The sequence below is a fragment of the Miniopterus natalensis genome, chromosome 14 (genome assembly GCF_054644295.1).
Source record: "Miniopterus natalensis isolate mMinNat1 chromosome 14, mMinNat1.hap1, whole genome shotgun sequence".
Lineage (NCBI taxonomy): Eukaryota > Metazoa > Chordata > Mammalia > Chiroptera > Miniopteridae > Miniopterus > Miniopterus natalensis.
Window position 1 is genome coordinate 45,136,099 of NC_142094.1, and position 134,377 is coordinate 45,270,475.

Genomic DNA, 134,377 nt, shown 5'->3' on the forward strand with positions numbered 1-134,377 from the left:
GGCCATGTACAGAAATATGACCAAAGCTGGCCCAGTCTCTGAGAATTTGGAGTTGTGCTCAGGAAAAGAAAGCTCATCTCTTTTTGTGGCTGAAGCTATTGTATGTAAACTTAGAAGCAGAAAAACTGGTGTACTTCCAGTCCTTCCTGAGGGCTTTCTGGATATCTGCTTTTGGGTCCTTTTAAGGGCAAAAACAGCTTTACTTAGTCTAAAAAAAACCCACAAAAACTTTTAAAAAGTACTTCCCTACTCGAAGGCCCCCTCTCCTCCAACTGCACACCATTTTCAGCCCAGTCCCTCCCCGTATTATTTGGCATAATAGGGGAGATTCAGGACTCTGCTCTTACATTTATTCTAATTGTTAGTGCCCATGACAGTAAACTCTGCCACCTCCCTCTTACCTATCTGCCTCCCCACCCCCAAATGCCTACCTTTTGGAAATTACCATTGTCATTGGCTTCTGTGAACCCAAGAGGACTGGCCCAGGCCTCACATGGGCCTCCCCTGGCCCTGGGATTCCTAGACAGGCAGCCCTGGGGAGCTGTGCTATTTTATGCCTACCAGCCTCCAACTACTGCTCAGAGGGCTTACATGTGGCAGGGGAAGCAGTTTAGCTGCTGATGGTGCTGGCATTTGGCTGTAGCTGTACTGCTGACTTAGCATATCCCTTGGAGTCCCCTTACATGTTCACTTGGAACTACAGCATCAGTGAACATGTAAGGGTCTGGTTCTTGGAGAGTGGGGTAGAGCAAATGGGGGTACAGTATTGGGCATTTCCAAAGCATTGGCTGGGTCCTGGGGGCTCCAACAGCATAGTGGGTACTCTAGCAACAGGAGTTAAATCATGGGATCAGGCTTATGGGAGAGTTTGGGACATAGGGATGCCCATAAGGTGGTCCCTTTGTAAAAAATAATTTCTGTTGAATTTCACCTCCATTGAATGGGATACCTCAGGTATCACAAATGGTATCCAGACCACCACAGTAAAGCAAGTCACATGAATTTTTTGGTTTCCCAGTGCAGCTTGGCTAAGTTTGGTGCAAGAGGCCTAGTTTTTGGCTTATCTCAGCTTTCGACATGTCTTTCTTACTACACTTAATCATTTCTAGTTTTATTAGGGTTGTTAGTTGGCCTAATTTAAATATCACTGGTCTCAGGTGAATAGGGAGGCCCAAGGAAGGAGCAGTTAGAACACACATTTATCCATTAGTTCACTGTCATATGGGCATGGTTTGTGGCACCCCAAAATAATTACAATATAACATCAAAGATCACAGATCATAAATATATAATAATGAAAAAGTCTGAAATGTTAGAAGTACCGAAATGTGACACAGAGACATGAAGTGAGCATATACTGTTGGAAACATGGCACCAATAGACTTGGTCGAAGCAGTGTTGCCACAAACCTTCAATTTGTAAATAACAGTATCTGAAGCACAATAGAATGAAGTGCAATAAAACAAGGTAAAGGAGTTTATCACCACCAAACCAGTATCACATGAAATCTTAAAGGGTCTTTTTTAAGAAGAAAAACAAAAGATAAAAACTATGAACAATAAAATGGCAATAAATACATACTTATCAACAACTGAACCTAAAAGTGAAAATAAATGAACAAGCAGAACAGAAACAAACTCATAGACAGAGAACATTTTGACAGTTCCCAGATGGGAAGGGGTTTGGGGGTGGGTGGGTAAAAAGGGTGAAGGTATTTAGAAGTACAAATTAGTATAGTCATGGGGGTGTAAAGTACAGCATAAGGAATATAGTCCATAATATTCTAATAACTATGCATAGTGTCAGATGGGCATGAGATTTTGGGGGATGATCGCTTAGTAAGTTATATAATGTCTAGTCACTGGGGTGTACACCTGAAACTAACAATATTGTATGTCAGCTATAATTGAAAAATATAAAATGATTTTAAAAAATCACTGAATAACATTTATTCAGAAAAAGAAAAGCTACCACTTAGCACTTGCTTTGTGTAAGTTTCAAAAGTATGTTAACTCATTTTAGTATTACATTGATCAACATCCCAATTTTCAAGATGAGGAAATTTAAGATCAAGTAGTTACTTAAAACTGAAGTGGTAGAGCCAGGATTTGAAACCAGGCAACAAGCATCAGAGCCCTACTCTTAAGTCCTATGCTTAAAGCCATATTATGTTTGACCCAGTTAATTATATTATTTTTAAATACTATAGGTAATATTTTAAAGGGCTATAAAATATGAATATAATTGCTGTTACTTCAGCAGACGCTGAGGAGAATCAGTACCGTGGACAGTATCAAAAATAGATTGGGGTGCATGACCCATGTGCCCATCCACAGCCAACTCCCCAAACTAGAGGATACCTCCTTTGAAAAGTGCTGCTATTAGAATATAGTCTGGGGGCAAGAGATTCCTGCTAACCTCCACTCTATACATGCCTCAAAGCTGTTTATGTAGAAGAATATATGTCATAATTGACAAATGATTTAGGGCCTGGTAAAAGTAAACAGTTCACCATGTTCTCATTGCTAGAACAAGAAATCAACTTTTTTTTTTTTAATCCTCACCAGAGGATATTTTTCCATTGACTTTTAGAGGGTGGAAGAGAGGGAGGAGGGGGGAGAGAGAGAGAAACATCGACGTGAGACACACACATTGATTGGGTTGCCTCCCGAACATGTCCCACAGGGCCAGGGATCAAGCCTGCAACCGAGGTACATACATGCCCTTGACCGGGAATCAAACCCAAGACCCTTGGCTCCATAGGCTGACGCTCTAACCACTGAGACAAATCAGCTAGGGTGGAATAAGGAATAATCTTAAATGTTCTGGCAATTTTTTTTCTGATTATAGAAGAAATACTTACTGAAGAAAACTTAGGAAATATGGAAAAGAATAAAAATAATCCATAGTCTCATAACTTCAGGTAAATTGTTTATTTTTTAAATTCTAGTTTGTTTTTTTTTTAAATATGTTTTTATTGATTTCAGAGAGAGGAAGGGAGAGGGAGAGAGAGATAGAAACATCAATGATGAGAGTCACTGATCAGCTGCCTCCTGCATGCCCCCAGCTGGGGATCAATCGCGAAACCTAGGCATGTGCCCAGGTCAGGAATCGAACTATGACCTCCTGGTTCGTGGACCAACACTCAACTACTGAGCCATGCCAGCTGGGTAACTTCAGGTAATTTATAAAATTAGAGATGTCACTTGTGGCCAAGAATAATTTCTTTTTGTCTTTAAGACTTTTGTATTATAACTGTGAAAATAATTTTTTATCAAATTAAGACTAAATAAAATAGATCTTGAATACTGAGTTAAAATCTTGTTCATTTTTGAAAACAACAACTCATGGTATTTTATACATTTATTTATGCAGGATAAACATTTTTATAATTATTAAGGCTAAAATTAAATAATTTTCTATTAAAAATATGCAACTGAGACGAGACTCTACTTAAATTTCCAGGTATAAAAGAACAAAAAATCATTTTAATCAAATTATTTTTTAAATGATTGATTTGGCCTTGTGCTTTCCACCAGTGTTTTCACATTGGAACAAGGGCAGGAAATGTTTTCATCCTTAATCTTTGAACTTCAGCTTGCAGTACTGAAATCTGTTCGGCTTGTTGTTTGGAAATGTTTGTTAACTTTTGTTGTTCCATCATGTTTTCATATCGTTCTTTGGCAATTTTTTCACAAGTCAATATAGACCCTACCCCAAAAAGTGAAGAAGAAAAGAATCAGTTGAATTATTTTCTATACTTTCAAATATAAAAATAGTATCCAGAATCAATTAACATGTAGAAGGAATGCTGGTAGCTTTATAAGAACTGTACAGATTTCAGTTATACTGATTACTTTTAAAGAAAAGGGTTGGGGGTGGTGGTGGAGGGATTGAACAAAAAAGAGAGGGAGAACTCATAGACATGGACTGCAGGGGTTTAGGTGGGTGGATGGAGGGGATAAAAGGTGATGAAAAACAAATAAAAAAGAATCCTACAGTTGAGTAAAGAAAAAAAAAAAACTTACCCATGGCATTACAGATGTCTTTTCTCTCTGAGACAGCCACCAATTCTTCTCGTAAATTGCAGCTTAGAGTATAATTTGCTACATCTTTTTGATTGCTGTACTTTCCCAGTTTTTTTAGTAGTTTCTTACAGTTTTCCACATTCTTTTTGTGGGTCTGAAATTTTTGTTCCCATGACACCCCACAAAAATAATTTTGAAAAATATATTTTATAAAAACATTATTATTAAAATTTAAGTTTATTATCATCATTGAGCTATCATCACCATATCTCTAGTGCCTAGCATAATGCCTGCACATAGTAGGTACCTAAATTATTTGTTGAAATATGGAATGGTATAATACATTTTAGATAAAATCTTGTATATTTTTTAAAAACTAGAGTTTAAAACACATAGACTTGAGATTACTTTGTTTTCATTTTCTATATGCATTTTCAGTTTTTATAATCAAAACTAAGCATTTGTTGAACGGTTATGAAAAAACAAAACCCTTACAATGCCAAAGAAAGACTATCAACATTTCTATTACACAAATCATAACTTAATGTGAAATAGGAAATTCATTATACACTCAGGTATCTCCCAGGGGGTTAATTCTAATATTAAAAGAAGTGCTTAAGTCTACCAGACTTGTTATGGTTGCAAAGATACTATTCATGGACCTATGATTACATCCTGAATATCAGTAAAGGACTTCAGTTTTGTTGGGTTCTGTTTGAGTTCGTGATTTGGAACACTATTACTTTGTTCAAATGATCGCGACTATTGGCATTATAATGATCAATATCTCTGAGACCTACCTTATCTAAAACAGCAATGGTTTGCTCCATTATTCCAATCTGAATGGCAACCAGACTCTCATAGTTTGGTTCATTTAGGAACTTTGAGAAAAGAAAAAAAACACACCTCATGATATATGTAAAAACATTTTTTTCTATTTCTTTCAATAGATAACTTTATGAAGATTATCTTAGTTTTGTGTTTTTTTTAAAGATTTAAAAATTTATTTTTAGAGAGAGAGAAAGGGAGAGAGAGAGAAACATCGATGTGAGAGTGATACATCCATTGGCTGCCTCCTGCACGCCTCCTACTGGGGATCAAGTTGCAACCCCAGCATGTGACCTGACTGTGAATGATACCAGCCATCTTTTGGTGCACGGGACAATGCCCAACCAACTGAGCCACACCGGCCAGGGCGAAGATTATCTTAGTTTTGAAAGTTATTATTTTCATAAAAACTATACATCTAAGTTAAGATTCACTTTTGTGCTACAATATTTACTTGTATTTAGCCACTGAAATGCTCACTTATATGCTAATAATTACAAATGCCTAGAGTTGATTTTCTCATTCATTTATTTAAGACATTAAATATTTATTGTCTCATTTGAGTCCCACATTAACAGTGTTCCAGTTAAAACACTGAGGGAAATACAAAGATAAATAACATGACCTACCATCAAGAAAAAGAGAACATGTAGAATTAATCAGTTGCCAGAAAATATGTACAGTGGCTGCAAATTCAAAAGTTGAGTTGGGGTGTGGTTTCTCTGGACTTGGGGAAATCAAAAGGCTTTATGAAAGAGGTGGCATTTAAGCTAGACCTTGCAAAATAGATTTGGGATGTGAAAAAAAAAAATGAGGAAAGATATTTTAGGGAGAAGAACTGGTAATGAACAAAGGCACCCAGAATCCTAGATAACTGTAGTCAGCTTGGTTTGACAATACTGATGTATGAGAGGAGCTGGGAATGCATTTGAAAAATTAGGTTGAATGACACTGAACACCCAACCTAAGGATTTCATAATTCATTCGCCAGGTAAGAAGTGGCAGTTTAAAATGTCTGAGCAGAGTAGTAATGCTATTAAAGCTGAATATGAATATTAATCTGACAGCAGTGTATAGATTAGAAAAGAGAAAGAGCCAAGGTCAAAAGGCCAGTTAGGAGATTATTATAAAACAGTCTATATCATTGAAAAGGAAGTTCTGAGCTAGGGTGAAGGCAGTGGGAATAGAGAATGAGGGAATACATAGATAAACCAGGTAAGACATGGAAGGCAAGGCAAAGAGAGAAATCAAGGATGACGACAACTTTAAGCCTGAGTGGTGGAAAAGAACAGAAGCAAATTAAGAGGAGTTGCTATTGGGAGGTGTGACATACAGAAATAGAGCGTGAGGGAGGCCAGTGCCAGAGAGCTTGGATTGGAATTGGAATCCAGAGAACTTGGATTAGTCTTTTAAAAGTAATCATTGACGTTAAATAAATAGAGAACATCAAAGGAGAGGGCATGGAAAGAAACAAGCAGAGCTAAGGGCAGAGTCTTAAAAAATAGGTATATTGATCAATGACTCTTTTATCATTGATGTTTCTCTCTCTTCCCCTCTCTTCCTCTCTCTGAAATCAATAAAGATATATTTTTTAAAAAGTATATTTAAGAGTTAGAAGCAAAAGAGAAATCAGTAAAAGAGGCAGAGTGGTTTGGCATGTTGGGAGCAAAAAAGGAGAAAACGGGTGGTAAACGCTAAAGGAATGAACCATCAAAATGGTCAGATGCTATAGGGAGTTGAAGGGTGGCGATGACTGGGAAAGTGACCACTGGATTTGACAATGATAGAACTGTACAACTGAATGGATCACAAAGAACCCAAGGCAGCAAATATGAGTTACTGGAAGAAAAAGACAGAGTTTATAAGCACACTATGAAATACTCCTGGCTTAGAATATGCTTGATATCACAAAGGCTTCTTATTAAATACTGGTTGAATGAATAAATGCATTAATGAATGAAATTAAAATTATATAGTGGGACAGGGAGAACCTACCTTCTGACGTTCCCTTGAAAAAAAAAGCATCTGAATATCCCAAGCCTTCTGATTTAGATCTTCCATTTCCATCTCCATTTTCTTATGCTCCCACTCAATGTGAAATATTCCTTTGTGGATATCTTTGCTTTCCATCATGCTAGCAACTTTCTTTTGTCCTTGAGTCTTAAAAAGAAAGGTACATTCTGATATTCATATAATATGATTCTGCACAAAGAATAGAGAGTATTTGAAGCTGAATTCTATGATTAGAAAACACTTGGACCACAGAGATAATTTTATCTGCTTAAAAATATAGCATATATGAAAAAATCACTTCTTGGGCAAAATCTGATCACTATAAAGCATGATAGTTACTAAACAGAAGGAATTATAAGATAAATTTAAATGGCATAGCCAATTTATATGCCAATGATTAGGGAGACCAATCACCAATCTTCCAATCTTCATATATTTGCAGCCGGGCTCTCTGCCCTGCTTCCTGATGCTATAGATAAACTGTTGAAAACAAGATAGACAGTCTCAAAGGCAGAACATTACATGACGGGAAACAAAGATTTTTAAACAATGGAGTAGGCGTCATGTCAGAAACCCTGTAAGCCAGAAGAAAATGAACATATTTGTCATGAAAATGGGAGAATAAAAAAAATGTTTGATACAGCAGGTAATATGGTTTTTTCTCTTTAAAAATGATAATTACCCGAATCACAGCATTCAGGTCTTCAATTATGCTCTTGTTGATGAGAATTGCATCAGAATACTCCAGCAATAACTGGAAATTCTCTAGTTCTACTTGTCCTTGTTTAAGGAGAATTTGGATTGTCAAATTCAACTGGAATTTTGCTTTCTCTTCCTGTAATCTAAAGTGAAAAAGACTTCAAAGGAGGTAGTTGTACTATACTTATACTTCAGATTTCACCTATTACCTGAGAATATCCAAACTTAAATTTCCTTCAGCTGAAGGAAAACATGCTGGAAATTAATGTGGAAAATATTTTCCTAATGATGAGTTTTCTTAGAGGTCTCCATGATACCTCTTCTAACGGATATGGAATCACACTTGGGCTGCTCAAAGAATGGTAGGGACAGAAATACATTCATAAAGTTTCACTTTATGATTATAAAAGATTAATATAACTGTGATCATAAGTGAAAGAAAATAGAGATGCTGCCAAATAACAAATCTATTGAAGTTCTGACGATATATTGACTTCTGATATTATATTAACAATGTTTAATCTATATGCTACTTATCAAATCTATTTCTAGGTAATTCTTGTTTCTCCTTACAACCTACATCTATAAATGATGTATAATGTTAAATTTGGGGACATCAGGGAAGTATTTATCAGTATGGCTGTAAATATAGCCAAAAGTAAAGCAGGAACAAAACAGTATCCCCATCACTCAGCAAAATACAGCAAGCTCCCCTAAAGAAAAAGATATTCGCTGGTTAGGTGTGTAAATGGAAAATTCATGAATATCTGCTCAATTTTACACACAGTTGTTTGTGTGGCTTGAGCCCAAAATTACTCATTAGCAGAAACAAATTATTTGTATTTTTATGTGGAAGGAGCAGATGAAAAAATACTAAGATTTTTACAAAAGCTACTTATTTGTTATAATAGAAATGGAACATGTAGGCAAGTTCTATTCTGAAATAAGGTGCTTTGTAACAAAATGCACTTTTTCACAAAGAAATCCTAAAGCCCAAGGAGACAGATAAGTCTCTACCAGCCGTAAGACAGAGGTAGGCATTCTTGCCCCAGGATAACACAAACTAACTTAGCCCTAGCTTAGACTTTAACTAAATGAACATGAAGAGAAGGTTCAGTTTACAGAATGAGTTCATGGGACACTTTTTCAATTTCCTGCTGCATCTTCTCGTCTTCATCAACTCTCCTCCGGAGGAAAGCCATCATCTCCACTAAGCCGGCTGCTTTCTGCTTCACCTGACGGAACCAAGCCACAAACATCTCAGAACACATGGAGCTTTATAATGAAAGCAAACACACCTTAAAGAACTTCAGGAAACATACATCTCTTAACTTTGTTACAAAACCTTAACAACCCCATCTTTCTAAGAGACTAATAAAAATTTAAATCCCTGCCATTATGTAATAATACAAGATTTCTAAAACTTACATGGTACATCCCATGAATAATTAGAAAAGTCTCAAATATGCTTCTTGCTGAAAATCAAATATGCAAGCAACTAGAATTCTCTTATGTCTTATTTTAAAATTTGTTCTCATCACCTTAGATAAAATTATAAAATCATAGATACTTTATAAAAACTATGCCAACCTGATGTCTGTGGCACTGAATTTAGGGAATTTGGGGGAGGGAAGGTAGGAGGTGGTCAAGAAGCAACAAGAGGAAGGATTCTCTTTCCAATTAAAACACACTCTCAACTTGTTACCCGTTGCTATATTTAAAAAAATATTCTACCTAAACTATAAAGTTATTTCTGGTGAAATATAATTCTAATCTATTATATTAGAGGTATATAAATATATATATCTATATTTATATATAAATATAAATATCTCTGCAAAAAGAGAACGGAATACTCAAGATCAAGGCAGAGAGAAGAGAAGCTATGTCCATGGCAGTGGTATCTGAAATATAATATGAGCCATAAATGCATGCCACATATGTAATTTTAAATTCTGTAGTAGCCACATTATAAAAAATGCAATTAAACAGGTAAAATTAATTTTACTAATATATTTTATTAAACACAATATATCCAAAACATTATCATTTCAACCTGTAATAAATGTAAAAATATTGAGACATTTTCTGTTATTTTTAAAATTATTTTAAGTCTTCTAAATCTGTGTGTATTTTCCGCCTACAGCATGTCTCAATTAGGACTAGCCATATTTATTCCAAGTAAACAACAGCCACATGTAGGAGTGACCGCCATTTTGGACAGTGGGGGTCTACACAGGTACAGACCTACACTGAGCCCTCAGAAACACTAAGGTTAATGTTTTACTTCATCATTATCCTTATTAATATTATTAACTACTACCCTAGCAGGAAAACCTAAATAATTGGGTTTTCTGGAAGTACCGACCACCATAAACTATGTATTTTACATTAGTACACTAAACAAAATGAAATGAAATAAAATATTGTTATATACTTTTTGCTCGTTTTCCACTTTCATTCGTCTGGTCATACAGAAATGACTCCAGACCAAGGGATCTAGGCCTTCTGGAATGTTATTAATACCGTCCAAGTCATCCATGGCTTTCATTAACTGGGCAAAGGCATCTTTATTTAACTTCCCAGATCCTGGTCGCTCTCCAAAAGGCACAAGACTGGTCGCATCTGACTGTATTTTTGGTTTGTGAGTCCTGGTGTAATCAACAAAAGCCCATCAACCTTTCACATTCTCACACATACAACAACAACAAAATCAATGTTAAATAATATGACCACTAGCACTGGTATGACATTGCATGACACTTTCCTTTGGCACTTGAAGGTGGGTGAGTGGATTATTCCAAAGAGAAAAGCGCTCACTTTAACCTGTTTCCATATTCTCTGGATCCCCAGGCATGACCTTGGCTAAACTATAAGTGCTCCCTAACTGTTGTCAGCACTGGCAAATTTACCTGGATTAGAAAATGTCTCCCTTCTTGAAGGAGAGAGAACAAGTTTCCTGGACAAGCCAAATCCACAGGAGTTCATTACCATTAAAGCAACTTTAAAGGATCTTCTTTAAGCAGTAAAGAAAAGGCCATCACCAGAAATAAGGAAATATGAGAATTGAAAAAACACACTATTCTGTGTCTTGTAAACTGGCAGGTAAATGCCAAGAGAGGAGTGGATGTTCCCTTGTTCTGTCCCATATCCTCTGCGGGTATCCTTTTTCAGATTCATACACGATTTGAGAAGTGCTTCTTTTTACCTACATGAATAGATTGGTTTGTTTCCCTGGGCTGTGGCTGGGAAGGGAATTCCCTATCAAATGCTTTCCAATACACCATGACGTTACTATTGTTACTCTCATTCTCTAGATAAGGAAGGTGAGGCTCTGAGAGAAGTTACTGGTCCAAGGTAACAGTCTGATGGTGAAGTTAGGATTTAAGGCTAATTCTGTTTAGCAATAAAACTTATGTTGCCCGGCCGGGCGTGGGCTCAGCGGGTAGGCATGGACCTATGACGCAGGAGACTGCGGTTTGATTCCCGGTCAGGGCACATGCCCCAGTTGAGGGCTCGGCCCCCAGTAGGGGGCATGCAGGAGGCAGCCGATTAAGGACTCTCTCATCATTGATGTTTCTCTCTCTCTTTCTTCCTCTCTCTGAAATCAATAAAGATATAAAAAACAAAAACAAAAAACTTATGCTTTTCCCACTGCTGCCTCCCAATATATGAGAGGTGTCTCTACTTTCTTTCTTTATTACAACTCATTACTTTAAAAATAGGGAAATCAAGATATGAGGCATGTGCTAAGCTGAGTTCTTTAGGTTGCATGTAACCTGTCAAAGATGAGAGAATGAGTTTGTATCTCAGACATGAATGAGCCTATATCTTTGTGACAAACTCCTGATTTCTAGATTACATTAGAAAATTATGGAAATATGAATTTATAAAAATTTGGAAATATTCAGGAATGCTATTCTAATGCTATTCTCAGTATAAAAATAAAATATTTTAGAACTCTTTTGATAATGGTTATTTTCAAGCACTTGTACTGGCATTTTTTGAACTTTGTGTTGAACACAATCACATGAGATGGTCTGAAAAGAAAGAAATTTGTGGTCAAATAAGTTTGGAAAACACCTCTTACTCTACTTCTTGTACTTAGACATCCAAAAGCCAAAAATAGGTTCTGAGAAGTTCTTGTAAAGAAAATTGTTTAACTTTTATTTTTTAACCCAGTGTTTCCCCGAATTTATTTTGTCCTGGAAGCCTTATGTACTTCCAATTCATACCACAAGAGACTCATATTTGCTGGAACACATCTTAGGAAAAAGTGTTTATAAATCTGTATATTGTCTATGACTTAAGAGGAACTACTTTCTTGTATAAAATAGAACCTGTAATTTCACTATGCTTACCTACTTAACTATTTTTAAATAATGAAAAGAAATTCTTCTTCATTGCCTACCTTAAGATATAAGAATTATCTAAAAAACCCTGAGTTATGATCAAGACACTTGAACATTTTCATGTAAAAGATGTTAGACTGAATATTTCCATCTAATTGGGAGAAAAAGTTGAAATCTAATAACATTCCTATTTATTTACAGACTTTTCCTCAGACATTATAGCAAAGGAGAACAAACCTTGGTCGGCGTTTAAAAAGTTTGTAGAGTATATCCACCTGATGACTGGGAATTTCAGAAAATTCCTTTTTAAAGCTGCGATCCAGAACCTAAGCACAAACAGATCATTGCCAGGATTGCAATTGTTTCAGAAACATTTTATTTGTTGACAATATCCTTTAAAATATAGGGCTGTATCACTTTGATTTTAAAAATCTATGAAAATTTGGTTTATAAAGTAAACTTGTTAGGGAGTGACCACTCACTGTGCAAGGATTTCACAAAGATTTATTTTGAGTAGAAAGCACATCAGTGAATTAAAAATACTATTTCATATAAGAGGGCTTAGAAATCATTCAGAACTGAAGTTTTATAAAATAATATTTATCTGTAAAACACGCCAGGTACTCTAATCTATTCTTATTCTGTTCGATTCTGTTCTGTTCCATTCCATCTTTCTTTATGTACTTTTCTATTCTACTAATTTCCATTATAAAACTGCTGATCATGGTCTACCAAATTGATATCATAACCAACTCATGGGGCCTGCAGCCTGAAGTTTGAAAAGCCCTAAAGTCTAGATGATCTCTCTCATTTTTGTGCAAGAGAAAACTTAAACCAGAGAAGTTTACAAAAATTTACTTTACACAGTGACTTTCAGAAATACATAATGGCATAGAATGAAGTTAACTCATAAGTGAGAACTATAGTAGGAGAAAAATTTACGAGGAAATCAAATAATATTCCTTTTAATCTTCCCTCAAATCCAGGCAGCAGCAACTCTACTGCATTGGTGAGTGGGTAAGACCATGGCCCTCACCTTGTCTTCTGCCAGTAAGTTGTCATAGTTTTCCTTGTATACATCAAGGTCTTCTTTAGATTTCTGGATGGCCTCTGAAGTCTGGCTCTACAAAAACATTAGGAATAGCCAGCTGTAAACGAATATTTTTCAGAATAAACAAAAATATTGGAGGTACTAAAAAGAACAAAGAATTTCCTAGTACAAGATAAATGCGTCAGTAGAGTAACCACTGCAGGTAATATTTCTGGAAGAAAGTAAACCAATGGGAGACTCTGAAAGAACAAACATGCACCTGTTTCTGAGTATAGCTAGCTCTGTATGTGAGTGTGGCAGTGACTACAGAGCAGGATACATTCTTGGCTGGGCAGTACAGATGACGAAATCTCACAGGCTTGTGAGTTGCCTGGACCTGGGTTCTGAGAGGCTGAATATATAAAAGGACAATGGCCGGACCACATGTGAAAGTAAAACTCTGACCCACAACCTCTGCAGCAATTGGCCCCACACTATCAAGACTTGGAAAATAACTTTCAGCTTTTTAAATTTTTGCCACCATTTCCAACTGAGGACCAACCAGGGAAAGCCAATATACTCCCCCAACCAATCACATAGGTTGCCGAACTTCTAATTAATTTGCCCCCAGCTTTCTCATGCCAACAACTTCAGATCAGAGGGCACCTCACCTGAAGCCCTCTCTTGTTTTTCATTATAAAGCTTTCCCATCCCCCTGCCTGCCTTTGAGTGTCTGCTGAACACAAATGATGGTTGCTGATTCCCTTACTATACGAAGCTCTGAACAAAGAGTCTGCTTATTCTCATGTGGACAGTCTTTGTTAATTTTCACAGTTACAGTTCCTGCTATATTACATACTAGTGGGTGACTTAGGCATGTTACCAGTCTCTCTGAGATGGTCTCCACATCTGTGAGGAACGCCAATACCCTGCAGGGTTATGAGTAGGGTTGTATTTAGAAGGTACTTGGCATATGCTGCTTAACAAACTCTTAGCAAAAAGTAAGTACATATGTCATATATGATACTTTAAATCATTCATTCATAACTGCCTTTTATTAATATTACCAATAAAAGCTGATGCATTATGAAAATTATGTGATAAGCATTTTTCTTCCATTGTCTCTTTAATCAAACATATCTATTCATGCTCCTACTTATTAGAGTTTTTCAGAAAAAGACAGCTTTTTATTCTATAAGCTAACCCACTGCTTATGTGATTAGTAAAACTTAGGGTGTCAAATGGTCTAGAGAGAACAATATTCCCTTGCAAATAGCTTAAAAGGCTATATGTCTTGCCCAAGTCCCACTGTCAGGCATTGGTTAAAAGCAGGTCTTTTCAACCATGAAGCTATATGGCCTCATTTTATAAACCATATGTCATATGAAAGGCGTATGTTTCTTTTGACTAAATGATTACAAGTGTAGAATCACATAACTTTACTAACAAATTGGAGTGGGTGCTTTCACCTCAACCGGGAGCAAAGTCCCAGACAGGGAGCCATGGAATGCACACAGCTGAGTAGGAATATGGGAGGGAGGAAGGGCCTAGGCATGTGTGCTCTTGTTAACAAGGAGCACATCTATCAAAAAGTGCTGTACTCAGGTATCAGATACTATACTTACTTTCTCCTCCTGCTTCCTTGTAAGATAGTTGTTTAGGAATGTTTCTCTACAGCTTATTTCTTCATCCAACAGCAAAGAAAAAACAAGGTTATTTATTTTCAATTCCTCCTGTAGAAATATTTAAAAGGGGGTGGGGGAAATGATCAATACTCCTACCCAAGAAAGAATTTTTCTATTGAGGGCCAGAGACTTGGCACTCATCAAGCAAATTTATGACATACAAGTAAGAGAAATCCTCTTTATAACAAAATGGGAATATAAACTGTTACAGTAACTACTCAGTTGTTTTACGCTTTTCATCGTAAGATAAAACATGTATATAGAAAAAAAGTAAAACAAATGTGGAGTTTAATGAAGTATAATAAAGGCAAACACCCTTGTAGTCACCATCTAGTTCAAGAAACAGAACTGTGCCACTGCCCAAAGCCCCTTCCATGTGTCCCCATCATAATCTCAACCCCAATAGTAACCACTGTCCTGACTTACAGTAATCAGTTTCTTGAGTTTCCTTACAGTTTTATTACCAAAGTATGTATCTCTAAGCACTATAATATAACTTGTCCATTAAAAATTTGTGACATTTTAACCCCTATGCTCATAGCAGCGCAATTTACAATAGCTAAGATCTGGAAACAGCCCAAGTGCCCATCAGTAGATGAGTGGATAAAAAAGCTGTGGGACACTTAGGCCATGGAATATTATGTAGCTGTAAAGAAGAAGGATCTCATACCCTTTGGGACAGTATGGATGGACCTGGAGGCAACCACTAATTAACTTTCTGTCTCTATGGATTTGCCTATTTCAGACATTTCATATAAGTGGAATTATTCAATATGTGGCCTTGGGTGTCTGGCTTCTTTCACTTAGCACGTTTTTAAGGTTCATCCATGTTGTAGTATGTATTACTTTTTATTGCTGAATAATATTCTACTATATGGATAAACCATATTTTATTTACCCATTTATAATTGTTGAACATTTGGATTATTTTTACTTTTTGGCCATTATGACTGCTACTCTTATGACTAATGCTGGGATATTCATTTCCAATCTTCCCCCCACCTAACTATCATATACATACACTCCCTTCCGGCCAGGCCAGTCATTATGTTTTATCTATGGTCATGTGTGCTGAGGAGTGACCCATCTCCCATGGCTACAGGTCTTGCTGGGTCCTGGTAACAACTCCCTCCCCTTGCCTCTTTAGCTCTAGAGAGGATATTGGTTTCCCATTGTTTCTAGTCTCCGTGTGTTTCACCATTCCGTGCTGTTTCCCTTAACCCTGCCTATACCTTAGTAAAGAGTCCCTGCATTAAACTCTCTTAAATGAAACCCTTTCAGTATACCATTCCTGTAGGGATGCTGAGGATACAGACATCCTCCTGAAGGTTCCTTTAACTACCCTCATCTTTTTTGATTGGTCCCCTTACTTTGGTGAGGCACATCTTCCAACAGCTCCCTGAGAATTAGCTCTCAGGACTTAATATAGATTAAGGCCATTAGTGTGTGTAAATTTTTAAGACCTTGCATTTCTCAAAATATTCTTCTCTTACTCAGTTGATAGTTTGGCAAGGTATAAAATCCAATGTTAGGAATAATTTTCCCTCAGAATTTAAAGGCTTCACTCCTTGGTCTTCTTGTTTCTAGTCATTGCACATTTCATTTATATTCTTACTGCTGAATCAAATTAAGCCAGATTTTCCATATGATCTTTTGGGCATGTGGATCATTCATTCATTTAACATACAGGTGAGCCCAGCCCTTTGCTAGTTGCTGGAGGTACAGGGATGAACAAGACAGACTCTACCCTCATGGAGCTTAAAGTCTTGGCAGCATCAAAAAGTAACCTCACATAAATTAAAATTCAATTGTAGTAAGTGATAGGAAGCAAAAGAACAAAGTATAAAGTACGAAGATCTAACCTAGTTTGAGGAACTGGCTTTTAAGCTGAGACCCGAAAGATAAACAGATACAGGCCAGGATGCAAAGAAGTTGGCAGAGAATATTACTAGCAGAGTTAGGAGGAAGAACAAACTAGTGTGTTCAAGGCACCAGAGGCGGGTGTGTGGCAAGTGATGGGGAGTCAGGGCCAGAGCTCACAGGATCTTGGTGCCAGAAAGGGTGCTGGTCAGTATCCCAAGAACACTGAGAGGACCTGGAAACTTCTTTTTTTATATATATATATATCTTTTATTGATTTCAGAGAGAGGAAAGGAGAGGGAGAAAGAGAGAGAGAAACATCAATGATGAGAGAGTCATTGATTGAGCCCAAAACCGGGCATGTGCCCTGACGGGGAATCGAACCCAGATTGCCTGGATCCTAGGTCGACGCTCAACCACTGAGTCAGGCCCGGCCAGGCCAGGACCTGGAAACTTCTTAAAACAGAAAGTTATATAGGTAAACTTTTATTTACCTGGCTGACAACCATTTCTGCCTTCACTCTTCTTTCAAAGAGTCTTTTCAAATATTCATCAAAATTCTGTGTGCTTTCTTGAATTGAATTTTGAATTTTCTTCAGTTCTGCTTCTAAGGACTGAAAAGAAGTCAACAGCAAAGTTAAGGTTTAGGAACATCAAATGTGCCTAGGCAGCAGTCACATTTTGCCATAAGGCAGGGGCAGGTGGTGGGGAAGTCTTGTGAGGTGTTCTGGGCCCTCTGACCCTCTTCAATCAGAGATGTTGCACCTGCATTTTTAAAAATATATCATGAGTCTGAGAGTTTTGCTTTAAAAAGATTACACTGAAAAAAAAGTTAAAAATTCATCGCTCATTACTAATGACGTAATTGGTAGTAGGCCTAGTAAAACAAATCGCAGTACGTCTTTCCAGAAAATTCTGACTCTATATATAGGACAGAAATTTCCAGGCTCACAATTGGGAAATGTAGTAGCATTGTTAAGAGGCTCTCAAAGACCTAATAAAGATTAAGGCCATTAGAGTGAAACCAGTATTTTTTTCTTTACCCACTGCAGGTACAGGTGCAGGTGCAGAGGTGGCCAAGTACTGGGCTTAATCAAGGCTGGGTTTTACCAGGTGGAGTAAGATCAGGGAGCAGGGAGGTCAGGATGTGGGCAGTGCACTATCTTACAGTGCAAGACCACGGAGTAAATGCCACCCCTTATTTATATTCCCTAACTCCTTGAAATCTTTACTGCATTCAAAACTGCTCATTTTGGCTTTCAGGTGAATACTATCTTAGGATAAAATGCAAGGGCACTGTTAGAGGACTACAGTGAATAAAAACAGGAAAACAGGACAGGTTAACAACAGGTTCAAGGGAATTGTTCATGAGACCCAGCCACTATAAAGCTGGCAAACTGTCCTGCCTCAAATGATGTTATGATTTTACTTTCTCCAAATAAATATTATTTATTTGGTTGTATACCATCAGCTTTTTAAAAAAATCTTTATTGTTGGAAGTATTACAGATATCTCCTTTTTCCCCCATTGATCCCCTCCACCCCACATCTGAACCTCTCCCCCCCCCCCCCAGGCCTTCACCACACTACTGTCTGTGTCCATGGGTTATGGATATATGCATATAAGTTCTTTTATTAATCTCTCCCCACCTACTCCCCCACCCTTGCCTTCCCACTGAGATTCATCAGTCTGTTTCATGCTTCTATGTCTCTGGATCTGTTTTGTTCCTCAGTCTATTTTGTTTATTAGATTCCACATATGAGTGAGTTCATGTAAAACTTAATCAGAGAGAATCAGAAAACCTGAATAGGCTAATAACAACTGATGAAATTGAAGTAGTAAAAAGAAAACTCCCAGCAAACAAAAGCCCTGGTCTGGATGGCTTCACAGGGGAGCTTTCTAATTCATTAAGTTGTAGGGTTAGATAGTTTACTAAAAATTTTTCTTGCTTTTTGAGGTAGGCCTGTAGTGCTATGAACTTCCCTCTTAGGACTGCTTTTGAAGTGTCCCATATATTTTGGGTTGTTGTGTGTTCATTTTCATTTGTTTCCAGGAAGTTTTTTATTTCTTTCTTGGTTGTATTGGTAACCCATTCATTGTTTAATAACATGCTATTTAGCCTCCATGTGTTTGAACGTTTTTGAGTGCTTTTACTGTAGTTGATTTCTAATTTCATGCCATTGTGATCTGAGATGCTTGTATATGATTTCAATCTTCTTGAATTTGTAGAGACTTGTTTTGTGTCCTAACATGTGTCTATCTTTGAGCATGACCCATGTGCACTTGAGAGGAATGTATATTCTGCAGCTTTGGGGTGCAATGTTTTGTAAATATCAATTAAATCCATCTGATCTAGTGTGCCATTTAGAGTCACTGTTTCTGTGTTGACTTCTTGTCTGGAAGATCTGTCCAGTGACGTCAGTGGGTGTTAAAGTCCACAACTATGACTGTATTGCTGTTGATCTCTCCCTTAAAGTCCTTAAGGTTATTATTGATAGATCCTTATTTATTGCTATTTAAATTCTTTATGCCTATGTTTCTCTATTTTTCTTATTACAGCAGTCCCTTTAATACTTCTTGCAATGCTTCTATTTCTACTTCTAATTACATCAGTCCCTTTAATACTTCCTCCAGTGCTGATTTGGTGCTGATAAACTCCTTTAGCCATTTTTGTCTGGGAAGCTCTTTATTTCACCATCTATTTTTGAATGATAGCCTTGCTGCATAGAGTAGTTTTGGTTTCAGATCCTTCTTTTGCATTACCTTGAATACTTCATGCCATTCCCTTCTGGCCTGTAGAGTTTCTGATGAGAAGTTAGCTGACAACCTTATGGGAGCTCCTTTGTAGGTAACAGATTGCTTTTAACTTGCTGCCTTTAATATTCTTTGTCTTGAATTTTTGGCATTTTAATTATGATGTGTCTGGGTGTGGGGCTCTTTGGGTTCTTCTTGCTTGGGACTCTCTGTGCCTCCTGAACTTGTGTGACTTTTTCCTTCACCAGGTTAGGGAAGTTTTCTGCTATTATTTCTTCAAATAGGTTCTCTAACCCTGGCTTACTTTTGACCTCTTCCGGCACTCTCATGATATGAATATTGTTACATTTTATGTTGTCCCACAGCTCCCTTAAACTGTCCTGTTTTTTTGTTTTTTTTTTCTTTTTGGAGCTCTGATTGAGTAATTTTTTCTACCCTGTCTTCTAATTTGCTGACCTGATCCTCAGCTTCCTCTAATCTGCTGTTTATTCCTGCCAATGTGTTCTTTATTTCTGCTATGTCATTCTTCATTTCTGACTGGTCATTTTTCATAGTTTCCATATCTTTTTTCATGCTGTTGAACATCCTTACAATCAGTATTCTAAACTCTATATCTGATTGCAAATCTCCATTTCATTTAGCTCTTTTTCTGGAAACTTCTCTTGTTCTTTCATTTGGGGCTTTTTTGTCTCCCCATTTTGGCTGTCTATTAGGGTTTGTTTCTATGTATTAGGTAGGCCTGCTAGTACCTTTAGTCTTTTTGGATGCTCTCTGGTGCAGGCCAACGTCAGATGCTGTTTGTGACTGGCCTTGAGTAACCTCTTTGGAGCTATCAACAACCCACTGCTTGAGGCCCTGTCTGTTTGGGCTGGTTGTGTTTGGACAGGACCAAGATGCACACTACAGTCTGCTTTCCCAAGGCCCAGGTCCAGAAGCAGATCAGGCAAAGACTCAAAATACTCTGAGGTCTGCCTCTACCTGCAGGCTGATTAATCTGATTCTCTTAATGAGCCTCAGGCTAGAGAAACTCCACAGGGTAGGGTGAGAGGTTTTCTAGCAGGGTGGGGCAACTGCTTCCCCCTCAGGCAAAAGCTTCTTGGAAGGTAAATGTCTGCCTGAGAAAGATGTCCTCTGCAGTATGGGAGAATGACTTGGCACAGGAATCCAGAGGGGTGCCCTCTGAGCTCTATCTCCAGAGCCCACAACCCTAGACTCTTCTCACACAGTTCCAGTCCACTCTGCCTTCCCTCTGCTGGAGCCTAAAGTGAGTGGCTGCACACGAAGCTTTGTGCATTGGATCTTTAAGAGAGTGCCTGCATTTCCAGCCATCTCTCCTTGGCAGACAGAATCCCGGCTGCTTTTCACAGCCAGATGTTATGTGGGCACCTTTCTCAGTTCTGGTGCTCTTGGCTGGGAAGCCCAGCCTGGGGTTTAGGCCCCAGAATCCTCAGTGGGAACCCCCCACAGCTGAGATATCCCTCCTGACCTTCAGATGCTGCCTGTGAGAACCCAGCCAGCCCTCTCACGCCTCTGCACTTCCTACCAGTCTCTATATGGTCTCCACTTTTACTCCTTGGTTATGAGGGTGCTCTCCAGCTCTTCTTTACTTGCAATTGATTATTCAGGATGGTTTTTCTGTATTTTAGTTGTAATTCCAGTTTGGTCTTGGGAAAGGGTCAGTGTAGCTTCCACTCAGTCCACTGCCATCTTCAGTCTCCTCATTTGTTGACTCTTATATGTGCTCTGATGGGGTATCAAACTCACAACCTTGGCCTACCGGGATGACAGTCTAACCAACTGTCCTCACCGTCAGCTTTTATATCTCCATTATTATTGTAAGCAATTTTAACATGGGAATGTTTCTTTGTGATGGAAAGAGATAAAAGTAGAACTGCATTGCAAAAATCTGAAACTGATTGTGTCATTCTTCCCTTAAGTCCTTTCCTTGAGATTAAGAACAAATCCAGCAAGAGTATTACAGAACTCCAACAGATGTACATGACATAGGGCAGTGCCTTGAACGTACTATCATAGGTGTTCATTATAAGAATGAACATTTGAAGAATGAATGGAGAACCAAATTAATTGTAATGATGTGGGAAATGTTGAAATCAATAAGAACTTAAAAAAAAAATCTCACTGAAATGCATTCTTTTTGTTTTTAATTGTTCTAACTCTTTAACTTTATTTCCACCTACTTTCCCAAATTCTCTTGAAAATATCAGTTGAAACACTATCCTTAAACTACTAAAGACACTTAATGAGAAAATCAAGAGCACTTAATTTGAAAATATATTGAAACGAAACCCTGGATATGGTGGGGTATATTAATTCTTTGCACTTCTGACCTTTCTATACTTATCTTTTTCTTCATTTAACTCCTTGACTTTTTTCTCATAGTCTTTGAATTGTTTTCTTTCCTCTTCAGTCCATACAGCATCAGGTTTTGCCATGAAAGCAGGCTGAGGGATCACCTAAAGATATAAAAGAAAGAATATACTGTAGCTCAAACCTACATGCAGCAGTACAATAAAAGTTCAGGGTTATCATTACAATTAAAAATGAGAGCCCTTTAACATGGTATGGTTCTTTACATTGGCTAGACAAAGACCTTGACACTTTGACCAAAATATAAGAAAAAAATGTTACAACTGTTTTTTCTGTAACTTAAGTGAGGTTGGGCAGTTTGGGATGTACCCAGACTCTTAGGTGACAGGTTTGGAGGTGTGTGTTGATATCTTCATAGCTAGAACTACACCTGAGCACCAGGGACATCTACGTCAGGTATTAAGGGGAATGTTTCTCGGGAGAGTAACAGGTGCAGCGTTATCTCTGTTTTTGGTGGACACCAAAACCACTATGGTTGCTTGTCTTTGTTTGCTTTTTGTCAGATGGAAAGGCAAGTCTGAGGTTTTCAATTTCTTATTTGCCTGATGTGGTATGTTTAAAAGGTGCTGGATGTTGTATATTTGTTGCTGTAGAATTTAAAAACTCAGATTCATATAGATAAAAATGTTCAAATTTAAGCAGCTCTCTTCACCCCATTCCACCTTTCATAAAGATGTCTGGGAAGCTCACCATTCTCAAAATGTCTTCCTTCCTGACTTCCAGGACTCCCCCCATCATGTCCATCAGGGCTCGGTTTCTGGTGTTCATAGCCTGGGAAAGAGTCAGGGTTAGCAAGGGTAGCTGACCCAGAGATTGGACACTCTGATGGCACCATGGGCAGGCCCCCCCCTCTATTTTAGGATGACTGGGTTTAGGATGGGGAGGGTGAGCAGTGGCATGGATGGGAGATGAGAAGGAGGCCACTGAGATTCCAGTGACCTCTGACCATACAAATGCACTGATGTGAACTCTATAGAGTTCAAGTACAAGACTATTAAATCAAATTAGGGACAGGTATCCCTAAAGGAAAGAGGATCTTATGTGCTGAGCAAAACTGCATACCTGTGCCTGAAGCCATTGCTCCATTTTTGGGGCTGCAATCAATTCTGTTTTGGCTTTTTTCCATGGAGGGACATGTATTGGAGCTGTAATCTGAAAGGAAAAAATACAGTTTCCTGCTGTTATTCTTACAAAATTCAACCAAGCTTTTCTTCCACACACTGAGAGGAAGTTAGAAACTATCAAGGGGATAAAGGGCATATCCAGATTTTACAACCAATTTCCTATATTTGGAATGAAGATAAGGTCTAAAATGAGAAGGTTGAAAAAGTAGTTATTTCTCTATTAGCTCTCTAAATCCCTCTCTGTCACTAAAGAAATTATAACAGAGGGCCAGATTTAGATGGGAAGAGAAGGGGTCCAAAGAAATGTCATCTAAGCCAAATCCTACAGGATGGAGGTCAAAGCTTGGGACATTCAAGGAACTGTGAGAATGCATGCATGACCAGAACAGAGCAAGGCAGTGGGAGCAGCTGGAGTGAAGGGGGGCCCAGGGGGCCAGTCAGAAAGGGGCTTGTGGGTGTTATCCAGAGTGAAATGACAGCCACAGCAGGGGTTGAGCAGGTGAGGGACAATATGTTTGGTTTATATGGTCGCTTTCCTAAATGTAGAAGGATTGGCATCTGAGAGAAATCAAGTGGATGGGGTTAGTTATGCAGAGACAAAGTGACTGCCCAGAGCAGGACCTTGGTGAGAACAGCAGAGTGGGGTCCTTGCGTCTTAGGTCACATGGCAAGAGTCTGGTTCTGGAAGAACTGACTTCCTTTAAACAAGTAAAATATAGTGTAGAGGTTCAGAGAAAGTACTCTGAAGTACGATGATTGTATTCAAACCCCAACTCTGTTACTTACTACCTTCGTAACTGTGGTCAAGCTACTTAACCTCTGTGCCTCAGTCTCCTCTTCTGTAAAACGGAGGTAATATTAGTTAGTACCTATTTTATAAAGTCTTGTGATGATAAGTTAGTCTCAATCTATCTAGGGCACTTAGAACAGTGCCTAGCTTTTAACCAGGGCTGTATAAGTGTTTGCTGTTACTTTTAAGCAACACTGTTACCTTTTGCCCCAAAGTAATGTAGCTGGTTTCATGTGAGCAAGGGGTTTTCTTTGAGTATTCTCTAGCAATTTTTACTTTTTTAGAAATGAAATATGGTTATATTTTAATTATTTTCTTTAAGCATTTACTTGTTAACCGCCTCTGTGTCAAACACCTTTTAAGAAGGCTGTCCAGCAAGACCCCTTTTTCTGAGACCCACGCTACCCTAATGACCTACCTAACTACTGGAGCTCTGTCAGCCTCCCTCCCACGATGTGACCTAACCTCCCTGTGTTCAGGCACTGGATCCAAACTGCGCCAAGGAGTCCCTTCCCAGGTAAATCTGGAATTAGGACTAAGAAATTCTGGTTCAGACCAGCTGTTCTCTTGAATGTAGGAGATATAAAATAGAAACTGCTAGAGGAAACTGAAATGCAGAGAGAAGTGAGCTAAGAGATGAAGACTTCCAGACTCCCCACAAGACTCCAGTCTGAGGTTCCTGCTTCATGCTAGACTTGGTGTCCAAATCTTCCCTGAACTCCTTGGGACTCATAAAAGAAACCCTCATTATTGCTGAGACTATGTCAACTTTTTTTGTTACTTGTAACTGAGAATGCTACCTAATACAGTTGCTTCCAGTAGTGTAAATAAGATGAATAAATAAGAGCTTGGGAAAATGTCATGAGAAACAAGGGAAGGGATAATGCAGCTTGCCCGTACCTCACCATGTTCCACAACAAGGGTTCTCTCTGGTTTCTCACTGTCATCAAATTCTGGCAGCCAGACTGATTCTTCCAATTCTAGATCTAAAATAATTTCTTGAATTCTTACATTTCTTTCCTTCACACGTGCAATTTCAAACTCTTTTTGTTTATATGCGGCATCAAACTCATTATTGAAAACAGTTTTCACCTTGTAAATGATATCCTGAAATATAGATATGTTACTGAAAACACATCACATTGTATCTTTACTGGTAACATAATCCCACAGTTTTACTTTCCCCACAAAATCATTTTATAAGTTTCAGTAAATTAACCTTTCTAAAAATACTGTTTATATGAAGTCATTTCTTGGTTCAGTAACCTACAGTGGCATCCCACCATACATAGGATTAAGGCAACAACTGTTATACTGCCACCTACCTCCCAAAATGTAAGTTATAACTCAATATGCAGGTATGTTGATAAATGCTGAAGTGGGTGATAAACAGTTGGGAGCTCTTTGTGTACATTCTAAAAAATTATCATAAAATAATTAAAAAGCAATTTGTCATGCTTAGATCAGGAAATGTCTTTTCTTTGGAACTGTGTTTGGGGGAGATGTGGTGAGGAAGAGATGGCCTATAGAGGTTGTTTGGAGAACCTACCAGACAAGCACCACCACACACGATACTGTGCCTATACACAGTCAGGTTATTCCCAGGTAAGATGGGGATGCAAGCCGGAGAGCCGGATCAGCCAGTTACATCGGCGGCAGGTGGGTCCAAATGGATTGGCCCCATCTCTGCTGGGGAGAATGGGTCAGTTCAAAGTAGCCTTTATTTTACCATCACAGCTTAGTCTACATATCTTTCCTACTGAAGATGAAACCATTAAAGCAGGCTGCAAATATGATCTTAGGGCTGGCACCAGAATTTATCTTGGGCCAAAAGGACCTTTTTTGTAGGAAAATGGCTTAATAAAGCAGCAGAAAAGTGAGTCCTTGATGGCTTAGGTCAGCAGAAGCTGAGCACCAAGAGATAAACAGTTCTTAGTATAAAAAAACAGGAATTTCAGGGGTTGAAGGAGAAGAGAAATAGAGAGAGCAGAGTAACATGGCAGGACGCTCAAACTCAAATTGCAGACATGGCTAAAGGACTTCCAGGGTCAGGAATGGCCAACATTAAATTTCAGACCATTTGCATTGGTGTAACCTCAGTCACTGAAGTCTCAACACCTCCAGCAGGCAAACAGATGTGTTCTGAGACTGACTTTTGTTTGGTGGAAAGTAAGAAGTGGGAGCTTAGAGCCTGAGGGATGCTGCACCTCATCCCTGAGCCCCAGAAGTTACGCAAATCTTAGAGAGGAAACTGTATTTCCCCAGGTTAGGGGCATAGACAAGCAATCATGTCTCAATCATACAAGAAGGTCCTAACTGACATCTGGGTTTCCTAGAAGATGGCATTCAAGGATTTAAAAAAATCTTTGAGCTTACTGGAGATCTAAGAGGAAGACCGGTCGTCTGTGGTGTCAGCCAGTGCAGGGTGTTTTTAGAAAACTGTTCTCACAGAACTCACTCCAGATGGATGAAAGCCACTCCTGGTCACAGCTTTGCTTAAAGAACATGGGCATCTAAAGGCCATCTGGAGGTTTCTCTGTGTGCTATAAAGACGCCACTTGGTTGGCATGCGATTTCAATTTGAGACTTTCTAAGACACCTTATGGGGATTCTGAGAGATTTTTAGGAATAAAGAAAAAAAGCCACCCACTTTTAGTAATACAATTTGGTTGATTTTCTCCTCTCTGGAATGAAGTTCCAACTGGCTTGACAACAAGGAGGCGTGCACCCCAAAGTCGGTGCAGAGGCTGCCCAGCAGGTAGTTGGGCAGGCTGGCGTCGCGTGGGGCCGCCGCCTCCTCCTCTTCCTCCTCTTCCTCCTCCTCACGGTGCGCCTTCGCCATCGTCACCGTCGACTGCGCCTCGATAATCTCCTTCCGTAGCTAAATGCAGAAGACGACGCGGAGTCAGGCAAGAAGAAGAATCCACTAAAAGGCAATTCTGTGACAACCTCATTATTTCAACAGTCACTTTAAGATGTTCAATTGTCAACAACTGAATTCCAAGGGACGGGTAGATCTTAAAACTGCTGCGGAAGAGACGAAAGCTTCGGAAACTGATAAACTGTGGGTGAACCAAAAGCGTAAAAATTGTCCTTGCTAGTGTATAATACTCATATTTTGCTGTCAGGATGACAGCCGTTTATAAAAATTTTGAGTCTTTGTTGGAACTTAAGCATTAGAAAAATACACCTCTTCATGTTTTACAAAGGAACTTGTTCACATAGGACTGGTGGGTGCAGCTTAAGAAGAATTAAATATACCTTTGTTTTATTTTTCTGAAAAAGAACGGATGCAAGGTCCTGGCCAAAACAAAAGCATACCAATGGGGTAGTGTTTTTTCAGTGGTTTGATAGAGACTGCTGCTTTTCAAAAAGCTGGAATTTCTTTAGGAAAAAGCATAAGTCCATCAAAACAAGCACTACTTCATCTTTGGTCAATTATATTAAAACACAATCCCTAGAGATATGAGAAGATAAAACGAGCATGGGTGGAGTAGGACAAGAACAAAACCCTGTCTCATTTTCAAAAGTACATCCTCACGTTGAAAGGCTAGCCAGTGTTGTATAGGACATAGGTTTCTTCATTCTCTGGATTTGGTTCCTATGTTCACTAGGAAATATATTAACAAGGAATGAAAATATAAACACAAACAGTATCTAACCTCATCCTAAATTCATCCCAACTCAAATCTGTATAAAGGAGACCTTGAAATAAAACACATCACTTATATAAACACACATATATTTAAAATTGTACTTTAAGACACTCTGTTTCAATCTTCTTCTGCTGCAAAACTCTATTCACTTCTTTCAGCTCTTCTTCCGTGCGTTCTTTCATTGGGAAGTTCTCAACGACATAGGGGATGTGAAAGCACTTGTTGGAAAAAACACAAAATAAATTCATTTTTAGTATAAGTGTGTGTATCTGGAATGGAGTGGGGGATGTTTTCCTTGATGAAAATTAATTCATAGGTTATCATGCATGAGTGGAATTGAAAATGAAAACTTTCTTTAAAATAAAACAATGTATTCCATTAGTATTGGCATAAACTTTGTATAAAACTACTGTGTTTTTGTGAAGGATTTACTTCTAGAGCAGTGGTTCTAATCTAGGAGTGATTTTGCTAGCCCCCCCCCCCCCCCAGGCCCTTAGGGACATTTGGCAAGGTCTGGAGACATTTTTTACTTTTACTAATGGGGTATTGGATGATACTGAGTTTTATTAGATAGAGGCAGGGATGTTGCAAAACATCCTACAATCCATAGGACAGCCTCCACAACAAAGAATTATCCAGCCCAAAACATGCCACTCTTGAAAAACTCTGTTTTTGAGCAATATACAATCACATAAATGTAGTCTGACCATATACCTTATTAACCAAATGGGGTAGGGGGCATATTTAAAAGTGAAGAGGGTGCTGTGAGTAGTTACTCTATGAGCACAGATATAAACTGGGACTTTGGGTCACCCTAGACAAAAAGGGAAATAGTGTTGGGAGGAATCTCAATGATAAACAGCCCTTTAGAAAATGTGAAGGCAGGCACAGGTAGAAACGTGAAGAATATTATGTTTAGTTTTGAAGCTGTGTGGATGGTGAGCGGCATTTTGAAACAGACAGATATTAAGACCTGGATGCAGGTAGTGTCACAGAGGAAAGAGGTGCTAAGACTAATCTTAAGAGATGCGAGCTTGGAAGTACAAGGGAAGAGGGAAGGATGAGAAGACAAAGCGACCCATCCGGGGAGAACTCCGCACAAGAAGGGGCGAGGTGTGCTTGAATGCCTTTTTATGTACAGATTTTCTTAAAATTATTTTTAAAGAATTTCTGCTATGAGACTTCCAATGAAAATTCTCACTGGCTAAGCTAAGGCATGGTACCTTACATGTGGAGTTACATCTGTTACCTTAAGAGCACGACCTTTCACAGCCATTGAATTCCAGCATTCCTCTTTAATAAGTTCAGCCAAATACTTCTTGGCTAGGTTACGCATCTCCACATCTTTTCTTATCTTGAAGAATATGGGTGAAGGGAAAAATAAAAATGAAAATGTGGCCTCTTTAAAAAAAAATCTCATTTGTAAATTCACTAACCAGTCATGGCTACACATTTAGTGGTCGAGTTAGATCTGTTTTCACCAACACAGTGCTGCTCTAAACCAAGATGTACTGGGTAGTTAGGCATCAGTTTGGAGACAGAACGATGCTAGAGTGAGGGTGGGAACAGGCACCTAACCCGGACTCATTGCAGAGTGGTCCAGCTGAATGCACGGGAAGAACCTGTGTCAGATTAAGGAGGGCATTCCAGGCCTGAGTGAAGCCAGGGCCAAGGAGGGAGAGTCCGAAGCCTGGTGGGCAGACTGGCACTTCCTGACTCAAATCCGAGTTGTGGGATCTTAGCCAAGTGACTCTAACTCTGAAGCCTCAGTTTCTGCAAGTGGGAAAAACAAAAACCTACCTTTGGGGATTGTTGCAACAACCAAATAACATTCAAAAAGCCCCCAAATTGGTGATTTGTTATAATAAAACTGAGATCATTTCTAATAGCATCCTATTGCACTTTTAATTTAAAAAGACAACTTCTTTACCATGAAATACAAGGACTTGAGAGCTGGCCTCTGCCTACCTCTCCTACATCATTCATTGAGGCTCTCTCCTGTCTACTGTACTATGGTCTTTCTCTCCCTGTAATACTTTAAAGCCACTTCTGCCTCAGGAGGACCTTTGCTCTTGCTGTTCCCATTGCACGACATTCTCTCTCTCAGTACTTTGCATAGCCAGCTGCCTTTCTTCTTTTAGTTCCCAACTGAAATGCTACTCCTTTAAAGTGATCTTTGATTACAGAAGTAGATCTCCCACATCTATCACAGTATCCAGTTTGTTTTCATCATACAATACAGAGAGACTTGTTTATTTATGGTCTATCTTCTCCACTAGGTTAGCCCTATAGAGGCGGGACCTATCTGTTTTATTTTCTATATTCCCAGCACCTACAATAGTGCCTGGCAGGTAACACATATTCAATAAATGTTGTGGAATGTATTGATAGAGAGATGAATGATTATTTAGGTAAAACTTTTTTTTTTTTTTTAACCCTTACCCGAGGATATTTTTTCCACTGCCTTTCAGACACGTCAATTGGTCACCTCCCACAGGAGCCCGGACTATGGCCGGGGATCGAGCCTGCACCTGAGGTACATGCCCTTGGCCAGAATTGCACCCAGGGTCTTTCAGTCCGTGGGCCAAACCAGCCAGGGCCATTCGGGTAAATGTTATCTCCTAGAGCCAGTCTGTTGAGGTCCTTTTGATCCTGGTTCTGTTATCCAATATATTTTCTCTTATTCTCAGCATCATATCCCCCAACTTGACAATTCTGCCTCATTTCTGCATATTCACCCCAGTCATTAATAAACACATTCAACAGGACAGTCCTGACGCATATGATGGGAAATCTCTCTCCTAAACACACCCGCCAAATAGTCTCTTTTTGTGTAGTTGTTTAACCAACTATATAATTCACTTAAATGTTTGCGAATCCAGGTATATTTCATTCTCTTGTTACACATGCACAATCGAAAAGTCAAATGTGCTGTGTGTGTTGAAAAAGAGGTAGCTTAAGAACATCCTGTATAAAACACAATTAGGGCCTTTACCTAAAATAAAATCAATATGAGTAAACAATGTGATGTGACTAGCACAAAAAGTGCAAAGGCTGAATTAACAGAAGTATAGTATCTTGTAATAGAGAGGTTTCAGTTTATGCTTTTCTCTAAACTGTACAGATAATAATTGGAATTTTTTTGCTGGTGTCAGACTTAAATATAACACAATCAGAGAAAAACTGTGTGATGATGATGAAACTATCCAAACTACATTATTTGATGGTCACAGGAGCTGGGATAGTTAGCTGAGGCAACAGAAGACACATGGTAACTGCTAATCTTCTCTACCATTTTCAGAGTGGCCATAGATTAGATGGTGCTCAAAGAACAGAAGAATCAGTGAGTATAGGGAGAAAGATTTCAACTCTAATTAAGGGGTTATTCCAGAGAGTCTAAAGTTGACATGAGGTGGCTGAGGGGATTTCTAAAAACGTTCAAATGCATGGTGGAAGATGAATGTCAGGGAGGAAAGTCAGACATCAGATGTCTGGCTGGTTGGGATGCTCTTCCTTCCCCTAACAAATTCAATAATTTTCTGACTCATTCCCCTAGTACACACTATGTTCACTTTATTCACATTGTGCTGGAAAAATTTTTGTTGTATTTTCATAATTCTAGAAAAGTTTTCCTTCCCATTTTCTCTCTACTTCCTTCACAATAGTGCTTAAGTCAGACTTTTCCATACCTTTGCCACCTCTTCCTCACTTTCCCTCTGAAGCCATTCCAGTTCCTCCAGATCCAGGCCAAATTCCTTCTGCTCTAATTGTGCAATATTATCTACTGCTTCATTTTCTTCCATCATATTCAGAACCTGAATTTTAAAATAGGAAAGGGTGGTCCGGTGGGATGGCACACGCCTGGGTTGCAGGCTAGGTCCCCAGCAGGGGGCGTGCAGGAGGCAGCTGATCAATGACTCTCATTGACGTTTCTCTCTCTCTCTTCCTCTCCCTTCCTCTCTCTGAAATCAATAAAAATATATTTTAAAAGATAAAATAGGAAAGGATGGTGACAAGTGAATTAAATTTTAAAGACTCAGTTTTCCAATTCTTAGATAGCAATAAATAAATAGATGTTTTGTTTATTTAAATGTAACTATTGAGTAAAGAATTAGGTTATGTGCTTATTGTGATTATTTAAGTTTTAAAGTTTAATCCTTAAAAGCTCATTCATCTATTAACAACAACAACAAAATGTGCAAATTCATAACTTCATTGAATTATATTAAGAGATTGTTGATATTTAGGTGTGCTAATGGTATTGTGGCTATGTGTTTTAAGAGTTTTTATCTTTTGGAGGTTTATATTTAAATAATTAAAGATGAAATGATATAGCTGGGAATTAATCAGGGAAGGGGATGATAGGTAGAGGTACATATGAAATAATATTGGCAATGGGATTTATTATATTATTATTGTCTTGACTTTAAAAAAAAATATGTTTTGATTGATTTTAAAGAGAGAGGGAGGGAGAAGGAGAAAGAGAGAAACATTGGTGAGAGACAAAGGAACTATAAGAAAATTAGATCAATATTACTTATGAATAGAAATTAAAAAATCCTAAATAAAACATTAGCAAATGACCAATGTCTATCGAGAAATACAAGGCATTTGATCAATTTCACAATAAAATTCACCATAAAAACTCTTAGGTAACAAGGGAAGAAGCTACAGCAAGCATCACACTTAAAAGTCAGTAGCATTCCTGTTAAGGTTAGGAAGAAGACAAGCATGTTTACTGTCATGACCACTATTATATTAGAAGCCTTTGCCATATGACAAGAAAAAGAAATGAAGTATAAAGATTGATAAGGAAGAGAAATTTGATTTTCAGAAGATATGATAGTGTACCTAGAGGATCCAAGAAAATCAACTGATAAAATAGCAGAACTAAAAAGAGAATTCAGCAAGGTGATCAGATATAAAATCAGTAACATTCATATATAGCAGTAGTAGCCAACTAGAGAATGTAATAGAAAACTATTCCGTTCACAAAAGCAAAACAAACCACAGGATACCTAAAATAACCTTAATAAGAAAATTATAGTCACCTTTAGACTATAAAACTTTACTAAAGAATATTTTTAAAAAATTGAATAGATATATGCTCATGTACATTTATATAATGAATATTGTATATAATATTTATATTATAAATGTATATATTATATATATATAATTTCAGGTAACAAATTCCTCCACAAATCACAGTATAAATAATATATTCTCAATCAAAAATCAAATCAGAGTTTTTCATGGAACTTGGCACGCTGACTTTAAAATTCAAATGAAAAAGTTTGCATAGGAGGGAACTCCAAGGACATGTCTCTCTACATAAAGAGCAAGTAAGTTGCAAAAAGAAAAAAAAGTATATATAAATAAGCCAACTTTTTTTTTTTTTTTTTTTTTTTTTTTTTTTTGTAAAAGAAGAGCAGAGGAAGAATTACTTTCAAGATATAAAAATATTTTATAAAGTTATAACAATCAGAATAGTTTGGAATTAGCTCAGGAAAAGATCAATACTCAATTTCAGAATGGAGAGTCCAGAAACAATCTCATATACATGGGACTACAGGGATTAATAGAGGAGGAGTTGCAAATCAGTGGAGAAAGGATGGCATATTCAATAAAAAGCACTGACAAAATGTGCTATTTGAAAAAATAAAGTTAGATCCACACCTCATACTATTCATGAAAATAAATTACAGGTGAAATAAAGGGTATCAGAAGAAACTATATGAGACTTTGGAAGCCCTTTTAAAATCAGACACAAAAACAAAAGCTATAAATAAAATGATCAATACGCTTGGGTCATCATTTTTAAATTCTGCATTTAAAAAGGCACATTATAAAAGTTGAGAGAATACAAAATATTTGTAGTATATTAGGCTGAACCATATAAAATTTCATGTGGTTCAATAAAATAACAAGTGCCACCTCTAGTTTTGCCCCATGGTCTTTTCCTCTTTCAGTTGCCTGGGATGAGATCAAGCAAGACATCCTTAGAAGCCTTGTGGGGAAGCTAGCAGTCTCCACCAGCCTAGGTCTCCGAATGCCTGCATGGAACTGAGCATCTGCTGACTTGAATATCTACCCAGGACTGTTTTTTCAGAAAGAAAGAAACTTCTCATCTCTATGCCATTACGTTTTTTGGAGTTTAGTTACTATCTCAGCTTAGCTAACCCTAACTATCATAAATAAATATGTTAATAATAAAAATAAAGAACACTTACAATCAAAAAGAAAAAGACCAACAATCCAATGGAAAAAATAGGCAAAGGACATGAACAGGGAATTCACAGAAGAGGAAATACATATCATTTTTAGAGTTAAAACAAAGATGTGCAACCTTATCAATAATCAGGAAAATGAAACAAAGGGGAAGAAATTACCAAAGAAAAATTTCAGAACACCCAGACCTGAAAGGCAAAGGTATCTTATTGAAAATGCTCACCAATGCCCAGCATATGAAAGAGAAAACACACACACACAACTCCAAACACACAAACTAGGGTCCTGGTATGAAACACATGGTACACTCAAGTGGGGTAATTGGGAAGAGAGACTTTAAAAAAAAAAAAAAAAAAGATTTGTCAGGGAAATCAGCAAGGCATGATAAAGCATCTCAGGCTAGCCTCCTCAGGAAGCTGACACCACTTCCAGGTCTGAAGGGCAAGGGTGGAGAGTAGTTACTGAGACATGAAGAGATTGGTAGCTATCAGAGATGGCTAGCAGTCACTGCCAACTCGTAACACCACAGAAAGCACCCTAGAGGAATAAAAACCCTGACCCTAGCCATCTCCTGTCCTCTGGCCTCCTGTTGTTGTTTTTTTAAAATAGATCTTTATTGGTTTCAGAGAAAGGAAAGGGAGAGAGAGAGATAGAAGCATCAATGATGAGAGAGTCATTGATAGAGCCCACAACCTGGGCATGTGCCCTGCCCGGGAATCAAACCCCGATCGCTTCGATCCCAGGTTGAAGCTCAACCGCTGAGCCACGCCCGGCCGGGCTGGCCTCCTGTTGATACCACTCAGTGGCTAAACCCAAACAGAAGCCAGAGGCAAGAGAACCTATTGATGCCACCACAAAGGCAGCCTCCTGGGACTCAGAACAGGGTGGGAAAGGGTGGAGAGCACATCTGTACCAGCAAGCCAAGAATATCCATCAATTTCAAGGTGCGTAATTGTGAGCAGGGATAAAGAAAGGATCCTCTAAGTTTGCAGAGAGGAAAATCTGGTTACCTATAAAGAACTGGGAATCAGAAAGGTATTGGATTCTCTAAAGCAAACACTGAAAGCTAGAAAGCAATTCGGCAAGCCTTCAAAATTCTGAGGGGAAATCACTGTACACTTAGGCAAACTATCAAATGAGCTTGAGAGTGGAATAAAGACATTTTAAGAAAAAACAAGACTCAAAAAAATGTAGCTCCTGTGTACCCTTTCTCAAGAGCCAAAGTATTATACAACTCTAGGGGGTGGGTGCCATTTACATTGTATTACATTTGAACAGTATGCCAGGAGAATAGTCACATGATAAACGATATTCCCAAGCATGGGACAATGTAGCAGTTCTGCAGTTAGCTACTGGAAGGTGCACACCAAGAAAACAAAGAAAAATGCATGGGACCCCGAAAACTGGGGCTCCAAATCAGGAGGCAGGTGAGAGGGCTTTCCAGGAGGATGCACAAGAGAAGTCCCTAGGACAGCAACTGTTTGCCTGGTAGAGAGAGCAAGGTGCTTAGACTGCAGCGGAAAGATGGAAAGCTTTAGAAGGGAGGCCACACACACACAGCTCTGACAGCTTGATTTCCTCAGGCATTTGGGTTGAGAAGAGGCCCATTTTAATTTAATTTAATTTAATTTAATTTAATTTTATTATTATTATTATTATTTTTTATTAGCATTTCCAGAGAGTTTGAATAGGCAATCCAAAACAAAGGCAATTATTAATTCCAGGAAAAATAAAGTTGCAAAAAGGGAAATGTAATTATAATATACTACATGACTCAGCTTTGGAGAACATTTACATAACTATAATAGTTTGCATACTAAGTATGGATTTATATATATGCTGTAGTGGTGGGGGTGGAAGGTATAAAAGAACCTAAATACTCATCTTCCATACCAGTAAGCCCATAATGAGTGTCAGAATAGAAATATTAAGAGATAGCAGCATCAAGAAAACAAGAAAGCTCAAGATAAATAGCCAAAAAGAAAAGCTGAAAGAATTAAAAACAGTTACCTCCAGAGTACAGGAATCATAGTGAAAAAAAGTAGGACAGGTGGTGCTTTAAAACATTATTTTTAATTATGTAACTCATTAGTTAATTTATAAACTTGTAAACACTTAACTTTGATTAAAATAATTACTAAAAAATAAGATACCATATTTGGAGAAGACAGAGAGAAGAAAACCACTGTTTATACATAGTGTGGTAAGGTAAAATTTCTACCCAGTGGAAGTACCCCAGAAAAATGAGCTTACATATAGGTAGAGAGGAAAATGGGTGTAGCTTCTCATGCTGTGCTGAACAAAATAAAATTCAAACAGTGATTGTGGACTGAGGGCCAAGTGTATTGCTATATGAAATCACAGCACTTACCGTCTTAGCAAGCTCTTTGATTCCTCTTTTTATCTCTCTCCTTTTGTTGGAATACTGTTTAACCTCCTTTTTGATGGCCTGAAATGGGACAAGTGTATCACTGGGACAGGCAAGAGAGATGATAGAGGGGTGTAGGATAGATATAGACATGACTGTATCCATATGCACAGATATGGACATAGGTACATAGACAGATGCACAAAAGATAGCACTTCTCTGGAAACAAAATTATTTCAAAGACCAATAACATAAAGTGTACATGAAATAACACTTCTGCAATACCTTGCTTAAGCCAACTGCTATTATGTTGACTGAAGCAACATAGTAGTTTCAGTCAATTATAAGGCCAATGGAAAGAAAATAATAAAGTAGTAAATTAAAGGATAGTTAACAAAGGAAAATCAGTCTGCTGTTTTATTTGGAACTTGAGTGAGACTTGACAAGCAGGCTAAATCCAGACACGAGCTATAACTACCTTTGTCACCTTCCTGCACATCTGAAGCCAGGATGTCCCTTTTCCTGTTTCTGGCCCACCCCTTTCTTACATCAACTGTGCAGCTCCGCTAAAACTCCCTCCAACATGAGGTATCACTTCATTCTTTGCTTTGGCTTACCTGGGCAGCTTTGTTGTGCTCATATTAGCTTAAGTACGGTTCTTAAAGCTCATATATAATCTAAACAATTGGGCTGTATGTAGGCTGTCTGCTTTCAGGAAAGTTACACTTGTACAATGGAATGCTCTGCCAAGCAGTATCTTGTTCTACTTTCTAACTTTCCAGCAGATTTTCATAGGAAGCTAGGCTGTTTGGCACAGCTACAAAGCATTATTTCAAACCTCTCCCATGTTTTATAAATACCTCTTGGTTTTTTTTTTGTATCCAGGGAATTTCCTTCGTATTATCAACTAGGACTAATTCCTCTTGTGATGATTCAATGTGTAAATTCACATCCTCGTTTACCTTAGAAAAAGACAGACATTTCTTAAATTTAAAATTCATCAAGTTCTCCTCACACTCTACTTCATATAATTGTTTAGAATCCCTCTGCACTTGTTGCATTTTGAAAAAATAATACCAAACATTTTCCCTGCCCAAGATGCAATGTTTTATTAACTGAATTCCTACCAGTCTGTCCTCACATCAGCTGCACTTTTCACTGAGAAAGCAAAAAGGTCCAGATAGGTCACATGTTCACCAAAACACTCCCTGCCTTTTTCCTGTTACTGCAGACCAAATGTTCCTGCCTATCAATGCCTGCCCCACCATTTGTATGTAGGATCTTAATTGTTTCCTCCTTCTCGAGGCCTTTACACTTTAAAAAAAATCCCATTGCCCTTCTGCATCATCCATTTCCCTCTTCTACTGAATCTTTCCCATATGTGCACTGGTACCTCCTGTCCTAGGAAAGCCTCTCTCCATTGACCACCACATCCCCCCTTCAGCCACCACCTCCTTCTAGTCTCTCTTTGCAGTAAAATGTCCTGAGAGAGTCTGGGATGTCACACTCCCCTGACCCTCCTGTAACCTCACAGGCTGCCCCCTCTCAGTATCTTTTGCCTCCCTAAATCCTTCTCCTGGATATCTAGAAGACACTCTGTCCTGGTCCCATTTCTTACCATTCACTCTTCCATGATGACTTCTCCTGGTTTTATGGCTTTAAATTCCATCCACATGCCCCTGACTCTCAAATTAACTCTCCAGTCCTGGCCTATTCCCAGAACTCAAGGGAAACCTATCTGGAATCTACCACTTCTCTCCACAACACTCCTCTGTGTCCATCCTTGTTACCTGGATCTCAGGCATAGCCTCCTAACTAATCTCCCTGCTTCCACTCTTGTTCCCTACAGGAAACATTCTCCACACAGTGGGAATTATTTCAAAAATGTAAATAAGATCTTGTAAATCCTCTCCTCAGAACACTTTAATAGGTTCTTATTAAATGTAAAATTAAATCTAAACTCTACCTGGTTTACAAAGCCCTTTGTTACCTGGCTTTTCTCCACCTTCGGGACCTCATCTCTCTCTCTTGTTCCCTTTAACTGCACCGGCCTTCTTTAGGTCCTCAGACGTGTCAAACTCTCCATTCCCTCTGCCCTGAGTACTTCTGCCCCATCCATGTTGCATGTTGGCACCTCTTTTTAATTCAGGTCTCAGTTTAAATGTCTTCTTCTTGGAGAGGCTATTCTAGCCAAACACTATCACACCAGGCCATTTTTATTCACTAAGTAGATCTTGTTACTATCTACTTTTCTTATTTGCTTATTTAGCTCTTTCTCAGAGCACTCCCAACTCTCAATTAGAATGTAAGCTTCATGAAAGCAGAAGTTTTTCCTATCTTGTTCATGCTTATACTCCCCACAGCCTAGCATTCTGTAGGTGCTCAATAAATATTTGTTAAATGATTGAATGAATGAATGCTGTTCTCTGGCCAGATACTTCCTAAATAATCTATGTGACATAAAAGTATAGAAGTGAGACCACTTTGACTAAGCACCAGGATTGGTAGTAAGGTTTTTTTCCCCAGGCAAGCCTGATCTTATACTATGGTTTAAATAATATCTGAGGTATAATATTTGCCATTACTTTGAGAAATGCTGAATATTTTCTCTTAGACATAGCTCACACGCTCTTTGAGAGTCATGGTATACCTGGATAAAAAGGAAAATTACAAAATATCTGATTGAAGAAAACTGTAACTGCAAACTGATAGCTGATTTAAAAAGAAAGGAGGGAAGTGTGGAAGAAAAAGGGATTCTATGGAAAGCAACCTCACAAAGTGATCTGATCCTAAATTCTTAAATAGGCAGGTCATGGTGGGTAGTTACCACACCCCAGGCATATCACTTTTTTAGTAAAAGGTTTATCTTTGCCTTAAGCAAGCCCTGTCCATTATTTTTGTGCATCTAGGTTAACATACCTTTGAAATACACGTAACCATCCTCAACAGAGGACAGAGTCTTGTTTAACTACCCTGTAATCCAACCCTCACCTTGCCTTTTCTTGCTTTCATGTAATCTTCCTTAGTTCCCTCCCTAATACCTGATGCATAAAAGAAACTGTGCGACTGTCAATATGTGGAGCATTTGTAATCTGGCTTCCTGGCAATTGTCAATTTGGCTCAAATAAACTCTTAAAAAAATCTTATAGGTTTGGACATTTCTTATGTTGACAGAAGGAGAGAAAAACTATATTGGAACTCAACTGTGTATTCAGGCTCCGATCCCAAATCCAAGGAATATCTTTGTCTTAGATTTAAATAACTATTCTCCTCCTGTATGGTGATGCTCAGAGAAGTTAAAAGCTGCTGCCAATATTCCAGAATTTCATTGGCTACATTTCCTCCAAACTGCCTATATTAATAAAAAACACACACACAAAGGCTATAGAATCACAATTTTAAAAAGTCACATTTAGAAGTATTATTTCCAGATACATAACCATTTCCACTCAAAGAAATATGTGGACAATTCTCTTAAGTGCGTTCTAGATATTAGGACCCTATTTCTTAGAGGAGAGCACATTCTTGGGCTCTAGGACACGACAAGCCCCTTGACTTATTTGGGTGACCCCTTCTCATGCCGTCCCTACTTGTCCTCTGTACCTGCCCTGGTCACAGCACAGAAGAGCCACTACTCTTCATAGTCTCCATTTCCACTGAGGGAAATATGACTTCCACTCAATACACCAGAGCATCTCAAAACTTTGGAAACATCAGTATCACCTGAAGTGTTTATTAAAACAAATTCCTGAACCTCACCCACAGAGATTCTAATTCAGAAAGTCTGGGTGGAGCCCAAGAATATGCATTTCTAACAAGCTCACAGGTGCTGCAGACCCTGCCTTGAATAACATCGCTACAGATGATGTGGAAGGGTTGTCATGCATTTGAGGTCACAAGCTAGTAAGTCCTGGACTAGGGTTTCAAACTCAACTTTGAGTCAAAAGTTCACATGATTAACTATGGTGGAAATGTCTTTAATTCTGTAAACAGGGCTCTAGCACTCGTTTGCTGTTACCTGAGATGCTATTTGCTCACTGACTATGAAGACATGTTAGGACTTATATATGAAATACAAGTTAATTAAGAGTCCATGTATAAAATGGGCATGAGGGTGCAGTCTTCAAAGGAGTCTTTCAACTAAGTGGCTACCAAAATTGTTGTGATATAAAATCTCCACAATATTTAACTTAATTTTTCAAATGTCACTGAGAAAGGCCAAGTTTTATTAGTTTTGATCACATGAGGCACTGCGAGATATTATTTATGTGGAAATGAACTGTGCATTGACTAGTGATGTCCACTGGCAGATCAAACAAGGTAACATTTAAAATCCAGGCTGTCACCTTCATGCTCTCAGCCCCCTGGTCATCATCTGTATGCTTCAGTAGTATTTGTTTATTTAGAATTCTAATTTTTGTCTAATCAAAGTCTAAATAAATTAATATTGTCTAAGCAAAGTCTAATTAGGAAAGTCAGTGTCTCTGTGTGTACACATACATACATACCCATGTAAGGACTTTCAGGGATCAACAGGAGTTTTTAAAGCTATCTACTCTTCAGGATTGTCCTTATTTCTTGCACTCTCCCAACAGGTGTTATGAAAGAGAGGACTGATCATCTCATACATATTAACCATGTCTTTTCTTGTATTTTGATGCTTTGACACCTGGGGCCATGCTAACCCTGGAGGGACTAACCTCCCAGGGCTAGCCAATTCCTGGAGATAGTAAACAACTCACGCAGGAGCCCACCTTTCAAATCCAACCAACTAATCTGGAACCCACACTCCAACCGTCTCCTCCACTGGGCTTCTATACACAGGGCCACTGTTTCCCGGCCCTAATCATCTCAGGGCCAAGTAGCAGACAACTTAGGGCAGCCCTTATGCCCCAGAGCCCACTGAAATTATCCAAACTAGTCAATCCTAAATCTGTCTGCTTCTCCCCATGGAAACCATAATAAAGGCTGCCCATGGCTTCCTGGCTTCCTCTGCCTCCTTACCCACCCTGGTGCTTCCCAATGTGGACTCCCCAATAGCATGGCATACCCCTTCCTCTTGGGATCTGTGAGTATAACAATTTTTTCATTGACAGTTGTCTCCTGTTATGTTGGCCTTGTCATACCTAAATAACAACAAAATCTTTATTTTAAAACATCATACAATGTGAGATTGCATACTGTTTACGTACCTCCATCTTAGGCACACAAGGGTGCCATCATCTCTTCCATTCACCAGAATGTTTTGTCCATCCATTGACATTCTCACCGACTGAATTCCGTGCCCCTGGTGAGAATGACTCCGACACCGAACAAAAGATTCCTCAATAGTTTTAGGAACGAAGTGCAAAAATTACAAACAATTCTATCACATGGTTTTTCTAAGGGGGTTACATGCACTTTGCTTGTCAATAAGTTTTTTTCTATTTGTTAACAGCATTTTAGTTGGTATGGATGTAGCCTCTGGGTAACACAGAGCACTGAAAAATCAGTAGTTCAAAACATGTTCACCAGCATGGACTCATTCTCTCATTTGTGGTAGGATGGAAGGGAGGGATTATTACAATCAATTTGTAATAAAATCAGACACAGAGAAGCGAATGAACTTGCTATGAAGTTAAGGGAGGGCCCTTGAACAAGCAGAGGGGCAAATTCAGATGCCTTCAAGAATTAGGCAGGTTCCATTTACGTGCAAAGAGACTGAGTGTGATGAGAAAGGGTGATGGGCACTGTGAAGAAAGAAGGATACCATGCCCCACTTGGAAGATGTTAATTAAACCAGCTTAGTCAGAACCCAGACAAAACACATCACTAATTTGGTATATAAGGCAGCGGTTTAAGCTCCTGGACTAAAAACTGGGATTTCTGTATCACACTGGTTTTCTCAACCTTGATAGCTTAATTTTTTAAAAAACTTTTTGAATAGGTAATACTTTTAAATGGTTCAAAATTAAAAAACTACAAAAGTACATGCAGTGAAGTCTTCATGTCACCATTCTCCAACCACCTCCCAAAGGCAGTACCTTCAATAATTCAGACTTTTTTATGCATGTAAATTTTTATACAATTTTTAACATAAATTGTAGTATAATACCTATATTATGCACCTTGCTTTTCCTCCCTAACAATATTCTTGGGGTTCTTTCCATATTGTTGCATAAAGAGCTTCTCATTCTGTATTACAGCTGTGTGATACCCCACATTTTACTTATGTGTTGTTTAAACACCATTGTTTATTTATCCAGCCTTCTGTTGATGGACATTAGGTTGATTTACAAACAGTGCTGCCATGGATAACCTCATATAGTAGGTGCTTTGCATAAAATAACCCCAACAAATCTTTGACGTCTTGCTATATCATGCCACTATCAGTTGTCATGTACATTACAAATCATTTGAATAGAGATAGTATAACAGAGTTGGCAAATTGTTCACTTAAAAATAACCTCTAAGGGATTTAAGGTTTTCCTGTATAATAACATCACTTTTGCCCAACTGTGTTCCAAATACACTTTCTTGCACATGTGAGCAAAGAGAACTGGATGGGCACAACCAGGGCCCCGTTGATCTGGATACAGGTGTGTCACATGGGTCACTGCGATGCTTCAGATGTGTGGGGTAGAACCCTGGGTAAGGATCACTGACTGCATTACATATACTGATGACCAATATAACTCGGTTCCAGCATCATATAAAGAGTCATGTGGGGGCAGCAGCAACCAGCCCAGAGGCCCTTCAGGCCAGGCAGATAGCAACAATAATCCCTAGGTTTGCACAGCAATTCGCTGTTTCCAAAGCAGTTATGCATACACCCTCTCACCAGAATCCCACAGGGTGAGAGCAAGCAAGGCTTCCCTAATATTACAGAACAGCGGCTGAAGCTCAGTGAGTTTCCAAGATACACAACTAAGTGGTGGATGAGCTGGGCTGAAGCTCACCAATGGCAGTCTTGCCCCAGGCCTTTTCTTTACAGATCTCAGTCCCTGGTTGGTGTGTCCTCCCTCAGAAACTCAAACCTCGGCACTTAAATACACCTAATGTTAAAGTCAATACCACCACCAGTGGTAAATAAGTTATGACTCAACTAAGAAAGAATTCCAACTCCTTTCCTAAGGGCTTTTCTTCCTTATACTAGATCAAGGTATACATCCCATAATTTAAGAAAAAGTTTACCAAAGTGTGAATGTCTCGGATACACAGAGTTCCACATTTAGCTCTTGTTAAGAGCCACAATCCATGCACAGACAGAGAGATCATTCCAGCTCCATACTGTTTGCTCTGCACTTTTTGGTACGGCTTAAGAATGTAAACACCGCTATGTTCCTGTCGATCAAAGAAAATGACTGCGTTATAGAAAAGACCAGGAGAGCGGCATCTTAGGGTTTGCAGTTGTGCATATACAGTCAGATTCAAAGCTGCAAACTCTGTCATTGGAAATAAACTGACACATGATAAAGCAGGCACCTGTATTTGTATCACATTTTTCATCTTTGTTTTCAAATAAAAGTTCATCTTGCCAACTAAGAAAAGTCTTTATGAGTTACTCATAAAGATCCCAGACGACACTGACAATCTTTCTCACCAATCATTTTAATATCAGTCCGTGCTCAAGTCAAAATTAATTACTCAATATACCCCCTATGTGTTTCGTGTACTCCCACCTCCAAGTCCACGATATTTCTCCCTGTCTTAATCTAACCTATTATTCAAAGTTCAGTTAAAATATTACTTCCCCCATGACGCTTTTCTTGAATCTTCCTTATCACTAGCCATGTCTTCCTTCTCTGAATTTCTTTGTCTCACACCTTGCTGACATTGGCCACCCTGGGAGAGAAGGGCTTTGATTGAAGGGTTTAGGGAGGAAGGGTGGTAGATAATCTGGGCCAGTGTATGTAGTGGGCCAGTGTAATATGGGAGAAGTTTAAGAGAGTGCGATGAAAGGAAGCCAGAAACATAGTTTAACTATTTTGTGCAATTTTGCTTAGGCTTTAGGTGCAAATTTCTGCTGAAAATCATCAACCCTGCAGTCCTGGACACCTGTGGGATAGGTTTTCTGTTAGATTATTTTTTCAAGGCACTAAACTAATGCTGTATCATCTGCATATTTATCTGACAAGTATGATATATGTAGCACAAGTGTGAGGTTGCTCCAACCTATTTTGATGGATTAACAAGTCATGCTAATATATACCTAATTCAAGGAAATTATGTTACTATAATAAAGCCATTTGTTAACTGGACTATAATGTTAAAGCACGGATCAAGTTTAAGTAACACAATATGTCGACCTTGATTGCTAAGATAAATGATGGCAAGCTTAGGTTTTGGCGTACTTTTTCAGGAAGAGGATAGCTGCAGATGTACGGCACTTCACTACAGAAGCCATATATCTGGTGACTTTGGAAGTCCAACACTGCAGAGGACAGAGAGTGCTCTGTCTCATACAGGAACTTATGAATGAATTCGTCTCTCATCCTCCCTCTTTCATTAGCAAAGGTTGCAGAAACTGTAACATATAGGGAAGAACAGTGATCACTTGCACCATACATTGATTTTATTTTATTATTTTTATTTATTTAAAAAAAATCTTTATTGATTTCAGAGAGAGGAAGGGAGAGGCAGAGAGAGAGAGAAACATCAATGATGAGAGTGTTGTCATTGATTGGCTGCCTCCTGCACACCCCCGACTGAGGATTGAGCCCGCAATCCGGGCACGTGCCCTGACTAGGAATCGAACCGAGATCTCCTGGATCCTAGGCCAGGTTGATTTTAATTTTTAATTGTTATGAAAAACTATGAAAAGTGAAATAAGAATTTTAAATGCTCAATTAATAATGCAGAGGCTAGTAGGTGATAAAAGGATTTAAAAACAATTTGGCTCCATTAGAAATACTTGAGTATTAAGTAATTGATAGTGAATAAATTATCTTTTATAGGGCCTTGGTTAATTTCATCAATTAAATAGAGATATAATTTCAAGTAACTCATGACAGTCTTTAATTAAAACATGGTTAATTTAAATATAAAAATACTTTGAAGTTTTTGGCTCTTTTATACTCTACAATTATATACTTGCAAAATAGCTACCTAGATATTTGTTACCTAAAACAGCGTCTATTTTATCAGACCTCTAGCCAGAAAGCTTTCCTTAGAATTTTATCAGTGAAAGTAACTACACTGTAACCTATATGAATTTGACTATGTATATTTAAAACTACAAAAAGGAGATATCACAAAATGACAAACCTATTTGACAAAAGTGCAAGTCGATCTGTTTCTTTTTTCTGGTAATTAGACAGACTCACATGAATGACAAAGCCTAGAAGAAAGTCCGCTTTCACATTGTTTAGCAGCCTCATTAGTTCACTTTGTAAGATACACAAAAAGATGGCCATTTTACATCTTCACATGTTAAGAGAACCCCCCCCCCCCACTAGGTCCAGGACAGAACTGGTTGCTTGTTTTTTCTTTACCTTGTGGTAGTATTTTAGGCAGAGTAAATATTTCCAGCCTGCTTCTCCCTGTTTCTGGAAGTGGGGAAAGCACCATCACTTCCACTATGTCTGTTTCCAAAAGAGACACTGTGGATATTTGTAAAATGTCTTTGCCCACCTCTGAAAGAAAACGAAAATCAACACCATCAGGGGTCATTGATAAGTTCAAAGAATCTTTCATCTTCCCAAGTAAGATACCACATTATAGAACTGCCTTCACTAAATCTTTAAATTCAAACTTATTTACAAGATATTGAAAGTGACCTTTCAACACAAGTGATGGGGACATTTTTGATGAACAGATAAAGGAGTCTCCTGATAAGATGTCTGTGTTGGCTGATTCAACCCATCTTGATGGGTTCAGCTTCTTTCCCAGGCAGGGAGGCTTCAGGGAGTCCTCCATGCCCACCCCACTCAGCCTTCTTCCTTCAAGCTCTGTCTAGAGTGGGTAGCTCCCAGTTTTCTCATTAATCTGGCCCGTCCTCAGTTTTTTTCACTGCCTTGTCTTTCTCTGTCCACAACTTCAATGGAAATAGTTTTCCCATCCCACATGCTGACGACCAGATATGTTAAAAAATGGAATATTTAGGCAGAACTTGCATCTACTGTGAGGTCAGCCACAGGTCCCACTACACTCTATGTCGTCTAATTTACATATTAAGATTACCTGTTGGGCCACAGTAAGCAACCAGGTTTGCTTCTACTCTACCTTCTTAAGCCATCTCAGCAGCTTCTGCGATTTCAAGGTCAGAATTCTATCATTTACCTGGGAACTACAAATCTCCATCTCCAAACTTATGTTAAAGATGCCCAAATGAAGAGTTTATTGGTTTCAAATCTACAAAGCTCCCCAGATCACCCTATTTCTCAACCTCCATAATTTCCTTTTTTCTTGAGTTTTTATTTCAATTAATAACATCACAAACTTTCACCACCTAGGCTAGAAAGTTTAGAGTCATTGCTGCTCTTTCCCTTTAACATATGATCAAATAGTATGTCCTAACAATTCCATCACTCATAGTTGTTTCCCCTCTTTTCTCTGCAGCATGGTGTGTGCATAGTGGACAAGAGTAGGAGCCCTGCAGCCAGGCTTCCAGAGTGAGTCCTGGCTCCACCACAATCTGCTTGCATGACCTGGGACAACAGTACTTACCCTCACTCTGCCTCAGCTGCCTCACCTGGAAATAAGTATAATAGTCCCTCCCGTGTAAAATTGTCTGTAAGAATTAAATGAATTAACACATGCCAAGTGCTTAGAACACTGAAATCCCTCAATAAATGTTGGTTATTGTCATGATTAATATCACTTTAAGCCTGGCAACTAGAATAATTGCCTAACTCATATATTTTATTCCATCCTCTGGCCTTTCTGTTTCATCTTCACATTTGTGCCACAGTCATCCTCTAAAATACCAGGTCAAGTCATTCTAGTCCCATCTTGAAAACCTCTGATGATATCGCTTTAACCACAGAACAAAGTCCAGGCTCCTTGGAATGGCACTCAGGACCCTTTGTCTTTTTTCAGACTTCATCACCATAGTCATCATCTAGTAAACTCTTCTGTTTACCTATTTATTACATCAGACTTCTTACCTCTCCAAGGGCTTTTGCTCCAACTTTCACCTCGAGATGAAAAACTAATATGGCTCATCTTCCACTACTTTAAACCCTTGGAAAACTCCTCCCCATCCTCTGCACGGCCCCCTGTAGTGTCCCCTTTACCTCACTCATTTCCTTACACCTGCAGGATTAACTGCTTCTTCCTCTGAGCCTACACAACACTCTGCCATTCCTCCTCCACTAAATTGTCAGCATTTTACACCTAGTTAGGTACTCAATAATTTTAAAAAATCAATAAATAGATTTGAAAAACATACTTGGGGGAAATAGATATATATATTTAGTACCTAAAGCCAGAGAGAAATATATTAGTTCTTATTATTTATCATATAAGTGCCATTTTGCTACTACAAATGTGGTTTACCTGGGCATTTAAACAAACATTACTGAGAAAAGCTGGACATCATTTTGTTTAAAGAGGAAACATTAAAGATTCATGTCATAAAACTTTCTTTAAATATCTTTATTAAATAGAGATCAAATTTTTAAAAAAGTATTTCAAGGATAAAAAACCCAAACTTCTCTTTGTAATATTAGAAATATTTAGCCATTTCATTATTTAATTCATTGATTGATTCAAGAAAATTTATTTAGTATCAACTATGTACCAAGCAGATGTATCAAAAACCTCTAAATATGATGTAGGAATTCTCCTAAGTAACTTTTAACAGTTATTTAAATGTTTCTCTTTTGGAAAATATACCACAAATAATTATCTCACGATAGCCCCATTTGTACCACCTTAAATTCTTTGGAATAAAGTGACCAATATTTTAAATTAATAAGCATTTTACGTAGTACCTACGAATCCAAGGATGTGAAATAAGCTTGAGGGTTTGGCATTGATAACAAAGATGTATCCTTCTGATGTTCCAGCTAATAGATACATTCCTCGCTGGTCATAACTAGAAAAGAAGAAATGCGATTTCACTTGTTTCACTCATAAGATGGTAGACATTTATTGAACAACAGAACAGAGATCCATTCAAAACCAGTCATTCTTATGGTCTGTGATTTTCAATACTATCTGACTTATAAAAGCCAAGTGAATATACATAAGTGTAATCATTACATTCTAGGGTAATGCTATTTCCAAATTTTAACAAAGTCAAGAGGATTCACTGAAGATGGGCAACTATTACATCATATGTGAATGAAATGCAACAATAGAGCTTTCAAGTGGAAATAAGCAATTCCGATATGAGTGACGAGTACATTTCAGTACCTTTCAGGACCAGTACCTGGCAGGAGGAGGAAGAATGTAGTGAAATGTTTTTACACCTTCATCAAATTAGAAAAAGTGGAGAAATGCAAATTAGGATAAGAGAGAAGGATCTGAGAAAGGTACAACAAAAAACATGGTACAGAAGAGCAGGGTGTAACTGGAGGATGGTTAGCAGCCCTTCCCCACTGAGCTGGAGGCAGCGCAGCCTGCAGGAACAGCCGACAGCGGTGGAAAGCCAGCTCCTCCAGCTGCCAGCTGGGTAATCTCTCCGCAAGCACTTCTCTTAACCTCTCTGAACCCGAGTTCCCTCATTTGTGGAACAGGCACAAGCACAATACCTTCCTGACTGGTGGGGCGAGGATCGTATTCAATAAGCTACAATGTGTGACATGCACAAATGTCAGTTCTCAACACTACTATTATGATAAATTAACATAAGAAAGAATAATAATAATAACATGAGTCCAAACCCAATGTCTCTATGCTGTCTCAAAAGTCTTGCTTCCAAAGATTTAAAATCATCTAAATGCCCATCAATATACTATCTTTTAAAAGTGATTGTATATTCATACAATGAAATACTATATAGCTGTAAAAAAGGAGGACAGTCTTTATGAGTGGATAGAAAACATTCTCTAAGATACACTATTAAGTGGGGAAAAAGGAGATGCAGAACATTGTATATGGTTTGCTCCCTTTTAGAGCAAAGACAGTGACTCTGGAGCCTCACTGCCTGGGTTCCAATCCCAACCTTTGCCCTTTATGCCTGTGAAATACTAAGCAAGTTATTTAAACTATTTGTTTTCTTTCTTATCTGCAGTGGAGACAATACGAGTGTCCATCTCATAAAGTTAATACAACAGAAGTGCCTGGCACACTCTAAGTGCTTGATAATTATTTGTGTAAATACAACAAAGTACGCATCTTTTTGCTTGTTTATGGGTAAAATATCTCTGGAAAGGAGGCACGAGAAATTGGTAACAGGCTGTCTCCAGACAGGAGAACTGGGGTTCAGGGACAAGGGTAGGACACCTTTCATTACACTCTCCTCTGTACTTTTTAAACACTGAACTGAGTCAATATATTAATTTCCAAAACAAGTTTTAATTGACACTTAAAACTTAAAATGTAAAGGAATTACAGCTTCCCTGGAATTCTCAACAGACAGGTCTGACAGAGCTGCTGCGAGAAGCAGGCAGTACTTACAGGAGGTGCTGAACCGGGTATTCGGAGAGAAAGGCCTTGTGAACTGCCTGAGGGGACTCGGCATCCAGGACATCAATGAAGTGGACAGAGCCTCCCACAGTCCCCACTGCCGCAGACAGGGAGGAGGGGGAACAAGCCAGAACTGTCGCCTGTTTAAAATAAACCCCCAGCTGCTTAACTTCACTGTGTCAAAAAACAAACACAAAAAACAGAAAGACGAAGCCAGATCTCCTACACACCAGAATTCTAGTTTATTGGAAAAGCCTGTAGAATCTGAGAAGCGTGGCCCATGTTGTGACAAATTACCTACTCAACATTTCCAAGCTCACCTAGTGCACAATAAGTCACAGGAATCTGTACACTTTATTCCTTTACCCTAAAATTAGAATGATAAAAATATGAAGAAATTTCTTGAACTTTAAGCCATTTCATCCCTAAATGATTATAAAATTACACCAATAATCATGAAAAGTAAAATAAGAAATTTAAAATAAATTTCTAGTACCTTTTGGACATCTTTATAGAATGTTAGAGATTTTTTAAAAATATGTTTTAATTTTTTAAAGAGCGAGGGACAAACATCGATGAGAGAGAAATGTAGATCGGCTTCCTCCTGCAAGCCCCCTACTAGGCATCACGCCCGCAACCTGGGCATGTGCCCTGACCAGGCATCAAATGGGGGACCTCTTGGCGCCTGGGACGATGCTCACCCAACTGAGCCACACCGGCCAGGCTAGAGATTTCTGAAATCATCATTTTTCCATGGGATAATGGTAGATCCTGGGGTGTTGGTATGACTGAGGAAGACTTCAGAAAATAACCATTATCACTGTACTATGTATTCAGTCACCAAAGAATGCATCACAGCTTCCTGCTTTTCTCACCATCATTTACAGAACATAATGTCTGAGAGAATAAATTTGCTTTCATGACACTTAAGAAATCAGATTCATTTCTCTATAAATTAAAATTTGTAGGTTGTTTTGAATAAAATTATAGAATGTTAGAAATAGAAAAGATCTTAGGAGATAATCATTTTGCAGAACAGAAAATAGAGGCCAAGAAAAGGGCAGCAATTTGCCCCAGGATCTCATAGGTGGTGACAAAGCTCAGATGAGAAGTCAAGTCCTACCTCATTAAATTACACGGTTTCGAAATTGAGGTTTTTAGTTTAGTTTTAAAAGTGAATTTTCCAAGGCTTAACCCCAAGTTCTATACTCTGTAGTCGATTGAACCAAGACCCCTACTTTTTAATTTTTGGCTCAAGATGCTTACAATGGCAATTTTCTTTCATTTCTAACTAATCCCCTTGAGGTTAGATGGGGCCATTTAAGTATTTATGGTCAAGGGGATATTTTAATTCTGAGTAAAAACACTTAACTGCGAATTCAAGACCCTCTAGTGCTCTCTTCCTATACCATGGCACTGAGGAGCTATTAGTTGGTGGAGCCTCCATCAGCCTGTGTCCCTGAGAGACAGTACAGAGCAGAGGCCCTATCGATCCACAGTGAAGTTATAGCATGAATGAGATAAAACACTAGAATTTCAGGTATACCTGCAACCACAGGAAAACTTGTCCTTTCCTATACACCAATGTAGTACCTTAAGTTTCATCCTCTTGGCTGTAAAATATACTTTATACACAAGAATTACTCTAAATATATAAGGTAAAAATGCAATAAGGCATCGCCACAGACTATTGACAGGTGAATGGGCAAAAGTAGATTGGATAAGAATTCAATTTTTTTTTTTAAAGTCCATTTATAAGGCATACTTACTGGGGTATTTAGATAAATCCTGCTGACACAAGCACCATCCTCCACACACCAAATACAAATTTCCCCTGAATATGTGAGTGTCTGTAAAAGAAAGAAAAATAAAACTCTAAGTGGAAAACAAGACTCTGCTTTGGAAGCATGTTCTAAATCTTTTTCTAGTATGTCTATCACTCTGATTATTTTGTATAAAATTTTATTTTACTTATGTGGATTATAATTACTTCACAATCTCAACATCAGTACTTCTGATTTTAACAAACATTAACTACTATTTTTAATGTCTTAAGTAACATAATAACTAATTAGAATTAGAGAAGTAAAATAAAGATTTTTTTTCCTGTGTAATATAACTGAGATAACATTATTTGAAAATTCAGTGGGATTACTGCCTAGTGAATAAGCCTAGAAATAGCAAATTATACATTGTTATTTACTTAATTAATAGACTTTGTTTTTAAGAGCAATTTTTGGGTAACAGAAAATTTGAGCAGAAAGCACAGAGACGTCCTCCTCTCCTATGCATACAATTCCCCTATTATTGACATCTTGTATTAACATGATACATTTGTTACAACTGATGAGCCAATATCGATACATTATCATTGACTAAAGCCTATAGTTTACATTATGGTTCACTATTTGTGTTATATATTCTGTGGGTTTTGACAAATCTATAATGCCATGTATCCACCATCACAGGATCATACAGAATCATTTCACTGCCCTAAAAATTCTCTGTTCCACCTCTTTCTTCTTCTCTTCCTCCCTCTCACTGGACCCCTGGAAACCACTGATCTTTTATCTCCATAGGTTTGCTGTTTCCAGAATGTCATACAGAGGGAATGATACAGCCTTGTCAAAGTGGCTTCTTTCACTTCACAATATGTATTTAAGTTTCCTCTATATCTTTTCATAGCTTAACAGCTCATTTCTTTGGAGTGATGAATAATATTCTATTGTATGAATGTACCACAATTTGTTTATCCATTCTCCTGTTGAAGGACATCTTGGTTGCTTCCTCTGGTATCTTGTTTTTGTTTAGTCCTGCTGTCTTTGGATTTTCCATGAGATTTCTTAAATAAGGTCTGAGATGTGCATATTTTTCCATTGCAATCCCTTCTGGTACTGGCTCCAGTGTGGTTTCTACTTTTGGGCATCTGCTCCATAAGCTGTCATTCTCTGCATCTGCCTGTCTGTCTCTATCATTTTGGAGGCATCAGTCATCTCTATGACCTCAATCTGATGGATCTAAGAAGAATTGCTGATTTTAAATTCATTCAGCTTTCTTTCTTGTTATGAGGCTCCTTACATGCTGGACTGGAATCCTGAAGTTCATATTGTTCATTTTTACAAATAATTTTTACTCTTTCACAGATCAAGACTGAAAGCAGCTTAAAACAACTACAATGTGGTACAATTTCTGTTTTTTGACTATTATGGAGTGAGTAACAAGAAACTGTGGATCAAGTATCTAAATCCTAAATGTGAAAATCTTGTATGGAATTTTTAATTGATTTTAAACAACCATAGGAATATACATAATGCTTAGCAGAGAACATCTGGAGGAAAAATCATATACTCAAAATCTCAAGATTGAATAAAAATTTAAGTGTTAACTATTCCATAATCTATATTTTTATTTGTTACAACTCCCAAAATATTAATGGATTTGCTGATAAATCATATGAAAAGTAAAATACGTTTCTTGAGATAAACAATAGGTAAATAGTTAAATACCCAGAAAAAAAGTTTCTTTTCTAAATGTAGAGGGCGGGATATTTTCCTAAGTAGATCAAATTCATGTTTTGTGCATGGCAGCTATTTCATTTTCATCCTCAGATGGGACTGCATCACTCTGAAAGAGCATAAATACTAACAGTTTACGAGTGTTGATGACTCATTAGCAATGAATGTGTTTAAAAGCCTGGCTTGGAAAGTTTTCTGGTGAATACAAACAGAATGGCTCCTAAAATTTTGATTGCTTTGGTCATTCGCAGAGACTTAATATGATGGAGTCCCAACATGATAATGTCATTCCAACTTGGGAGTACATTTGATGATGAAAGTGGTTGGCATTTCTACCACATCTTCAAGAATAACCTCTACCTCCTATTTACATCAGGTTGCACATGAACTTCCAAAATCTCATCTTTAAATCACTGTGACACAATAAAATACTCCTTACCATGCAGTATTCATTTCCAGGTGTGATCAAGTCAGTTGACTGAAATTTCCCATCACAAGCCTCTAGGATTTTATCTAAGGTTGGCTCCTCACCAAAAGTGTAAATATAAACAGATCCCTTTAAATATACCAAAAGAAAAAAAGGAAAATTAATGGAATTGTGTGAGCAGTTCAACAAATACTTATTAAATGCCTCCTGTGAGCAAGGCATTGTATGGGACTAGGTGATGGAATATTGGAGATCAACTCCTTAAGGTCTTGAGAAGCTTAAAATGTAGATGCATAATGTGTTCGTTTATTGATTCATTCATCATAATCAATAAATGGGACTTTATTCTTTTCTCCAATTCTAGGCATTCATTTTTTAAGTTATATAATGTAACAAAAAACCTTTTTTCTGACTTTAAAAATAATGCATAAAATTTGAAAAATGTAGAGAACTGGAGAAGTTAAGATGAACTAAATCCTATCACATACTAGATCATGGTGGACACTAATGAAAACTTTTAATAAGCCTTTGTGGAAATTGTGAAGATGTGGCCAAAGCTGTCTTTTTATGACTTGTTTATCACTCTCAGTTCCCAAATTCACCTCTCAAAAACAAAAAAAAGAAAAGAAAAAAAAAGAAATCTATCCTGAAAGTTCTACATCTCTGCCAAGTAACTAGAATATGGTATGGTCACTTATCTAACAATAAGAAGTCTGTTGTCTACTAATCACAAGTTTTCAAGTTTGAGTGAAACATTACTGTTTTTGTTCTTGTTTATATAAAAAATAACTTTGTAGAGTCTAAAATTTGGTAGATATTTACTGACTTTACTTTTCATTAATATTTCAGCAAATATTAAATGAATACACTGTGCCAGACACTGCTCTGGATGCTGGGGCTACATCAGAGGTCAAGATAGACAAAAAGTCCCTGCCTTCATGGAGCTTACATTCTACTGGGGGTTTGGCCATAGTCTGCTGATCCTGCACTACTTGGAAGACATATTCACTATTTCTTACTTATATTATTGCCATGTAGAAGTCAGCAGTTAGTCTAATTAAAATTTCTTTGAAATAATCTCTGTTTCTCTCTGACTTCTTTTAAGATTTTATCTTTGTCCTTGGTTTTCAACAATTTCACTTTGTTAAATTTAAGGTGATATCTTTTTATGTCTCCTGCTTGGGATTCACTGGGTCTCTTGAATCTGTAAATTCATGTCTTTAATCAGTTCTGAAAAATATCTCTTTTAGTACTGCCTCTGCCCCACTCTCTCTCCTCTCTGGTATTTCAATCAGACATATGTTAGGTCTTTTCACTGTATCATTAATGTCTCATACCCTCCCTTTTGTATTTCCTACACTTTTGTGGCTCTGGGCTACACGCTGGATAACTTCTATTTTCCAGTTTATTAATTCTCTCTTTGGCTGCGTCCAATCAGTATATTTTTCTTTTTTAGAAGTTCTATTTGGGTCTTTGTCCCTTCTGTTATGTTACTTTTTTTATTTTTTATTGTTTCCTGTTATAAATATTTTAAGTTTGTCATTTATTAAAACATAGTACAGTTGTTTTAACTTCTGGTAATTATCAGAAACTGAAGGCTTTCCATATATAAATTTAAATTTCTTTTAGGCAGAAAATCATTTAACTTTGTTTGTAATTCATCTAAAATTGTTGCCTAAGAATACAAACTGTTGCTAATCTTGACCTCCTAAGGTCATTCCATTAATTAGGAGTCTTTCAAACACTATAATTGAGGTGGATGTTTGTTTTCGGTGTTTTTTAAAAAATATGTCTTTATTGATTTCAGAGAGAGGAAGGGAGAGGAAGACAGAGAGAGAGAGAAACATCAATGATGAGAGAGTCACTGATCAGCTGCCTCCTGCATGCCCCCTACTGGGGATCAAACCCACAACCTGGGCATGTGCCCTGACTGGGAATCGAACCATGATCTCCTGGATCATAGGTTGATGCTCAACCACTGAGCAATGTCAGCCAGGTTGGATGTTTGGTTTTATCCTGCATTCATTCCCCTCCCTTCTTCTCTTACAGAACCCATACTTTCCTTAAACAACCACTCATGACCCCAATCTCAGTCCATGTTTGGGTGGGTTAATTCTACCCAGGGTCCAAGGGGAGGCATGGTGAATCAGAGCTTAGAATCCATCTGGACATAATAATTGACACAGGGTGAGAGAGGTGACCCAAATTAGTACAATGAGTCTACATTTTTTCCATTTAGTATCTTTCCATCCAGGTCAACGAAAGATAGAAATATAAAATAGTGTTATAAGAGGTTCTTTTGACACCAGATGGGTAACTTTGCATAGAAAGGCAGACAACAGAGAGGAAACAGAGCCAAGAGATGGCAGAGAAACAAGGCCAGTGGCTTTATGGGAGCTCCTGGATTCAGATGAATTCCTTGCCCTTTCAGTTACATGCACAAAAACAAATAACACTCTCTCTGTTAGTAAAACCTTTAAATTATTATGTTTTCATTTGCAACTTAAGAGTCCTGACTCAGAACATATCATTATGCAGCATACTCTGCCCTTCATTCCTGTCATGAAATGATGATAATAATATCTGAAAATTGCATACTAAGAAATCACCAGCATACCTTTTCTGTTTGAATCAGCAACATTTTGTAACTGGGAGAAAAGACCAACTGTTCTACAGGCTCTTTAATCTGGAGAAAATCCTCTATACTGTACTTTGAATCTTTAATAATAAAAGAATACACAAAGCCATCCTAGAGACCAAAAACAATGAGATAAATACAGACAATCAGTCTCAGGCAATGCATAGTATACTTTCCTTAGCAGACAAGCTAAGACTTATTACCACCCACTGTTTATTTTTGGAATTGTCTATGTTTACACTATCTAGAATGCCCTGTCTTCTTACCTTTATTTAGGTAACTTTTAACCATGTTTCCTGGTCAAGTTTCAAACTGATCTCTTTTGTGACATATATTTTCAATTACCTAAAATTTTACTGACCTCTTTCTTTGAACTTTTCTAGCATCTACCTTCTTATCATCTTATTATACAGGAGGTGCGGAAAATAAGGCAGAGTTTATTGTGTGGTTTGTACATATAGCAATCTCCTTGCTTCAAAGGATACTAGTCTTAATGTTCTTTAATCGTTACATGCAATTTCTTATCTCCCAAAATAACCCAAAGGTAAGGAGTGTGCTATTTGTTTCCTTTATAGTCTTCAAGTATTCAATAAAAATGAGTTGGTTGGTTGGTTATGAACAGATTTAGGTAAATTTTACTGTTCTCAAGAAGAATTTGAGTTACTTCTACAATAGTGAAGAGGCTTTGGGCAAACTTGTCCATAATTTTTAGATTAGACCCCATTACAACTAAGAGTAAACATTTGTGAGAAGGCTGGGTTCAGACATGGGGGGAAACATGCCAGGTATTTCATCATTCTCCATCCCTCACCAGAGCTGATACTCCAATCCTTTCTTTAAATTAGTTTTAAGAAAACACCAAGGCCACAAATGCAGACTAAATGTAGGAGGTGGGGGTAGTCCATTGCAAGTTGAGTGTAGGTTTACGAGCTCCAAATTGTTTCTCATTGGTGGAGCTACATCTCTCACCTTGACAACACTGACTAGCTGCCCTTGGGGCTGGAGATATGATTTGTGGCAATGGAAGAGACAACGCCAACAGTAATCTCAGGACAGCTACCAATAGACCTGAGATTTTAGTGTAGGTCAGCTCCAGACCTTAGCACTGATTACCACAGCATGGAAAAGTAACATGGCCTGACCCTTTTTCATATGTACTGCGGGTGAGTGAACCCCAGAAGATGTGATTCCTCCATCAATAGTTTCTACTTGCTAGGGTAGTTGTGAGGGAAAATAAGATAACACAAGCAAAGCACTTAGCACGCACGGTGCCTGGCACAAAATAAACACCAAGTGAATGATGGCTATTAATATTAATTCTAATGTGGACACTAACAATATGATACAGGTAAGCTAAATGGGCACACACAGGAGGCTAAGCTGAAGCTTTGACAAAACGTTCCATTTGTGTCTGAAAATTTAATACATTAAGAACACAAACAGGAATGGAATTGTGTGACAGATATTAGGTGTTTGGGGGAGCATGGATTTTTAAAATTTTATTTTTGCCTATTTGCAATGAGGTAGATATATGGTAGTTCATTATACTGATTGTTACTTTAATGTATATTTAAAATTCTTCATAGCAAAAAGTTTTATGATTGCATCCAAAAAGGAAACAATTTTAATTAATAATCTGACAGAGACTGTCCCAAATTATGGCTCACAATAGTAAATGACAACAAATGGAAATTGTATATTTTCTTGAAAGCAATTAATTTTGAAAAAATACATTACAATTCCAGAAGCAAGTACACCTCCCTTCTGATATGCCATGGAGACTGGACTGATAAGATCTCTTCCAACTTCTGGGAAAGAAAAACAAAAAAACAGGTGACATAATTAAAAGTGCAATACAAAGTAATTCGTCTCATTTGATTTCCTAGGACTATTCATTTCTTTGTAATCCTTTCCCCCCCCAAAATCAACTTCATATTAGAATATGTGCTATGATGTCTCCCAAACAATGAATAATAAAAGCTGCTTAGCAATGATTACTGATGTAAATCACACAAGTTTTTTTAAGGTCAGTATCATCAGACCCATGTAACTAACACTAACACTGTATAATTATTTAGCATATATATATGTATATGTGTGTGTGTGTGTGTGTGTGTGTGTATGTATATATATATATACATGTATTGTCAGAGATTTTAAGAGGCCATAAAAACTATATTATTATCATCAAACTGTATACTTAAAGAGTTGTAAACTTTATGGTATGTAATTTTATATCTCAGTAAATAAAGCACAGTGGATAAAAGAAAGTAAAATGTTCTATAAGAGCATTTGTTATTAATAAAATATTGTCCTTGAATGTTGTATACTTGAAACTAATATAATAGTATATGTTAATTATACTTCAATAAAAAATATATTGTCCTTGTGGGGAAATAACAAAAGCATATTACTTGTTATGTACATAAACCACAAGAATCACAAGATCAAAACTTCAGATGGCATCCATCAAATTATTTGTTTACTGCATATTAGGTGCTTGGCATTGTGCCATATGCTAGGGATAGTGCTCTTTCCTTCAAGAACTATTCACCTCCCAGCAGTCTCTTCTTTCCCAACCCAACTGCCACTAGAGTCCAGCTTCTTATGACTCCTCCCCTAATCTAGGTGCCTGCTACTTATAGTCACCTGCTTCTAGGATCCTTCCTTTCCTGAATGATGACTAAATTAATCTCAAGCACAATTCCAGTTGGGGTACATCCCATTCAGGAATTTTTGATGTTTACCCACTGTCAGCTGAATTAAGTATAAACATCTTAGCCTTATGTTCAAGGTCAGATATAGTATAAATGACCCTTCGTTCCCCACCACCCGTGTAAAACTTGCCGCTCCGGACAAACTGGACTACTTCTTGTGTCCCCACCTACCCCAGGTTTTTTGTCTACACAGATACCATTGCCAAAAGGTCTCTGCCTGTGAACCCATCCTTCAAGGGCCATTTCAAATGCCACTTTCAAAATAACTTGGTCTGTTTCCCTCCTCTGAATTCCCACAGCACTTTGTGAAGTCCCCTCTTGGTGAAATCACCCTAATCTACCTGACTGTAATTAGCTGACTACTTGTCTTATTCTCTTTACTAAAACAGAAATCACTTAAAAGTAGAGATGATGAGGTTACATATTTGCCATCTCTGTCAACTCTGAAGCACCTTGCATAGTATCTTACACATTAGAGATAAATATCTATTTTGAAAGCATTATATTATACCATGAAAATTATTAGAAATAGTATACAGGAAGAAATAGTATACAATGCATGACTACCCTGATTAAGTTCTATATTGGGTATAACGTACTACAACTGTGAAAGGAGATCAGAAATGAGAAACATTGTTTTATAATTCATTTTACACACACATACAAGTGCTAATTTACTCTGTAGAAATCTCTGGGATTAAATTTTGGAGCCAAACGGTGAGTAAAACACAGTTCCTGACTTCAAAGAGTTGATGGCTAGTGGGAAAGACAGACATGCACATGGGGCACTGTAATAGCATAAGATGAGGCTCTAAGAAAACAGTGAGCCTGAAGGGACCCCAGACAGGGGCACCTAATCGTGCTTGAAGGTTGGTGTGAGGACAGGAAGGCTCCACAGAAGGCAATTTCACCAGGTAAACCAGGAAGACACGACACCCTAGACAAAGGTAACTGCAAATAGCAGAAAGCAGAATTTGGGGAGAGCACAGGAATGATGAGAACTTCCAACAGTCTCAGTGGGAGTAGGTGGCATTAGAAAGAAGAGGTTTACTTTTTAGAGAGCTGTGGGATGGCACTGTGGATGTGAGATTAGAGAGTGAACCATGCCTGAAGGGTACAGGTGAGAGTAAACAGAAGAAAGAGGGGTTGGGCTAGGAAAGTAAAATATAATGGTTTCAGTTTTATCAGTATTGTGTGAGTCAGGGAATGGGAGAGGGCATAGTTGAGGGACATTGCAGTTGGGGAAAACTTGCTGCAGTGCTGATGCTTAAGTTGGGAACTGGAGGGTTCAGAGGGCAAAGTGGCAAAGGAATGAGCTAGGAGGCATTTCTGTGAAACGATGGGAAGAACTGACTGGCTAGACAGAAGACCTGTACTGGGGGGTAGTAGGAACTAATACTAATGGAACAGGTAGGATGAGATTAGAGAGGGCTTGAAGGCAAGGTGGAGCAATCCTTGAGTTACATGTTAAAATATGGTCTTCAAGAAGAGCAGTATGGCAGGGATGAGCTGCCTGGTTTGAGTCAATTGTTGATTAAGGTCAATGAAGTCAGTCCTAAGGTTGCTGCAAAAATCAAGGTGTGAAATAATAAGAGCAACTGGAATAAAGAGTGCAATGGACAGGTTTGAGGAGCTTGCCCTGGCAAGGTTCCCTTCTCAAAGGGTCTACACCAGGGGTGGGGAACCTTTTTTCTGCCAAGGGCCATTTGGATATTTATAACATCATTCATGGGCATACAAAATTGTTCCTATGAAAAAAGCTCCTAGAGTTATTGAATTTTGAGTCCCGCCTGCAGTTGCCTTAGCAGGGCCAGACTAAATGATTTTGCCGGCCTTATATAGCCCCTGGGCCAGATGTTCCCCACCCCTGGTCTACATCTAGCCTCTTCTGTGACCCAGACCCAACTCTGGGCTGAGCTACTAGGACCAAGAATGGACATCAGATCTAAAGAGAATAGATCAGGTTCTCTTAGAAATTCTAACCACTTAACATAAAGGTAATTTTCAAGGTGGCAGTTAGAAGACCATTATGGAGAAAAGGGTTGAGAGGGTAGAGATCAGAAAACATTAGCTTGCTAAAGAGAACAGGCATGTTGTGGTAAAGGACACAGTGATAGCTAATAACTTGGACTCTGAAGTCTTATAGCCTGGGTTCAGGTTTCAGCGCCACAGTTTACAGGTTATGTGAATTCAGGCATGTTTGTTAGCCTCTCAATGCCTCTGTTTCCTCATTGATACCATGTAGGTAAAAATTTATCTCCTTGTAAAGCTGTTTTGAGGATTACCTGAAACCTGCATTAGAGAGTGATAGCATAGCGGACTGCCTAGAGCCTGTAACATTTAAGAAACGCTGGTTAGCTAGGAGGAAGAGGGCTTGGTAACTCTGTGTGGGATAAAGAAGGAATCAAGACGTCTCTAAGACAGAGAGAAACAGGAGAGCAAACACTCATCTCTTGTGGGACATGTACACCATGGAACGCTACTCAGCCATTAGAAAGGATGAAGTACTGACATTTGCAACAACACGGATGGACCTTGAGAATATTATGCTAAGTGAAATAAGTCAGAAAAATCCAAGAACCAAATGATTTCACTCATGTGTGGGATATAAAACTGAATCTCATGGACACAAACAGCAGTGGTGGGTGCCAGAGGGAAGGGGGTGGGGGGATGAAGGGGGCCCTGATATATGGTGACAGGAGAAGATATGACTTTGGGTGGTGGACACAGTGCAATATACAGATCTCGTAACACAGAAACCCACACCTGAAACCTATATGTTCATATTAACCACTGTCACCCCAGTAAATCTTATTAAGAAACAACAACATTCATCTTCAAGTGCAAAATCATCACCAATGGTTACGCTCCTGGGAATGGAGCAAAGCAGCTGCTCACCCTCCGGCAGACTGTCTTCTGTCTTATCAAGCACAGTGGCCTCCAAACTTTCTCCATTAATTGATAAAAGATGACCCTCTTCACAGCCAACATATAGGTCACTTGTTGGAGTCCAGCAGTGCATAGTCGGGTGAAGCAAAGGATATACATCATCTTTGGGCTTCAGGGAAAGATTAGAAACCTTGTGTCAAGACAACAATTACAGCCTAACAGCCAGAGAAATACCCATCAAAACAATTGCAAAGAGGAAACAAATGAGTATGTACATATATGCATTCACTGGCCCCACCATTTGCCAAGAACTAACTGAACTCCTTTCTTACTCTACTACTTTACATTTTAATGCACTAGGAAAAAATAAGGCATTCTTGCCAACACATTCAGAGTTCTAGTGTCACATATTTTTATTAGTTTTAAGTAACTTCTACACTGTTTCTTGGTGAACTTTGTATCCTGAATCTAAGAAAGTCATCATCTAGCTACAATCACCATTTTTGAGGAAGACTTCTGTCCACAACTCTCCCTCCTGATTCTGCAGGGGGCATGGATGTGATTTTCCTGGAGCGGCTGTGGATAACTCTGCCTAGATCCTCTGCTTAGTTAGCTTCCATGGGGAATGAGAAGAGGACTCTCTGTCTGATTCTGGTGACCTCTCCAATTTGGTTCATGAAACATATTATGTGACTTTGATTCCACAGAAAACTCAAAGAAAAATGCACAAAACCTATGGGATGTATCTAGAAAAAAGGTGGCTGTGGAGACTGAAAATAAAATGGGCCAAGGATCTAAGGCAAATTTTTTTTGTAAAGGACTAAGTAGTGAGTATTTTAGGCTTTGTGGACCACATAGCTTTCTGTCACCCTGATGGCTGATTTATTTGTGTTTACTTTGCTGCCCCACTGTGGCTGAGTGTGGTTGTGTTTCCAAGGCTAAGATCTGTGCTAAAAGGAATTAGTCACTTTCTATAATTTAAAAAAGTAAATAATTGTCATTCTTCAGAAGAATCACAAAGAGCACACAACCTTTTCTCTTGCTTGCCAGAGATTTTTAAATAAACTACCAAACTGTATTATTTTTAATATCTATAGCTTAATTCTCTGCAGTGGTCAAAAACATTTGAGAACCTCTCTCTCTTTTATCCTTGGTCTGAAGCTTTAACACAAGTGTTAGCATAATGCAGGTTGGAGAGGCTTGGAATCAAGCTCCTACCTTCATCTCAAAGGCCCTGCATATGCTACTCTCTGCTCTCTGCCTCCCTCTGGAACATCATCTGTACCTCACTACCCCCTCATTTACTCTGCTCCAGCTGTACGGTCTTTTCTCAGCTCCCCAAACATACTGAATTCCTTTCTTCCCCTAGGACCTTTGTACGGGCAGTTCCCTCTGCCTAAACTCCCTTTGCCTTGCTTGTAGCATGAGTAATGGCTCCTAGGCCTTAAAGTCTCAGCTTAAGTGTCATTTCCCCAAGGGCCTTTTTTGACCAGCATATGTTAATCTTGTCTTCACCTCCATCCCCCATTTATCCTGGTAAAATAATTATCGCATTTTGCAATGATTTAACTATCTCTTTACTTTTGGTGTTGTTACTCTGTCTTCCTGATAAAATGTAAGCTCCAAGAGGCAGGGATTATTATGCCTGATTGGTCACCATGTGACCCCATTGCCTAAAACAGTTCCTGCTACATAGGAGGAGCTTGATAAATTTGTTGAATGAATGGATGAGTGTGCAACTGCTGACAAACTCCCTTTTGAAACTTTCTTCCACTGTTTTCCACAGTCTTGCTCTTTCTTGGATTTGCTCCTATTCTGTGACTGTTCCTTCTCAGACTTGCCTTCCTCCTTCCACCTCTTGGTAGTTTCTGCTCTAGCTCTCTTCCCTGACATCCTTTCTCTCCTTTTCATCACACCCCTCCCCTCAGTGCTTCCACTCTCCTCTCTATGGGGATGACTCTGATACCCTGTGTCTGCAGCCTGGACTTCTCCCTAACAGAAAGTCCCTTGGCCAACTTCCACCTGGCATCTCTACCTGGATGTGTTCCCAGCACCCCAGATTTAGTATGTACAAAACTGAAATCACATCTGGGCTCTCCGGTTCAGTTAGCAGTGTCATTATCTTCCCAGTCACCCAAACTCATAATTTCAGCTTCTTCATCTCTCATGGTCTCCAGATGAATCTGTACTAAAAACAGGAGGAGTCTCTCTAACCTGCATGCCTCACGGGATGACTATGTGAAGACAAACAGGAAGACGTGCCAGGAAATTACCCTGAAAGTTTCAGCCTCTTCGCCTACTAGCCCGGCAATGGCTGACAGTGGGAGGACAGGTCCATAGATAGGATCCTTAGGCAATGACTCAGGGAAAACTACGTCTTTTTCATTAAAATATGACCCGTCTTCCATAGGTAATTTTACTGACCTATAGAAAAAAGAAACATCAGAATAATCACATTAACAGGAACCAGTCATTAATGTAACTGCTGCTTATTGGTGGTAAGTAAGGTGGGGAGGTGTTTTAACAGAAAACAAACAAAATAGAACAGATAAAGGCCAAATAGATTTTAAAATGTGTATTATAAGGGATAAGTAATGCACAGCTATAAATTAGATACAGAGGAATTTTCAAAGTTAACATCTAAAGCAGGATTGTAAGTTTGAATGTTGACAGGGTGAGGTGTGGCAAGGTGGTGACTGTGGCAAATGGGAAATTGTTTTCCCTCCTAAAGGTGGCAGTTCCAGCCAAGAGGCTTTGTTGACGCTGTTGATGTGTGAGAATTCTGGTTCCAACATTTAAAGGAAATGTCATAATTTGGATACTTATGAAAGAAAGCTCTCAAATTTTAGATGTTGGCTACCACCTCAAATTAAAAACACTGTGTGTCAAAATAAATGTGTATGTAGGTTGTATTCAGCTACCTCTGCAACCTCTGGTATCAGGAATCCATTTTTAAATTTACCACATATCTATTTTTAATCATAGCATGGCTATCAAGATGAATTTGGAGAATTCATGGCTTTATGCATTAAATTCAAAATTTCTTGGTTATGTATTATGAATGATGAAAAATTTTGTAAAATGATTTTTCAAAATAGTACCCACTACTCCAATGTAAGGCTTAAGTATTTTTAAATCCTGCTTGCTTTCCGAACTGGAAAATCCACTCACTTTGCCTCCCACTTTGTTTATAGAAAAATCCCAACTCAGCATTCAGAACTAGAAGAGGATATTCCAGGGAAGCAAAAAGATAGATGGCGTGATAAATTACTTGCCTGCCCTGGCAAGGATCTGCTACAGACATCATCCACTTTATGAAAAGGTATATTGTTGTCAACTCTGCCTAGAGACAGATTTGGCTATTCAGTGGGTTCTTGTAAAAATGAAATTGCGACATAAATAGTACTGAGCAGAAAGAAGGGCCTCTCTCAGGGTTCTCCATTTAGAAAACTTTATTTACCACATTTACATTTCTCTTAAGAAGGCAGTTTTCAAAAACTGTGATATCAATGGTGTACAAGGCCAACATCTCCTTAGTCTTTGACTTGGGAAAGTATGGTCAGCTCAGGGGCGTCTTGAATCTCTGAATTCTTTTCAACAAAGAGACCATTATCACCAACTATCACCAGGACATTGGTCATATAATCTCTCTCTTTTTTTTAATTCTCACCCAAGGACATTTTTTAAAAATTCATTTTAGAGAGAGAGAAAGGGGAAGAGAGAGAGAGGGGTAAGGGAAGGAAGAAACACTCATGTGAGAGAGAAACACTGACTGGTTGCCTCCTGTACATGTTCCATCTGCGCATTGAGCCCGCAAGCTAGGTATGTTTCCTGACTGGGAATCGAACCTGCAACCTTTTGGTATATGGGACAATGCTCCAACCAATGGAGCCACCTGGCCAGGGCCAGAATTTCTTTTTGGTCTAGTTCTATTTAAATAGGTCATTCCCACGACCCACTATATGCAACTACCCTTTTGTTTATAGATAATGTGGCTGAAGGTACAATCTATATATAAAATTTCCGTATCTAAAAGTTTCTTATTTTTGAGATTTCAGTTGGGCATCAAAGTAATAGGAGCAAAAACTCATAACTGTTCTTTTTACATAATAGACATGTTTTGAAACAGTAAGAGCAAATAAAATTTTGGAAAATTAAACCATGTTGGAAAAAGCTCTAGGGGACTTGATATTTAAAATAAAGTCATTGGGAAATCAAGTCATAAAGAATCTGTTTTGAAATGCAGACAATTACTTCAATGTCATTATATTTGTAGAAAAGTGTTAAAACTTAAGATGTATATATAAAGACATTTAATTGACCACATTAATCCAATCACATTACATGAATGCAAACAAAGACCACTACTATATTGTGTTGTACTAAAGTCTCTCACTTTACTTTGAGATAATGCTCCTGGTTACTTCTTTCGATGGTCCACACAGTCACTGAACTTGGACTTGACAAGCACAGCTGGCGCCAGTTCATGGGGTTAAAAGTCATATGGCTCACATCCACACCAGGCTGTGACTTCTTGCACAAAATGACACCTGATTCCCAGTTCCTTAGAGAAAAATTGCATTTGGTAAAAAAAATAATTCATTTGAATTTCATTTCTTGAGAACATTTATCTAATTATTTAATTTATTATACAATTTATATAATCTATGACATCAATATCACATTTATAAGTAATTATGCTTATCATTATATGGTACCTGTTAAAGCAAAATAACTATTTTTTAAAAATTTTACTCATATACTACCAAGGCTATTTTCTATTCCTTATTTAATTTGTATTTAACTCATCCAAATCTAGAAAATGGAGTATATCCCCACATTTAATGAAAAATAAATGTAGGTGTCCAAACCTCTAATACTACATATGATTCTGGGTGTACTGTGTACATTGATGCCAACTGATCATTTCTAAGTTTTTTCAATCATAGTATTAGTACTTTTAAAATGGATTTTATTTATTCACTTGAGATAATATCATGAATGCCTACCTTGAGCAAGGTCCTTTGCTAGATGAAATAAAAAAAAAATAATGTAAGCTATCCCCTCATACAGGCAGCGACACTTCCTTCCACTCAGAGTTGTGACTGGGAAACGGAAACTAATATGTATTAAGCTCGCTGGTCTTTTGGCTTCCTCCTGCTTTCACCTCCTTCCATTCTCATCACAAATGTCCTGTCCATCATATCAACCATTCTATTGCTAGTATTGCCAGTTCCTAGAATCTTTTGACTTTCTGCTTCAGATGCCTGGCAGAAACTGTCAAGCCTGGATGGGTACAATGGAAAGCCTGGGCTACTGGAGACATAGGAACAAAGATCATAGGACTACATGTGTCAGTGATATTATAAATTCCTGGTTACTGCACTCGCTGGAGCCTCAGTACAACCTCCGATCCTACTGTTTCTCTGGTCAGTGCTCTCTCCTATTCTCTAAAGTGGACATTTTTAATATTCTCAACTTTCCTCATAGCCCTCAGGAGGAACCAACGCAGCTGACACCTTGATCTCAGACTTCTAACCTCCAGAACCATAATACAATAAATTTCTGCTGTTTAAGTCACTCAGTTTGTGGTACTTGGCTAATGGCAGCCCTAGCAAACTAATACATCATCAACAGGTGAGTGGATAAACAAACTGTGGTATACCCATACCATGGAATAGAAAGGAATGAACTACTGATACATGTAGCATAAGAGAATTTCAAAATAATATAAATCAAAATAATGATGTTGCACGGAAGATGCCAGACAAAAAAGGGGTATATAATGTATGACTTTCTGTATGTGAAATTCTAGAAAACACAAACTAATCCAGAGTGACAGAAAGCATATCAGTGGTGAACTGGGGATGGGAGGGCAGGGCAGTGATGGGGTAAGAGAGTATGTGTGGCAAGGGCCAATAAAAAAGATCTGAGGGGCACAAGGAAACTTTTGGGGGTGATGGATATATTTATTATATTGATTATTGTGATGGTTTCATGGGTTTGTTCATAAATCAAAACTTATCAAATTGTATATATATGTATATATAAACAGTTTATTATATGTCAATTATACCTCAATTAAGCTTTTTTTTTAAAAAAAGAAACTACATAAATTAAATGTGTCTCGCTGAACCTAGATTATTACAAATTAATATAAGAAATACTAGTATGTAAGGAACATCCTCAATCATTCCTGAAACATTCTGTACTTCCCCTTAATAGGATTCCCCTGAAGGAGTTTATATTAAGGATGGAAGAGTGCATGCAACTTTGAACTTGGCCACATGGAAAGACCCAGCAAAGACCACAGATATGTCTTATCTCCAGGTATTTCCTGTACAGCTGGCAAATATGGCATAATGTTTCACTCTCTGAATGTATAATTGTTCTAAAGTCTCTAAAAACGTCTACTTCAAACTAAGGTCTAATATAGAGACCATCTTAATTTCAACATAAGTGGGAAACATGCAAACAGCTCAAAGGTGCTCTTTATTTTTAGAAAAGATGAAAATTTATGTATTTATAAATGTATTCTTTACCTGACAAAGGAAATATTATAACACATTAATAAAAAGAGAAATATGATAATTAATTTAGCACTCATATAGCTTTTGCCCTATCAAATTTTATGCCTAAAAGGAGTAACTAATATTAAACATTATGATTAGGACTTTTACTTCTTTTGTTTTTTCCTTGATTTAGATTTTTCATGCATCTGTCCTTTGATAAAATCCAGAAGGATTTTTATAAATAACCTAATGTAAAAGAATTCTCTAAATTCCTTTAACAAGTCAAATGTAACCCAAAAGAAAAGGAATTCTGCAGGATGCTGGAACTTACCAGAGAGCCAATTCAAATTCTGGGAGAGAGGAGTAACTAGCCAGGTAGGTGCCACAATAACTGAACGAAAGTAAAGTATAGTCCAGAAGAACATTGCCTAAAACATAAAAACCATTACAAAAACTTGATTATCATATTCTGAGATTAACTATAGTTAATCTAGTCTATAGTTTATTATCCTTTTCTAATAAATTTCACATAATTCAAAAACATTTAGCTCTTGGAATAAGAGATCTGGTTGATTTCTAACATAATGAACTGAAAGTTAAAAGTTAAGATCCACTTTTTAAAAATACTAGAGTGAATTAAGACTATTAGTTCACCGTCTCTAAACTTTAATGCACAACTGAGCATACTACACCACGTATGTCCCAGTGTGATTTGAAATGACCCAAGAAAAAGAAAATATTCCATAAATATATGAAACATTGTAATTAGAAAAGTTATTCAAACAACTTTACATACCATAGGGAGGTATAATAATTCTAGCTTAATTTTGTATCTCCATACCTTAGGCCATATCTGGACCTTAGCTTAATATCATCCAGTTCTTGAAACTACTATAAAAAGTTCTATTCTCATTTGTACCTATAATTGAAGAAATGAAACATGACTTTAAGTCTTAGCAGCAATGTGTTAAAATGTACATCATGAGGATGCTAAAAAAGGGAAGTGTCTGCTTCTGCCTCTCTGTATAAGAGGCTCTGGTTTTCCTTCTTTACCCGCTGTTCTTCAGTGTGGTTCCATAGATGCAAGCTTTGCCTTTTCCTGCGCCTTTTTTACATTCGTGTCTCTATTGCTACTTCATATACTGTATTTTTAATGTCTGTTTCCTGCTTTTTTACCCTTCTCACTTTAACTGACCATAATATAATGCTAAACTTTGTCATTTATTGTATTTATTTAGCATAGTCTGATCAACAAAGAAAACAGCTTGTTTTTAAAGCATTCAACGCAAAAATAAAAAGAATTTTTCTGTGGGATAGAGGCCTTATCTTTAGAAGTTATACAACACCATTCACCTGGATTTTCAGTAAACGATCAAGAAAAAAAATTGTTCTGAAAAGGTTTTTTCAAACTGTATTTAGTGCTGTAAATGAGTCTTCTAGCTCAGTGCTTCTGAGACACATTCATAATGTGTCTATGCATCACCTGGGAAATGTTTCTAAAATGCAGATTCTAATTCAGTAAGTCTGGGACGGGAGCAGAGTTTCTGCATTTATGACAAGTACCTAGGTGATGACAGTGTTGAAAGTAAGCAGACCACACTTTGAGTAGCAAGGCTCTAGCCCAATTAATTAAATCCTTTGTGATCAGCCTGATTCCTTCCTTAAAAATGTGTATTACAACAACAAAAAAACAACAATGTGTATTACAACAACAACAAAAAATTCTTTGTTTATAAGAACTAGGTTTGGTTACATCTTCTAATAAAATCCTTCAGCTATGGCAAAGGAAAGGTTTTACAGGATTACCTTTTAATTTGATCCTTCTGGTCAACCCAGGAAAGTTGTATATGTAGATGACAGGTTTTAGCTTCCGGTCAGAAAAAGCCACAACTTCATAAGGAATGTTAGTTGCCACGACACCCACAATTCCATTCATACACTGGAGTACAGTTTTTTTCTTGGTTTCGATATTAATAAATATTACGAAATTGCCACTAGAGTAGCAAATGGTGCTGTCGTTGACAAAATGAACATCCTGCTTAGGAAATCCTTGCACCCATCTTTAGGGAAGAGATATATCACCATCAGTATAATACATTCTAAACACTTTCTTTTTTTGATAAAGCAAACAAAAGGTCATCAAAATCTTTGAAACATGTCTATTTTATTTTTACCCCCTTTCTGCCCAAAACAGTCTCTAAGATAAAAGAACACTTAGGCTGGCTGTGAAGTCAGTCTGAGTCCAAGTACTACAGAAATTTAAATGTAGGTCTAAAGTTCCGTAGATCTCGAGAACCTTCTTCAGAGGATTTTCCAGTGAAGCAAATCCTCTGATGAAACCTGAGAGAGTCTCAGAAGGGTTTCTGGGGTCTTGCACGCTCGAAAAAGATAAAGTGAAAACAGCAGAGAGAGAATGATAAAAAAAATTTTAAAAAAGCTTGAACCTAATAGAAAACGGGGTATCCTGGGCTTTTCTTTTATAATTAGCTTTGATTTTAAAAATAAACTTTAAAAAACGACTTTGAACAGGGCAGCCTGTTTTCTTATTTCAAGCAGAGGAGGAAAACTTCCTTACAAAGATGAAGTGTGGGTAGCCATATTATAGATCTAAAAATACAGGCGACTATGGAAAATAAAGGAGTTAAGCCAACATGAAGGGGAGGTTGGAACACAAAGGGAATGTACTTGTAAGTCGGGAATGTGCGGTGGGTAAGTGCTAGGAGGAGAGTCTGAGACGAGGGGAGGTCCCAGTTTTATTTACATATTAAGGATATGGTTAAAGGTAGACGGTGGAGCAGGTAGGAGGAGGGCAGGTTGGTAAGAAACCTCAAGAGATGGGAGAGAAGAGCCAGGGCCAGGGACGCTGTGTGGGACCCACGGCCAGTGACACTCCAGCACAGCAGTTCCCAGCCGGGGTGCCGCAGGGAAGCAGGGGCGCCTTGGTGGGCACACAGTAGGGTGTACAGACCCTGTGCTGTGGGACTGTGCACCTGAGACCTGCCTAAGTTTGTTAACCAGGGTCACCCCAACAAATTCAAAAACCAAACCGAACAAAACAAACACCGTGCAATGCCTGATCATTTAGTCAGGGGCACTGACCTCTTTTCCTTAGGTTGTCAAAAAAAAAAAAAAAAAAAAAGTGACAACCACCAACATAACATTAGCCGTCGGGTGTCAATGAATCAAAATTAAACCTATTTGTGTGTGTGTGTCAGATGGGCAAACAATGTATTTCTTTGGTGTGCCGCAGAATTTTAGTAGTTTGTGTGTCATGAGGTGATAAAGGTTGGAAATCGCTGCTCTAGAATGTGGAAAGAAACGGCCCGTTTATCTGCGAGGCGCTTTATGCTTTCATAAGGCTACTTACTATAAATGCAAATAAATCTGATGTTTGCGGTTAGGCGTTAGGAGGACGGCCCTAAATTTGGGGGGAAATCACCAAAGGCTACTAGAATGAAATGGGGGCTGTCACTGGGATGGGGGGGCATATTTATGAAAAGTCAGGAGAAAAGGGAAGCAACGCTGAGCCGGGAAAAAGGCAGAAACCAAGAGCGGAGGAGAGCGACGCGAGGGGTGCGGGAAGGAAGGGGGAGCGGGAGGCCCGGGCCGCCGGGGGCGCGGGCACCGGCTGAGGGACCGAGAGGCCGGCGAGCGGGTCGGCGGGGAAGGGGGCAAACTTCCGGGAGGGCGCGTCTAAGGAGCCGGAGGAAGGGGAGCGCCGGGGAAGGACGCGAGGCGGGGGAAGCGTTTCCGCGAGACCGAAGTCAGGCGCCGGGCGGCGACGCCGCACCTCACGGACAGGGACGCCGGGTTGATGACTCCCAGGTGGCCCTCCTCTCGCTCCTGGCTTTGTGCCATGGGCCGTGTTTCTCAAAGCGGGACCCCGGCTCCGGTTTGCAACGGTCACTCCGAAGCCCCTGGCAACCCCGCCGGCGAAGCCTCCACTGTTTGCACCGTATCCTGGAGACCGTAACCGCTGCGCCCATTGGCTCTTCCCCTTCGACCTGCTCCATCTAGAGCCGAGCGGATTGGTGGAAGCGCAGCAGTGTATCAGCCAATGGGCGAACGGCGAGAGAAGCGCGGGGCGGGACCCTCGGAGGGAGGGGTGGAGTGGCCACACCCAGGCGGTGGCAAATATTTGCAATATTAATGTCAATAGCAGAAATTAATATTGAGTGCTGGGCGAGCCGGACGTTGCTCCAAGCTCCATGTGGGCGTTATTTCATTTCATCTTCAAATCCCCCATCGTCCCCATTTTACAGATAAGGGAAGTGAGGAGAAGAAAAAGCGAGGCCTCCTCTAAACCTAGAGCTCCAGGACTTTCATTGCTGTATCACACTTTCAGACGTACCCTCCGCTACTTAAAATAGGCAGTGTCTGAAAATGACCTGACCCAAAGGCCAGCAGCTTGCCACTGCTTCTTCCCTTCCCTTTCAGACCCCTCGGAGCCGGCTCTCCAGGTCCTTCTGCTCCGCTCCCCTCCGCTCCCCTCCGCTCCCCTCCGCTCCCCCAGCCCTCCCCTTCTCTAAGTCCCTCCTTTCTGCCTTGCCACCCTCTCGCCATCCTGTCATTCCCAAATATTTACTGAGCATCTCCTTTCCATTGCTCTAGTTTCTTGGGACAAAATAATGAGCAAAACAGGTAAAATTCCTTCCTTCTTGGAGCTTAGAGGCTGGTGGTGTGTGTGCGTGGTGGGCATAGACATTCACTTCATTACACAAATATAAAATTACAGATTGAATTAAGGAGAAAAGGAACATGATCTATGGGACCTTGTGTTGGGGTCCTCGCCTAGTTGGATGGGCCAAGTCAGAGACGGTTTCTGTGCGCATGTGCTGTTTTCGCTGAGTCACAGGGCGAGGAGTGATTGCTAGGGGAGGAGGGGAATGGGCAGAGGACAGTTTTTGGAAAGGTATTAAGGCAGGGCAACAGACTGGATAAACTGGGAAGGGCAGTTTGATTGGAGCAGAGGGGAATGAATATAAAATACTGAAGATATAGCTGGAGAAGGAGCCAAGGGCCAGATAAAGGTCAAGTTGAAAATTTTGGTCTTTATCCTAACCTGAGAGCCAGGGGAAAACATTGCATGGTTTTAAACAGGAGCATGGTGATCAGATTTGCTTATAAAAGGTTATTCTGGCTACAGGAGGATTATCATTTGGGTAGGAGAGTAGGGAGAATAGAAATAAGAAGACCTGTTAGGAGTCAGTTTCATGGTCCTAACAAGGGGAGCTAACGCAGGGTTTGCCAGGTTCAGCACTATTGGCATTTTGGGTTGGATAGAGGTGTAACACAAACCTCACATCCTTCAGACACTAGGTAGTCTTTTGTTTCAGGGACCTGGGGCAAAAGTGGAGAAGCGTTTCCCTGGGGTGGGAAAGATTAGGCACAACCATAGAACTCTAGGGTTGCAGTCATGCTGGGGGAATGTTGAGCACTGTACCCAGGAGACAGAGAGGTGAGCAGGCGTGAGGTGCATGGAGGAGGCACACCTTGCCACATCTGTGAGTAGCACTATGTCCCATGTCTGACAAATTATTCTCTTGCTTTTCTGGGTCTGGAGCTGAAACACAATTGAGGCCTAGATGTATTTGATGCGGGTCAGAACCTCATTGTCCTGGGGGCTTAATGCTTAAAGGCTATTCTCCAGCTCCCTTATTTGTTCCCCCTTTAAGGGGGTCTACCACCTGACCAGAGACATGCCAGAGGTGGAAAGGTCAGGGGAGGTTCTCAGCCACATGACCATCGATATGAAAGGTCAGGGGGTATAAACCACATGACCAGCAATATGCTAGGGGAGGAAAGGTCATCCGTGGGGGAGGGGGTCCTTGTTTTCCCAGTTTTGCCCATTTCTAGGCATTGGGACTCTCCACCCTGTACTGGCCTATTGTCCTTGCTCTGCTCATGTCTGTCTAACTGCCCACCACACTATGACAACAATTTGAGTCCACAAGAAAATGAAGATGAAGTGGTGAAAATATCTGACTTCAGATTATACTCTTGGGCTATGTGGTTTAGAGAAAAGAACCCTCAACCTAAAAGTTCCTGGTCTTATTCTGTTTCTGCTTCTTACTGGGTAGGCGATAACTGGGGAAGTCACCGAAGCTTTCTAAAACTTAATTTCACCATCCGCAAAGTGAATCTAGTATTTTCCCTGCCTACCTTTGCAGGGTTGTTATGAGGATCAAATAAAATAACGGGTATGAAAAGGACTTTATATGAAATGTGTGATACAGACACGGGGTCCTGTTACATACTTGCAAGTTATTTCCTTCAGCTAATGAGCCTGGGAAGGAAGGTGTTTTCCATGCACACTGACAGCATACATCATGCTCAGGCTGGCTAATTGGTCACAACTGGCAAATTCTTTTCTCTGAGTACATAGACTACTATAGTGGGCTAATTCTAAGAAGGAAGATTATCAAGTTCCCTTAAATTATTAATTAGTATCAGTAACACAAGTTTGTGTTCTAGAGCAGTGATAGGAACATATTAGTAGTATGATCTGTTTACTAAGTCATGATCAGCCTCTTTTTTTTTTTCTTTTTTTTTTGTGAAAGAACATGAAACAGAAAATTTCACAATGCATCATACATGGTAAGGGTAAATAATGTTTCAGATATCTGTGTGTGTTTGTATTTCTGTACTTGATCATTAAATGCATGTTTTTCCTTTAAAAAAGTCAGTAAGTACTTCAGAGGTGATTATGAGGGAGACAAGACGTACTACTGTATTTCTTCAAATCTAAGATAAAATGATAAGGGGGAACAATCTACCAATGAAATGACAACAGAGTCCTTTCTCATCACCCAGGATATTTATTTTATACTTACTGAGAGAACTTGTCTAAACTTAAATTTTTATCACAAAATAACTCTAATTTATTTAGAAAGAGATTTTTACCCTATATTATTCTTGTGCAAGTATAAAAAAAGAAAATCTAAGTGACATAAGCTAAGGTATTTCTACAGTTTCTTCACTTTTAGAATCCAGCTCTTTTGAATAACTATTCAAATCAGAGTCATAGTTATTTATTTCCCTGACATCCCCCCCCCCCCCCAGCATTGTCTTCTATGGCAACAAAAGCACTTCATTTAATAATGCAGCAAGAATGCTCTCGTATCATCTCCGGGATCTTCTTCCAAGCCATTGACATCCACCGTACAAATTCAAGCACATGCAATGACATCTTTGTCAGGACTACACGCAGCCTACAGTGATTTTAAGATACAGACCAGCTAGAGGTGTTCAAAAGTAGTGTACAGCTTAGAATCGATGAAATAGAGTAGCAGTTAGAGACCAGACTCTGATGCCAGCCCAGAGTTGAAAAACCAGCCCCACCATTCAAAAGTAGGCTCCTCTCGGGAATGTAATTTCCACCCTCCAGTTTCTCATCCATGAGATGGTAGCATTAACAGGGTTTCTCATTTAATTCTTAGGGTTGTTGTGAGGATTAGGGTTTTTTCACGTAGAATGCTTATCAGATACCTGGCAGGCAGCATGCATTCACCAGGGAAATGATCCCCTCTAAGCTGTTTTATCACATTTTCATTTAAGAATACATCCTGAACGTGTTTCTGCATCAGTATGTATAGATCTGCTTCATCCCATTTAACAGTAGTTAAGATGCGTTGTTATTGTTGTTCTTTTTAAAATCATTTTCTTAAATTTTATGTTTTTTCCACTATAGCATATAGTAAAAGCTTAGATTCTATGGGGAGGTTTTCCAATGACAACAGTCTCTACCTCATTTCTTCTCAAATCATTCTTTCCTACCTGAATTCCACTGTCCAGAGGCCACCTTTCAGCTTAAGAAACAGAACATGATCAATACCAGGGAAGCACACACGCGCCCACGCCGTGCCCCCTCCCTTTCTCTTTTTTACCCTGGAGGTAACAGCTTTTTTGAATTCTGTTTATGCTTCTTGCTTTTCAACTCTACCACATATGCATGTGCCATAACCAATATGGTCTTTTATTTTGCATGTTTTTAAAGTTAATATATGTAGTCATACCATGTATGCTGTTTTGTGACTTGTTTTTATGACTCAGTCATACATGGAGGTGCATTTAGTTTGACAGCTGTAGCTGTAGTTTCTTAGTTTTCATTGCTAGACAGTTCATTATATGAATTCACCACAATTTACCTATCCATTCTATCTCAATACGCCTTTCATATTTGCATATGTGTGTGTGTATATATACAGACCTTTTATTCCTGTATGGCTTATCATGAGGATTATAATGTGTGGTTTTTTTGGTTTTTTGTTTGTTTTCATTTGACCTAACTCTGGGCCCTACTAATATTTTCACTCAGTCATTCAGCCAGTATCTTTCCATGGAATCGCTTTTATGAAGGCGATTTCTCCCTGCTGTGGACTGTCATAGAATATTAATTTTAAAAGAAACATTCATATTCACAATTTTTTAATTTTTAAAAGTGAAATTTTGAATATAATTAGATTAATTTCTTAAATTGATTAATTAAAATAACAATGAAACACTTCATGTGACTTTCAATATTTCTAACTTGCTCTGTAAAAATACTTTATAAATATCAATTTATTATATATCAGAAAGTATAAAATTATTCAAGTAACATTCCTGAAAAGTCAAAGAATGTTGTATCGAGTGGGTGTATAACATCAGGAAAGACAGATGGTGCTTAGAAGGTAGAAAACTATTTATCACTAGGACCTCCAACTCCTGATCTTTAACCAGCAGAATCAGTTGACTTTAGCCAATTCAGGTTAATTATTGACAATTACAGCTGCAAAAATGTGAAATACTGTGTTTTTCCCTGTGGCTAACAGCAATGTGTATCCAGATGTTTACATGTCATGCACATAACCACCAAGGGCTTGGGGATGGATGATCCACAGTAATGCAGAGCAGTGCTAACAGTACAGTTGTTTCCTGGGATGTATATTTTCTTTTCGATTTATTTCTTTGAGGAATTAACTTTTTACTTTATTGATGAATTGGACCTTTCAAATCATTACAACATAACATCACACTATTCATACTAATTAGAGGATAGGCCATTCCAAGTAAAAGTTCTCAAATACTACTTTGTCCTGAAATTTTTAGTTTGACCGATCAGAGGTGTTGCCCGGCCAAGTTTAAATTTACAGGGTTAATTTGCATGATACACTGATGTGCAAAAAGATCTTCTAAAAAGTTGCTTTTCTGAAAAAAGAGTTAAGCAAGATCCATGCTTTAGCAAAGATGTGGTAAACTTGTTTTCACTGAGTATCGGCAATAACAACATTTATTTAACACTTATTATGTGCCAAGAACTGCTCTAAGTGTTTTCTATATATTTATTAATTTAATCATTCTTAAACTTCTCTAAGGGGGCTATTAGGGTTTTGCCACCTTATTTTACAGGTGAGGGAACTGAAATACAGAGAGAACTTGCCCGCAGTCACAGAGTTAATTAGGAGTTATAATTCATATGGTTTCCATAAAAAATTCATATGTTGAAGCTCTAATCCCCAGGACCTCAGAACGTGACCTCATTTGGAAATAGGTTCATTGCCGTTGTAATTAGTTCAATCAAGACGAGGTCGTACTGGAGTAGGATGGACCTTTAATCCAGTATTACTGGTGCCCTTATAAAGAGGGGAAATTTGGATCCAGACATGCACAGAAGGAGGATGTCAAAGATTGCCAGCAAACCACCAGAAGCTAGGGGAGGGACATGGAACAGAGCTCCTCTCACAGCCCTCAGATGGAACCCACCCTGCCTACACCGTGATGGGCTTCCCCTGTTTAAGCCACTCAGTTTGCAGCACTTTGTTGCCCTGGCCCTAGCAAACTAATAAACACAGGGCTGGAGTAAGGAGCGAAACCAGGCAGGAAGGTTCTGAGATAGGTGGCTTATCACCTACTGGCTGTTTCTCCCCTAATAGATCTACTCAAAACAAAAACAGACACCCCTCCCCCCTTCCCACCTTGCAAATAAATGGCACAGGAATCACCAGCTCTCAGATCTAGGCAGATGAGCAAAACACTGACTCCCTTTTCCTGTATCTGCCCTATGTGCCCTGGAATCCCGTTTTCCTACTCCCTGCGCTGGGAAGGGCTGTTTGAGCAGATGCTCTGGTCAGAGATTTTTCACAGACCAATGGGGCTGCGTTTACTCAGCCCACCCATATGACTCTGAGCCCTACTAGAGCTTCAGCATCCAGAAGTTTTATAATAGATTTTTGGACACAAAACCATCTGAGATTAGTAATGTTCAGATTTGGGTTTGCTTCTTTGGGGTTCTAACGAAAAGGATGTGTCCTAAGAGTACAGGAGGGGCAGTGGCCGTTCCAGTAGCCATGCGAAGCTAGTGCTGCCAGGGAAAGGGAAGGGCTGTCGGGGTGGCTGGGCGACCTGTCCCTGCGCAGTGGACAGGGACCTTTAGAGAGTGTGTTCTGGGTCCGGGAGCGAGCGCTGGGCCCAGGCTGCAGGCCCTGAAGCTGGGGAAGCTGTGGAGCAGAGGGGGTGCCCAGGATGCAGGCCCTGAAGCTGGGAAGGCCGTGGAGCAGAGGGGGGGGCCCAGGGTGCAGGCCCTGAAGCTGGGAAGGCCGTGGAGCAGAGGGGGGGCCCAGGGTGCAGGCCCTGAAGCTGGGGAGGCCGTGGAGCAGAGGGGGGGCCCCAGGGTGCAGGCCCTGAAGCTGGGGAGGCCGTGGAGCAGAGGGGGGGCCCCAGGGTGCAGGCCCTGAAGCAGGGGAGGCCGTGGAGCAGAGGGGGAGCCCCAGGGTGCAGGCCCTGAAGCTGGGGAGGCCGTGGAGCAGAGGGGGAGCTATGACCAGGTCCCTGCGCGTGAGGACAGGCCGCCAGGGCAGGGAGCACGAGGGTAGAGGTGAGGTGCGGGCACCGTCGTTCAGGGCCAGGCAGCGACGCTTAGGGCGTGTGTGCGGGTGCGCGCGTGTGTGTCTCGCCGTGCGCCCGTCCAGGGGCCGTCGCCGCGCAGTTAGGCACAACCGCCAGCTGCAGGGTCTTAAGCACGATCCCCACGAACCCGGGCAGGCCGGCCTCGGGTCGGGGCGCAGCGGGTGGGAGTGTGGGCGGCGGCGCGACGCCTCCTGCGGAGGGTGGGAAGGGGAGCCCCGCGCGGCGGTGGGTGGGAAGGGGAGCCGCCCTCCCTTTCCCCCGCTCCCGGAGCTTCGGTTGGTTTGCTCTCGGCGCCGGGCTGCGCGGGCGGAGCCGGCAGCCCCCCCGCAGCTGGCCCGGGCGAGAGGAAGGGATAAAAGGAGGCGGCGAGCGGCCGCGACGTCCAGCGTGCGCCGCCATGTCCGGGGACTCAGCCAGGAGCCTGGAGAAGGGTGAGGCCCGCGCCGCGCGCGAGACGCGGGGTGATCCCGGCGACCCCGGCCGCGGGTTCCGGGGCGGCTGACACGGGGCCCAGCGTCTCCCGGGGGCCCCTCCTGCAGGGGACGGGGTCGGGGTCGGGGCGACAGCGCGCGGGCCCCTCGGCGGCCGGGACGGGGGCTGCGGGGGCTGCGGGGGCTGCGGGGGCTGCGGGGGCTGCGGGGGCTGCGGGGGCTGCGGGGGGCTGGGGCCCGCGCTGCTGTCGGGGCGGTGACGGCCCCCGCCTCTCGCCCGCAGGCAGCGCGCCCCCGGGGCGGGTCCCGGAGGGCCTGATCCGCGTCTACAGCATGCGGTTCTGCCCGTTCGCGCAGAGGACGCTCCTCGTGCTCAAGGCCAAGGGGATCCGGTGAGAGCCCGCGGGGCGGCTCCTCCCGCCGCCGGGAGCTGCGGGGGGGGGGGGGGATCTCGGGGAGGCCCCTGGAGCTCCCTTTAGGCAAGCTGAATCAACATGCTCTGCCCTGGCGTCGCGAGTTCTGGGCCCTCCCTGCGGAGGCAGGAGGCGCGCAGGCGCCAGCAGCCAGGACGCCCGCTTGGAGGAACCGTGTTTCGGACGAGAGTTGGGCTCCGGGGGAGGGAGTGGCCGCAGCCGCCCTCTTAGCTCCGATGGGGCCCCGATTCCTGCTCAGTTGCCCTTCCGCTTTCACCAGACTTCTCCATGCATGGCCGGTGCATGTGACTTTGGCGGCTGTTATTCTGAGTGTGCGGTTCCCTGCTCAACAGCCGGTTATTTACCCCCGTGCAGAGTTCAGGCCTTGACTCCCCGGCCGTGCGCTCAGTTCGCTCTGCTGTCCACAGTCCTAGGGGTTGGGTTGTTGACTTAGCCCAAGTGTCTCTGCCTAAAAGCGCAGCCTTTTGTGAAGCCTCATTGAAACTGGCGTGTGGTTTCGAACCTGGTTAGCCCCAGGAATTATGCACTGTCACTCGGCTTATCTCTGGAACGAAGTCTCCAATAGAACTGCCCCCTTTCCAATGATCCTTGGAAATGATCCATTAGGCATCTGTGATGTGGAAGTTTAAAATGTAGCCCCCATTCTTAAGAAATTTTCCATCTCTGTGTTTAGGGTTTATTAATGAATTTTAGTCTTCTAGGGGGAGAATTGGGCAGGCAATGCCTTTCCCTAAAGGAAATATTTTTAAAAAACCACCCAAATTTATGAATTAGCCCTCACTTCACTACGGCTGGCATCTTATTTGGATGAAATTTAATTCTGAACACATAGCAAAACGCTCAACATTTAGTAACATTTGTCCAAAACACTGTATTTTATCTAAATACTATATTTGCTGTATTAGTCAGAATTCATTTATTGCGAGAGAACTCCAATTCAAATTGGGCTGAGGAAAATGACAAAGCTTGATGCCGCTGACTTTGGGGCACCAAGCCCTGGGTTACGGGCCCCTCTGCAACTCTAGGTTGAAGGCAACTCTACCTTCCTCCCCGGGAGTTCTCCAAAGGAGAATTGAAATGATTTTACCATAATAGTGTGTGTATGGGGGGTAAAGAATGGTGACAGCTGCCAGGTAGTACAAACAACAGAGGCCTGCTGCATTCATGGATCAGTTTTGAGTCCCAGGAGACTTTCATCAGAGAAGTGCTAGATTTTCACCACCTGGTATATACCTAACGAAGCATGGTTTTCTTTAAAAGGTGCATGTTCCAACTTGTGTCTTGTTGACTCACAATGCCAGGTTACCACCAAATCTGTGTGTTCTTAGAACCTTCTTTGTCACATAAGCCCAGGATCTACCTTTTGTTTTTATAACATACACTTTCAGAAGTATTGACCTTCTTTTTCTTGCAGTGGCCTATGTCTGTGTGCCCAGTATTCTCAGTATGTGAACCTTTCACTCACACACACACACACACACACACACACAGTGTTTCATCTGGCTACTCCTTTGTTCCCATGGGTGATTACATATTCATATCCTCAAACTAAATGCTGTTCTAGCTATTGTGGTGGATGGGGAAATAGGAAACGAAAGGTGCTGGCGTATGTGCTTATTAATATGAACAAGTCACGGAAGATCTGTGCTTGCATAGATCTTATAGTCTAGGGAGTTGATATAATAAATGGGTAAATAAATGATCAAAGTAAATTCAGATATATATCAGTTCAATGAAAAAAGTAAAACAAGAGGATCACGTAATGGAGGCTCTCAGAAACTTCAGAATGGGTGGTCAGGGAGGGCCTCTCTGCGCATGTGGTGTTTGACCCGGGAAGACAGGCAGAGGAGCCAGAGGACCTGTAAGTGCAAGTGCTCTAAGGTGGGTACCTGTTTGGCAAATTCAAGGCATATAAAAAAGGCCAGTGTGGCTAGATCGTAATGACCAGAGGGAAAGTCGTAGGAAACAGATGTGACAGGTAAGCAGGGACCAGATCAAATGTGCCCTGCATGTCATAGAAAGTGATTTAGAGTCATCCTCTTTGCAAAGAGGAGCAACTGAAGGGTTGCAAGCAGGAGAGTGGCCAGATCTAATTTACTTTTGTCAAAGCTCCACCTGGCCATGTATGCAGAAGGGACGGTAGGGAGGCCGCAGTGGGAGCTTAGAGGCTGGTGGGGAACTGTTGTAGAGGTTCAGGTGGCAGATGATGTTTTGGATGAGGTAGCAGTAATAAAGCAGAGAAATGAATAAACTCTAGCTGACGGGTCTTGCTGATCTATTTGACTTGAAGAGGGGCCAGGGAGGTGGGTAGGAATCATAAACCTGGGGTCTGATCAGCTAAGTGGATGGTAAGACCAGTGAGGACTCATTCAGAAGTACAACAAATGTTTCATTCTCTTCATTGTCTTCCGTGTGTCTTTCAGGCATGAAATCATCAACATCAACCTGAAGAATAAGCCTGAGTGGTTCTTTAAGAAGAATCCCGCTGGTCTGGTGCCAGTTCTGGAAAATAGTCAAGGTCAACTGATCTGCGAATCTGCCATCACTTGTGAGTACCTGGATGAAGCATATCCAGGGAAGAAGCTGTTGCCAGATGATCCCTATGAGAAGGCATGCCAAAAGATGGTCTTTGAGCTGTTTTCTAAGGTGTGTGTAGAAGAAATTTCAGCTCCTATTTGAAAAATCTTTGTTTTTGAAGCTACATCAGGGATCATTTATGGTTCAGTAATTTGGGAAAGAAAAAAAAGACAGGATTATACTTGCCTGCCCCGATGTGTCCTACAAGCCCTTCCTTGATCTGTCCCTGTTTACCTCTCCAAAGCTATCGCTCTTCACCTTTCTCCTGACACACTATACTCCAGCCATGCTGAATGGTTTCCATTTTCCCAAACCCGCCACCTTCTCAACTCGTGCTGGAAGACTCTTCCCTCTTCTCTCTTTGCCTGGTTATCTCAAAATCCTCTTTCATGTAATCTGCTCAGATACTGCTGCCTTCCAGAAGCCTGTCCAGACCTCATGAGTGCCCAGCTCTGTGATCCCACAAGTACTAACATTTCCCTATCGGTGACTGCCTGCCTTAAACCTGTGTATTGTCCCAGGGCGTGAGCTGCTTGAGGGTGAGGGCAGTGTTCCCATCACTGATGACTCGCTGTCTAGGTTTGTGACCAGCTCTGCCTCTTCCGAGTTGTGTAACTTGCTTAGTTACTCATTGCTTTACCTCTGTGTCTCAGGTCATTTGTAAAAGGACTATAAATGTTCCCTCCTTATATAAAAATCAATTAATCTAAAACACTAAGAGCAAAGTCCGACGTGTTAAATCTCAGTGTTAGTTCTTGCTGTTCTAGCCAGTGTCTAGCAGCGATGTCAGTAGCTCTCAGCTGACTGAGTAAATGGCAGTCCTGTAAAAGAACTGTTTGTATCGTAATTAGCATCGTTATTGCAGATTACTTCAAGCAGTTAGTATTCACAAAGAAATGACCAGTAGCAGGCAATCAGAATAGCAACGTCAGGTTATAGCTCTATAACCCTGTTACCTTGTCAGCACGTATCAACATACACAGAAATATCTCGTCTTTAGAGAAATAAATGGTTAAAGAAATACTGTGAAGATGGGACTTATAGGGAAGACTTATTGTTTAAGGAGACAGTGCAAAGGGAAGCCAATGGGGAAGGAAGAGGAAACTGTCTGGCTTAGCAGGATGAGGGGGGAAGAATAGGTGGGATGGCTGCTGTCAAAGATGACGGACAGGGAATAGGCCATTTACAAGAAAGATGGTGGAGACTTTAGAAAAAAGGTAATAAGAGAATCATTGTACTGTTTAGAAAGTAAATGAGCTAAAAGCTGGAAATACTATTGCTTTCCTGTTCACATTCAGGAAAGAGGTGGTCTTAGGTACCATATGACCCCACCCTCCTGGCCACAGCCCAGCAAACCAGAAATACGCCCACCTGCACCCCCAGCCCAAACATCTTCTCTCCTAGAAACTGGAAAGTGAGACACACTAAGACAGTAAAAGTGGGGAGGCTTCATTTGATATATATATATATAGAGAGAGAGAGAGACAGAGACATATATATATATGTAAAAAAAAATTGGAGACTTGACACACTAAAGCCACATAAAAAATACTGCAAAGGGAACTGTATGTGGGAAATAAGATGGAACAGACATTTGAGGAGACGCAAGATGAAAAACCGGGCAGGAAATGTGGATGGAAGGGCTGCCTGCCAACCTTCAGCTGCAGGGAGGGCAAGCGGTACTGACACTGATGGGATTTCAGGGGATTCTCCCATCCCATCGATGTCACTTTATTTTCACGAGTGCCTGTCTACTTAAACTGGATGAGTAGACTTCTGCCTTGCAATGAGGTGATACCAAAGTATTAAAACACACAAACACCTCTACCGCAAGCCTTAAAGCTGTGACACTACACACCTGTCAGGTCTTTAGGTGGTCGGTCCCCTTTGAACAGTCTTCTCATGTCCTCCCCAAGGTAGAAATCAGAAAAATTCTCTTTCCCAGCTCCCTTTGCAGCTGGGGCCGAGGCCTGGGACTGAGGCTCTTTCTGTCATACACACATGGTATAGTTCAGAAATGATCAGTGTGAGGAAATAGGCTTGGTGTAGGGTGCGGGTTCTGCTGGTGATAGTGGCTGGTGGCAGAGCTTCTGGCTTTCAGGGGCCGTGGTGGTTGCAAGATTAAATTCCAGAGTAGAAATGGCTTTGGTGCTAGTGGCATTAGTTAACTGAGTCATTTTCGGCGGTGGCACAAACCGTATCCTCTAGTTTCAGTTCATTGATCACAGTGGGTGCTTTTTGTCAGGCCAGTTTGCGCATGATTTTTGAATGCCCCAGCTTAGTTCTGAGCCTATCTGTTCAGCCTCCAACAATTCAACGAGACATTCAGGGTCTGTTAAAGGTATTTTTGGCTCAAACTTGCCAAAGTGGGTTCTGTTATTTGCAACTTATAAAATCCTTTTTAAAACAGCATCTTAGGTGACAAAACTGTTTATAAGATCACTATATGACCTCTGTGAACACAGGAATGGGTGCACCCTTGAAGCTTCTAGAACACTCTGACACTGGGACAATAAGGGTTCTATCTGGCTTTTATGTGAGGCTGGTATGCTTAGTCTCCTGCTGATAAACTAAGAAATTATTCTCTGTCTAGATACCATCTTTGGTGGGAAGCTTTATTAGAAGTAAAACTGAAGAAGACCGCTCTGGCCTGAAAGAAGAATTTCGTAAAGAATTCAGCAAGTTTGAGGAGGTAACCAATCGTGCCTCTTGGCTTTTATCAGAGTAAATGATACACTACATCTACCCTTTTTTCTACACTTTTTTCTTCATATTCCCATTTCCCAAATCACTTTATAGCAATTAGTAATAACACTGACTAAGAAATTTTAGTTTATAACAATCCGTTATAACAATCTGACATAAGCTGTGGGTTTAAGATATAAACCAAAACACCTAAAAATATTTTGTCATGGGCTTGCTTTCAAAATTTTTTGTTGCATTGGTGTAAAATAAAAAGGAAATTCACTAGCATTTCTATAACCTGTCACCTTTTTTTCCATGCTGTTTCCAGTCCTTGTCCATATATTTAAAAAAATTAACATAACTGTAATCAGAGCATAGATACCATTCTGTGTTCTTTTACTTAGTATTATGTAACAAGCATTTCCCACCACTAAGAGTTTGCCATGAATCAGACAGACAACTGGCAAAGCCCAGATGTGTTTTCCCTCCTTTGGGGGAGAACTGCTGATTTGGGCCTTTCGATCAAGTCTTCCTCTGGCCCTTGAGACATTCCAAATACTCAGGCAGATTTAAACAATTAGTTTACAATGAGGACTGTTATATGGACCCTGAAAAAAACTATAGAAGGTTTATAAGGGTAAATTGGTTTGGTGTTGATTAATCAAATAATATTCTGAGATTTCCCCCTTTGACAAAACCAGAATATCAATTTACCTTCTTAAATTTCAAATACATACTGTTTGTGCTTTGTTTTAAATAATTTTATTTAATAGTTAATCCAGTTATCCCCAGTATATTTTAAGTAAATTATTTTACTGAAGGATTATATGGAAAGAAGTACCCAAAGCATAAAAGTACAGCATTTTTACAAAGTGAACAGAGCCATAGAGCCAGCACCTATATAAAAAAACAGAATGTTAGTTTTGGCTACTTTTTGTTATACAAATGGAATCACATAACATGCACTCTCTTGGGTCTGGCTTCTTTCACACGGCATGAGGTTTGTGGAGACCGTCTGTGTTGTGTGTAGTTCAGTCCTGTTATCTGCACAGTGTCCCGGTGTATGTCTGTACCATAATTCTTTTTACTCCTATAGACAGTAAACACTCCCACTTTGGGGCCGTGACAAATAATGCTGCAGTGAACATTTTTACACATATCTTTGGGTGAATATATGTTCACAATTCCAAGTAGAATGACTGGGTTATAAAGCAGGCATGCACTCCGCTTCAGTGGTCACTGTTAAAACGGGGTGCCCATTTCTATCCTATCAGCAGTGGCCCCATACCATGGCTAACTCTGTCTTGTTCATTTCAGCCATTCTGACAGATGTGTAGTGGCATTATATTTTGGTTCTAATTTGCATTTCCCTGGTAACTAATACAGTTGAGCACCTTTTCAAATGCTTATTGGCCATTTGGACATCTTTTTTTTTTTAACCAGTTAGCAAATGTACTAAAAGAAATTATCTGAATCACGGTGGACATCCTTGTTTGTGAAGTCTTGCCCAATTTTCTAATGGGTTATTTGCCCTTTTTCTTGATTCCTAGGAGTTCTTTCTATATTCTGAATACCAGTCCTTTGTTGTATTATGAAGATCTTGCACTCTGTCGCTTATTTTTTTCTCCACTTTCCAGTTTATTTTGTTGATTGTTTTGTTTCATCTCAAACTAACAGATTCTAAAGCTTAAACTGATCAAACAGACAAAAAGTGAACTTGGATATGTCAGGGCAAAAGCTGTTGCCCTCACCACTCTACTTAACTCACCTCCATCATCTCTGATGATGAGTCTTTCTAGATGCACAAATAAGTACTCTTATGCTGTTTAATGTTCAGGTTTTGACCAATAAGAAGACAACCTTCTTCGGTGGCAATTCCCTTTCTATGATTGATTACCTCATCTGGCCCTGGTTTCAACGGCTGGAAGCACTGGAGTTAAATGAGTAAGACATTTGAATATTTTGTGCATAATTTAGGGTAATGATAATTGGAATAGTATATGTTGACCTTTTTTTCTGAACAAAAATTAGAATATTTTATGTAACTGTTATGAATGGGAAAAAGCAGACAGGAGGAAAGACTTGGGCATGTCATATACCTATAGTCACCACTGCTGCCCATCTCGGGGAGGAGGCAGGAGTTCTGTGACATACAGCAAAACGTTTTAAAAGTAATTTACTCCTTCCCTCCTGGGTAAAAATCCATAAGGATAGTTTGGGGGAGGGGCTGGATGAAAAAGGTGAAGGGATTAGGAAGTACAATTGGCAGTTACAAAATAGTCATAGGGATGTAAAGTACAGCATAGGGAATAAAGTCAGTAATGTAATAACTACCTATGGCGTCAGATGGGTACTAGACTTATTGAGGGATCACTTTGTATCTTATATAAATGTCTAACAACTATGCTGTACATCTGAAAATAATATAATATTGAATGCCAACTATAGTTGAACATTTTTTCAAATCCATATGTACATTTTTATAGGGCTGTCATGCAGGATTGTATGACCAATGCTACCTCTCATTTACCAGTAAGATTCCCATACTAGGTTCCAAGCTCCATATTTTGAAGGTTGGTAGCCAGTTGGGCTTACTCTCCCTTAGAGCTTAGAGCTATTCTTTTAAAAAAGTTTTTCTTAGAAATTTTTATTTATTAAAACATTTAAAAATTTTAAGTATAGTTGGTATACACTATTATATTAGTTTCAGGTATACAGCATGATTTGACATTACTATACCTTACAATGTGATTAACACAGTAAGTCTAGTAATCATCTGTACCAAGCAAACTTATCACAGTATTATTGACTATATTCCCTTTCACCTTTATCACTCCCCCATACTTCCCCCCGGCAACCACCAGTTTGATCTCATTCTTTTTTTAAAAAAATTGTCAATTACAGTTGACATACAATATTATTAGTTTCAGGTGTACAACATAGTGATTGTACATTTATATAATTTATAAAGTGATCATCCCGATAAGTCTAGTATCCATCTGACATGATACATAATTACATTATTGACTCTATTCCTTATGCTGTACTTTATATCTCTGTGACTGTTTTAAAAACTGGCAATTTGTACTGCTTAATCCCCTCACCTTTCAGTTACAATCTGGCCATAGATGGGTTGCCTTTCATGTTCTCATTTTAAAGTTATCAGTCTCTCAGTTTGGAACAGTTCTTATGTTAACTGAGCAAGTCACTTGTCACTTCACTTTAAGATTCCTGTTCCATAAAGCAAAGACTTTTACAATATCTTCCAAAACAACTACAGCTATACCTCGGAGATATTGCAGGTTGGTTTTCAGACCACTGCACTAAAACAAATGTTGCAATAAAGTGAGTCACATAAATCTTTTGGTTTCTCAGTGCATATAAAAATTATGTTTGCACTAGCCTGTAGTCTGTTAAGTGTTCAATAGCATTATGTCTAAAAAAATGTAAGCACCTTAATTAAAAAGTGCTTTACTGCAAAAAAATCCCAAGAAACGCTAACCATCATTTGAGCCTTCAGTAATCTTTTTGCTGGTGGAGAGTCTTACCCTAGTAATAGCAATGATCAGTGATCACAGATCTCCACAACAAATATAAAAATAATGGCCCTAGCCCGTTTGGCTTAGTGGTTAGAGTGTCTGCCCACGGTTTAAGATTCTGGCCAAGGGCACATACCTTAGTTACAGGCTCAATCCCTGGCCCCAGGTCAGAGCCTGTTCAGGAGGCAACCAATCGATGTCTCTCTCTCATATCGATGTTTTGCTCTCTCCCTTCCACTCTCTCTGAAAAGCAATGGAAAAAATATCCTTGGGTGAGGGTTAAAAAAAAAAAAGGCAAAAGTCTGAATTCTGAGAATTACCAAAGTGTGGCATGGAGACACGAAGTGCAACAAATGCTCTTGGAAAAACCGTACCAATAGACTTGCTCAATGCAGGGTTGCCACAAACCTTCAGTTTGTAAAAAAATGTAGTATCTGAGAAGCTCAACAAAGAGGCATGCCTTATTCTACGATTATGTTCATTTTAAAGAAATACTTTTATAGAACTACTTTAAAAGGTTAAAGGAGAACAAAGTGAAACTGCAGAGTGACAATGACATATAGACTTTGCAATGCCTTCGTTAGTCTAGCTCACACCTTCATGCCTTCCATCTCCCACAGGTGTGTAGACCACACTCCAAAAATTAAGCTCTGGATGGCAGCCATGAGGGAGGACCCTGCAGTATCAGCCCTCTGGATTGATGTGAAGGCCTATCGAGGTTTCCTAAATCTCTACTTGCAGGACAGCAGGGAGGCCTGTGACTACGGGCTCTGATGGGGGCAGGAGCCAACAATGAAGAGATGTCTGACTCGTTCCTTCACTAATACAAATAATAACATGCTTTTATTGTACCAAGTGCTCTCATTTCTCTCTGGATCACCTTCTGAGGTGACATCATGGCCCAGCGGTGGGCTTTCCTTAAGGCCCTCCAGCAGAAATGTAAACACCTGTCCTGCTCAAGATGCTCAAAAGACTCTAAGATTTCTATCGGTCTGTGCTGAAAACCTCTAAATCGTCCTCTCTAGTGAGATCTAGGCTTTTGTCTAGATTTCTAACTGCCCATAGGACATTTCCACTTGGATACCCCATTGTCGTTCCGAGAGATGCCCTTTCAAGTTTCTCTGAGGTTCTGAACTGAGCACTTTCCATTCCTCACCCTTTGCGTCATCAGAATTCCGCTCCCTCTCTCATTCCCACCGTCACGCATGGAGATCAGACCCACATCCCCTCCAAGCCAGGTGAGTAGGTGGCCGCCTCCCGGGTCTCCAACACCCAGTCTCTCCCCGCTTCAAATCCCTCTCACCAGACCCGGCGCTGGGCGCACGGCGGGCGTCGCAGGTGCGTGAGTAACGCCGAGGCCCCGCCCCGCGGCGCGGCGCGTGGGGCTCAGCGCGCAGCCTCAGAAACAGCGGGCCGTCCTCTCACTGATGTCGATCCTCACGTCACCCTGAGAGGAGGCAAGGTCAGGGGGCTTCGCTTCACTCTGCCGACGGTTCAGCTAAGGTCCTGAAGTTAGGGGAGCCGCCAAACGCTGGCTCAAGTACCTGGAGAACACACCCACACCCTGCTCCATCATTATTAAGGGGCCGTTGGCCCGCCGGCCCCAATACAGTCTGGTTTCTCGTGCTTATTCTTACATGTGAGGGCACCTGTCAATCACCTACGGCGCACTGCCGCATGTCCGAGTCCGTAAGTGGGTCCTGGGTGGGCCACGTTTGCAGAGAGCCCCCTCCCCTCCCCCACCCGCCCCGCCTCGCCCCCATGGCGATGCAGGCAGCTGACAATGGCTGACTTCACAAAGGGCCTTCCGCCGCCACCGAGGCCGCCGTCGGCCCGCCCCACCCCCTAGGCCCAGCTCCGCCGCGGGGGCCCTTCAGTCGGGTGCAGCCCCGGGCACGGAGGTGCCGCCGAGAGCCCCTACCCGGTGCCGGGAATCGCGACTTCGGTTCCCAGGACCCTGTAACGCGGCCTCCCATTGGCTCGCTCCGCACTGATTGTCTTGAGCGCTTCCAAAGGCTCTTAGGGTTGGCTGGAGCTCTGGGTGCCGCGGCCAGTAGGCGGGTAGGATCGCACTCTCGGGGCGGGTTCACCGTCGTCCTACATCCGGTTCCTTTTTCCACGCGCTGGCGGGCTCCTGGCGGCGCCTCTCCGGTCGCCTGCACCGCGTGGGTCGGTGCGGCCAGCGTTGCCTTGGACGGGAAGAGGGGCTTAAGGTCAATTCTGAATTTGGGGATTTTCCCACGGACTTCGGGGGCCCAGAATGGGATTGCCAACTTTTTCTGTTGCCCGGTACTTTTAAAAGAAAGCCCAAGTACTCATCTGGATCAGTTTCATCAGAGGATTTAACATTAAGAAAAAAAGTACAAGAGCTGTATAATCCAAGAATAAAGAACAGGCCTTTAAAGCTAATGCCATTAACTTGGGGGGGGGGGGTTAGCTTTATTAAAATGTTTATTTTTCTGATTTGCCCGGAGACAGGTAAAGACGACCCACGATCACTAATTCTCAGCCCTGAGTTGGGCGCCACTAGTTTAGCTGCTGTTCCAGGGAACCGCAGGCCGGGGAGTTTGGGCCCAGGGGATGTCTCTGTGAAGACTAAGGGTCTTCCCTGCTGCATCCTAATAATAATAGAAATAATAGCTAATGTTCAGTGCCTACTAGGTAATAGATGAATGCTAAGTATTTAGCATTCCCCCTCCCCCCCATACCTGAATGAATCCTCCCCAAACCACCTGCTGTATGGGTACCACTAGCTCTGGATTACAGGTGGGAGCCCCAGGGCATAGAAAGTTGCCGTGATTTGCCCAAGGTCGACCAGCTAGTAAGTGCTGAAGAGATTCAAATGCAGCCTGAACTCTTCCAGTCATTTAGACCACCCTTGAGATTAGAGTTTACTTAGGCCTCTACCCCAGGCTCTTTTTATTCTTCAGCTCCTAGCATTTGGAGAGGTTGAGCCAGGAAAGGATAGTATGTACCTTTTGGCCACACTGCTATTATACCTGGGGTTTAACGGGAAGTGTTGATGCCCTTTTCCAAACTCAGTGTGTTTTGTTTGATTTTACAAATGTAACTATACCGAAATGTTTTTAAATTTTTTTTTCTTTGTAAGCTGTAAAGAGAAATAGAACTAGGAAAGCAGAATCGAGTACTTAAAAAAGAAAGTCTCCCCCCCTTTTTTTTTCAATAAACACACTTGATTTATTTTGTATAAAAGGGTTAAGTTTACAACTAAACTTTTACAAAAAGTTTAGCATGAATAAGTACATCATTATACTTTGTATGCAGAAATATACATGTCTGCCACTATGCAAGAAAACTAATAAATAGAGTTCGCAAGGTTTCACTCAATATATATACATATTTATATGTAAATATATATACAGCATTCAGGAGGCTTGCATCAAAGTAACTTCTGACCAAAAGACTTCATTTAAGTAACTGAATACTGAATCCTTCTGGTATTCATGCTCCACCTTTGAAAAAAATGCAAGTCTGCTTAAACTGGACAATTCCTTGTGTTTTAAGATTTTCACTCCCCATGGTGGGAATAGTATATATAAAGAAAACCTTCCAACCGCAGAAAGGGCATTAAAAGTGTTTTCCATAAATAACTAATATCACAGTCTGGGTCAGAAACACCCTGGGGAAGATGATCTGAGCCTTCTTAGTTTTGCTTCCATTTTTAAAAAAGGTCCTTTCAACTTGTCCTCCTGGTGAAATGGCTGAAAAATAAGTTCCTGTGGATTTGTTGTTGTGCAAAGGAAAAAGAAAAAAAGTCATGAACACCATTTATTCAGCCACAGGGTGTTTTGCTGTCATTTGACATGAACTCAGGAAGGGAATTCAGAAGCCTGCAAAGACATGATGCTGATGTCTGTGTTTAGGGTGGTGAACAGTGTCCAGGATTCCTGGCTCTGCCCCAGGTCGCTGGTGGTGTAGGCTGACAATAGTGGGGTGCAAGTCCAGGGCAATCTGCACGTCCCAGATGTAGCCGATGACGTGCTGCAGGATTTCCATCTTGCTCACCTTGTTCTGGTGGATGCTGGGCACCAGCTCTTTGAGCCTTGGAGTAGCAGTTGTTCATGTTGTACAGCAGGCTCATCCGATCGTCTCCTTGGGTTTTGCTCCTGGAGATGCCCAGGCTGTGGTCCAAAAGGCGGTTTTTCCTAACGGACCTCACTGGACTGAAGGCTTTCTTGCTGACCCAGGGGAAGGCGAGAACAGGAGGGAGTGGGGCTGCCCTGGAGCTCAGGCTACTGCTGTCTGCGGAGCTCCCAGCACTGGGCCCCAGACTTGACTCAGAAATCAAAAAGTCTCCTTTTGACTCCTCATCTCTGGGAAGATGAAGTTCTTCCTCTGACTACTTTAGTTGACAATACTCTTTATTTTATATGTCCCAGATTTGTGGGTGTGGGGTGGGGAGGGAGTTGGATGAAGGTGGTCAAGATGTACACACTTCCAGTTCTAAAATAAGTCCTGGGGATGTAATGCACAACAAGATGATTATAGTTGACACTGCTGTATGGTGTATTTGAAAGTGGCTAAGAGAGTAGATCCTAAAAGTTCTCACCATGTGGAAAAATTACCTTTTGTAACTATCTGAGGAAGTGGTAACCATTATTGTGGCAATCATTTCACAGTATATGTGTGCCAAGTCATTATGCAGGGCACATTGAAAACATACAGAGCTGTATGTCAATTGTATCTCAAAACTGGAAAAAAAAAAAAGTTCCAAGGACATTAGAACACAGGATTCCCTAGGGCCCTAACTTCCTATAAACAAGTCCTGATTCTAGGTCCATTTGAAAATAGACCTTTTTTCCTTACCTCATTCTTTGAACTATTGAGCAATATCTGAACACCCAGTAATCTTTCATGTAAATTAGATTCCTGAAATACTAAGAGGAATGTCCTCCAGTTTTTGCCACTATCAGAGATAGGTATGAGAAAAATTTTTTGAAAAACTGAAGAATGCAAACTCCACTTCTCAAAACAGACTTAGTTAAATAGAGTGAAGAAATTATTTCTGTGGTGATGTTCTTTTCCAAGAAGGCTTAAGTTCTTATTACCCATGACTGAAGATCCCCACATTTTCAAATAGATCTCATTATATTTCAGGTAGCTGGAAACCAATTTGGAGTAGGTTTAATATGGCCTGGTTACCATTTGTTTCTTGCTTGAGTGAGTCAGTATAATAGAGGTGTAAACATGATATAATAACAATGAAGGAACATTTGCAAAGAGGATTTCAAAGAGGTACCTATTGGGTCTTTAAAAGGAAGTAGGGATAAGCTTAAAGGTCATACTTAAACTCTTTCCAGGGAAACCATAGTGTTCAGTGGTAAGATTAAAAACCACATTACTGAAATGTAACCTGCAGCATTCAACCCATTCAACTGGCATTTAATTGGTAACTGGTGAAATGAATATTCTGAGTTGAATTCTAATTCTAAGTATGCTTGGCAAAGCTGAATTGCAGTGCATTTCATCTTTACGGATGCAAAATTGGAATGCACTATGCTATTAAAAATGTGTTCTTATTTATTCGTATTAGTCATTAATTTTGAGTTCTTACTATACTGAGGATCACCTGTATGATTTCATTCAATATTCAAAACCCATCAATAAGGTACTATTTGTATTTTCATTTTACAGGTGAGGAAGATGAAGGTCAAAGAGGTGAGAGATAGTTTGACTAAGTGCCAAAGCCAGGGTTTGAGTTTAGTGCCAAGTGAGAACCTTGGCATTATATTGTTTCCCTTCAGAGGAAGAACTGTTTGCATTCCTTTGTCTATTACCCCCTAACTGCACCAAATAGACTTGCATTTTAGAATGTGACTTCTCATACACAGATATACTTTATTTATTTTTAAATATATCTTTATTGATTTCAGAGAGAGGAAGGGAGAGGGAGAGAAACAGAAACATCAGTGATGAGAGTCATCATTGATCAGCTGCCTCCTGCATGCCCCCTATTAGAGATGCAGCCTGCAACCTGGGCATGTGCCCTGACTGGGAATTGAACCGTGATCTCCTGGATCCTAGGTCGATGCTCAACCACTGAGCCACGCCTGGCCGGGCACACAAATATACTTTTAATAAGCAGCATTTACCAGCTCTCAGAGTGGTTTCCTTTAAAAAGTGGGAATGAGGGGAAGAAATCTTGGAAATATGTTCCTTCTAGCATAGATTTCCAGTTCAGCCATTAATAGTTCATTCATTCATTGTCATTATACTCCAGGGTGGGCAAAGTCAGGCCAGAGAGCCAAATCCAGCCCACTGCTGGTTTTTGTAAAGTGTAAGAGCTAAGAATGGTTTTTTATATTTTTAAATGGTTGAAAAAATCAAGAGAAGAATCATAATTTGTGACATGAAAAGTACATGAAATTCGCCAAGAGTGAACCCTAATGTAAACTCCTCACCATTCAGTGTGTCCTTCTTGATTAAAGTTAGTTCCAGGATATAGTCATCCTATTTATTTTCCAAAATGCAAAATTGTCAGCAGGGCAAAGAAAGAACCAGTGTCTTTTCCAACACCAGATTTCTTGCTGACATATATGCAATTTCTTCTCAGAGAAAATGTCTTAGGACATTTTTGCCATTCCCCAATCTTGTAAACCCACTGAATGTCTTAGCAAAAAAATGTAGTCGAGTCACTGTTCCAAAGACTTTCAAAGATTCCTGTTCAGTAGGAAAAAAATGTTAACACGTAACCAAGAACTTCTGGATAGATTTGGAATTTCAGAAGACAAAAGGTGTCCATTCATCAGCTACATCACTAGGTTGTATCATTTTAATAAAAGATATTCAGATTCAGTTAACATTTGTTGAGCAGCAATTATGTGCTATATCTTTTCCAGGATTTAAATCATTTCCTTTCCACACTGTTAAGCAGCTTTAAAGGCCAAGACATTGAGTCAGGCTTTGGACTTGTAAAGTTCTTCAACCTTGCTAGCTGGTCACTTTGGGCAAATAATTTTATTTTCCTGAGGATATTTTCTGTTTTGTAAAATAGGAATAATAATAGTTGCCTAACTGAGTAGTTGTTGGAATCAAATAAAGTAATCCATAGAAATCATTTAGTCAGAATGAGTGAAACATATACTTTCCATCTTTACTTTTCAACCCTATAAAATGCATTTATAAGTAATTCGTATTTCAGCTCAATCCTGTAAAATCAAAGAAGTTATCTTTCCATCTTATAAATTTCAGGATCTCAGCTTCTTAGGGTCAGAGCAAAGGACAGCTCCTCACCTAATGTAGATGGAAGAGCTACCGAAGTGGCCCCTGCATTGCTGGGCTGTTGACAGTGTGTCCTTAGCATTATGAAGGGTCTTCTCTGAAGTTTTTGCTGGGGGATGGGGAAGGCTTGTAAATTTTTCTTTGCCTCTGGGTATCTTGTTTTGAATTCATTGCCGGTTTTTTTCATAGCTTGGTTGCAATCTCACAAACAGGGCTGAAGCTGTTGAGGTGTCTCAGGCACAAAATGTAAGGAGACTCTCAGGGTCAAGCCAGATCTCAACACTAACAAGTTTTTCTTCTTATCGGCTATATCATGAAAAAGTTTGGCTTTATTTTTTTTTAAGTTCTCATTATACAGAGAATATGGCCAATTGTCTTAGAGATGCAGGAGGGAGGGCTTAAAATGGGAGAGAAAAGGTTAGCATTACCCTGGTCGGTTTTTGTTAAACTCCCTTGAGATACATGCTGGAGTTTTAAATGCCCATTCTTCACAGAGGCCCCACGAAGGCTGTACCCACGTGTTCAAAGTGGGGTACTTTTCAGGTGTTTTGTTTTGTTTCGCCTACTCCTACAAGTCTGGGGCGATGTCTCTCCAGGTTAGGTTATCCTACCTAGCTTGTGTCCCAGATCCCTTGCCCACTGTCCCACCAGAGCCCTGTCCCTTAAACACTGAATCTGGGCAGGTGGGGCGGCGCACCGGAGCCTGCGGCTGCGGCTGCGAGCCCCGGGGCCACCGCATCTGCGATACCCCGGGCCGCTGCTGCGTGGAGTGTAGGTCGCTGAGCAGATACCTGGAAAACATGACTGAGAATGAGAGCAAGACCTTGGGGAAAGGTGAGTCCTTGATGCCTGAGGCGGGATGGAGACACTGGGCCTCAGTCCCCAGGCCAGCGCGGTGGGGAGGGACCTGAAGGCTTCCTCTGCGCAAAAGCCACGTACAAAAGTGTCCTGTCTGGAGACTGCACGCACAGCCTTCTTGAGGTCTCAGGGAGGAGAGTGAGCCCCTCTCTCCCCTGTGCTAATCCACCTCTTGGTCCCTGCCCCCAGGAAGTGTCCCCCCAGGGCCGGTCCCAGAGGGCCTGATCCGTGTCTACAGCATGAGGTTCTGTCCCTTCGCGCACAGGACTCGCTTGGTCCTTCTGGCCAAAGGCATCAGGTGAGAAACGGAAGGTGGGCGCCCTACAGGCACAGGGGGATGTTTAAAATCTGGGGCTCCCTGTGCTTTTCTTCTGAGGCACAGTCGATAAATGGTTAGCAAAGGGCAGGTTCTTTAGTGAGCGGCCGTGTCTGCAGGAAACGTAGGACAACTTGGAGTAAACTGCTCGATGGCTCTGGTGAGCTGGTTCCCCCCAGTAACGGTGGTTTAGGAAGGGCACAGCAGAGGCTGCACTACATCAACTCTGTGCACTACATCCCAACATATTTTTCAGTCCCTCTTTCCTCCACTCCTTCCCTCCAGATGTAAGTTGTTGAGGGTAGGGACTTTTGTCTTTTTTGTCCATAGGCTTGAAGAGAGCCTGGTACATAGTAGGTGCTAAAAAATATTTTTTGAATGAATGAACAAATAGTTCCAAACAATGAAATAGAAGGGACTGCTATCAAGAGGTGTCTTGAAGGTTCAGACATACCTGAGGAAATGGGTGCATACCTTCCCAGGAGGAATTTTGCAAGACAAGTCCTGCAGGTCTGGATTTGGAAGGCAGAGCCCAGTTGCGGGAATGGGGACTGCATGGTGCCACTGGCCTCTAAACTAAAGTGTTGAGAATGTGTTACTCCAGGCTTTTGACTCCTGTCTTGGAGAATCCGTCATTAGGGGACGACTTCAGAGTTTCAGATTCATGTCAGAGAAATGCAGAGACATTTAATATAGAGACATTAAATAAAATTATGTAATTCTACTTTGTTGAGTATAGTACGTGGCATATATTTCCAGATTCTTCTGTCTTGCTCAATTCTAGTTAGCTCTAGGCTACCTATTTAAAATAGCAATAGCCTGATGTTCTACTCAGAGTGACAAGTTGGCAGTTTATGAACTAATGTAAATATTTATTTTTAAAATTTTTATTTGTTGACTTGAGAGAGAGGGAGAGAGAGGGAGAGCCATTGATTTGTTGTTTCACTTGTGCATTTATTGGTTACTTTTTTAAAAAAATATATCTATTGATTTTAGAGAGAGAGGAAGGGAGAGGGATAGAGAGAGAGAAACATCAATGATGAGAGAATCACTGATCAGCTGCCTCCTGCACGCCCCCTCCTGGGGATTGAGCCCGAAACCCGGGCATGTGCCCTGACCAGGAATCAACCAGTGACCTCTCCGTGCACGGGACCTGCCTGGGATGATGCTCAGCCAGCTGAGCCACACCAGCTGAGCCGTTGGTTGTTTCTTGCATGTGCCCTGACTGGGATCCATCCTGCGACGTCCGGGTATTGTGACGATGTTCTAACCAACTGAGCTACCTGGCCAGGCCTAAATATTTCTTTAGGGCAGGGTTTCTCAACCTTGGCACTACTCACATTTTGGACCTCATAATTCTTTGGGGGGTGTGTGGGGGGGAGGGGAAGGGCTGTCCTGTTTAGCAGCATTCCTGTCCTCTGCCCGTTTGATGGTAGTTGAATCCTCTCTCACTGAGTTGTGACAACCAAAAAATGTCTCCAGACATTGCCATATACCCCTGGGTTCTCCCAGTTGAGAACCATTGCTTCAGGGTTTAAGACAATCTCCTTGACTGAGCAAAGGGTAGTCTCATTTGTTTCCTTTGATCTTTTTAAACATATGTGAGTGCCCTAGTAACTTTATATGTTCGAACCTCTGATAGTAATAATAATAAGAATTTAAAATGTTATTGTGCCCTGGCTAGCGTGGCTCAGCTGGTTGGAACATCACCCTGTATACCAAAACAGGTCGCGGGTTTGATCCCTGGCCAGGGCATGTATGAGAGGCAACCAATTGGTGTTTCTCGCTCACGCTGACCTTTCTTTCTCTCTCTCCCCTCCTCTCTCTCTAAAATCAATAAGCATATCCTCAGGTGAGGATTAAAAACTTTTTAAAAAAAGTTATTGCACCACTAGGTACTAAGCACTTTATATATATTATTTGATCCCCACAATGATGCCAAGACATGGGTACGTTTACTACCTCCATTTTACGATTAATGACACTAAGCACAGAGAAGTTAAGGAATTTAGCCAAGGTCACAAGCTAGACTGTCCAGAGCCCACGCTGTCTGACGCCAGAATTTGTGCTCGTAGCTGCTGACATTTACGATATTCTGTTGTGACCCGTTAATAGCAGATTTGTATTTTCAAGCTTTAAAATGTATGAAACTCTGTAGTGTGGTGGTTATGTGTGTGAGCTCTGAGTCAGACTCCTGGGCTCTGCTCCTTCCTAGCGGTGATACTACTGGGTAGGAAATTCAACCTCCTGGAGTTGGAAATTGCACGAGCAGATGAGACAAGGCTTAGAAAACATTAACACATCTGTAGGAATGAAGACAATGCTGTTGCTATATATATTTCTTTGTAAAAGATCTAAACTTTTAAAATGTTTTGCAAATTTAAATTTTATAAGTTGACTACTTCTGCTTTCAAGATGAGTGTCTGCCTGTGTAAGCCTCTCATTTTTGTTGTCCTGCTTTCCCTTTGCTTTTTTAAAAAAAATATTGTTGAAAGTATCACAGATGTCCCCTTTTTTGCCCCACTGATCTCCTCCACCCTCCCGCCCCCCATTCCCTTTGCTTTTTAAGACATGAAGTTATCAACATTAACCTGAGAAATAAGCCTGACTGGTACTATACAAAGCACCCTTTTGGCCAAATTCCTGTCCTGGAAAATAGCAAATGTCAGCTGATCTACGAATCTGTGATCGCTTGTGAGTACCTGGATGACGCTTATCCTGGAAGGAAGCTGTATCCATATGACCCCTATGAGCGAGCTCGCCAAAAGATGTTATTGGAGCTATTCTATAAGGTATGCTCAATTTTTTAAAAAGCCACTTACACTCTGTCTTACTTTATATGTCTTTCCCAAACTTCAGTTCATTTTTAAAGCCAAATCCTTGGTGAAGTTGTTCTGTTTTGATACTACTTGCACCTCAGGATACTAATTGGCATGCAATTATGGTAGACCCATCACCTCTGATATTACTGACAGGTGCTTTGCCATTTGAACCAGCAGTCTCCAGAGGTGTGATGGTGGCCCGGTTATGACTGTGTGACTTAAGATAGGCACATTGAAAGAGCTGAAAACTGGTGATGCTTTAAAGGGAAGATTGCTAAGGTTTCAGGTTAAAACAATATTGGGGTATAAAGATGTCAATGCATGGAAGGGGACTGCTCTTTTTTGGGGAGCAAGAGTGCTAACTGTCCAGGAAATGTGAAGAGACAAAAGGGGGCAGCACCTGCTGGTAGTGGGAGAAAAAATGATGGAGAAACTTTAAGATGGTTCTCTTTGAAATGAAATAAAAACAACGGACATATACTGAGCACTTATTATGTGCCAAGCACTATTATAACTACCTTATAAAGGTTAACTCATGTGACCCTTACAACTGCCCTTTAAGGCAGGTACTATTACTGTATCCATTTTTCAGATGAGAGAGGTTAAGGCTTAGAGAGGTTAAGTGTCTACCTAAGATTGTACAGCAGGGAAGTAGCTGATCAAGTAAGAAGCATTCCAGAACTCTTTTTTTAAAGCACCATGTTTTACCAGGGTGCCATGACAAGTGGGTTCCTGGAACCTTAAAGATACCCCTCAGAGCGAGTTGGGGAGCCTGGATGTGGGTGTGGGCCTGTTAAGCTGGAGGGACAAAGCTTTGGCTGCATTTTCAGGCAGAGCAGTAGTGAGGAGTTCGCTCAGACTTCACTAAGAAACCTGTGTCCTCTGATTAGGTCCCACATTTGACCAAGGAGTGTCTGGTAGCATTGAGATGCGGGAAAGAATGCTATGATCTGAAGCTAGCCCTTCGTGAGGAATTCTGCAACCTTGAAGAGGTACAAAAGGGGCCCCTCTCTGCTTAGATCCAATGTAAGAAGAGATAGGGGTCGCTAACCTGGTCACCCTGACGCCCTCTGCTTTCATAGACTTATTCTTTCTGCCCGACTTTGATTAGTTCAGCTACTAGTTATCTGATTTTAACTTGTAGGTGCTTGCTCTCTACTACTCCATTCTGGAATTATTCTTGGAAATCTGGCAGGGAAGTCAGGAAGGGCACGTGATGAATTTCCTCCTTTCCCAGCGTCAGGATGTTCCTTAACTGCCTCCGCATGGCTTCTGTAGCTTCTGCCAATGAGGTCAAGGTCTGTGTTGGTTAGGGATTGTGTTTGGCTGCTAGTAAAAGGGACCTAACTACTGTAAATTTATCTTATAAGGGTTTATTCTCCTACAAAAGCCAGAGGTAAGGGCACTTCAGGTCTATTTCGATGGCTTCTTCATGAAATTACCAGGGACTGAGACTCTTTCTCTTTCTGCTCTGTCATCCTTTGTGCAAGGCTTTCATCCTCAAAATGACCAGCTAGCTGTTGGAACTGCAGCCATCACATCCAAGTTCCAGGCTGCAGAAAGGAGGACAGAAAGGGAAAAAAAAAATGGCAAAAGACCGTGTTCCTTTAAAGGGCTTTCCCAGAAGCCCTACCCAATGACTACTTAAATCTCATCAGCCAGAACTTAATTGTAGGGTCATAACTATTTGCAGGGGAGGCTGGGAAATTTAGTATTTTAGTAGGACACCCTGAATAAAATCAGGGTTCCGTAATTAAGAGAAGGGGAATGTGGCTATGAGTGGGCAAGGAGCAGTCTCTGCCAGCAGATCCTTCATTAACTGGATAGTAATAGGGCTACCCCTTCCCTGTAGAATAATCTGGAAGGTGGATTTTTGCCTTTATCTTTGTTCCAGAAACTGTGTTCCCTTTATGGGTGGTTTGTAACTCTGTTGGCAGCCAGGAAATGTTATTTTTATTCCTTAAAAGAAGGCTGATTATTAATATTCTTCCATTTTACCTTTATCAAGCAGAAGCAGATTACATTTATTTACACTTTCAGCTGCCTGTCTTAGATTTGTACAGTTGCAGTATTTATGGATGATGAATAGTCATATTTAAGAAATGTCAAGCTTTGGCCCTGAGACCACAGATTGTGGTCTTGATTATGAGCAGGCAGTGTGACATGGTAGAGTCTTGGATCCTAGGCTTGGCTTTACCAGACTCCAGGACCTTGGGCAAGCTTCTGGATCTCTTGGTACCTTGGTTTCCACAATTATGGAACAAGGGAGTGTTTTGAAAGGTGTGCTCTCAGAGCCTCTGGGTTCTGCAGCAGAACCCCCACCTAGGGGAGGCCTGGTGGGTGGTTCTAGGTACTGCCTCACCCAGAACAGCCCTGCTTTTAACACTGTGTTTAACAAAACATTGAATAAGAGCATTTGGGGAGGGAGGGGGGCTGCTGCTTTCAAACAGAAGTATGAAAGCTCTTGCACAAGAGAGTGTCACTTTACAGAAGCAACATATACCATTCTGTAGTTATAATGGTGGGGTTGGTAGGTGTGCCCAGGACAAACAGTGGGGCCGGCCACAAATAGTGTTTATTGGAGTCACTTTTTTTCTAGTCACATAGGACAGGTCAGCTACAGGTGCCACATTCCAATAACTAGTCATTTGTTTTCTCTAAAAGGTGTGACATTTACTGCAGCTCATAGGACTTTGGAGATCATGTGGTACAGAAGATCGAACTCTGGTTTTAGAATTAGGGATCCTAAGCTTGGGGTGGCCTCTTTCGCACTCACAGTGCTGATGTGGGTAGTTGAAGGTGAGTCTTTCTGAGCCCCGCCCCACTTTGTGCACAGTGGACACTGGACTGGTGTGAGGCTTACTGGAGTGTGTAGAGTAGGCATTTTAATTTGATACCATTACCTCCTATTATGATAAACTCTCTGGCATAGTCTTTTCTGTCATGCAGCATCTAGTGGTGTTTAATGAAAAGGATACTTGGTGGCTTTTTGGATATGCATACCCTTGATGGCCTGGGCAGTTTCCCGAGTGTTCTTAAAGTGAACAGGAAGATTTGAACCTCTCGATTTGCATGATTTTGTGGGGTTTTCTGAGTCAAGTGCATAGTGAACCACTTTCAGAGGTCACCTCAGGCCACTGATGGGAAGAGCATGTGTGTAAATTTTTTAATGGAAAAAAATAACTTCATTCTGCATAATTTGCCATATGTATAAACCATCAAATTTTTATCCAGCACCTTTTACCATTATGAATGATGCTGTAGGAACAGCAGCTTTGCTGCATAAAAAGCGTTTTTTCTATTTTAGAATATATGCTTAGGTTGGCTGTCCAGGAGTGGAATCACCAGGTCAGAGGGCATGGACACTTTACAGGCCGGAGCCACTTCCTTCCCCAAAGACTTGTGCTGTTTTCCCCCCCACTAGCAGTATATGAAAATGCCCTTTGCTCTATCCCCTTTTCACTATTGGGAAATGTCATTAAAAAAGATATTTGCCTGTTTTGGAGAGAAAGAGTAGTTTCTCATTGTTGATATAATGGGTATTTCTTTGATTGCTAGCGAAGTGGGATGTTTCCCCCAAAGTATGCCATCTCTTAGTGTTCTTCTTGTGAAAATGGTCTGTTAGCCATCTGTCTGTCCAGGTCTTACTGATTTTCCTTGCTGATTTGTAAACGTTCCTTTTAGAGAGTTTCCTGTATATAAAAGATATTTGCTTGTTTTTAAGACGCATTTTTGTTTTCTTTTGTTACAACATTTAATTCGGCTTATCTTTTTTGTACATATAGAAATATAACATTAAAAAAACACTGTGCCATAAGTCTTTCCTGTTGTGATTTCTTCCACTCTTTTTATACACAGGAGGTCCTCCCCCCCTTCAGAGATTCAATAAATATTCATTTGTCTTTTCACCCACCATCCATCACTTTAAAGATATTTGACTTGTCAAGCATTGCCCTACTAGCTGCCCCTCCAACTATCTTACAAATATATTTTGACAAATTAAGCCCATTAAAAGGATTCCAGGGTAGAATTTTCAGGGTGGTCCTTTAATCCTCAAATGTTGGCAAGATGCATTTTGAATCTTCACAGGGGACTAAAGGTCCTAAATGACAAGCAGCAGGATGGAGCATGTTCTACCAGACACTACTAAGGCTTCTTTATAGAGGAGAAATGATTTTATCTGTACTTGGTTTGTTCTATACCCTTGATTTGTTTTACAGGGAATCAGCTGTATGTCATTACATTAAGGACCTGAAATTAGAAATCTTGAGAATCTCCTCTTATTTTTTATGAACTCAACAGACTTCTGCTCTGGAGTTGAGTACTTTACTGTTGCTTTTGGATAAGGGCCTGAATTCTGATTTATTGGCAGATGGCTTTGTGTCTTTTGGGGGGAGGGGGGGAGGAGGTTCTGCTTCTTTTAAAAAAAATTTATTGATTGATTTGAGAGAGAAAGAGAGAGAATCAATTTGTTGCACCTCCCATCCATGCAGTCATTGGTTGACTTGTATGTGCCCAGATGGGGGATCGAATCCGCAACCTTGGTGTATCAGGACGACGCTCTAACCAACTGAGCGACCTGGCCAGGGGCAAGGAGGTTCTGCTTCTTAAGAACTATTTCCATCAAGGAAAACCACTTTATCCCTCCTGCGGCGAGGACAGCAGCACCCACTCTGAGCCACCAACCTGTCTGCCTTCCCTAGAGGCCGGGGTTCCTTGGCAATGGTGTAAATGATGGTGGTGCAGGGCAGGCAGTTCTGGAGCTGCACCCGAGAGCCCAGGCTGCAGACTGAGGCTTTTTAGAGTGCCTGGCTTGAGGAAGTCTGGGCTTCATGATCTTGCTTGTCCACAAAATCCTTCGCAGATTCCTTCCTGCCTGGTGAAGCTCCTGGGGTGCCCCCCCGCGCGCCTCGCCACGGACGGCCACAAGGGGGAGCCCCGCGGCGCCGCATCTTTCCACTCGGCTCCGGGCGAACCTCCTTTCCGTCCCCTGGGGGAGCCCGAGAGGCCTTCGCAGAAGATGAGGGGACCTTCCTTCCAGGCTTTTCCCCCTCGGAGTGAGAGAGTGTACCCTCGTCAAACCTAACGGCCCCTTGCTCTCCGTTTGCATGCTCACCCTTCATCCCTTACCAAATCCAAAAGCAGGGGACCCCTCTGTAGTTGTTTTCAATGAACTGGAGAACAGAAAAATTAAAAAATAGATTTTCTATTATTCCAGAACATCAAATGGTGGCCCCCCCCCCCCCAATATCTCAATTCTTAAGCCTGAATTGAAGATGTATTAATACTTTTGGGAAACCCAGGGGCTAGAAGCCAGAGCCTCAGTCTCCTCCCCATGTGTGGCCTCATGAAGGATGTCTGGGGCCTTGGAAGAAAATGTTTTCTCCAAGCAGGCTGTTTTGCCTTCCTTGGTGATGCCAAGGACAATAGCTCTGAAAGTGAGGGATTCCATTGTGAGAGGAGCTATTCAATATGAAGAATGGCCAACGTCATTACATGTGGCAGGCAGGTGACAGAACTCAAATAGAGTTTTTAAAAATGACGATGGATATTAACATAACCACTGCTAAGTGGGGCCAGGTACAGCAGCAGCAGCTTCCTATTCTGTTTCTGATGACAAAACACTTAGGAAAGATAAGACATTGGGATTTAAGACTGCCAGTTTATTTTACCTCTCACTATCCTAAAAATTGTCAGAGGAGCTCACTGACTGTAAGCAGGGGACTAGTTTAAACTGAGAACACAGAACTTTTTGAGTCAAGTTGCCTGATGACTTTCTTATCAATGGGAGAGAATTCTGGTAAGCTCTTCAACCATGAGAATGTGGGTGTCTCGCCTCCCTGTCAGGTGCTCTGGTAGGGCCCCCGATTGAGAGGGGAGCAAGAGTAGGACTGAGGAGAGAGTTCTCCCTGGGAAGCAGAGCTGGGCCAATCCTTGGCTGTAGAGAAGAGGCTTTCAGGATCTGCTGATTCTAAGCTTTTTGCTATTACTTATTTATTCATTTATTTTTAAATATATCTTTATTGATTTCAGAGAGAGGAAGGGAGAGGGGGAGAGAGACAGAACATCAATGATGAGAGAGAGTCACTGATTGGCCGCCTCCTGCACACCCCTGACTGGGGATAAAGCCCACAACTCAGGCATGTGCCCTGACCAGGAATCGAACCCTGATCTCCTGGATCCTAAGTCGATGCTCAACCACTGAACCACTCCTAGCTGGGCACTGTTACTTTAATTTAAAGAGCATGCAGAGAATTCACAAGAGACTCGAAGAAGCTTCTGTGATTAGAGTCCTCATACATACACACATTGGAAGTGGAATGACACAGGGATGGACACTAGTCTGGGAATTAGGAGAATGGTGTTTTTGTCTTAGCTCTGGCACTAACCAGAGGGTCCCTTTACCTCCCTGGGACTGAGTTTCCTATGCCGATAGAGTCTCTGTGCTTCCATATGAAAGACAAGAATCAGCTCTCTGGTATGTTTTCCTCTCCACCTCTGCTACCAGGAAACTCAAAGCTTTAAGGAACTCTGCAGGACTCCTGGCTTGGTATCATGATATCATTTTCCTTCCTTGTTCTGACCTTCTGTCCTAACTTTTATTTTCCTAGATCTTAGCATTTTATGATTTTTCATATTTAATATTTTATTGTACACTTCTTTTGCACTGCACCTCTGATCTTTTGTGTAATGAGCATGGTATAAAAAAATGGTAAAACGGATGGGGGAGTATGTCACACTAGATGAGTTCCAGTGGCCCTTCCAGTGCTGATGTTCTGTGATTCCAAGGGGAATATTTATTTCACATGTTTGGAAGTTATCAGGTTTGCATAGAAGGGAGCTCTCCTACTGAGGGTCCTAAGACTTCAATAAACTTCTGAGGAGGCCTGGCCAGTATGTCCTCTTATATCACTGGGATGTGACTGTGAAGGAGCTGGCGCTTTGTGCTAGTTTATAGGAAGACAGATATTCTGCTGGGATTTTTAGACTTGCCCTGTGAGAAATCTGGTGGAGAAATGTCTGTCTGAGGCAGCTGAATCAAGAGCTCCAAGGATCTTGATGCGAGTGGTCTCAAGTCACGCTTGGATTTAAGAAAAGTGCGAAGGAATGTGTATATGTATTCGGGGATGGGGTAGAAGCTGCCATTTCATCCATATGCTCACCTTGACTTTTTATTATACAACATGCCTTGTTAGGGCTTGAATTACTTTATGAGTGTTTACATACAGATTGATCATATTTACAAGATCATATATATTTAAAGGCATACTGCTTTGAGCAAGTGAAAAGCTTTAGAAACATATACTAAATAAATATCAATCACTAAGCAATTATTCATTTTCAAAATATCTTATTACTTGACCAAACGGCCCATCATGGGCTCCATTAAATGTCTGTATATGATTTCTTTGGAACAAGGACTTTCCCCAAAGCACCTCTGCTCTGTAGAGCACAAGAGTTATACAGAAATTCCAGAGTTGATCCATTTAGATATGGTTCTGACTTGTGCCATGAAAGCTAGTAATATAATAAGCTGGAGGTATGCATTTCAAAGTCACTGGTAACAGTTTTGGTAATTATTATTTTTATTCCTGAACATAAAGAAGGCTTGTACCTTCCTGGAATCCATAAAAACTGAACAATTTGTTCCTTTACTCTGTATGTCAGATCCTATTTATACATGACTGAAAATAGCCTGTTTTTAGTTTTTATTGGCCAGATTCTGCTCTTTTAGTACCATCCTGTCAGTAGTTTCTTTGAACAAAGTGATGCCACCTTGAATTTTTTCAGACCTTCAGGACGCCTGTCAGGAGATAATGGAGACTGAGACTTTAGGGCCACAAGATTTGCCTCCTGCTCTAAGAAGGGTGGTAGGGTCCCACTGATCCTTTCTGTCAGGGGTGGATTTGCTTTCTGTAGATGTAATCTTCCGAGGTCTCTGTGCTTTGTCATCACAAGAGCTCATATTTATTCATGCATGGTGAGCAGTAACATTGCCACCATTTTAAAGATGAGAAAATTGAGGCTTGGAAGAAGGGGTACGTAAGTTGCCCTGGGTTCCATGTCGAATCGGAGGTAGAACCCTGCACAGGACCACATGTGCTGGCTCCAGAACTCACCTTCTTAGCTACAACCCTAGACTGCATCAGGGAGTCAACAGCTGGTCTGTCTGGAGTATAAAAATCAAGAGTGATTGATAAAGATAGGAATATGGGAAGATAAAGGGTATAGGAATCTAGATCTATAGCTATAGGAAAGTAGTTAATTATGAGTTACATGGGTCAAAGAGAGTCATCTGATTAACTAGGTAATTGACACCATACCTTTCTCTTTGGGAAGACCTGGCCCAACAAAAATCTCTGCTAAGCACTTTTACTTTTTAAATTTTCAGGTGCTTTTTAAAAATTTACTTTTTTTTTTTTTTTTTTTTTTTTTGTCTTTGGCTATCTGTTAAGAATTTATCTGTTTTCTGTTTGGGTTGATTTGTCCCATTTGGGAATGAGAATTTTTATTTTAATGTAAAAAGTTGATAATGTTGAGTGGCCAACAAGTGTGAAGTTCAAAGAGCTGAAATAAAAAAGAAAATACAATAGAAAGACAATGGCGGGATTAGAGGGAGTCCATTAACTAGCACCGCTCTTTCCTGCCTTCATTTTTAATGATTGAGAAATAAGGCAAAAGTGGAAGGCACGTGGAGACTACAGTATCCCCTTTGTTACAGATAAAGTGGATCCTGGAGAATGGGGGTCACAACTGCAACAAGTGGGGTTCCCAGTGTGGCCCTCCTTTGTCCCAATAATGGGCTGCGTAGGCCTGAGACAGGGCCTCCCCTCTCCAGGGGCTGAGCTTCTCCATGGAGAGCTTAGCACTCTGTGGAGTCTGCTCCAGGCTAAGGGGGGGTAGTGGTGGTGCTGGGCTCCCTCTGCCTGGGTTGTCCTTCCAAATTCTCCCATCAGATGAGTCATACCATCCCTCCCCGGTTCTAAGGAGGGAGGGGACTGAGTGTGGCCAGGAGTATACCCTAAAGGGAGTGGAGGGAACCCCAGGAAAAGGGAGGACCCACTTACCTAACACACCAGAAGGTGAATCAGAGCTTAAGTTCTGTGGGAGCTAATTTGGTATCTGCATTTAGTGTCTATAACGATGCCAGCAGGTAAATTAACTTGCTTTTGTTCTGTTTAAACTTTTAGATTCTTAGCTATCAGAACACCATCTTCTTTGGTGGAGACTGTATCTCCATGATTGATTACCTCTTTTGGCCCTGGTTTGAGCGGCTGGATGTATATGGAATAGCTGAGTAAGACATCTGACCACGTGGTCATGACTCCCTGGGGTCGGACTGGGTAACTGGTTGAAATGGTCTGTGTGCCGTTCCTCTGAACGTGTTTCATGATGCATGTGAAATGAAATCAGGTTTCCTTGTTCAAATGCATCTGTGCTCTTCTGCCACTACCTGTGGACCCAAACATTCCCCATATTTCTGCTAATAAGACCCTGTGTCCGAAAGCCTCCTGTATGTAGTACTTCCAGCCCTGTCCTCACCACCCCATCCAAACTCAGGCCAGTGGTGAGAGCAGTTGGTGAATCTTTGTCACGGGGTTTCTGTGACTCATCTGCAGCTCCCTCGGTGGCCCTGCACCTGGACCTGCTGAGTCCCCCAGTGGACACCGTTACTTTACTCACATCTTAGTTCCCCGAGGAAGCTTCCCCAGATAGGAATATTTTTTTAAATAAATGATTTTAAAAGTAATAGATGCTTGATGTTAAAACAAACAAATGAAGTGGCCACCATGGAAGTGTAGGGATGTTTAAAGTAGAAGAAATTGCCTGGGAGATGGGGGGGGGGGGGCAGCTTGCAGGGGCCCTGGGCAGAACATGTGCTTTGTTGTCACACCTCTCGAAGGAGGGAGTGTCCCCACCTGCTCTAATCCCAGCCGTCCCATGGCGGGTGCTGGATGATTCTGGCATTTGGGAATCCAGGCCTGCCCTGTCAGGCTGCATGTGTACCCTCATAATGCACAGGCTTGATACCACCCAGGAGTCCTCTGCAACTCCCACTTTGGCTGTCTCTGAGGGAAGATTGGATAGAACACATTTAGATATCTTAAACTCTGTCTCAACAGAAACATCATGAAAACTTGTCTCCTCTGGGGACAGAGTATTAGCAACAGATTGGGAACCTTCACCTCTACTCCCAGATTTCCCACTAACCAGCTGTACTGTCTTGGACAAGCCACGTGACATATTCTAGATCTAAACTTCTGATCTTTGAAATAATGGAGCCCAGCCAGCTCCATTATTTTAAAGTTTGATGATTGTTTTATTCATTTTTTTTTTTTTAAAGTGTTTTGGAAATGACTTGTTTTTATTTTTTTCCAAACTCACTGAAGTAAAATCTGAGAAGGACAGAAGACTGTCTCTTTCAGAGGGTTGCCTTTCTGTTGAAAGTGAGGCATAGGCACCTAATTTCCCCTGAGCAATCAGCCTATGAGTATTTTAACTGTATTGTTAAAATCAATAGCAACCTACACAATTCAGAAGCTCACACAGGTATTCCAAAAGCAAGATGTTCCTTCAGTAAGTCATTGTGCTCAGTTGATCATAATGGTAACTAAGATGACTCTATTGCCCAAAGAAACCCACTTTTTTTGTATCTCATAAATCTAAAAAGTGACACGTGCCATTTTCCTGATGCCTTCCTCTTCTGGTGAGCTAACACTTCTTTCCTGTCCTGCAGCTGTGTGAACCACACCCCAGCACTTCGGCTCTGGATAGAGGCCATGAAGCAGGACCCCACGGTGTGTGCTCTTCTCATAGATAAGAACATTTTCCTGGGCTTCTTGAATCTCTATTTTCAGAACAACCCCAATGCCTTTGACTTTGGGCTTAGTTCTTGAGCCCCACAGTCCACCCCTTCACCACCCAGAATTCCCAAGCATGTCATGACTCTGTATCAGGAATTGTTTGGGTGGGTCAATCAATCTCTGTTCATTTTCTTTGAGGTTCCCAATAAACATGGAGACAGAAAAGCTATTCTTTCTGATAATCACTGTATGACTCCTCAAGCCCACAGCTTCTAAGGATTGTCTAGAAATCTAGTGCCCAGGACTAAATCTAGTGCCCAGGAGCTGTGTGCATCCTGGCTCCTTGGCCTTTGGCCCAGTTTGACTGCCAAACTATTGATGCTGATGTTGAGGTTGAAGGCCTACCAATCATTGACATTTGTCACTATAGATTGGCATCCTCCACAACCTCACTGGTGGGAGGAAAGTTAGGAAAAGGAAGAAGAAAACACTCCAAATCCAAATACTCTCCACTTGGCAAACGAAGACTGCAGCCCACGTGTTTGTGCATGAGTATCATTGTCATTCAGACTTTGGCTGTGGGCCTGGGAGACACCGAAGGTCTCATGACGGAAAGAATTCCAAAGCAGGAAATGAAATACCCGTTATCACCCTGGACTAATGACGTCAGAATTTTACCGGTGCTGTCTGGGCTCAGGATGGCTCACAAAATGTTCTATAGCTGACATCCTGCCTTAAAAAAATACACCCCAAACCCAGTGACAGGCAAAGGTCACTCTGTTGGATTTGCTCACACACACTGTGAGTGCATCACAACAAATGCCTCTGGTTGCCTGTTGTGTACCAAGCTCTGGGATATTTGCATGATAAAGATGACAGGAGCCCCTGATCCCTCCACTCATTTTGGTTGCAGTGTTAGAACTAGTGTTTTGGAGCCGTTTGTCTTGCCGTGGGAATGCTTGTCTCAGCCTGATATCCCCCCTCTGCTGGCTCGGACCACTGAAAGTGACAAAGAGCCAGAAGAATGGCCTGATGTGCCGGAAGGAGCCTTAGGAGTGGGGTGGGCCTGTCCAAGCCCAGTTTGTCTCAGGGTCTAGGGATCAGCCTGTGATCCTTTTAGCTTTGTTCACATCTAATCTTTCCCCAGCCTCCAGCCAGGCTGAGAGACCAGGCAGCAATGGGAGTGATGTGAATTGTCCATATCCACAGAGGAGAGTCTGTTGCTCCGGCCTCTGCCTCACCCCAAACCAGCCTCATTTCTCCCCACGTCTCAGCCTGGCCCAGCCATCTGCTGCCTCTGGGTGGATCTTGACTCATGTAAATAGTTACCAGTGTGACTCCGTGCCAGTTGGACGGAAGCAAGCGTGCTTAGTGAGGTGGCCTGGTCTGCCATAGCAGGCGCCACATGACAGGGGCCATCTGCTGTGCCGCCTTCTCAGGATGGGATGCCCTGTTGCCATGGCGCCCAAGCCAATGCAGAGTGAGGTCTGTGAGTCACATTTCCCTGGGATCTTTGCTCGGCTCCTGTGGCCTCCCCTGGAACACGAGGACTGATCAGTCCTTGCAGGTATATATCCTGTGTGCTGGCGAGTGTTCAGCATGGGACCAAAAGTGCTGTCAGCACAACAGATAATGGCACGTCTCTGATGGCCAGAACCAAAGACGGTCTCATTTGGGGCTCCACATACTAATTTAGAAGGCTTGAAGAGCCAGGAAATAAAGCATGGAGGAAAGCGCTTGTGGGAAAGGCTGCAGGCCCGCAGCCCACAGCCCGCAGCCCAGTTTGCGATTTGAGTGGCTTTCTGCCAGTTGTGCGCTTGGCATTTTGCCAGGGTCACCTACACTGCCTTCCACCTTCCGCTTCGTCTTTCTCTCTTTTTCTTGGCTGCTGCATGAAACACACAAGTGCCCCAGGACTGTGCTGCTCATGGAAAGAACGATTACACACATGCTCCAGACAAGAACGGCGGGATGCTTTGCCCTGCCTGTCATTTCCTCCTAAGGATCCACTGGGACCAAGAATCCCCTTGCAGACCCACTTGGTCAGTGGCAGACAGCCTACCCCTGGGGCATGGCTGAAGAACAACAGTCAGCTAGCTCCCTGGCTGGGAGCCAGCTGGAAGCAGCCATTTGTAGCTTTGTCAGGACAAAGCCACCGAGGCAGGCTCTGACTGTGCAGCACAGGACTGGGTGGCTGGGAAGTGAGGGTGGATGCGTTAGCAGGAGTAGCCTTTGTGAAATCTGGATTTATGCTTCCAAAGCCGTGGAATATTTGGGTTACGCTCAAAAGTTTAGAAAAATACCCAAAGGACGTGTGTGTTGTGTGTGTGTGTTTCTGTGCACTTCTACCATAGGGGGAAGCTACCAGGATGCATAATGAAGAACACTGTGAGTGATAAGGGCAGGAGGTATTTGAAAAATTCCGTCCTAAAATAAGTAGTAATTCACCCTTTGTGACTAGGAGTTCCCTCAAGGCAGGGATAGTGTCTGTCTTGAACTTTGTTTTCCTAGCATCTGGCACAGTGCCTGGCACACAGTAGCCACTCTGTGTGTGTTTTGAATGTTGCACCTGTAAAGCAGGGGCCCCGCATTATGCAGGAGGCAACAAGCCAGCCCTGGGCTCAGATGAATGGAACACAAGTGTTTGGGGACAGAATGGCAATTGTGTTGGGTTTTCTTTGTGGAGGTTCTTCACATTTTCCCATGTATAAGGGAGCTAAAACTGTTACAACTCAAACCCAGAGCTGACCTGGCTTCCATTCATTCCCCTGTGCCACGCAGGGCTCAGAGCCACATCATTTCACCTTCAGTGACCACCACCCTTCTTTGTTCTGACTTATTTTGGCCTAGTCTTCCCAACAGACCCAGTTGCTTGGGGACACAGCCCTTGTCTTACACATCTGTTCCCCACATAGGGCATGACCCAGGGTGGAACATGAGCTGTATTTGGTTAAAAATGCCTTGTGCTCACTTTGGCATCATGATGATTGAAGAAATCTCAGGCAATAGAGTATTTTTATGGACAGGTGCTTGGTGGTGAATCCATAGACGGTATGTAGTTGAGTAGAGAATAAAGATCGTTCTTACCAGGAGAGGAAGGCTCACTAAAGCCAGCTTTAGGCACATACATACAGGGAGATAGTAAGCAGCTGTTTTAAAGAACATGGTAGCGTCCAATGTTGAGAAAAGCTATCCAAGAAAAGTTAGGTGGTATGATGCAATTTATGTAACAAGAGCCATGTATCCACACACGTGATATGTACATAGAAAAATTTTGGAAGTATATACAAGAAACCCAGCTCATCCTGGTTACTGCTGGGGAATGGACTGAGAAGTCAGGAGCAGGGGCTTTTATGCATTACTTAATTTTTCTGTGTCAGTGGTTGAAATTTTTTTATCATGACTGTATTTTTATTTCCTTAAAAAAAGTTAGAAAAACAAGCTATCTTTGGATGGCAATGAGAAAAGTTAACTCTAAAAAGATGCCCCTCCAGGGTGGTAGAGTGTGCCAAGGCAGAGGAGGGTGAACTGGGCAGGGAGGAGGTGAGCTGAAGGAGTTGAAGGCACCCATTTCCTTCGCTGTGTGGTTCTTGGCTCTCTCTGCTCATGGTCTGCTGGCCAAACCAAACAACCTTCCAGCTCTATCCCATGAGGTGGAGACGGGACGGAGCATGAGAATGTTCTGAACCGCAGCCTTCAGAGTGACTTCTGGGACATTCACTGACTGCTGCCACAGCTGCCACCAACCCCACTCTGGGAGCTGGCCATGAACCCCCACCGCGCTTAACTGTGCTGATCCCATAGTTTGAGACTTCAGAGTTTCAGGTGAATCAAGTTGCTGTCTCATTTGGAGATCACCAATAGCTCACAACTGCATGAAGTCCAAATTTTATTATGAAATAACTTATTACAAGTTCAAATTTACCTTAGCTTAGCATTCAAGGCTTTCTGCGGTCGGCCCTACTCAACATTTTCAAACTCATTTGCTATATGATTTCTCAGTATGTATCAGCACATATTCCAGCAGTGCCTCAGTTTGAATCCTGTTTGTTTACCACCATGTGACTTTGGACAAGTCACAACCCTTCTGTGCCTCAGTTTTCTAATCTAGAAAATAACAGTACCTACATCACAGGGTTGACATAGGAACTAAATAACTTTATATAAAGGTACATAGAAGTGTGCCTGGCACACAGTAGGTGCTACTAAATGCTGCCTAAATCTGTTAGGCTTTCCCACCCTCATTCCATGGTTCTGGCTGGAATGCTTTTCCTGGGAGAAGCTAGATCAGGTAGCACCCCACCTTGAGGCCTGCCCTAATCACCTCCACATTATCAGTGGTTCTTTAACTTTCAGTCACCTGGGGAACTTGGCAAAATGCTTATTTCTGAGCCCGACTCCTAGAGACTCCACTGAAATCTGCAGCATGGCCCAGAAACTCGTACCAGGGTGATAGCCATGTGGTTACGGCGGGGTAACCCCTGGAGAGGCAGGTCCTAACTGGGCTTCCCCTTTGACTTCACCAGTAGCACACTTCCATCTTTCTTATGGCTTTTCACAGGTGAGGATCTGGGAGGCCACCTTACTGGCCTTCCCAGGGCACAGGCTTGGTCCTGTTTATTTTTCTTTCACAATACCTCATGTATGTAAGCTCCCAATAAAGGCTCGTAGACCATTAATAACCTGCTAGAAAGAAGTGCTCACCAGCTTTTCCTCCCCCGCCCTCGCTCTGCTCCCGTCACAGGTGTGAGTGTGGGGCACCCATGGGAAGCTGATGCCACTTGGGTGGTAGATGCCAAGCAGGCTTGTCAGCGTCTCCCACGTCTGTCTTCTAACAGCTCTGTAGGGAAAGCAGTCCTCAGGGGTTTTCTTTAACTTTCCATTTGGAAAGGATATAAAAAGCCATCCTCAACTGGGGTGTCATCAGTCACTAGAGGGAGCTATGAGATGATGTCTTACTTGGGTACCGTGCAGGTTCAAGGTGGGGTTGGGCATTTGACCAAGCTCTCCAGGTGTTTTTGGTGACCCTGATTATGAACCAAAGTGCTGGTCCCAGGTTCTCAACCTGGTCTGTGCTTCAGCGAGGCTTTTGAGGATGTAGGGCCCTCCCCAACCTAACTAACCTCTGGGCCTTGGGCTGACCCTACTCACTTCAGCCTTGTCAAGAGGCTCAGCAAAGCAGCCCTGGAGCATTCTGCACAGTGAGTGAGCAGATCCTGGGTAAAGCCATGAATCCTGGGGAAGGAAAAAGGTTCCTCAGAGAAAGATGGTGGAGTTGTCCTCAGTGGAAAGGCCTAGGGGTCCTAAAGGGCTAAAACTCTTCCGTTTAAGACAATCTCTCTCCTTGAAAACCAAAAGCTCCCTGTTACTTGCAGCTCTCACCTTTCTCTGTACCCATCAAGCTCTTCAAATAAGGTCTTGGGCTAGACTCTACCCTCTAGGCTGCCTCAAAGATGGGATAGAAATGTTCTATTTTGCTATTTTTTAAAAAGTTTCCTGAAAGCATAAGAATTAAAAAGAGTGAAAGCGTCTGCTTGTCAATAGGAAATCCACCAAATCCACCCCCCTTCCCAACTCTGCCCAGGAACCTTACAGATTTCCAGAAGTGACAAACACCGTGACCGGTTTCTACTTGCAAGAATTTAATTCTTCCTTTAATATAAATAAGGCAGCATGAAACATCAAGAGCCTTGCTGCTTTCTGCTTCAGAAGCTGCTTTGGTGCATAAAAGATCCCCATTTCCCTGCTGAGTTCTGTCTTCTCTGTATAAACAAAGTATTTTTTCACTGAATTTTCTCCTGGAAGCAAAGGGGAAGCCGAAGGAGTGTCGGGCTTGGTCTTGACCTCTGGAGGGTGGTTCTTGGTTGCTGGGGCCTCTTCCAAGCACAACAAGATAAAGATGAAGAAGGGGAAAGAAAGGCACAGGGGATAATAAATAAGGAAATTCACCCCGATTCTGGAAATGAATCCCAGCAGAATGAGGGGCTTGGGGCTACTGCTGGAGACCACATGGGCAGGATTGGTCCTGGCCATTGTGGGCCTGGGGAGGGGCAGGCTCAAGCCCTGCTCTAACTCCAGCTCACATGGAAGGCTTCCTATAGGCTTCAGTGCTCCATTGTGGCTGAGCCTCCCTCCCTCAACCCTGTCAGGCAAACTGTCCATCTTGAGCACTCTGAGGCCAGGTGAGAGCGCTTCTGGGTTGGGACAATATCCTTTCTTCAGTTCGTGGTGAGCCTGACACCCCGTGGAACTGGGTATGCTGTCTGGGAGGCACGGCCAGCTTTCGCCCTGGAGAGAGAACCCAGCTGCTGGTGAAGGCGCACTCATTCTTGCCTCCTCTTTGGTCCTTGCAGGGGTTACGGAGGCAATGCCAATACAGAAAACCCCAAAGGACCAGTGAAGCCACAAGTGGAGGAGGAACGGTTTCCCAACCCTCCTGAACCAGGCCTGGAGACAGAGGCCAGCTCCAACCGCAGGCTCTGGTGCCCGCCAAGTGACCGCAGGCCCCACCAGTGCCGAGGTGGCCTCTCAGAGGCCTGGGGCTGTGCCCGCAGTGCTGTCTCTGTGTGTTCCCAGTCAGCCGAGCCTCTGTCAAACTCTTAGGGTGTCAGTCGTCTGTGCGGCTAGTAAGGTACACTCTGCTCTAGGACTGGGACCCTGAGGAGGACACAGGGCTACGGCATTCCTCACCTCTCAGCTCTGAAACTTCCTCTAGACTGGGCATCAGAGGTCAGACTGCAGGCCAGACCCCAGCACCTCGGGTGCCAGGCTGCCTTTCACCGCAGTCACCCTGTGCATCTCTCTACCAGTTTCTACCTTCAGCGCCTGCCCTCCCCCACAAGCTGTGGAGATAAATAAGAGGGGTGAGGGACCACTGAATTAGTACCCAGCATGGTATATGGTACCCATGGGACACAGAAAGCTGGGGAAAGGGGCAGGAAGAAAGGTGCACCCTGAATGGGGTGTACCCTGAATGGGATGTGTAGCTGAAAAGTAGCCAACTTAAAACTTCTCTCTGCCACCAAGTACCCATTTCTGTGCAACAGAGACATTAGCCACTTGGGGCTTTGTGTCTCTAACTAGATCTTTTCTCCAAATAGTATAAAAAATGGCAGCCATGGTGGGACCCCTATTGTGCAGGCTATGGATGGAAAGTTGTGAATTTCCACATCTGTCCCTATTAGTGCTTTGGTTGCAGATGCCTGGGGCCAAGGATTACTGTAAATAGGGGTGCACGGTCTTAACACGCACCCCTGTCAGCATTCCTTCAATCCTCTGCTGCCATTCAAGTAACGGCTGGACCTGGGATGTAAACAGAATCACACCCAAAGTGATGTTGCATTGTCTCCAATGCCATGTCCATCGAGTTCTGTCACCATCTTGCCCATTCGTGATGATCCAAAAGTAAGCTGCAAGGGCTCAGTCCCCAAACCCGGATAACAGCTTCGCCAGCAGGCCCTATTGGCACGAAAGCAAAGTAGCTTCCAGCTTGGAATTGTGCTTCCTCCACAGTATAGGGCCTGGCTTCTGGCAGGCTCCCAACGAAGCCCGCCGTCTTCTCAGGACAGGGCCTGCAGATGCCCCCAGGGGTGTGGACGTGTGGGATGCCTTGCACCTTGGCCCCCGAGGTTCCAGCTGCTCTACATGGCGACAGCTTTTTGGGGCAGGCTGGCATGGTCTGAGGGGATGTGGAGGGAGTACTCGCTGATGAGCGCTGGGGCGTTCTTGAGCATCTCATAGAAGGAGTCCACTGTCTTCCGATAGAGGCTCCGCTGCAGGACGAAGGGCCGGAAGAGGTTGAGGGGCTCGGCCCTGCGCACGGCCTCGGGGAGTGCCATGGTCTCAGGCACCTTGCGGTTGCCGATGAAGAAGTGATGGAGCTTCTTCTCCAGCAGGCTCCTCTCCAGGAAGCAGAGCAGCTCCTGCAGGCGGGCGGGGAGCTGCCCGGCCTTCCAGTCGGTGGCCCGCCGGGAGAGCAGGAGGTGCAGCAGGGCTGTCTTCAGGTGGTAGTTGCCCAGCCCGCTGGGGCCGGTCAGGCGGTTCTGCTTGGAGAGCAGGAAGGAGGCAATCTGCAAGCAGCTGAGGTGGCAGGCACCCTCAGGCAGTGCCTTCGATGTCATCCTGAGGAAGTGTCGCTCATAGACAGCGAAGGACAGGAGCCAGTCAGTGCTGGACGCTGGGGTCCCCCCGCAGGGCTCCCTGGGAAGATGGGAGACAAAGTACAGGTCCGAGTCATCACACTGGATCACAGGGATCAGGCTGAAGGGCATGAACTTCCCCGAGCGGAACTTGATCTTGAGGGACCCTGGGGCATCCAACTGGCCAAAGGCCAGGTCGAATTCATACTTGTGGGCAATGCGGTGCCAGGCTCTGGTGAGGGCCACCTGGAACCACTTCATGACCTGCATCGTGTCCAGGTATGGGGAACCTCTGGCACACAGTGGGTCTTCCACCTCGTTGCTGGGCTGCACCAAGTTGTTCTTGCCATGGAGGAGACACAGCAGGTCTTCCCCAAGCTTGGTCTTGCCACAGATACAGCCCAACGTATCCTCGTCAGCCCGGACCACCTTGATCTGGCCGTAGCCCTGGCGATTTAAGGGCACCGAGCGGCTGGAGCACCAGAGCTCTGGGTGGAAGTGGTAGGGCTCAGGGGGCATGAAGGGCACAAAGAGGTGGCACAGCAGGGGCTTGTCCACCTGCCAGTTTTCATACATGCTGTCCACGCCAATGAAATCCTCCACTTCCATGTCCCTGTCCCGGTTGCACAGGCTCCTCAGGGCTTCCAGCAAGTCATCCACAAAGCCTTCCACAAACTCCCGGGTGCGGGCCGCATCCGCTGTGGCCCCCCGGATGCAGCGCTCGTAAAAGTGGTCCAATGTGGCCTTGTTGGGCAGGACGAGGCCTTGGAGGGGGGCGCCGTGCAGGGCGGGCAGCTCGTCCTCGTCAGCGCCCAGGCACTCGGGAGAGGGCGCATCCTGGTGGTCCTGCCGCCACACCTCGATCACCAGGAACAGGATCATGCACAGGGTGCTCCAGAGGTCCCAGGCCGTGCGGCTCTCATTCTGCTGCTGGCCCTCCTCGGCCACCTGCTCCAGCGCCTCCTTCCTGGCCGCCAGCTGCGCCACCTCCTGCTCCAGGCGCAGCTGCTCCAGCTGCAGCTTCTCCTCGTGCACCTGCATCTTGCGGATGATCTCCTCCTCGTTCTCGGGGACCGTGGCGTTCTCCCGCGGGAACAGCAGCGGGTGGTTGATGATGGCCGTCACCACCACTAGACACACGCGGAAGAGCCCCAGGGCCATGGCTGTAGCTTTCCTGGGAACGGAGAGACCGACAGTCACACCAAGCGTCCCTCAACATCACTTCTTCCCTGGACTCTCCCACAACCCCTGCCCTGCTGAGCTGGAAATGCCTTACAGTTCTCCCCGCACTCCACCCACCATCTCCCCGCTGTTTCAGTCTAGCCTGGGGAACAACCCCAACGTCCCACACCCACAATCCTGGCTGAACCACCCACTGTGATGGACCTCTGCTGTCTGCCCAGACATTCCTTTCTGATAGTAGCACCCCACTTTCCCTGGGAACCAACTCTTTACTACTCCCAGTCCTTACGGCTTGGGTGGGGATAAACCCACCCCCAGCTCCAGGAGAGCACAGAACCCAGGCCCAAGACTAGGACTCACCCCCATACACGTGATTAGTTCAGGAATGAGCATGACTCCATTTGGGCCAATGGGGGACAGAGGTAGGATTTCAAGCTCCAGTTTCCTTACTGTACACCAGGGAAGCCACAGTACCCAGAGGCACTGTACCGATGGATGTGATGGCACATGCGAACTGCACACACAGAGCAGTGAACAGCGCACAGCACGTTTCCATTGCACAGCTAGGCTTGTGAGGCAGTTTTGAGCCCTTACCTTATGCTACTGTAACCCTCTCCTTCTGATCTGGAAGATCCCACCCCACATTCAGACACTGATCTCCTGGGTCTTTCCCGGGACAGTCTTGGGAGACAAGTATCAGTCACTGGTTTTCCTACCAGGAGTCATCTGACCTTGAAATCGAACTTCTTGTGAAAGGAGACAGCCCCTTCCTCCAGGATAAATAAATTTTTAGGTCTCAGGGGACTTTTGGCAAAGGGTCATCCCTTTACTATCATTGCCATTCACACTCTGCAGCTGCAATATCTCCTGGGAGTTTGTGACAAATACAGAATCTCAGCCCCACCCCAGGCCTGTTGAACCACAAACTGTATTTTAATACCATCTGTATTAAAGTCTGAGGAGCACTGTCTTATAGTGTAAGCCTTACATCATACCTTCTTTTCTCCCTGGCAGAAAACTTGGGAAGTAACAATGGGCCTTCTCTGCACTTCCCCTGCCTCCTTCCTGCCTGAGACCTTGGCTAGGAGAGCAAATGGCCAAATGAGATCCTTGTTGAACACCAAAGAGGATACAGAGTCCCCCCCCCCCCCCATGCATGCGGGCACATGCTGATAGGAGCTTCTTCGTGTAGCCAGAGCCCATTCCCAGATCTTGAGTCTGCACTCTGGAAACCACCTGTTTTGGTTCTTACCCTAATGGTGTCAAGCAGCAGGTATTTGTCACCAGGTAAAGATGCCTCTGCAGTTTCTACCTGGCAGTGCCAGGATATAAATGACCTGAGTTGCTGCCCAGATGTGACTCCACCCTGTCACAGCTGGATGTGTCAGCAGGAACCAAATGGTTGTTTCCACTTGAGGAGGGTGTATAGGACAGGAGAAAGTGGAGGAAGTCAGACTGGAAGGGGGCTGGGGTGATAAAAAAGTAGGGGGGCAGCTAGTCAGCTTTTCTTGTCCCAGACAAAGAGCAGCTTGTCAGATAATTGCAGAAACAGGTCAGCCCTGGTTTTTACATTAGAGAAACATCAATGGAAAGTTTTGCCAGGTGGTCCAAGGCAAAGCCATGAGGCTGGCTGATTAATGTGGATCGGAGTTTTAAGATAAAGGAGTAATAATATGAGAATACCAGGCAGCAGCCAGTTAGGAGGTAATTTGGGGGCTTGGGGCCCTTCAGGGCCTCCTCACTATAGGCAGCCACCTTCGGACACAGCAGGCCCTGACAAGTCATAGTAATAGCCCTTGGCAACTCCCAACCCAGGAGGTCAGTTTCCATGCCAACTCAGGGTAGGATGCCACCAAATGGGGAGGGGTGCCATCGCCAAGCCCCATGACTAGGAAATCCTTTCTACCCAATGGCTTCCACAGGGCTCCCTGTGCCTGCAGGAAGATAAAAGGCTATAAGCGCCCCCTTGTCCTGGGGCAGCAACGTTCAAAACTCCACACCAACTGCAGCAACTGACTCCTTGTATTAGGGGGCAGCAGGATGGACTCTGGAGGAGACAGACTGGGTTAGCACCCAGCACGGGCACCTACTAGATATGGGATCCTGGACAAATCACTCAACTTCTCAGAACCTCAGTCTCTTCATCTATAAAATAGGATCATATCTCTATTATAAAGCTTGATTGAGAGAATTCATATAAAGTACTGTGCAAAATGCTTGCCCTTGAGCAAGTTTTCTTATAAAAGGGTAGCTGTGATGGGATGGGAACAGCAGAGGAAACTTCTTGCAGGGGTTCACGACGGAGTGGGCCATACAAGGAACTCTGGCAGGATGCAGGCAGCTCACAATATCACTGGTGAGAGTAGGGTTATAAACAAGAGCTGGACAGGAGCACAAGGGAAACAATGGAAGGATCCAGGCTACAGAAGCCGGCAGGCCTGGGCTTGAACCTTGACTCTGCTCCTTGCTGACTGGTCTTGGGTAGTCACTTGGCTCCTCTGGGGCTCCACTACTTTACTTGTGAGATGGAGCTAACAGCATTCCCTCCTTCATAGGGAGATTGGGTTAATAAGCGAGATAATCCATCTCAAGTGTTTAGCACAGTGCCTGGCAAAGGGTAGGCACCTGACAACACCAGCTCCTCCCCATCTCGGCCTCCATAGGCCTATTTTTCTCACTTGTTAAGCACACCAGCCCTGCCCAGCCCCAGGGGTGTGGAGGAACAAACGCTCAGAAGTGCTTTGAAAGCATAAATGCTGCCTTAGTTTTGCTGTCCCTTGGCACACCATTCCGTCCGCCCTGCCCCCCAGCAAAGGGGAGAAGCCTTTTGAGCCTTGGATCCTCGGGGTGGTGGAGTTCCCACTGACTCACTCCTTACTTAAAACATCAGCGCCCTCCCAGGGATCAGATGGGATCCCAGGGGTCATTCTGTTCCTTGTTAACCTCTGCACAGGCTGGCTCTGCCCACGGCACCCTAAGGGATGGGGAATGGGCCAGGCTGTGGCTGCTCAGTGCCTACCAGATGGGGCTGAATTTGAAGCCTCCACTACTTCCCTTCCCCAAACCAAGTCACAGGGAACACTGCCCTGGGGGCCACGGGGTCAAAAATATGAGGGGAGAGAATCTGGGAAGTTAGACTTTTGGAGAGCACAGGGACAGGATAGGTAGCTGGGAGCCTCTCACAAAACCACACACACACACACACTCTTTCTCTCTTCTCTCCAAAGGCCCCCCAAATCAAGGATGTCCACCTCTGCCTTGGCCCAAAGCTCTAACCTCTACAAGGCTGCCCCACACATGTGATCTGAGATGTGCAGTTGGTGGATTTGGCTTTGAAAATAAACCTGGGTCATTCCGAGGGCTGGGTCTATCTGCTTGCCAGGAAGCCGGCAGGAAGCCTGCTGAGTTCCTCTCCACCCTGGCCCCTGCCTACAGAGCATGGCAGCTCATGCAGGTCACAGCTAAACTTAGCTTGGCAAAGGGCCAGGGTCACAGGCAGCAGGGCCTGGGGCAGAGGTTTGCAGGTGGTCGGCCAGAACCAATAATTTACTCAGACTGTTACTCTGAGCCTGGCCAGGCCCTGGGGGAGAAATCCAAGGTGGCCCCTCCCTTCCCTGGGTCCCCCCACTCCTGGGTCCCCCAGAGCCCTACAGCACCCCCACCACAGATTAATCCAGTCAATGCCACTGAGAGCTGTCAGTGACACCCTTCTGTTCACCAAGCCCTCACTAGGATGTGCTGGGCACTATACACAGTGGCCCCGGGTAACTTTTCTAAGACGTGGGTTACCCCTATTCACAGATGAGTTAAGCAGAGCCTGAGACGAGGTACTTTTCCAGCAGCACAGTTAGAAAAGGCACAGCTGGCCGAGATCCAGCCTGTTCTGTCTGCCCCCACCTGCAAAGCCTAAGTTCTTTCCATGGTGCTATGTTTACAGAGCACCTGCTGTGTGCAAGGAACATGCTGGGTGCTGCAGGGCCCACAAAGATGAGTGTGGCATGACCCTTGGCAGTAAAAACACTACAGCCCATACGGGGAAGCAGCCAGCCACCAACTATGTCACAGGACAGAATGAGCAGTGGGGCATAAATGGTGTGTGAGCAACAGGCAGAGGGAGAGAGCTCTATTCCTGTCCATCAGGGATCCTTTCTTGTCTGTAGATCTTCCCTGTGCCCATCTGCTGGGGAGATGTGGGTGTGAAACCCCTCGGCTCCACATCTACCTCCCTGCCTCCTTCCAGACAGAATTCCTACGACAAACCCAGAGCAGTGGAAGCCTGTGTCCAACCCCACAATGCGTTCATCAATATGCCTTCTACCCCAATAATCCTGCCTACCCCCACCCAGGGCTGGCTGTAGCTTCAACAGCAGGGATGTCCAGGACCCCTTTCTCAGCTGCCCAGCACTCCTCCTGGGACAGTGACTCTCAAAATGTGGTTCCCAGCACAGCAGCCCCAGCTTCACCTGGGAACTTGTTAGAAGTGCAAAATTTCCAGTGCAATCCCAGACCCGCTGACCAGGTATTACAGGGCTGGGGCCCAGCACCTGTGTGTTCGCAAGCCCTCCAGATGGTTCTAAAGCCCACCCAAGTCTGAGTTCACCCCTTCCCAAGTAGGCAAGGCCTCCAGGGAGGAGGAGGGTGGGGCTCTGGAGTGTCGCTGAAGCCCAGATTTTGGAGCTCTCCAAGCTCTGCCCCACACCCAGCCTGTCAGATGCAATTAGCTCTACTAATTACAACGGCAAAAGCAGCCCTGGCCCTGTCGTTACCCTCTGAGTCCAAAGGAATAGCTGATGTGCTTTCTTACAAAATGGAATAAAGGAGGCGGGTTGATGGCACGGGAGGGCACTTTTCACCCCAAGGGGCGACTAGGGTCCTTTGTTACTGCTTACTTAGGTTCTGGGCCCTCTGAGAACAAAGGGGCCAAGGATGACCCAAACTGTTGATAACTTTGGGCTGAACCCCTACTGTGCACCTGGCCTTGTGCTGGAGTTTTGCAGTCCCAGCTAAGGAGGCAATAAAGCTACAAATTTCAGTGTCAGAATTTAGTTATACTAATCTAAGCCCCATTTCACAGATGAGAAAACCAAGGCCTAAAGAGGAGATGCATTTGACTGGGCCGGTGGGGGTGGGTGGAGGTAGAGGTGATCCAGGCAGGCTGGATATCACCTGTGAACCTCATAGGGATTCTCACACAGACAGAAGTACTGGAAGTGATGATACTTTCATCAACAGCCTGCATTTAGGAAGCTGAGTACTTTGCATGTGTTTTGTCACTTAATTTTCAGAATATCAGGTAGTTGCAACATCCCTATCTAATGATGTTGATATAAGACTGAGAGTCAGGGAGGTCTACTGGGTGGCTTCTAAGATTCCCTGTCTGTAGTTTGTTCCCTTCCCTCTGCTCTCCCTCCATCCCCCTAGGGGATGAGTGGGCCCTGCTACCTCCCTCTGCCTGATGGCACCTCCTTGATACCACTGTCAGTGACAAACCACCCAGATCATCCAGGCAGGCTGTCTCCCAAACTTCCCAGGACTTGGAGAAACAGGACCACGAGAAAGGATAGGTTGAATGCAGAGCACGAGTTTGACCCTGAGTCTGGGTTTGGAGTTTGTCTGTCTGAAGCCCTGGTGAGGCTCCTCCTGTGGTCTGGCCTACCTGTCTCACCCTGATTCCCAGCTTCTCTCTAGCAGAGCCCATGCCCCAGCTCAGGTAAGATCATCTTCTCTGCGGAGTCCAGGGCGCCATCGTTTGGAGAGCCTGCCCCTTACTGCAGGTCTAACTTGCCCTTTTCTGAACTGCAGCAGGTCACGTCACCTTCCTGCTCTTTACTTGTATCAGTTCACCCACCAGTGGGTCCCTGCCTTCCTGCCTACAGTTCCAGCAAGGCCCAGAAGCTGATGTGCCCTAGCCTCCCCCAGCTCACCAGGTTCAGGGATGGACACACTGCAGGCGCCCAATATGTCAGTGGGACTTGACTTATCACAAATTTGGGAGGAGATGGTCGGCTGTGGGAGTGATATGTCTCCACAAACTCCTTCCTCTTCACCTAACTCAGGGCCAGCGGACAGACACACTCTGCACAGATGGTTTGACAAGAGTAGCTCCAAACATACTGCTGCTCAACATGACTGGCTCCCCCCTTCTAGAGCGGGGGTCCCTGCGGGAGAGGAGAAAGGCCTTGCAGAGCTGCCCCATGCCCCAGCAAGGTCAAGGCCATAGAGACACCACCGGGGCTTGTCTGGCTGAGGTCTCCTTTCATATGTACCCCAAATAGGGATGAAGGAGGGGCCTTGGGGGGGCAGAGAGGGGCTGAGCAGCACTGGGGGTGGGGGTGGGGTCCTGGCAGGCCTCAGGCCCTAGTAGGAGACGGAGAGGCAGGCAAAAAAAGGAAGTGGGGAAATAGGAAGGAAGAGGCCCAACACAGAGTAATTGAGAAAGTAGCTAGAAAGGGTGCAGCTCTGGGCCCCCAGCACCTTCCCTTTTTAGCACCTGTGCAATTCCCCCACCCCCATCCCTGTAGTCACCTTCCACCTCTCCCACTAGGTAGGACCTTAGTCTTGGCCTCCAGCCAGGCTCAGCTTCCTCAGACCTGCCACCCTCCTGGCCACTGGGCTCCTTCCAGTGCCTCCCAGTTGGCCTCAGCAGCCAACCTCAGAACAATCATAACCAGCATTTATGAGGGCTGACTATGTGCTAGGCCTGTGCTCAGGGCTTACAGAACTGCCTTCCCACAGTCTTCTCAGAAACTAGAAGGAAAGAGAAAGACACCTTGCATTAGGGAATACTTGATATTACAGGCTAAGGTCAGTGGTCCCCAGAACCCAAGAACCAGAGCCCCACTGCCCCTACCTAACCCAGGGGAGACTCCAGACAGACTGAGCAGAAACCCGGGCTCAGGAGGACCCAGGGGTCAAGACTGGTCCCGGTGAGGGTGGGGGAGCAGGATAAGAGGGCAGAGAGGAGAGATCCGTGTCCCTATGCCCAGTTGAGGTGGACCTACCAATGAGGCCGTGGGAAGGTATACACTGTAAGGGGAGCAACCTTCTCACTGAGGTGAGCTCTGCTGTCGCCACACAGGGCCACACTGGCCACACTCTCAGGGGGTGCCTGGTCATGCCTGCCAAAGCATTACATTTCCTCAAAGCCCACTCAGAAAAGCAAGGAGTTTCCAAAAAGTCACCAGGATGCCAATCCCATCCTCTGGACTGGGGTCATGTGGCTGGCCAGTCCAGGCACAGGAAGGACAGCAGCCTGGATTTCCCCGGCGTGGGTGGGAGAGCCCACGTCCTTCCTGTCCCAGAGGAGGCAGAAGGCAGGGAAGCCATCAATCTCCCAGGAAGGACATGGCGTCCTCCTGTCCAACCAGGCTGACTCCCTGACCCGCAGGACGTCACGGAAAATCACAGAGACTGACTGATGAGGCTGGGTTGTGAAGGGGAAGAGGCTACGGAGGCCTGCAGACCAAGAGACAAGGAAGGGGCTCCCCGGAGTTGGGCCCACATCCCCCTTTCTCCTTAGGGCACCTCGAATCCAACAGTCACTGTAGTAGATTGCACGGTGGTCCTCAAAAACTTCCCCACCACTCCCTGCACCACGTCCACACCTCATGTCTCTGCAGTCAAAACCCTACCCAATGTCCTCACAGCAAGCCTGTCTCAGAAACAGTTTCCAGGAGCCTTCCTGATCTTCCCCCTGCAACCCCCTACCCCGTCCTGAGACAAATCCTTCTTTCTTGAAAGGGACAGAAGTGGGGGAGGGAAATGGAGCATTTGTGAAGCCCTTCTGCGTGCAGGCCGCGCCTGGCCACTCGTGCTGCGGGGCCTCGCCCTTAGTTAGCTCTCTCACCTGAGCCACAGCCGCATTTCCCAGGCAGGAGCCCAAGGTGCTGAGAGGTTGAGCAATCGCTCCGGGCCACACAAGTAGGAAGAGAGCAGAGGAGCTGGAGGCCACGCCAGGCCTGAGGCTCCGGGCCAGTCTCTGTCTCCTCTCCAGTGGCCCCATCCTGCCCTTTCATCACAGTGAGCTGCTGGGTTCTGGTCTCATACCGCTGCAGCCTTCCTCGGCAGGCCAGGCAGGGTTGGTTTGCCTGGCTGTTCCCCAGAGTGCTTGGCAGAGACCAAACACAGGGCTGCCTGCTCACAGCACGAAGGACATGCGCGATCCTAGGGACCCACCAGATCCCGGGAACTCCCCAGTATGCTCACACCCTGCCTGCTGGACACAGCCACTTTCAAAGGAAAGCCTGCTGTAGGGCTCCTTTCTAGGAAGGAACGTTTCCCACAGTGAGTATGCACCCAAGGGCCTCCCGTGACCCCTGGATTCCCACCTGAGAACTCTAGACCTGCAATCACAGGGGCGTGCTAACAACAGAACACGGGGCTAACCACTTCCTGTGGGGCAGCAGCCCTCAGACACTGGCCTGGCTTCAACTTGTATTTCTCACAATTTCCCTCTGTCTGTGGACCCCATCTCACCCACAAGAGCACCTGCACACTGGAGGAGGGAACAGTAACAGCCACTCGGGCAGGCATGCTAGGGAGCCCCAAACTTGAACCCTGTCCCTCCCTCTACCCTGCGTTCTCTGCAACCCCCCCTCCCCCCCACCTCCCACCTCAAGCAGAGCAGCAAAAGCTCAGGACCAGCCTCACTTTCGCTGTGGGGCAGGGACTGCAGGCTGCAGTGACAGACACAGGTCCTGGACAACAGCAAATACATTGGCTTGATGGGGAGGAGACCTTAGGGGGTGGAGCAGGAAATAGAGTAATACAAAGGACAACATAGGGGACAGAAAGCCCTCCCCTGGACACCTGCTGCCCCCTCTCACAGAAGAGCTGGGGATGGATGGAATTAAACAGGCTGCTGGTACCCAGCAAGCCACCTTCCTTGTTGACGGGACAAAAGAAAGACCAGCTCAGAAAGACAACCTGGCCTCTCAGCACGGGGTGAGGGTGGGGGGAGGATGGGCCTCAAGGGTTTTTCCATGGCCACAGAAAAGCCAGCCCCCCCCAACCCTCTCCACCCCACCACCTCTTACTCACGTCCTGGCTTAGAGGGATTCTGGCCCCCACACAGAGAAATCCTGGGCTGTTTTCCCACTCTGCTCCCCTGTGGCTTGGGTGGTACCTGACACAAGGCCTGGGCCCCAGCTGGGCTGGGGAGAGGGGGAGAAGGGTGGGGAGGAAGGGAAGTGCTGTGGGCCTCCAGCACAGGGGCACACACACATGCAACACACACAAGTACACACACACACACACACTCATGCTCTGTGCTTGCAAAGATCTAAAAGCCCCTTTCATCTTAATAAAAGGGAACAGTAAGAGACACAAAGGCAAGGGGGAGGCCAAGCCAGTTGTAAAAAACTTAAGAGCTTGTGGTTGGCCTCCTGGCTTGTGTTCTCTGCTGCAGGGACCTGAGGCTGAGCAACAGAGCCGGGTATCTGCCTGCCCTCCCACAGCAGGGCCACACCAGTCACAGCAACCCAGTTCTTGTCCTCCAAGGGAGGCAAGGGCCTCGACCGGAAGGCCAGGTACAGGCAGCCAAATTACCCCCAGAATAATCTATGACCACAGAGACTCGCCCTCCCTAAGAATTACACAGAACAACCCTGAGCTACAACCATATTGTGTTCCAGCCACAGGGATGAAGTGCTGACGAGTGATGCCCATGTTCTGCCCTGGCTTCTGCCGGAGGTGGCACGTGACTCATAGTAGTGTCCCTGAACCAATGACAGGTACACGGTGGGGCAGGCAGCAAGCAGCCACCGACACTGCCAAATTTACCAGTACATACTCCTGCCCAAGGCCACCCAGAAAGAAGCAGCCCAAAGCTCTTTAGCTCGGAAGAGCTTAGCACTTTGTAGAGGCTTCCCTATAGTTGCCAAGGGGCCAACTCTGGGCTCAGAAGGCCTGTTTGAATCCTGGTTCCCACCTGAAGTCACAGGGTAGTGCCCTGTAAAGGACATGCTATTGGCTATGGTACTGGTGATAGGCCAGGTCTCCTTTTAATTTGTTAAATCCTACTGGGTGCATTTTAGGTACTCCTCTGGGAAGAGGAGGGTCACTAACATCCCTGCAGCAACTCCAGAATCTGGGGATATGGCTAAGTTGTCTCCACCAGATCCTTGTTCTCTTTTAAAGACCCCAGGGGCTGCCACAGAGAGAGAGCAGGAAGCTTGGGACCTGGGAAGCTCATAGCAGCCTCAACTGAGGCTCTCCCTCTCCTCTGAGCTCCTAGGACAAACCAGTGTTGGTCTCTCGTGCCCGGCATTAAAGGTATAGGTGCTCCCATGCATGCCTGATGAATGAATGAATAAATGGAGTTAGGACTGGGAAAGAGACCTACTGCCTTTACTCCCAGGAGTAAGAATCTGAGATGGGAGTAGAGTGGGAAGTCCTGGATGAAGTAACTCCTAAGATGTTTCTCCTGGGAGGCAGCCTGTGGTCAGAAAAGCCAAGTGCCAACAGCAGTAAGAACCTTGGGAAATGAAAGCAACAGCCCTTCCAGATGCAGCCCTGGAGACACACCACAGCCTGGACGGCCTTCATCTAACTGCAGACTGACACATCACCACCATTCACCAAGAAAATGACCCAGGGTTGAACCCGAAAGTAGTTTATCTGATCCCCCAGCTGCCTCTCCCCCTGACACCCATCTCCTTGAAATGGAAGGTAAATGGAAGAGTACAGAGTTTGATGCAACTTAGGTAAGAGAAGCAGAGAAGCCATCTCAGCAGAGTAAAGAGCAATTCTTCCCTTCCGGAGAAAACCCCAAAAGTCGCATGGCCCTATCACCCATGGAGGGGTTTAGTATATAGCAACCAATATACCATATTTATTGAGATTTACGCACTGTGCAAAATCCTTCTTGTCACGATAAAGCTCTGTAGGAGACAATGTCCCCATTTTACAGGTAAGGAAACCGAGGCACAGAGAGGTGAGGCCATTCATTCAACATCTCAGAGCCAGAATCTGAACCCAGGACTGTCTAACTTTCAAGTCTTCAGTCTTCCCATGCTGCTGCTCAGTGACCTGGTTTCTGTGAAACAGCAGACACGCACCTATGGGCTTTCCTCCCCTGTACTGCTAAGGGAAAGGCAGGTGACAATTTAGGTGAAATTTAGGCATGAAGCAGGGAGTCAGACTTAATGAAGAGACACTGGGAGTGTGACCTGGGACATGAAATGGCTTTTCAGCCAAAAGCACGGGGAAACCCTCTCCGCAGTGGATTAGGGCAGTGTGTTTGGGGTGGGCCATCAAGGAAGTGGCATAGATGCCCCTGGGGAATTCTGGAGCAGCACACGGGTGTCAGGCATCCCCTGCTCGTGATTCACCCCCTCCAGCCCAGGCACACTGTGGTCCTGTCTCCTCAGTGACTCCAAGACAAAGTCTCAGCAAACAAAGGACCCTTTCATGAGCTTCAGGCGGGTCCCCTGTTTTACTAAGAAGGCTATTGAAACAGGCTCCCAGGAGAACAGTTTGTTATGAGCACGTGGCTTTGCACCAACAAGTAGGGCCAGAATTATGACAACGCCCTCCCTTTGGTTTGATCCAGGCTGATAGGAGACTCTCCTGTATGCACTACAGGGATGACCAAGAGGTAAGAAAGAACCCAGGATGGCTTCAAAGGAAGCCTTCCTCCCAGGCAGTGAGTGTCTCACTGTGTTGTCCACCTGGAAGTGAATCATTTAAAAATTGTGGGCTTTGTATTTTCTCTAGGGACTGCCATCTGAGGATCTCAAAGTGCTCTGAATATTATCTGATACTGGCTGCTACTGTCCCCATTAAATAGACAGGGAAACTGAGCTCCATCAGCTAATATCACAGAGCACGTCACAGCAAGAGGGAACCTGGAGTTGGTGGACTATCTGTTGTCTTCTCACCTTTGACACTTAGTGGGATTTTTATGTTTCCTTTACGTTTACTGGGCCAGGGTGTACAGCAGAGGCCTGAGGTGGCAGAAAGAGTCAAAGGCTCTGGGAGGCACAGATATGGGTCTGAATCCAGCCTCTGATGTTTTCAGCTCTGTGCCTCTGGGCAAGCAGCTGGGCCTCTCTGAGCCTGTTTCTTCACCTATAAAACTGGAATACCTACCTCAAAAGGCTGTTGTGAGGAAGAGAAATAAATGTATGCAAAGCCCCTAAGGTGGGCTTTGTTCAGACAGAGTAGGTGCTCAATGGATGAAGCCATTGTTTTTTTAAAAAAGGCTTTTCTACTTCTATGAACAAAAGGTCATGACAACTGATGTGAGGACCAGATTCCTAAGCACAATTTGCAAATAATATTCTCTGCTAACGATACTCTAATTTTCATTTATAACCCTGAAAAAGCTATATTTAATATACAAAATTAGGGTAATTTCTTTAGCCACTGATCTTCTGGAAGTCAGGGAAGCTATGTTAGAGCGTCTGAAATTATGGCCAGTTGTACAAAGCAAAAACTTTAATACTTTCGAGTTGAAGGACAAGAGATTCCTGTTCTGAAACCTCTTTAAAGGGAGAGCTACCATGTCATCTAGGTTTTTACCTTTCTTTAAAACCTGCAGGCAAGGAGTTCTTTCCTGAAATTTTCATTTGTTGTGTTGGCATTTAACAGTCCTTGCTTAGAAATTTCTATCTTAAGGAGAACAGGAGGCATCACCTTATGAGACACGGTGGAAACCATAAATTGCCAAGTTAAGAACATCAGAATCACCATGTGAGTTCAGCCTTACAAACAGTGCTGTCTGTCCCCAGGGTTTCCCTTTGGCAGGACACAGAAGACACCTATGGCTGTCTTCTTTTACACCACTCCCAAGTCTCAGGTGTATCTCAGACACCTCCGCATTCCTGCATGAACTACTGGGGAGGGAGGGATTCCATGGGTTTAACTGAATAAGTGAACCTTCAGGAATTCCAAGGGTCACGTTAGAGCTGGGTGAGAGGTGACCAGTGACATCTTGCTTCTATTTCCAACTTCTGGGCAGTGGATTCCAGACATTCCTCCTCTCTGTGTGCATTTGATCACATCTCCACATGGCCACTGAATCCCTAGCATAGTGCTTTGCCTATTGCAGGTTCACAGCACATACTTGCGCAATCCGTGAATGACGGTTTTCTCCTAGTCAGGCCCCATTTCTCTGTAGTAAGGACGTGAGCATCCTTGCCTCTCACTTTCTTTTGGGGTGAGGGTGAAGAAAAGGGAAGCCACAGTTCTGACCTCCCCATCTCTGTGTAGAAGGGAGGCCCAGAGCCAATGGAAGCTGCCAGAAGCCTCTGAAAGGAGTCATGCTCTTTGCTCCCTGTCCTGGCTCAGAGAAAAAAACAAGACTGCAGCTGTCAGCACTGCGCTCTATTCCCTTGGGCCAAACCCAAGGCCAGAAGACCAGCCCCCAACTGACTCACAACCCAGACTTGGGACCTACAGCACCTCCCTCTTCTTGCCCAACCTCTGAGAAACACACCTGTGGATGTTCCACCTTCTGTGCTCCTTCCCTTCAAAATGTGTCTTGCAGTTGGGGTGGTTTTTGTTCCTCCCAGTCTACCTTAACGAGGAGGTGTTGCCTTGGGCAACAGTGATGTCACCTGCAAGGTGCTTCCATTCGGCTGATGTCACAGGGTGGGCCAACTGAATGGAGGGGGATGTGCTTTCCATGGGAAAACATCACAGGTCCCAAACTGCTGAGGAGGATCCTACAGACCTCTTGGGCACTCCCAAATGACCTTCTTTCTCTCCCAGAAAACTCTCTTGCCCTTCTCTCCCCTCTGGATGCCTGTGACAGGCCACTCCTCAAACCTGACCTTCCCTCTCCCAGAGTCCGCTGAAAGGTCAGAACCAGCAGCTTTGCCCTCAGGTCTGAACAAACTACACACACACACACAAGGGCACTGATGACCTTCTCATCTTCTGGGACAGTCTGAGTCCCTGTGACCTTGCCCTTTGCTCAGACCTTAGAGGAAGGAGCAGTGGCACTAATGGGGAAGCTAGGGTCCCAATTTGGCAGAGAATGTAGATTCTCGATTGACCTCTACCATCTTTAAGAGCTTATACCAGCCAGAGTGCTGGTCTGTGCCAGACTCTGTGCTTAGCTCTTTCTATGCATGCCCTATGAGGGGCTATGCCCATTTTACTGGTGATGAAACCAAGGCCTGGGAGGTCAAGGCACTTACCCCAATACAGAGAAGATACAACTACTGAGCAGTGGAGCCAGGATGCAACCCAAGTTTGCCCTTCTCCAAAGCCCACCTGGGTCACAACTCCATGGCTCTGGGGCATCTAGAGAGGGCAGCTTACTAATGATGGGCCACGAGGGGGCCTGGACAGAGATAAGGGAGAGCCTTTTAAATTCAAAGAGACCAGCTAGGGTGGCCAGATGGCTGAGGGACCTTTAGGACTGCCTGAACCCTAAGCTCACACAGGGGCTACAGT

General features: G+C 42.5%; 4 protein-coding genes and 1 pseudogene across 4 annotated transcripts in view; 2 read left to right on the plus strand and 3 right to left on the minus strand.

Moving 5' to 3' along the window:
* Window positions 1-3,303: 3,303 nt before the first annotated feature.
* On the minus strand, window positions 3,304-71,916 carry CFAP43 (cilia and flagella associated protein 43). The gene is made up of 38 exons (XM_016212202.2): window positions 71,849-71,916; window positions 69,865-70,118; window positions 68,390-68,486; window positions 65,943-66,110; window positions 63,820-63,970; window positions 61,556-61,715; window positions 57,678-57,748; window positions 55,920-56,051; window positions 53,315-53,431; window positions 51,130-51,210; window positions 49,352-49,500; window positions 47,722-47,825; window positions 45,280-45,420; window positions 44,140-44,312; window positions 42,980-43,129; window positions 40,999-41,129; window positions 39,011-39,158; window positions 36,667-36,768; window positions 35,810-35,887; window positions 30,897-31,022; window positions 28,457-28,561; window positions 27,309-27,425; window positions 26,202-26,432; window positions 24,452-24,658; window positions 22,700-22,789; window positions 22,328-22,408; window positions 21,598-21,723; window positions 16,990-17,109; window positions 14,576-14,683; window positions 12,957-13,043; window positions 12,158-12,246; window positions 10,006-10,219; window positions 8,691-8,803; window positions 7,552-7,711; window positions 6,852-7,016; window positions 4,829-4,909; window positions 4,029-4,182; window positions 3,304-3,711 (listed from the first exon to the last, which is right to left on the minus strand). Exons 1-38 carry the CDS (start codon window positions 71,914-71,916, stop codon window positions 3,545-3,547), a joined length of 5,016 nt encoding a protein of 1,671 aa, XP_016067688.2. The 3' UTR covers window positions 3,304-3,544.
* Window positions 71,917-79,298: 7,382 nt separating this feature from the next.
* Window positions 79,299-89,462, plus strand: GSTO1 (glutathione S-transferase omega 1). The gene is made up of 6 exons (XM_087823930.1): window positions 79,299-79,376; window positions 79,660-79,768; window positions 82,234-82,456; window positions 84,981-85,079; window positions 86,910-87,016; window positions 89,232-89,462. The coding sequence occupies exons 1-6, from the start codon at window positions 79,343-79,345 to the stop codon at window positions 89,383-89,385; spliced, it is 726 nt and encodes a 241-aa protein (XP_087680056.1). The 5' UTR covers window positions 79,299-79,342; the 3' UTR covers window positions 89,386-89,462.
* Window positions 89,463-92,404: 2,942 nt separating this feature from the next.
* Window positions 92,405-93,229, minus strand: LOC107536414 (DNA-binding protein inhibitor ID-2 pseudogene; annotated as a pseudogene).
* Window positions 93,230-96,554: 3,325 nt separating this feature from the next.
* On the plus strand, window positions 96,555-110,883 carry GSTO2 (glutathione S-transferase omega 2). The gene is made up of 6 exons (XM_016212113.2): window positions 96,555-96,687; window positions 96,901-97,009; window positions 99,597-99,819; window positions 100,740-100,841; window positions 109,041-109,147; window positions 110,588-110,883. Exons 1-6 carry the CDS (start codon window positions 96,654-96,656, stop codon window positions 110,745-110,747), a joined length of 735 nt encoding a protein of 244 aa, XP_016067599.2. The 5' UTR covers window positions 96,555-96,653; the 3' UTR covers window positions 110,748-110,883.
* A 3,647-nt stretch (window positions 110,884-114,530) lies between these two features.
* Window positions 114,531-134,377, minus strand: part of ITPRIP (inositol 1,4,5-trisphosphate receptor interacting protein) — a 24,181-nt gene continuing 4,334 nt past the window's right edge. The window contains exon 2 of the mRNA XM_016212194.2: window positions 114,531-119,966. Within this exon, the coding sequence (XP_016067680.2) occupies window positions 118,295-119,953 (1,659 nt within the window). The 5' untranslated portion in view covers window positions 119,954-119,966 and the 3' untranslated portion in view covers window positions 114,531-118,294. The remainder of the gene's footprint in view (window positions 119,967-134,377) is intronic.

Excerpts from the sequence above, each read along its gene's own strand:
- GSTO1 (XM_087823930.1), top strand. The coding sequence starts at position 79,343 with ATGTCCGGGGACTCAGCCAGGAGCCTGGAGAAGG. Across the intron at positions 85,080-86,909 it reads AATTCAGCAAGTTTGAGGAG|GTTTTGACCAATAAGAAGAC; the intron begins GTAACCAATCGT and ends TTTAATGTTCAG. Across the intron at positions 87,017-89,231 it reads GAAGCACTGGAGTTAAATGA|GTGTGTAGACCACACTCCAA; the intron begins GTAAGACATTTG and ends CATCTCCCACAG.
- GSTO2 (XM_016212113.2), top strand. The coding sequence starts at position 96,654 with ATGACTGAGAATGAGAGCAAGACCTTGGGGAAAG. Across the intron at positions 96,688-96,900 it reads GAGCAAGACCTTGGGGAAAG|GAAGTGTCCCCCCAGGGCCG; the intron begins GTGAGTCCTTGA and ends CCCTGCCCCCAG. Across the intron at positions 100,842-109,040 it reads AATTCTGCAACCTTGAAGAG|ATTCTTAGCTATCAGAACAC; the intron begins GTACAAAAGGGG and ends TTAAACTTTTAG.
- CFAP43 (XM_016212202.2), bottom strand. The coding sequence starts at position 71,916 with ATGGCACAAAGCCAGGAGCGAGAGGAGGGCCACCTGGGAGTCATCAAC. Across the intron at positions 49,501-51,129 it reads GGATTTATCTAAATACCCCA|GCGACAGTTCTGGCTTGTTC; the intron begins GTAAGTATGCCT and ends TATTTTAAACAG. Across the intron at positions 31,023-35,809 it reads TCAAAGAGCTTGCTAAGACG|GTTCTGAATATGATGGAAGA; the intron begins GTAAGTGCTGTG and ends TTTAAAATTCAG.